This window comes from Pygocentrus nattereri, chromosome 19 (assembly GCF_015220715.1).
Source record: "Pygocentrus nattereri isolate fPygNat1 chromosome 19, fPygNat1.pri, whole genome shotgun sequence".
Lineage (NCBI taxonomy): Eukaryota > Metazoa > Chordata > Actinopteri > Characiformes > Serrasalmidae > Pygocentrus > Pygocentrus nattereri.
In genome coordinates, this window is record NC_051229.1 from 11,692,502 (window position 1) to 11,817,558 (window position 125,057).

The 125,057-nt window shown below is 39.5% G+C and overlaps 2 protein-coding genes across 2 annotated transcripts; both read right to left on the reverse strand.

Moving 5' to 3' along the window:
* Nucleotides 1–24,481: 24,481 nt before the first annotated feature.
* On the reverse strand, nucleotides 24,482–114,398 carry hecw1b (HECT, C2 and WW domain containing E3 ubiquitin protein ligase 1b). Its single transcript, XM_017707409.2, has 29 exons — nucleotides 114,163–114,398; nucleotides 88,983–89,313; nucleotides 84,891–84,998; nucleotides 79,335–79,429; nucleotides 74,993–75,068; nucleotides 74,356–74,525; nucleotides 60,198–60,340; nucleotides 58,046–58,146; nucleotides 57,453–57,803; nucleotides 54,582–55,556; nucleotides 53,117–53,218; nucleotides 51,462–51,612; nucleotides 46,036–46,151; nucleotides 43,775–43,896; nucleotides 41,254–41,439; nucleotides 39,627–39,761; nucleotides 37,235–37,340; nucleotides 36,726–36,822; nucleotides 36,557–36,640; nucleotides 35,598–35,704; nucleotides 32,936–33,050; nucleotides 32,709–32,822; nucleotides 32,199–32,351; nucleotides 31,997–32,095; nucleotides 30,866–30,995; nucleotides 30,539–30,685; nucleotides 30,109–30,223; nucleotides 29,385–29,583; nucleotides 24,482–26,716 (listed from the first exon to the last, which is right to left on the reverse strand). Exons 1-29 carry the CDS (start codon nucleotides 114,190–114,192, stop codon nucleotides 26,605–26,607), a joined length of 4,770 nt encoding a protein of 1,589 aa, XP_017562898.1. The 5' UTR covers nucleotides 114,193–114,398; the 3' UTR covers nucleotides 24,482–26,604.
* A 7,121-nt stretch (nucleotides 114,399–121,519) lies between these two features.
* Nucleotides 121,520–123,583, reverse strand: ccr12a (chemokine (C-C motif) receptor 12a). Its single transcript, XM_017707368.2, has one exon. The coding sequence runs from the start codon at nucleotides 123,404–123,406 to the stop codon at nucleotides 122,360–122,362; it is 1,047 nt and encodes a 348-aa protein (XP_017562857.1). The 5' UTR covers nucleotides 123,407–123,583; the 3' UTR covers nucleotides 121,520–122,359.
* Between the last annotated feature and the right edge of the window lie 1,474 nt (nucleotides 123,584–125,057).

The window sequence follows — 125,057 nt, forward strand, 5'->3', positions numbered from 1 at the left end:
CAGTGTTTAACACCATTTACTGTTAAAACTGTTGAATGATCAGCAGAGCTTTATTTTACTGCAGAGGATTATTTTATTTTTACCTGAAAAATCTAATTTTGCTGTGGAGGGCAGTAGAAGAGCAGTATTTGGCTCCAGAGCCACATGGTGCCAACTCCTGTTTTAGTATGTTCGACCATGATAGATTCATTTCGTGATGTACAAAACTAAGCTGCTATGAAACTCCCCATGAATCACATTTTTGGATGCACTGAAAAAGTGAGTTTTTAATGTAAAAATGTGAAAAATATCAGTCTACATAATTAGGAAAGGCAATCCCAAAAGAGTTAATCATTCGGAAAAAAATTGAGCGCAGGTGGTCTTTAAACTTAAATAAACAGAAATTGTGCACAATAGAAAAATGCCATGTGTATGAATGCATGTACGGTTGACTGTCACAGTACTTTCTGGTTCTAGATACGGCCTTTAACTTTCTTTCAGTGATAATCACGAGAGTGTTATGTAATCTCTTCAACACAGATGATGTATGCCTCTGTTTTTCAGGAAGTTACCCTTTCAACTTCCTGAAAGGCATTGCAGCAGGAACATGATGTCATTTCCTGTGGTTGGGTCACAACAGGTTCTGCCTAGAAATGGCGAGGGAAGCACTATAAGCAATACGCACACTTTCACAGAGACAGAGTGTAGTGCTTGTATAGAATGTACTGAGCACTCTAAGGCATTTTTAGGTGTGAATAGATTCCACACCAGAAACAGGAAAGCTTCTGGTTCAGTCTCAGTTTAGCCAGAACTTACACATTCAGTGTAACACCAGCAGTAAGGCTTTGCTTGTTTACTCCAGGATGTTTTTCACAGTTCTCACATACTTAAATAATCACAATAAAGTGTTGAAGAAGTACATGAATAATAGAGTGAAATCACTCCCTTGCAAACCAGGGCTGGCATTCACAAGGGGACTCCGCAAAGCAGGTGACATCACATCTACATTTACATGCAAATAACAAAAAGCAAGCTAATACTGTCTAGAGAGCAAAAAGAGTTTCTGGAATCTCTGATAACTGAAGCAGAACTGAGCTCATAGCTATAGCAGGACTGATATAGGACTGAGGAACAGATGCTGAGATGGGGTGGCGGTGGGGATTGTGAACAGTTTGTCACAGGAATGGAAGGTGAGGTTGTGAATTTATAGGGCGTTAGACTGGAAACAGGAGGGGTTTCAGGCAGCACTGCTGTATGATCCACTCGTACCAGCACGACACACACTAATACACCACCCCCATGTCAGTGTCACTGCAGTGCTAAGAATGATCTTCCACCCAAATAATAGCTGCTTTGTGGTGGTCCTGATCATTGAAGTATGCAGAGAAACATTAGACTACAGACTGTAAATGTAAAACTGAAGTGAAAATAAATGGTAAGTGGAGCTGATAAAATGGAAGATGAGCTGACCACAGTAGTCACTTATGAGAAGCTTTCTCTTGGCTAATTCATGTGTGTAGATCGAATTCCTTTATAAAAATCTATTGTAAATTAAAAAATAGAGTTAAAATCTAAAACTGCTTGCAGTAAGTTTGAATATGTCAAATTACTCTTACTCTTACAAGCTAGACCCACTTTCCACACACAGGATGGCGCTTCATTGAATTGAGAAGTATGGTGCCAGCTAAATCTGCCAATCTGAAATCTGCTCAAACAAGTCTTCTTTCTCCTTGTGTACTCCTACAACAGCAGTTAGAAGGTTTACTACGGAAAAGTATCATCAGCGTGGCAAAACCTCACCTCACACAAGTGGTAAAACACACCAGTGATCTTGGCTAATGAATGAGCAAAACAGCTGGTCAGAAGAGAGAAATAAAAATGAGCTGCCATTGTGCTAAACATGATCAAATTTAGTTTAGCAGGTTTGTATGCACGATTCCACACAATAGTTTATTACAGATATTTGTGATTGGTTACACACTTGTAGATTAAATTGGCTTATTGCGTCAAAACTCTCAAAACACACAAGTCAAATAAGGCCCAAAGCTTGGAGATAAACATTTCACTTCTATGTCAAAATGAAACTAAACCCAATCCTTTTTTTAAAATGGAATTTTTGCAACAAAATTATACACACATACATTATCTGAATTTCTCTTTCAAAACAGGAACAACACACTGATTATTGCAGGTTTTTAGATTAAAAAAAAAAACACAGAGAAAAATAGAATTCCAGTACAGTACATAATCAATACAACATGTTACTGTATACATGGCAACATAAATAATGACAGTAAAATTACAGTACCATGGTATGGACATAAATCATAGTACTCTATGAGATTGTCAGGCATGGGTTTAATAATCCTGCCTTCTGTTAAGGTCTGGCCACACCAGCTCATCCACATTACAAGCAATGTCATCTCTGGCAGCAAGGAAAATATTGCCAGTGTGTGCCATATCCAGATATCTCCGGACTGACTCCACCTCACTGTCTCCACATGCCTCTTCCATTGCTTGCTGAAGAACTAGGCAGGCATGTGGTTGGCGGTCATACGCTGTCCAACACTAAGCTGAAAAGAATTCCTCAACTGGAGGCAAATATAAAACTGACATTATAGTGGTTGGTGACCCAGTCCTGGACCAGAGCTGCCTGGTGGAAATTAACATTATCCCAGATGACAACAAACCTGGGCATCACTCATGAACAAGATCCTGAGATACTTAATACTTGTGGCAGGTCCTCTCCCCTTCACTGGAGGGAGCATGCCATCCTTTTTTGGGAGCAGAAAATGTGCTTGTGCTTTTGGTTTATTTGTTTCAGGCATGGTTACAATGGTTGAAGTTGATGATTTTGTGTAAGCATTCACTTTCGATGTGTAAGCAATCGACAAAAAATGTAATATAAAGTCTGTAGGCCTAAAAGAACGATCTCCAACTGTTTGGTTTTAATGCCTGCAGGCTTCTCTATTGCCCTTTGCACAGACGCAGATAATGATAAGTATAAGGTAAAGTTTGTGAGTCCAGCATATGCCAAATGCTCAGTGCATTGACATGTAGTGGTAATATGAGGGAAGACTGAGTGAGGGAGGGGGAGAACTCTGAAAACTTGGGCTGGAGTTCTGGGCAGTTTCTGCCTGTAGCTAGAAGGCCAGACCCCCCCATAGCTATAGCAGGACTGATGTAGGACTGAGGAACAGGGAGGAGATGAGGTGGCAGTGGGGATTGTGAACAGTTCGTCACAGGAATGGAAGGTGAAGATATGAATTTATAGGGCGTTAGACTGGACAAAGGAGGGGTTTCTGGCAGCTCTGCTGTACAATGCACTCGTACCAGTGCAACACACACTAATACACCACTCCCACGTCAGTGTCACTGCAGTGCTGAGAATGATCTTCCCACCAAAGGATTGACTATATAGTGAAACTATATAGTAAGTGGAGCTGATAAAATGGACAATGAGCCACTATGTTTTTCACTATGTTAAAGCCATTTATGAGAAGCTTTCTGTCAGCTAATTCATAAACCTGAATAAATATCTAGACTAGATAATCTTACATTTTTACTTTTGTCTATGTTTATCTTATGTTGTTTAGTCTTGAACTGCCAATATTTACCATTTAAAGTCACATTTTCTTAACTTTATTTAACCTCCTAACTCACAAGTTGCGAGATGGTGGAATGCACAAGCACACAGTTGTACATTCATTACAGTCAAGACATTAGCTAAGGTGTGGTAATATGGACTATGTGACATACAGCATTTCTCAGCAGGAGTACATGTAATTACAGTGGTCTGTCACTTTTTGCTTTATGTTTATTGAGATGAAATTTGTGGGTTAGCGGTTTGAATTGATCTGCTGATCTGTGAGCTGACTCTTATGAGAGTGATACCACATAACAAACCTCATTCCACCGTGTGACTGGCTGAGTAGCATTTTTGAAGTGCATGAGTTCTAGATGTAGGGTCAGGTTCAGTGCAGCGTCTGCATTATGTTTCACTGTGTTCTATGAGGTGGGTTAGTTCCAGGAACACGTCACAGGGAGCTGTGTCAACGCTACATGTTGCAAAAGGAGTTCCTCTACGGTGATGTTCCTCAGGAGCTTGTAGGAGTGAGGAGTTTCATAGGCTCTAATTATGGGTTCTCAGGTTCAAACTCTGGAGCAGCTGACAGTAGATTTCTCTGAATTCTTGATTCAGCTGGGGGCTGAATCATGTGGCCTGGATGAGGTGGGGGGAGTTGGGGAAATCAATCTACGTTCAGACTCCTTTTAATATTCAAGTATCTGTAAGTGTTAGCCACTCCAAGGACCAGATTCATGAAATGCACCACCAGGTTTCATTAAGAGCAATTAGCATAGCGGTAACATGTTTGCCCATTTACAAACAAGGATTAGCAGAGATGTGGCTGCATGTTGCCCTAATACCTAAATTACATGTGGCGGTAGCGATTCATGACTCGACAAAATCCCAAACAAAATAATGCCTGAACCACTCTGACCGTAATTGTCCCAACAGGAAGCCAATGCGGATTAAATTATATTTTCATGCATTAAATCACACAAGCACTCACTCTGATTAACCAATAGATTTAGAAAACATGTTTTGATCTGTTTAGATGGACCAGGATAGAAACCCCCCAACTGTTGTTGTAGGAGCACATATGAGGAAGAAGACAGCACTTAAATGAGCATTGAATTAAGTATTGTTTGCAATATATTGTGCTGTATTTAGTTTACTGTATTGTTGAATGAACTGTGTATTGCAGTTTACTGTATTGTATTGTATTGCATTGCATTGCATGGCACAGAGTTCTGTGTTCAACTCTGTTGCTTTTCTCTCTGTATCTACAGTGACTTTAGTTTCTAGCAGTACCAGAGCTCAGGACTGTCTTTCTCTCTAACCTATTGGTTACTAGCAAAGATAATTTCTCTAGATAGACAAAGCACTTCTTGTAAGTCGCTCTGGATAAGAGTGTCTGCTAAATGCTGTGCATTTACACATTACATGTGTAAAATGTAAATGTAAATACTTGCTTGAGCAGGATTTCAGATCGGCAGATTTAATTGCCATTGTTTTCAAAATCAAGTTCAATGAAGCCCCGTCCTGTGTGTGGAAAGCAGATTTGGCTTGTAAGAATAATTTGATATGTTGAGATTTTAATTACATATTGAAATTGATTGATTTGCAAGCTCTTTTACTGGAACTCTAAGCAACTTCTGCCTGGAGCTAGAAGGCCGGACCCCCGTTGTAATGATCGTAGGACTGTCAAAGGACTGAGGAACAGGGAGAAGATGAGGTAATGGTTTGCAGGAACTTCATCACGGGGAATGGCAGGTAAGGATGTGAATTAAAAGGCCGTTTGATTGGATAGAGGTGGGGTCCCAGGCATGCCCCTCCCCCAACATTCAATTATTCCATAATTACATGTTGAATTAGAATTCTTATCTGTAAATCTAATATCTCATAGCAAGATTTAAATAATGACTGAAATCTTATTTTCACATGTGCAAAATGAATTCCTGAGATTGAGAAAGTAGGAAATAAAAGCTGAAACAGTTTGCCATAAAAATGACAATTTCAGCAGGTCAATTTAATTGTTTAGTGTCATAGAAAATGCTGAACTCGCCCTACAAATGAAAGATATGTACATGCCAGTTTTCTAATGAAGAAACTTTTTTCTCAGTAAAAGTTAAAAAATGACCAAATAACTTGATTTTCAGCATTTCTTCCCTTAAAATTTGAAGCTCTGTTTCTGAGAATTTAGTTTTTCCTTATTTCTTTGCTTTCATTTTTTTCATCATATCCATTACCACCATGGTGACTTTGCGAATGCATCTCATTTACCATGCTGCACATTTTGCGTAGCACTGCTCTGCTGAGTCTGACAAATCTGTCCCAGTGTTTCTATAAAGAGAGGAAAGATTCATGAATGATAGCTGTAGCTGTAAGGCAGGAGACGGTATGGAGGCAGGATGCATCTTCAAGTTGGTTTTTGTAATTAAAGGTTAGGCAGAAACATTAAAAGACAGGGCGAATTCATAAACAGCAAAAACTGACATGAACAAACACTGACTAAACAGACAGACCTGCCAGAGCTGACCAAACATAAGGGAACAACAATGCTGGGCAAAGACTAGGGAGGAAACAAAGACCATGGCTGTGTTTGAATTAGCCTGCTACCTATTGATTGTGCCCAAAAAGGTTACCAACATTAATTTCTCCAGTGTGCCAATGATTCCAGGCTGATGTGCTACTCCAGCCAAATATTCCAGTACGTGGTCATTTCAGGAGGACGTAACAACTGAGCCTGTATTCAGTCTTACATGGATACATAAATCCATGAAATGAAAGAGAATAATAAGTCCTGCTACTGCACTCAGGGCAATACTGAGGGCCCATCAGCTGTCTCTGCTGGTGGGTTTGTTTACTTTTTCTGTCTGAGTTAACTTAATTAACTTACTGCACAGATAATGTAGTTAAAACAGTCACTAACTAAGCTAACAGTAACTAACTTGGTCTCAGCCAGTGTGCAGACACAGAACACTGAGAAGACTCAGCTGGGAACAATGATGAACAGGTGGAGCACTTCATGCAGGTGACTTGACAGAAATGACAGACATGACTTGGGGAGGAGTTTGAGTAGAAAAGAGGAGAAACAGGAGTGGAATTAAAGAGGGGTGGAGACTAGCCTGGGAAACCATGAAACAGAGTGAGATTACGCAACCAAACAACACCCAGTCTGTCCTGGCATTTTACAACCTCTCTTTATCCCTTTGAAAGAAAACAGGCGGTTTTTACTATTGTGCCTTTAAGACTGATGTATGTATATGATCTCCGCTCTGATTGACTGTCCTGTATTGTAGGGAGGAAACAAAGACCATGGCTGTGTTTGAATTAGCCTGCTACCTATTGATTGTGCCCAAAAAGGTTACCAACATTAATTTCTCCAGTGTGCCAATGATTCCAGGCTGATGTGCTACTCCAGCCAAATATTCCAGTACGTGGTCATTTCAGGAGGACGTAACAACTGAGCCTGTATTCAGTCTTACATGGATACATAAATCCATGAAATGAAAGAGAATAATAAGTCCTGCTACTGCACTCAGGGCAATACTGAGGGCCCATCAGCTGTCTCTGCTGGTGGGTTTGTTTACTTTTTCTGTCTGAGTTAACTTAATTAACTTACTGCACAGATAATGTAGTTAAAACAGTCACTAACTAAGCTAACAGTAACTAACTTGGTCTCAGCCAGTGTGCAGACACAGAACACTGAGAAGACTCAGCTGGGAACAATGATGAACAGGTGGAGCACTTCATGCAGGTGACTTGACAGAAATGACAGACATGACTTGGGGAGGAGTTTGAGTAGAAAAGAGGAGAAACAGGAGTGGAATTAAAGAGGGGTGGAGACTAGCCTGGGAAACCATGAAACAGAGTGAGATTACGCAACCAAACAACACCCAGTCTGTCCTGGCATTTTACAACCTCTCTTTATCCCTTTGAAAGAAAACAGGCGGTTTTTACTATTGTGCCTTTAAGACTGATGTATGTATATGATCTCTGCTCTGATTGACTGTCCTGTATTGTACCTTGTTCAAAAAGCAGTCCAGGCTAGTCGAGTCCAACAGAAAAGGGTGGCACTAAATTACTAAAGACTAACTAAACAGATATGTGTAAAAACATTGTTTATGACATCACAAAAAAATTGAATTAAAATGGGCTGTGTCTGTGGCTTAGTAATTGTTTATAGACCACCTGAACTGAGGAGTGAAGGGTGCAATTTGAAGCTTTAATATTTAGATACTAAATCAAATTATTCCATTTCAAAAAAGTAAAGAGTGTGTCTGCTCAGAAAGTGTCAGCTTTACAGCAAAAGATGTGAAGTTCACAGGCTCACTTTAAAATGTCAGTCTTACTCTGTGCATGTGAACTTTGCTTGGGGCCAAACCTGTCATGCAAACACACTGAGTTGTGGGTCAGGTATTTTAGGAAAGTTACCTGGTGGGAAAAGAATGGCGTAAAGGTAGACTGGAATATTTATTGGATGACTCTGATCTAATTTTCTTGTCATTGACTCCCCCAGAGAGATACAGACCGACAACAACAAGAGTCTGTCTGTGTGAGTGACTTGTTATTTTGCGTTCTCTGCATGCCATGTCTTCTGCTTTACTAGTGCTGGAATGTCTTTTGAGTGTGGTTTGAATCTGCTGTAACTCATTGATGTATATGTTTGTGTGAGATATCATTGACCCCAACTAACAGCATTAGTGGCAGTATTCCTTAAGATAGGGAAAAACATGACCCCATACCAGGGAATGCATGACTATTCATTTTTAATAATTGACTATTAATTCAAAAAAGTAGTTGACTAGTTGCCATAACTGCTTTATCCTCTTGAATGGCCAGAGCCTGCCAGCAGGCCTAAAGTTTTATTACACACTTTTATAACCTAAGAATAGCTCAACTCATTTGCATTCCCTGTAGTAACTGAATAATATTGAACTCTGAATAAAATTTGAACTCGTGCCTCTTCAGTGCAGTTTCTACCAGCTCTGTACTTCAGGCACGTTCCTGCCGACAAGGCCGTCTAGCAAGTTTTTAATAGGCTAGTCAACTAGTCTATGCAACCTCTACTCCATACATACAATATTTTCAAAATGTCTCAGAAAAATTCTAGATTTCTCACCACTTCACCATCCACTCACAGTAGTTGATGAGTTGCCGTTACTACATAAAGAAAAAATGTGACCAACTCACAGAGGGTTTCATAAGAGGTCCTTGATCAAATGCTAGCGAATGAAGATATTCGCAATGCTGCTTTCTTGAAACAGTCAGACTATTGTTTCAAATCCCTTTACAAGGCAGGTATTGTTTCTAACATAGATCAGCTTTAATATTCCAACTCCGCATATCAAACAAAAACCCTAGCAAAATCCAAAAGTGTTGCAGCCATAATGGTCTAAATGGTCTATAAAACGTAATGTTTTCTGGCTGCTGGAATAAAGGAAAGGCTTGGGGTGGGGGTGGGGGGGGTGATGGGGGGGTCCTTTAGGGTCAAATGGACAAACCTAAAAAGTGAAATTTTAAATTAGGTCTAATAGCCATTTTTTAACAGTACACTTGTTTTATTGAGAACTTTATGTAATGTGGTATAAATGCTTCTTTTATTCACTGAACAGAATATTTTCTCTATGAAATATTCTTCCCAGTATCTGCATGTCTACAGTGAGGAGACACAACTATTCACACATTTAAAATTTTGTTATTTAATGCTTCCAGTATCAATTTAAAATGTAAACATGTAATGTATTATGTATACCTTGTACATATAAAAGTATGTATCCATAAGTTCTATGATCTATGTTCTAAGTAGTCCTGTCCCTCTTTTCCCCTGTTCTTCAATAGTCAGGAGCCCCACAGGACCACCACAGAGCAGGTATTATGTGGGATGTAAATCATTCTCGGCGCTACAGTGACAGTGACATGGTGGTGGTGTATTAGAGTGTGTTGTGCTGCCTTGAATGTATCAGACACAGCAGTTTTTAAACACTGTGTCCACTCAATGTCCACTCCATTAAACACTCCTAATGGCCTAACTTGTAGATATAAAATCAGACAAATTAGCCCGTCTGTTGCTGCACAGTTTCATCAGTGGTCACAGGACACTGCCCACAGGACACTGTTGGCTTTATACTTTTGGTTGGTGGACTATTCTCAGTCCAGCAGTGACACTGAGGTGTTTAAAAACTCCAGTTTCCTAAAGTAAAAAATACTCGAAATGGAAAAGGCTGCAGAGCCATAGACCTTTCACATCCCTGGCAGTACAACTGATTTGATTATTATGCAAATGGAAGGACTATGGAACCACACTAATAATCCCTGGACAGGTGCCCCACCCATGATTTCACAATGCACTCTCAAACCATGGAAAAGGAAGAGAGAAACTAATAGTCACTTAAAAATAGTTGCAGGATGACCTGAAAGCAGCAGGAACAACAGTTACACAGAGAACAACAAGTAACAAACTACACTGCAGTCATCACCATTCCTACACCCTACATGCAATTTTTCTGCTAGAAATGCACAATTAAATTAAATGCACATGAGCATTTGAACAAATCACAACTGTTCTGGAACAATGTTCTCTGGACAGACTAAACAAAAACACAAGTCTTTAGCAATAATTCAGCTCATAATATTTGAAAGAAGGGTTGCACACATGATTCCAAGAACACCACACCCACAATGAAGTGTGGTGGTGGTAGCATCATCAGATGAAATTGCTCCTCTGGGGCATTACACATCACTGAAGGAAACATGAATGGAGCCATGTACTGGAAGATATTAGAGGAGAATTCAATGTCATTGACAACGAAACTGAATCTGGGGAAAAATGGATGGTTCAACAAGACCTGAACCCCAAATATACAGGAAAAATAACTCAAAGCAGGCTCACACGGCCTTGCCAATATCCATTGAAAATGTATGGAAATTTTTCAATTGACCTGTGTAACCTCAGGGAATTGAAGATGGGACAAAACTGAACCTGAATACTAAAAAAGAGCTAATTACTTCTACGTCTCAGAGAAATTGCTAATAACAGCTTTGCAACAAAGTACAGTACTGCTGATACTAATTTGCAGTGTCTGAATACTTATTTCCCCCATTCATTTTCATAAATCTTTGTTCACGCCATTGAAAACATACTGTTTTGCTCATGTTTATAAGTACAAAGTCAATAGACATGATGCATGTAAATTTGAAGTGTGTATCTGGACTATATTCCATCCATCCATCCATCCATTCATCCATTAGCTCCCGCTTCTCCGGGGTTCGGGTCGCGGGGGCAGCATCCTAAGCAATGAGGCCCAGACCTCCCTTTCCCCAGCCACTTCCACTAGCTCTCCAAGGGGGATTCCGAGGCGCTCCCAGGCCAGCTGGGCGATATAGTCACGCCAGCGTGTCCTGGGTCTTCCCCAGGGTCTCCTCCCAGGTGGACTTGCCTGTGACACCTCCCGAGGGAGGCGTTCAGGAGGCATCCTAACCAGATGCCCGAACCACCTCAGCTGACTCCTCTCGATGTGAAGAAGCAGCGGCTCTACTCCGAGTCCCTCCCGGATGACCGAACTTCTCACCCTATCTCTAAGGGAGAGCCCAGACACCCTGCGGAGGAAACTCATTTCGGCCGCTTGTATTCGCGATCTTATTCTTTCGGTCATTACCCAAAGCTCATGACCATAGGTGAGGGTGGGAACGTAGATCGACCGGTAAATCGAGAGCCTTGCCTTATGGCTCAGCTCTTTCTTTACCACAACAGACCGGTAAAGAGCCCGCATCACTGCTGACCCAGCACCAATCCGCCTGTCAATCTCCCGCTCCCTTGTACCATCACTCGTGAACAAGACCCCGAGATACTTGAACTCCTCCACTTGAGGCAAGAGCCTATCCCCGACCCAGAGAGGGCTCTCCACCCTTTTCCGCCTGAGAACCATGGTCTCGGATTTGGAGGTACTGATTCTCATCCCAGCCGCTTCACACTCGGCTGCAAACCGATCCAGCGAAAGCTGAAGTTCGCGGCCTGATGTCCCCAATAGGACCACATCATCTGCAAACAGCAGCGATGTGACCCTGAGGTCACCAAACCGGACACCCTCCATCCCTTGACTGCGCCTAGAAATTCTATCCATAAAAATTATGAATAGAATCGGTGACAAAGGGCAGCCCTGACAGAGTCCAACTCTCACTGGGAACAAGTCTGACTTACTGCCGGCCATGCGAACCAAACTCCTGCTCTGTTTGTACAGGGCCTGAATGGCTCGTAGCAAAGAGCCATGTACCCCGTACTCCCGAAGCACCTCCCACAGAATACTCCGGGGAACACAGTCGAATGCCTTCTCCAGATCCACAAAGCACATGTGGACTGGTTGGGCAAACTCCCATGAACCCTCCAGAATCCTGGAGAGGGTGAAAAGTTGGTCCAGTGTTCCACGACCAGGACGGAACCCGCACTGCTCCTCCTGGATCCGAAGTTCAACTATAAGCCGGACTCTCTTCTCCAGTACCCCTGCATAGACCTTGCCAGGGAGGCTGAGGAGTGTGATTCCCCTGTAGTTGGAACACACCCTCCGGTCCCCTTTTTTAAAAAGAGGCACCACCACCCCAGTCTGCCAATCCAGTGGCACCGCCCCCGATGTCCACGCAATGTTGAAAAGGCGTGTCAGCCAAGACAGCCCCACAACATCCAGAGCCTTGAGGAACTCAGGGCGGATCTCATCCACCCCTGGAGCCTTGCCACCAAGGAGCTTCTTAACTACCTTAGCGACTTCGGCCTCAGTAATGGACAAGCCTATTCCCATGTCCCCAGACTCAGCCTCCTCACTGGAGAACGTGTCGGTGGGATTGAGAAGGTCCTCAAAGTATTCCTTCCACCGCCCAATGACGTCTTCAGTCGAAGTCAGCAGCACACCATCTCCACTATATACAGTGCTAGTGGCACACTGCTTTCCTCTTCTGAGTCGCCTGACGGTTTGCCAGAATCTTTTCGCAGCCGACTTAAAGTCACTTTCCAAGGCCTCACCAAACTCCTCCCATACACGGGTTTTTGCCTTGGCGACGACTGAAGCCGCAGATCGCTTTGCCTGTCGATACCTGCCAGCTGCCTCTGGTGTCCTACAGGCCAACCATACCCGGTAGGACTCCTTCTTCAGCTTGATGGCATCTCTCACCTGGGGTGTCCACCACCGGGTTCGAGGATTACCGCCCCGACAGGCACCAACTACCTTACGGCCACAGCTACAGTCAGCCGCTTCAACAACGGAGGAACGGAACATGGCCCATTCTGAGTCTATGTCCCCCACCTCCCCCGATATCTGGTCAAAGTTCTGACGGAGGTGTGAGTTGAAGATCAATCTGACAGGTTCTTCTGCCAGACGTTCCCAGCAAACCCTCACTATACGTTTGGGCTTGCCTGGTCTGACCGGCATCTATACCCCCACCACCTGAACCAACTCACCACCAGGTGGTGATCAGTTGACAGCTCAGCTCCTCTCTTTACCCGAGTGTCCAAAACACATGACCGCAAGTCCGATGACAAGACTACAAAGTCAATCAATGAACTGCGGCCTAGGGTGTCCTGGTGCCATGTGCACTTATGGACATCCTTGTGTTCAAACATGGTGTTCGTGATGGACAAACTGTGGTTTGCACAGAAGTCCAAAAACTGAACACCACTCGGGTTCAGATCAGAGAGGCCATTCCTCCCAATCACACCCCTCCAGGTCTCACTGTCATTGCCCACGTGAGCGTTAAAGTCCCCCAGTAGGACAATAGAGTCTCCAGGAGGAGCACTTTCAAGCACCCTTTCCAAGGACTCTAAGAAGGCTGGGTACTCTGAACTGCTGTTCGGTGCATAAGCACAGACAGCAGTCAGGACCCGTTCCCCAACCCGAAGGCGTAGGGAAGCTACCCTCTCGTCCACCGGAGAAAACCCCAACATACAGGCACCGAGTCGAGGGGCTATGAGAAAGCCCACACCTGCCCGTCGCCTCTCACCATGGGCAACTCCAGAAAAGAATAAAGTCCAGCCCCTCTCAAGGAGATTGGACCCAGAGCCCAAGCTGTGTGTTGAGGTGAGCCCGACTATATCTAGCCGGTATCTCTCAACCTCGCGCACCAACTCAGGCTCCTTCCCCGCCAGTGAGGTAACGTTCCAAGTTCCAAAAGCCAGTTTCAGCAACCGAGGATCAGAACGCCAAGGCCCACGCCTTCGGACACTGCCCGATCCACAAAGCACCGAACCCCTACTACTGCCCCTCCCATTGGTGGTGGGTCGATGGGAGGGGGGACTCATGTAACTCCTTCGGGCTGGGCCCGCCCGGGCACCATGAGTAAATGCCCGGCCACCAGACGCTCGCTGGCGAGCCCCTCCTCCAGGCCTGGCTCCAGGGTGGGGCCCCGGTAACCCTGATCCGGGCAGGGTACACAAATCCTGTTCTTGTCTTCTCATAGGGGTTATTATGGATCACACTTTGTCTGACATGTCACCTATGACCAGTTTGCCATGGGAGACCCTACCAGGAGCTTTTGCTCCAGACAATATAGCTCCTAGGATCATTCAAGCACGCAAACCCCTCCACCACGATAAGGTGGTGATCCATGGAGAGGTCTGGACTATATTGAATAACAAAATAAAAATGTCTGAATATTCATTCACCTTCACTGTATGAGAGTTTTCTCTGATGTCCCCAATCGGTAAGTGTTTCCAATATCTAGAAACATGCAGTTTGCTGGTAACACAGTGCTTATGATCATACATCTGATCCTCTTTAACTCAGCTACTAATTTACAAGCGCTGGCTCAGCAGAAGTAAACACTGCACCTTTCATTTGTAGAAGAGAACATGAACACAGTGTTCATTGGATATTGCTTGCAGATCTGTCCTGGCTTTGATGTATGAACAAGGCAGTCATTTTGGAGCTTGAATCTGTGTGTATGTGTCTTGTGCATGTGTCTCTGTAAGGACTAGGATGACTCATTATGGAGGTTGGTAACATGGATAGAGAATCAAGATGATACTTGATATACTTGATATCGACAATATTTGTGAGTATATAAAATGCACAAAGAAGGTGACTAAGACAAAGTATGCATGTTGTTCCCAGATGTGTACATAAGAGAGAGAGAGAGAGAGAGGCAAGCTACAGCCAATGACTCAGATGGGTGTGTTCTTGTTATAGTATGACAGAGATTGGATTCACTGAAACACACACACTTGTATTACTATATCTATTGAGATCAAGGGTGTGCTTAATCTTAACCCTAAACCTAGTGAGTCAAAATAATGAAACATTTGGAACAAAAGAGTTATTACTTGTCAAGAAAGTACAGTATATGACCATTTTACTCAGGGACCATAAAATGTGTTGAACCCAATCATGTAATAATTTCCCAATAGTGTCAAAATAGCCAGAAATATAATACAACCCCATTTCCCAAAAAGTTGGGACTCTTGTGTAGAACATAAATAAAAATAGAATGCAATAAATGTAAACCATATTTTTAAAAGAAAATACTACCAAGACAACATAACAACTGAGAAATGTCATTGTTTTTTAAAAATATATGCCCATTTTGAATTTGATGCCAACAACATATTTTTAAAAAGTTTGTGGAGGGGGCCTGTTTACTACTGTCTTTCACTGTTTACCACTCTCCCTTCTTTTAACAACACTCTGGAAGTGTTTGGGAACTGAAAAGACACTGCTATAGTTTTGAAAGTGAAATGTTTTCCAGTTCTTGTTTGATGATTTCAGCTGCTCAACAGTTTGGGGGTTCATTTATTGTATTTTTTATTTCATAATGTGCCAAATGTTACCAGTGGTGACAGGTCTGGACTGCAGGCAGGCCAGTTTAGTGCCTCTTTCACTATGGAACCATGCTGTTGTAATACACACAGAATGTGGTTTGATATTGTCTTGCTGAAATAATCATGGCATCTTCCTTGAAAATCATCTTCCTTGAAAAAGACGTTGTTTGGATGGCAGCATACATGCCAAAACATGTATATATCATTCAGCATTAATGGTGCCTTCACAGATGTGCACATCACCCATGCCATGTGCACTAATGCACCCCTATACCATCATGAATACTGAGTTTGAACTGTGCACTGATAGCAAGCTGAGTGGTCTTTAGCCCAGAGAATGCAGTGTCCATGATTTCCAAAAAGAATTTTAAATGTTGATGTATCGGAGTGCAGGACACTTCTCCACTTCCCCTCAGTTCATGTTAAATGAGCTCAGGCCCAGAGAAGTTGTTGGCATCAAATTCAAAATGGGTTAATATTTTTTCAAAAACAATAACATTTCTCAGTTTCAAAATGTGATATGCTGTCTTTCTACTATTCTCAATAAAATATAGGGTTTTAATGATTTGCACATCATTGCATTTTGTTTTTATTTACTTTTTGCACAGTTTCCCAATTTTTTTAGAAATGGGGTTGTAAGATTTTGCACTTAAAGTAGCACTATGTAACAATTAGGGATTTGGAGACCTCTCTGGTGGAAATGTGTAATTGCACCCAACATGCAGAGGAACAGTTTCTATCGTCAGTGGTGCTTCAGACCCTGATGAGCAGATGAATCTGATGGCCAAGAGAACTGATGAATTAAAGAGAACTCAGTCAAAACTTGGTGAACAATGTTTCTTCCAATGATATGAGTGAAGTATCCACTGTTGTCATCATATCTTCATCAGTGTAATGTTGATTTTGCATTTGAGACCTGAGCATCAAGCCAAACCTTCTTTTTGAGTCTCTGTGTATGAGGTTAATACATAGAGACGTGTGACATGGTTTGGAAAACTCCCTCAAAATCTGTCCTGGCATCTCTGACTTTTAAATGATGATTTTAGGCTATACTCATAGCAGCGCATGCACATCATATTTGAATGTTTTTTTTTATCTCCTGACCCTTCAGTTAAAAGAAAAACTTACATAGTGCTGCTTTAACTTGGTCAAACGTGTAATAAAACCCAATAATGTGGTAAATTGCCCAACAATGTCTTATATATGGTGTCTTAACAGGTAATGAAATATAATTCTTACAGATTTTCATTGAAATTTTACTGAATTTATTGCATTTTCAGGTTGGTTGATTAGGTTTTGGGTTGAGATTAAGGTTATATCAGGTTATTTTACTGATAAGAAATATCAGCAAAAATGAGCACTTAACTGTATAAAAATAACATCAGTTTTCAAAAACATGACAACTAACTAAAAGCTATAATGTCCACTGCAAAACTAACTAAAATGTAAAGGAATTACTGCCTTTCATCCTGTCAGTGTGTAAATGAGAGTCTAGAATTGTGTTTGGCCTTATTTAAAGGTGCCACAATGCATTTATTCAGTGCTGTAAATTGTTCTTTGATGTCTACATAGAAGTGACTTGGGTCAGGGTGTAACCCTCTGTTTTGGCTCCATTTTAATTCCTTTATTTCAGAAGACAGTTTGGACGAGCAGGTTTGCCATCTTTTGGTCATACATGTCTGAGGACTTGTTCATACAACACATTGTTATATGACTGTATGATCATGAATGTACAGATGCACAACTCATTGACACATATAATTACAACTAATGATGATTTGCAGCTTGTGTCCAACGTGTGGCTCTTCTGAAACGCCACTCCACCACCTTTTTCCATTTATTAGTACAAATAAACCAGAGCTGTTTAAGACACATTAGCACTTATAAGTGAGTTTCCTCTATGTGCCAGTAATAAAGTGGGCTGTAAAAATTGTACTAATGGAAACGGCGACGTGGAGACTGGAAAAGGCGAAATTACAGCTGTTTAAGGCATTTTTTAAAAACTCTTATGTTTGCATTTTCATACCCATGTTTGCCTCTTCTCCTGTGCTGGGATTGGCTTGAAGTTTATACCCAGAACCAGTTCGTTCACGCTAAGGTACTACCAGCCAGTTGTCAGACTGCTTGTAAGTACAAGCCAGCAGGCAATCCTTGCACAAGAAAATATTAGTAGCCATCTTTGTCTGTCTGCATTCTGGATCAATGCTAGACTGTTTCAGTTACATTTCAGATACACTGGCACCTTAATACAGTAATTGCACAAAGATAGTGTGTAATCTTGTAGTATTAGGTTTTTATTTGCCTCTATGTGATTTACTACAGAGAAGGGACTGCAGGTTAAGCTGCCTCATAACATTTAATTGAGAGGCTGAGGGATGCAGGAACTGGTAGCTTTTGAGGACTAAAATAGTAAATACGTAGTTTACACATAACTGTTTCTAAGCAGTGGGGGGTAAGACCTGGGGGGTCTTAACAAAGCAGAACTTTTGGATAAGCTTCATTTTTGGCTTGCATTATCGGGGTTAACTGACAAAACATCTTGCATGAAATAGCTACCCTCTCTCTCGGCCCTTGTGAAGGAAGAATGCTACACATACAAGGAATTTGTCTTGGTGAATTAACGCACGTATGACATGTGACTTACTAAAAAGACCAGACAAGCAAACTGACTGCTAATAAGTATTTAATATTAATAAGTGGGTAGCGTCGTTACCTCATGGCAAGAAGGGCTAGGATTCGATTCGCCGGCTGGGTGACCAGGCACCTTTCTGTGTGGAGTTTGCGTGTTCTGCGGGGGCCACAGTCCAAAGACATGCAGTTAGGCCAATAGAAGGTGTGTATGTGTATGTGCACGACTGGTAACCTGTCCAGGGTGTTTTCTGCTTTCTGCCCAATAAGCACTGGGATCCCGAACCTCCCATGAGGATAAGTGGCTTAGATGAGTGTTGAGTGAGAGTATGAGTAAAGAGCCATGGGGAGCTAAAGAGATGTCTGAATATCTGTACCTGCAGATATATAGGAAAGTCTGATGACATGAACTATAATAAGTATTGTGTACAGAATTATATGAATATTCAGAAATTTAACATCTGCACAGCTGTGCAAACAGCATTATGTTATAGAGGAGTTAGTGTAATATAGTCAGAACGTTTGATGGTTTAAAGTGTAAGGTGTCCACTGTGGTTAATGAGCTACAGATTTGGAGAAAAAGCTGTAAGCATGACTGATTGTGTTGGTTCTGATAGTCCTAACTCTTCTACCAATGAGGAGTGCCTGGAAGAGCTGATGTCCAAGACGGGAGGGCTCAGCTGTAATTTTGCTAGCGTGCTTAGTCACCCTGGGGTTGTACATGTCCTGAAGCATTGGCAGACCACATCCAACAATCCTCTCCTCTCCGCTGTCCTGATTATGTGCTGGAGTTTGGCTCATTCTTGTGAGGTAGAAGAACCAAGCCAGATGGAAATGGATTATGTGGATCATCAGGCTCTGCGACAGGTTGAATTTCTGCAGCTGTCACAGGCAGAACATTTTCTGCTGTGCTCTGTTGGCTATAGAGAACTTGTTCCTCTTCCACTTCATGGAGCTGCCCAAGAATTTAAGTGACTCCACAGTGAAAAAGACTTGAGCAAAGAAGATAGGAGACAGTGGAAATGTTAGTGCATCCCAACATGCAGACTGCTGAGATATAAAATGAATTCCAAAGCAGGGATGTTTGTTTGCATGTAATTTATGGGTGCGTTCTATGACCTAAGGCTGGCATCAGCAACACAAATCTTAAGAATAGCCATTTTGTTCTTTCAGCAAAAATCAGACCACTTTGGGAGCCACAACATTTATGTCCATTTCACCAGTTTGGCTGTAAATATGTCTCAGTATGTTTTAATGTGTTAGCATAGGCTAACAAATTGAATATACATTTAATATATATTTGGCAGGAAACCTTTCCAAAAGTGGAATAGTTTCTTGTAAAATGTCTCTCACCGCTTGATTTTTTACGAGGCTGAAGTCAGCATCTCATTCAAAATTTCCTGTTCCACCTTAAATGGTGCTTGCAGCAGGCACCATTTAAGGTGAAATGGGAAATTTTGAACTAGAAGCTGACTTTAGCTTTTTTAGTGTTTGACAGTTTCTTGTTGCAGATTAAACACATCAGGAAACCAGCTGGAGTGATTATAAATGCAAAGAAGTGAATAAGTCTCCAAATGATCCATGTTTGTCTTAAATCTTTCTTTGGCGTTTTGTTAGCTAGCTAGGTTAGGTTGTTATCTGCTATGGTGCGCCAGCCTTCAAGGTTAAAGGTTGATGAAACAGCAGTTACTCATGTTTACACTTAATGTTTAAGACCGTTTATTAGATCTAAAAATCTCATTTTGTAGCACTGCTGTAGAAGAAGACGTGGTAAACACCATGCATACAGACAAATGCTCTCTTATTTTCAACAGGTACTTCAAAGGCAGCTCCAGCTCAGCGCTGCCCCAACATGGGAAGGGTGTTATGCGGCACATTTGAGCCCGCCCTCCTTGGACACAATTTAACAAACTAGCTCAACTGCACTAACAACAACACGTCAGCAACAACAGAATTATAATTGTCCTTTTTTACACTGAGAGTTTGGTGCCTGCAGAGAGCCACACCACATGCACACACCCACTAAACCGTTAGCGGGGCCCTTTGCAGACACCATAGTATTGTTGGATGATGTTTGAAGAGATACAAAAATAAATGTTAGTTGACTAGTCCCAGACTAGTCCCAGAAGTTGAGCACAGATGCTGTCACATTATTCTGGGATTTACTGTGGCTTTAATCTCTTTCTGCAGGCCCCCTTGTGGCCACGCTGCCAGCTGTAATCAGATTAACTAGCACAGTGCGTAAAAAGTGGTGACTCTGTGTTGTGCTGCTAGTGAGCAATGATGAGTGAGAGGGGAGGAGTGAGAGCCCCCTGCTGTGAAAAAAATTCATACTGCTCCACAAAGATAATAGATAAAACAGACAACTGCAGCTGTGTTTATATCAAACAACCCTGTACAACTGACACAATACAAAAAGCATTCAACCACAATAAAACATCAACTGTGCACATTTCCACTGAAATGTATTCCATTAGTAAGTGTGTTTAACCAACTACATGGCTGATAATATGAATTCAAACATTCTGCAACTAAGATGCAGAATAAGATGATGTATATATGGCAAGATGTTTGAATTTTATGACCTTCTTCTTCTGTGAGTTCATTGGTGGGTTACAAAGCAGACATCCATGCTGCCCGATTCATGTTTTTCCATTATCTCATCACCCAAATGAGTGAATTTGAACTAACAACTAACACAATCAGATTTTCTGCAGTTATGAAATGATTATGTGAATGTAAATATACGGTTACTGTAATTGAACATGTTATTAAATCAAAGACTGCATAGTGTGATAACTGCAGGACCTCCAAAATAGACAGAAATGGTGGTTTATGGCTACTGTGACTCCAGGGTTCGTACCTGTCAACTCCATCCTCTGGAACTGCCATCTCAAATCAGTGTTCATTCTAGCATCTTACTCACCTGCCATTTTACCCCACCTATCTGACTGTCACCTCATTGATCCCTGTCTCTGCCACTATACACCCTTTAACTGCTGCTACACTCAGCACTTTAACTTTAGACTCATACTTTGCACATTGTAAGGTTTACAGGTATCAGGTATGACTGTGTGTGTGTGAGTGAGTGAGGTAGGAATGCAGGTTTTATTTTATCTGGTTATATTTTATATTTATTTTATCTTATTCCCTACATGTAAATGTCTGTCTGATACGATGCACTGTGAGCTCCTGTAAGCGAAACCAAATTCCTTGTATGTGTAGCATACCTGGCCAATAAAGCTTGATTCTGATTCTGTCAGTGACCAAGCAATGCAGGTGAAACCAGACATTGGTCTAAATTTTTTCCCCCACTAAAGAAAAGTCTGCCCTCTCATGCCCTCTACTGGTGGGAGAGCCTATTTTTTGAGTGAAGAGTTTTTGAATGAGAGGTGGATTTTTTATACAGTTTCGTTTTTTGGATATTTTTAATTTAAAGATCAAATATTTTAGTAATAAAATATCATGTTATAAAATGTAAAAGACCAGTGACCCTTGACACCCCAGAACTGTTAATGTCAACAACACGCAGTTGCAGCTAGCAGTCATGGGCTAATAGAACATGATGTTCTGGCACACAAACAACAAGATTTAGAGACCCCCAGGGTGAAAAATATGTTTTTTAAGGCAATTCATTGTATCTTGTATGTAAAGAAACCATTGCAGGACTGACATTTTCTTAATCTAAACTGGCTAACAACTGGTTAGCTTTATGGAAAAGTAAAGCTAACCAGTTGCTAGCTTCTTTTGACCATAAATATTACATTTTGGCCCCCAAGACAAAAAGATTGGGTATTACTGCCAAAGAAGGACCACTTCTCGTTCCTTCATGGACCTTGAAACATAATGTAAAGTGAAACAGAAACAATGATGACCAAAGGTTATGAAATGCTTGCTAGGTACTATAGCTGTTTTTATAGATTTTCACATCCGTTTCACAATTGAAATTTCAAATCTAGGGCCAATTGTGAAAATGCAGACAAGTCCTTGATTTACGAGGCTCTTGCACCATGTCTAAACACACCTGTCCAAGTTCACCACCATTTTCTCTATAAAGACTGAACTACATACTAAACATAGTATACAAATAATATTAGTTTTTTTTTTTAAATCATGGTGTGATGATTGCTTGTAGGGCTAATCTGAGGAGGTTTATAAGATTCTTATAGGTATCACTATAAATATAGGAAACACATTTGTAGTATTTCTCCTGATCTATTTTCATAAAGGATATAAATGGGATGTGCAAGTCTGGAAAATGTCTTTTTCCATCACGAAAGAACATCCCACATTATGCAAAGTAGGGATGGACAACTCTGGACCTGGACTTCTGGAGACCAGCACAGTTTGGTGATTTTCCTATTCAAACCTACTTGATTCAAATGCTAGGTTTATTAAGTATTTTAGCAAAGAGGAATCACCAAACTGTGGCAGTCTTCAGCACTGCAGCACCCTTGTAAAGATTTGAACGTTTTTACTGGAACTGTACAGCCAAACCAGGAACCATTTCAAAAATCTTAATTTGTAAGAGTGCAGCCTGCATCTATAAACACAGCAAGTGAGTTATGTTAGCTTTCATGTGTCTATTTGGGACTCGGAAATTAAATGCAAAGCAAATCAGATTCAAATTTGATCGCAAAATATACTGTAGTGACCCACTTCTTGTCTGCGCTGGCTCCAAGAGACTCCAAAGGTGCTGGGGGTTTGAGTACACATTATGTTGCGGTGCATGTTGGGATTGTAGTGCAGTACATTGTGAAACAAGCTAATATTAACAGAAAATCAAATACATTTCACACGTCAGTGAGGAGTGGGCCTTGTGATATGACTGGGTCTTGCATTTGACATACGGGACTTACCGGATCACAACACACTCCTTGACAAGAACTCTCAGCAGTCAGGGCATTACAAAGTGATTGTTTATTGACATTCTTCAACAGTGCTATGCTTTTTTACAGAGCTCGGCCTGAGAAAGGAGCTGTGAACAATTTTGTTTCAGAATACAAAACTGATATGGAGAACACAGTGCAACATAATCTGCCATTAGAGCTGGACCGTGTGGGTTTACGAGGACGACGCAGGAGCCCGAACCTTTTCAAACCTCCAGCAACCGAGAGTTTGGGGTCAACAGTTTGAGGCAGTTTGTTCCGGAACTTTGTCAGTTTGAGCCACATTCTTTTCGGAGAGCTATAAATCAGAGACTTTGGAAAATCAAACAGAAGGCCTCGACAACTGACGCAAAATTGCATTGCTTATTAGTTTGACTAAAATGTGCATAGCATGATGCAGTTATACAACCATATTTGAAGAAAAAAGTAGATAGGAATAGGAAGAGACTTAAAAAAAGAAATATCTTAATTCCTACTACATACATTGCATTTCAAAAATGAGATCTTGAAGTTACACATACTGTATAGACAATTATATACACATTCAATATACAGTACATCCAATTATATAACATCTAGATTGAAATATTAAATACAAATGCACTTATATATCTAATATCTGCTGCACCCAATATCGACTGTAATAGGGATGAAATTTATATACTTTTATCAGTGCTGCAATATTTCCATTTTATATACTGCTTTTTAATATAGTCCAAATTTATGAACTCCCAAATATGTACAATTAGCAGGATAGCATATATTTTCAAATCACAATAGAAGTCAGCATCATGTCTTCTCTCAACTTACACATGGAGTACTGTAAGTGAATGTACAGTACGCAATCTTATCACTGATTGTGCTATGAGAGATGAGGCGAGGTGATATTCAGAATGAAGAGGTGAAAATCCACTCACAGGACTTTAGACCATCACAGAACCAAGCCAGAACCACTTCATCAACCCTTAAGCTTTACCACTCAAATTACTATAAATAAAAAATGTAAATATTCACAGTCTCTAAACAAATGTTACATGACATGTGCCCACAGTGGCACCAAAACATTAAAGGAATGCTTTAACCATACATACTAATGTTGCTAACATTTAGCATGATGCCATTTTAATGTTAATCTGACTTTACTTTCATTTATTATTAGCAACATTTGCATCAGTGACTAAACCATTCCTTTAATAGGCCTACACACCTATTATATTACATAAAATACATTGTATGCAGCCTAATCTGTTTGATCTTTTGGACAAAAAGCCCCCCCATCCTGTTGCAGGGTGCAAACAAATCAAAAAATAAATAAAAAATAAAACTCATGGCATTCAGAATCACACCCTATTACAGAAACAAGCACATTTACATGCACTTAATAATCTGATCATAATCAGATTTCTACAGTTACTGATTCAAATGGACATGTAAACAGCATAATCCAATTTCTTAGAAAGGAGTAAGGCCTAGAAATCTGATTAAGAAATCCGCTAAAGAGAGCTGGAGTTCAGTAATCAGATTTCTCAGGGCATGTAAACTCTTACTCTGATTTCTTTCAGATTTGTACTGTTAATTAAGCAAGCAGCACTGCTGTGAGACGCAGCAAAACACTTTTGAAGTGACACCAAAACCAACTACATGCTTGACGAAATGAAGGGTTTAAATATTCTTCATCTTCTAGATGATGCATGCTCATATTTTCAGGTGAATTGCCGCAATGTTTTTTTTAAGAAAATGAGGCATGAAGTTTAACTTTCACATTACATTTACGTCACGTCGGCTGGTTGCAAAGCAGAAATCTGATTATTCTCAGACGCAAGTAGACCTGGAGTTTCCCCATTATCTCATTACTCAAGTGCATGTAAATGCGTTGATCAGATTATTGACCAAATCTGATTTACTGCAGTTATTGGATTATTATTATGCATGTAAACACACTGAATGTCAACCGTTTTGTAGTGTTATTCCAATTCTTAGCAACTCATCCATGGTTGTTCTATTCTCATTCCCCAGCCAGTTCACTATATAGCACACACTATATAGTGAATAGTGAGTTAACGAGTGAACCAGTACAAATAAAGGGATTGTGCTGTTTGTTAACAATACCTACTGGAAATTTTGATAAAAGAAACACATAAAAAAAAAAAAGTACTCAAAATGATTTGAAGTCAGGCCACTTTACAGGTCTTTGTCTATGTTGGCTCATCATGCATCACCAGGGTGCCTTTCAGTGTAACTCTGTTATATCTGATAACAGCACGTTCATTTATTTATTTTGTTTTCACCATACCTGCATCATTCCACTGACCACTGCTAAGCTGCTAGAATAAAATTGACAATATTAGTAACATATATTTAAAACAATTAAAACTGTTGTATAAAAGCAAAAAAAAAAAAAACACTAAAGCTGCGTTACTGTTAATGAATGTGATAATGTACTGCATCCAAATCACAGCTGTGATGTTATCCACAATAAAACACGCTGGTGTTCGTGCTTTTTTAATGCGGAAAATTTTAGAAATTTTAGAAATTTCCGCATAATTTAAAAGCTGAGATGAGTCTTTCAGAGCGGTCTGGTGTGAAATGCTCTATTCTAGAGAAACTTGCCTAGTCAGAATTGTTCACTGTGGTGGTGACAGGAACCAGATGAAGAGTTTAATGCCTGTAAAAGCTCCCTCACAGAAAGTAATTATATGAAATGATTGTAAATACTCAGCCTGATGTCTGTGGCATTGTTTTATGATAATATTTTGGCCTAAAACATATTTCTATATACCCTTCCATGGTGGAGAGATACATGCAGGGTGTCAAAATTGTCCCCAAAGATCATGTTACATATAAAAACTCAGGAGACACATTTAGGCCCCCTGGTGGTTTTGGATAGTAAATGAAATGATACCCTTGGTTCCTATCACTACCATTGTAAACAAATCTTAGTTGGTAAGTTTCTCTATAACGGAGCATTTCATGTCAAACCACCCTAAATGACTTTGCTTACATGGTGAAAAAATGGTGGAAGTAATGAACAGTATGACATACAAATAAATCTGTTCAGAACAAATAACAAACTGTTAGGTTGCCTCTACAGTGCAAAGACGTTAACGTGGCATGAATATGCAGCGCAGCACTGAGCTCCTAGCCCACTTCATCTGGGCTCCTGCAAAGGGAGGTGTCACCGTGGTGGGATTTCTTGTGTCGATGCTGATTTCTTCATTCATTATACGTGTAACGACGCCAGCTTCAGCGCTGGTGCACATCAACCTTAATAAGGACGTTTACTTAATGAGGCAAAACATGTTCTGTAACCATCCTTGAAGGATCTGTTCACGTAATTCCAGTGAAAGTGTCAATCACTGAGACACTGAAGCTGCAAATAAAACGTGTTGCAGTAAAACTGCAGTGAGAGCGATCGGTCGCTGCTGTTTACTGCCAAACATGCATCCAGAGTGAATGCTCCAGCCTTGTTGGAGACGCTGTGCTGCAGCAGAGGTCAAGGCCCTGAGAGTTAGAGGAGGCTGAAGGCTTTCAATTCATATTGCATACACAGCTTGCATGATGCACATCCTTCCCCACACGCCGTACGCCATGTGCACAGGTGAGTGATGCATGCAACGGTGTCCTTCAAGGCGCATAATATACATACTAACTTCCCCGGAATAACTCTTTATCATGTACATGATACACAGTGTACACGAGAAGCGAAAAAGAGTGATGGAGATGGAGGATATGCAAGGTCCTCACTCAAGGCCGAAAGTGCTGGTCTCCTCCACGGCTATCAGAAGCTTCTCATACAGCATAGTGTAGGACGGGTAAGGAGGAAGATCAAGGCGGTTAAAGCATGTGTGAGCCCTGAAAGAAATCAAACAAAAGAACTCTTTAAAAATCAGTCTTACTTGCTCTCTTTAATATTGTATCTAACTAAATGAACTGCAACCAGCCATAAAATTGTGTGTGATGATTATTATTGCCCATGTTAAGTATAAATTACTTTTCATTCACTTTGATTGATTACAAAGTGAACTTCAAGCTCTGAATATCTCTAGCACATAAACATCTCCATAAACCGATAAATAACTGTAGGCCATGCCAAAGTGTGGCCCGCAGGCCAAAGTTGTCCTGTGGCACTGTTTGATTTGGCCCATAAGAAAGTTATCTAACCACTCCCCCAGTGAGAGGACAAAAACTTCTTTACAATATATATAACAATATGGTGTGATCTTGCAAAATGCATTAAAAAGACATGATTTGAAACTTTTCTTTATTTGTTTATTGTATGTTGGCCCAGCAAGACAAAAGGTTTTGGACCCTTGCACTAGACTTCTTTCGCCTTAACATTGCTCTACATGTGTCACGCTGCCCAGCTCTCAAAATGACTCTCAGTATCTTACGGTCTTCAGTTCACAAGATGCATTAGCCAGTCACATGACCCAGCCATCCAATCCTCAGTCAGTCAGCAGATCCCAATCACCTGTATTCTAATTGTTTTCACCCACTTGCTCTTGTATATATACCTGTCTGTTTGGCTCATTGTGAAGTATTGCCTCTGTTAACCAGTGTGTACTGATCCTTTTGTTTGTAGTTTGTACTTGTTATGCCCTCTTTTGTCTACTATTGTTGATTCTTTGATTAACCCTTATAGCCAAGGCTACTGGTTGTTTTACTTTTTGGTTTAGACCCTCGCCTGTTTACTTGTTACTCTTTTTATCTAGTCCTATTTATCATGTTTGGCTATTCTTGTTTTTTCAAACTGGTCTGTTATTAACCCTACTGTTTCATAACATTCTCCTTTTAGTAAACCTTATAGTGTATTTTGCATATGTAAGATTCATCAATCCAACGTTACAATAACATGCTTAAGAAAATATATCAAAACATTTTCAAGGCTTGTGACAATCAAAAATGGTCAATTTCAATAATCAAATATTTAAAAAAGGAGTTACAGGATGAAACATTATTACTATTCAAGGCAATATTTTTTGCTATTGTCTTTAACATCACTGTACAAAAGTTTAAAACCAATGTTTTTCAACATATGAAGATTAGATCAGATTAATGTATAAAGTTAATTCCGTATGCTAGTCCTGTGCAATTTTTATAGGTGTCAAATAATGAACAGGAGACTATAAACAAACATTAGATGTGTCCATAATAATGAACAGGGTGGCAGATCATTCTAACATGACTAAAAAAGCTGCATAACTTAAAATCACTGAAATAATAATGTCTTTAATCTTATAAAATCTTAGCTCATAAAATTGGAATCTAAACTGTGTCAGTTACTATCAGATGTGGGTAGAGTAGCCTAATTCAATACTCAAGTAAAAGTATTGATGTTCAAGTAAAATAAAGGCACAAGTAACAGTACCTTTCCGAAAACAGCTTGAGTAGAAGTACAAAGTGATCAGGAAAAAAGTTCTTAGTAATTTATAGAACTGGGCTGGGTTGCGACGTTGTGTTTAATACTTATGTTTGTGCTTAAAGTCTTTACTAAGTCCTTTGTTAACACCAATTAGTTTCAAACTATCTTTTTACTAAACTTGGTTGCACAATAAATCTCTAAGTCTTGTCTTAACTAGTAACAACTAACTAAAGCGTATTTCGCTTTAACATGACAATAACATGCTCAGAACATATTCTATAATCCCGCTTCCATGGAAAGCACACTCTGACTTTTCCATGGAAAACATATCCAGCATAAAAGAGAACCAGTTAAGCTGATTAAAACTAATAGTCTATAGCCTTTGTCTGTTTACTCTTTAATATGTATAATAATGATTTCTGGCTGACCAACACAACAGCAGCCCCAGTTTAGATATTTCAGTAGCTGCTGAGTCTCACTGAGCTGGAGCTGTGGGTGTTTAGCTTCATGCTGAGTTAAAACTAGGCCGATTATTAGAGCTGTAAGTAAAATCACAGCATATAGTGTTTAGAACTTTTCGCTTAGTTAGCCAAAAAAAATCATAATTTTGGCTTCAGTTGGTTTGCCCAAAACTTCTTTTGATTTACTATGCATGAACCTAAACTTCGTAAAAACTGATGTTACAACTAGCCTATGTTAGAATGTACATACAGCTGGTACAACCTCCACCTGCAGTAGAACTTCTTAGTGAATCCAGCATCTAACAGCATAGGAAAATTAGTTGGGTCTATTGCTCTTATTTTGGAAATCTTTTGGAATTGGATTTAGGATTTAAAGTATTCTAATACATCAATTTTTGTATTAATATAATACATATACTCAAGTGCTTCCAAACTTTTAGAATGGTTGTACATATATAAGAATAATCTATTGAATGCTACATGAGTCATTTTTACAAGTATCTTAAACAGATGTAAGTCTCAGCATTCATCTCTGTCAGAGCATCCAAGGACAGACAGATTGTTTTCGGTGTGTGAAGTCTACCAGTTAGTATTGAGGCCAACTCATTTCAGCTATTTAGTACAAAACGCAGCAGGAGGGTGAAGGTAGAGTACTGGATCTGGATGTGAAACAGTTCAGTGAAGTGAGTTTGAGCACCTGGGCAGAGAAGTGATTTTGCCCCACTTCTCGATGCAGAAGCGTCGCAGGCCGTTGCTCCCTCGCAGCGCTGTGAAGCCCTCGTACGGCACGCTGGAAGTTCCGGTCACAAACTGCAGCAGCCGCAGCCTCTGCTCGTTATTAAAGCGCTCAACTGCCCCCCAGAACCACCGGATCACAATATGCCCATCATGGTAGCCTGAGGGAGATGAACGAGGAGTTAAGAGTCTGACTAAAGTTTAACAGTTATGAGACGTAAAGAGAGGCTGAACAATAAACAAAAATGGACTTTAGATATATTATTGAAACATGATCAATTAGGAAGCCTTTATAAATACTTCAATGTGCATATAAATGGATGTGTCTGCTCTGTAAGGATAGCAGGAGAATGTTAAATATGCAAAGTCATCAGGCAAATTGCCAACTAATCACTGCTGATTCAAGGTGAATTTTAATCAGTTACCTTTTTAAACTGGAGTAAATGATTTTGATTGATCACTCTGTTTACTAAAATGATAAACTTGGTAATAACAAATGCTAGTAGACACCAAGTAAAATGAATTGGTGTAACTGACATTTGGCTAATCTATGGCATTTTATTTTACTTGTAGTCGTTTTAGCAATTAGAAATTGTTCATTTCAGGAAAAGCTATTCATTTAAGAAGTGACTTTTTGAATAACTGGCATTAGCAGTGTTTACACAGTGCAGTGTGAGTGGCATCACCTCCTCTGTACTCTGTGTTGGTTCTCCAGTCGTTCAGGTCAATTTCAGCTGTTCCAGCAATGACCAGCTCCAACTCTCTGGCATCAAACACAGACACCAGCCGAGAATCCACTACCTGCATATGCAGACACACATACAAGTTTACAAGGTCTACATTTTGCGGTGTGACGCAGATACTGTTAAAATTAGAATATCTCACAATTTTCCTGTATTTCTTTTGTTGCTGTCCACTTATGATATTTGTGTGGACTTTTTGTTTGTTTTTTGTTATTTGATTTCATGCAAAATTTGGAGAGTATTTTCAGAAAACGTTTCCATTTGAAGCAACTCTCTTCCTGGTATTTCCAAGTTTTTTTCTTGTTGCCAAATAATGCTAATATACAGATGGATGCCCAATATCAGAGAAGAATGACAGAAGCTGACAGCTTACCTCATAAAAGCCTCGAACCAGAGCCTGCGTCTGCTGGACCACTCCTCGCTCCACCCTCCACTTCACCATCCGCTCTATATACTCTTTCTTATTCTTCTCGGTTACCTGCAAATTGGCCCCTCCTGATTTCAGCTCTCTCTCTGTTACCTGACAACACGCAATGCCGTTTAATGAGCCAAAAATCTGCTCTATAAATACATTAAAAACACCACATTGCAACAAATGGTTTCACAGTTTTCTCATGTCTTGGGTTATCATTTATATTTGGGAAGAAGAAAAACATTATAAACATTTTATTTCACCAAATCATGGCTTTTGGAAAAGCACCTGGCCAAAGACCTCCTCGTTGACAGTGAAGGTGAGATCCAGAACGTCTGTGATGTCGTTGTCTTTCATCCACTGTAAGCTCTGGTGAAACTCCTCATCCAAATATTCCAGATCACTGAGGTCAGTTGCTCTGAACAGAATAAGTAAATAAGTACAAAACCTTTTCAGAATAAATATATAATACAAATGTTAATTGGAGGGAAGACTAATGAAAATTAATCATGCAGAGAGAAGAGATGTGAGCTAATAGATTAGATAAATAGATCGAAGATATAAAACCATCTGGTTACAGACAAGTGTATAAAATTATTCTAATGTGCTCATCCTGTACAACTTTCCAGGTCTGAAACAATTAGTAAGGTATTCAGAGGCTGTAAATAAAAATGAAGACATTCTAGATGCACTGAGCTACAGATGATTCTATAATGACTCAAAAAGCTGTATAGCATTGAGAATGATAATCATTTTTGTAATATTTACATCAACAATGCTTAGGTTGAATATATATAATAATAATTGTATAAAATAAGTTGCACAGAAAATTACAAAATTGTTTGTCATCCCAAACTTTTGCACAGTATTGTAGGTACAGTAAATATAAACTATACTATGAGTGATGAGTATGAGCAGCTGTTTGTTACATACAGAGTGAGGAACTAATAACAATGTGTAACCACCTAACAGTATGAATGGCAGTACAATAAACATTCTGTGTATACAATGTATATATATATTTATGTAGTAACTTTACAGGAATGGAAAAAAAAGTCATTTTGGGCCATTTTTTCTGGTCCGTTCATCACGAAATTTACAAATAATATAAAGGACAACAGGCATTTTCAAATTATGTAAAAAAGCTGAAATGGGACAAAAATTGAGATGCGAGGTTTTATTTTGACAGCAGCGATATGCATATACATATAGATCCTAGTGTAGTAAAAAGGTTGTTGAATCGAGCATCGGATATGTTAATCATGATCCGGTTTTGATCCACATTTTGTTTTTTTGCTCTCTGTTTACGTGTTGTCTATGAAAATACAAATATTGGATCAGTATCCACCAGCACCCAGTAAGCCTCTTGGACTGGATTGGAGACATCCCTAAAAGGAATCATTGCAAACGTGCACTCACAGTCTGAGGAGAGCCTTATAAAAGGGCCGGGTGAAGAAGGCATCCAACAGGTACTGATGAATCAACGCCAGGCCTAGTATGCGGCCACTGAAACGGAACCTGAACACACAAACACCAACATGTAGGCGGAACATGTCCTCATTTCTGAAGGTTCCACCATATAAGGATTCTGTCCAAAGGACGCACATGCAGCGGATCTCACCATTCCAGATGGTTCTCCACAAAGGCAGACATGGGGCTGATCTGGACTGTGTAGGTGTCATTAGCAGAATACTCAAACAAGCCATAATACGGGTTAAAGAGCTCCTGAGAGAGCAGGAAGAAGAACTCCCGAGAAGGTCCACTGTAATCCAGGCTGGACAAGACAGAGAAGAGAATCTTGATAACACATTAATGGTTTGATCCAAGCTCATATATGCCTACAATACTAAATTTACACTCAAAAAACTAAGATTGCTCAGTGGTTGTTGGCTTGAGCAGAGCGTTCTAGGAAAAACCTTTCATTCAACCTATACATTTACAGTATACATTACATTATGTGGAGGCACTACGTACTTTAGATGGCTCTCCACATTTACATATCTCATTTAGAAACAAGCTATCCACAAAACAGTGGTTCTGTGGCATCGCTCCAAAGAGCCTTCATTATTAAGAGTGATCATTTAATGTACATTTCAAGTCAAGGGAATTTAGAGAAGGTGGTAGACCATACCCTTCCTCCCCGACAAACGTGATGTAGAGTTTGTTCCTTTGGAGCTCTTTGCGTGAGTAGGCCATGACCTGGTTAAATGTGCCTTCCAGCAGGTGATCTCTCCTCACTATCAGCCTGGAGCACAAACCAATGGTGATGTCAGTTAACTGGTTAAGCAAAGGGCCTTCCTTAACAACAATTTAAAGTGTATTTAATGAGCCATTGCATAACATATTCAGATCACTCACTTGATTTTACCAGGGCCTTGTCCATAGCCCTTGGCTTCCAATTTTCTGTAGAAGTTGCGAAGTTTGGCTTCGAAGTCTCTGCGGTAGGGGGCTGGAGCTCGCGCTCGCTGGGTCCCTAAACCAACAAGCAAATACAGAAACACATCAGTATCACTATCTACAAAAAAACGACCTTTCTGTCTAACAGTAGGTCTGATCAAGGAGCCAAATGATCCATAATCATTCAGACTGATCAGTGGCCACACAGTAAAAGGTTAAAGGTTTAACCCTTAGAAGTTAGTTATGCCCAGGGAGGTTGCAAAATAATGCTGTAGTACTAACTTGTAGTTTTTCACTCATTCATTTAAACAAGCAGAAAATTCTGCTGAAAGTCTGCATTTCAATTAAAGGAGCATTCTGGCCTAAAACTGGATTTTAACGTTATTTGTTGTGCTATATATTATTCCAAATCACAGCAGTGTGTCCCTCAGCCTCACTGTTTTGATACAATTTATGATTTTATATCGTATCATGTTTCTGTTCATCACTGTTGTCTCATACCCAGCACACATTATGTGAAATGTGAAATTATGCGGGTATGACAAATTAGTATTAGTATATTAGTATGATTAGTATACTCTGTTTGACCTGCATTAATCTGAAAAGATACATGATATTTGAAGCTTTATCTTATGAGCTGTATTGTTTTTTAACACTCTTTCCAAATGTGATGCCTGCACATTCCCAAAAAAGTTGGCACAGGAGCATGTCTATCACTGTGTTACAACACATTTCCTTTTACCAACACTTAATAATTATTTGGAGACATAAGACACCAATTGATCCAATTTTAAAAAGCAGAATTCTGCCATTTGTATTTTGCTCTTCATAAAGCAATCCATAGGTCTGGACTGGAGGCAGGTCAGTGTAGCACCCACACGCTCTGATTACGCAGCCATGCTGTTGTAACACGCAGAATATGGCTTGCTTGGCTTGTTATTGTCATGTTGAAACTCGCATGAATGTCTAAAAAAGACACCATCTATAATGAAGCACATGCGTGTGTGCCTTTACAAGTTATTCATGCTATGGGCACTAATGCACCCACATACCACGATAAATCCTGAAAAATGGTGCTTTTTGTTGTTGGCCTAGAGGTCACAACGTCCATTATTTCCATAAACAATCTGAAACGGTTGACTCGTTAGACCACAATAGACATTTGTACATGAGTCCATTTCAGATAAGTTCAAGTCCAGAGAACTCAGTGGCTTGTTGACATATGGCTGGACATATTGTTTATTGACAACTTTTTGTCAAAGAATTCTCAATCCCATGTGGTGATAATCATCACAAAAGCATGTCTTTTTTAATGCAGTGGCAAGTGAGGGATTGAATGTAATAGGCATTCATGGGTTTTTGGCCTTGCCCTTTACTTAAAGAGATTTCTCTGGATTCCCTGAGTCTTTTGATAATATTATGATATTACACACAATCCTTGCAGTTGTTTGTTGAGGAATGTTGCTGTTGGATTATTCGCTCATACATCTTTCACTCATAAAAAAATCACTGCTTTCTATTTGTATTTGCATTGCACATACTGTCCCAACTTTTATGGAATTAAGGTTTGCAAACACAACCAAGCTAGCACTAGTGTAATTTTTACCTTGGTCATCCAACAAAATCATAAAGAAAGTAACGATTCTGTCTTTATTCAGGACAAGTGTTTTTACCCTTTGAGCCAAAGAAATACACAAAAAATGGGTAAGATTTATAGACTGCCCAGTGGATACCTTGATAACTTCTTGTCCTCATTTTGTCACTGCAATAATTGATTCTCTGCATTGTAATGATGATTGTGATGATTTATTATATGGCTGCAATAAGGTACTCAGCATCCTATCACTAATGTGTAAAAAAATAAAACAGCCTGTTCCCAAAAAACACCCAATCTGAGCAGCCATGTTTAAAACAGACATAGTGTTGGTTACATTTTTTGTAAAATGTCCCTTTAACATCATGTCTGTAAGTTTAAAAAAGATCATTTAATGGTTTTGATGAAATGTACTGTTGTGTGCAGCTTTTTTGCAGCAACTTCTAAGGGTTAAAGACACTCTATAGGACCAGTTCTAAGACAGAACATTTCTGCCTGAAATGCCATCTCATTTTCCACTTGGATGGCAAGGAGAAAACAGTGTTGGAGTTGTTGCTGGAGAGGCGTCCAATAACAACCACACAATGAATCCCACTAGCTGAGGGGGAGAGTTCTTGTGTTCCAACAGGTCAGAGGAGGTCAATGGAAAAGTGCAGTTGGATCAGAACAGATCAGCGGAACGGGGCAGCTGGGTGGGAACAGGTGGAGAGCGTCTGGAGGTTCGGTGAGGTACGTGAGAGTGAGAGAGCGTCTGACCTGGAGAGCTGTCACCAGAGAGACAGCACACTGGAACCAGTGGAGCTCTCTCAACGATGCCTTAGCCAGGCCCGAGGCGCAGCACAGCACAGAGCAGATTATTCATTAGAAGCTCAGAAATATGAGTCAGTGACTTCAAATTACTTCAACAATGAGAAAGCTTGAATTAAATCCAGAGCACTGAACGGCCCATCACTCACCAACAAATACCAACAAACACAAATGTTGGATTGGTACATTAGTACAAGTCCAAGACCTCAGCATGGGACCCACCTGGAGAGTTCTGTGGAGAGGAGCCGGGGGAGCAGCGCGGGGAGAAGCTGAAGCCAGAGTGAAATGTGGAGAGAGGAACGTAAGACATGATCTCCTCCTCAAACAAACTGCAGAAAACAGACACAAACACATTAAGCACCTTTCAATCTATTACTGTTCATAACAAATACATGGGTAATATTTGCAGGTAGAGTAGCTCAAAAACTCAAGTAAAAGTTGTGTTTCTTTAACGAAATAATAACTCAATTAGAACTCTAGATAGCCTAACAAAGAGCAATCACAAAGACTGCCTAGCAAAGAACAACACCCAATTACATGATGCTACCAAGCTGAGAGGGAGAAGGTTAGCATGTACTTCCTCCTAGCTCCACTGCATCTTTTTAAACTGCCACTAATTAAGTGATACTCTTTTTTTTTAATCCCACAAACAGGGAAATTCCACCTCCACATTTAAACCATCCGTGAAGTGAAACACCACATACATACTAGTGAATACACACACACTAGGGGGCAGTGAGCAAACTTGCCCGGAGCGGTGGGCAGCCCTATCCACGGCACCCGGGGAGCAATTGGGGGTTAGGTGTCTTGCTCAAGGACACCTCAGTCATGGACTGTCAGCACAGGGGATTGAACCGGCAACCTTCCGGTCACAGGGCCAGTTCCCTAACCTCCAGCCCACAACTGGCCAGCCGATGTCAGGCAGGTCAATACACTTGGAGGAGAACACTAACTGCTATGTAACTTCTGTTACATCAGCTAGTATTGTGTTGAGTGGTGTGGGGGGATGGAGGGCCCACCCAGAGAGAATGAGGCCAATTATGCCACAGATGGTTATGGCAACTTGCAATCTGCTGTTGAACTCTCGAACTTTTTAAGCTGAAATGAATTCTTCTTTGTAATTTTTGGTTTGTTTTAAATATCTCTTCATCACAGAGTGGGTAGGCTAGAAGATGTCTTACCTTAACAGCATGACCAGGTCAGCATCGCAGGACAGTTTCTCCAGTCTGGGTGTGCCCTCTGTGCGGATGTGGTGAACCTTTTCCCTGAAAACACACACACTTTAAAAACCGCCATACATACGTGGTAATATACTGGAAAAGTAAAGTAAGGTCACGTCGAGGTCAGTACTTGAGCGAGTGGTTCCTGGCCAGGCTGGGTTGTCTCTCTTGAAGCACCTCAAAGATGTTGGGCTGCCGTAGAAATGCCACAATCTTATCGTTGTACGCTGTTGTGAAGACAAACAGATTTAGTAAACATAACACACATAAGCTCAATCATTAGCAGACGTGACGCGTTTACTTAACGCTTCATGAATATACTAAAAAATCAGTGTAAGTAGGGCTATCAAGTAGTACAAAATTTTCATGATACACAATATGTTTTTTTCAGGCATTTGTTCAGTGGGAACTAATAGAATCAGTGGTGCTACATAAAAATAAAAATTAAAAACTGTGAACGGGATTATTTTTGCGCTAATGACTAGACAGAAGTCCAGATGAATATCAATAACTACTACATATCAATTATATTATAATATATTTATTATTTATTAAGGTTAAAAAGCCTTCATAAAAAAGTTACACAGTGAAAAAAAAAATCATAATTAAAACAGCACCCCCCTCTAGTGGTGCCCATACCTAATGGCACTGGCTCCTGTTGGCTTTGGTTTCTGATGGCTGCTACTAAGCTGTTTCCAGGCCGTGCTAACAGAGATACTCCACGAGTGCGGGACACCTCTGATGCCTGCAGGCACACCAACAAAACTGCTCATTTACTGAATATAAGAAAATTAACTGGCATGAAATTATCATCATAAAGTACATGACATAAATGAACAACCACTGGAGAAGCAATATATTGGAATTACATTATAACATATTGCATATATATATATATATATATATATATATATATATATATATATATATATATATATATATATATATATACAACCCCGTGATGGACTGGCAACCTGTCCAGGGTGTTTCCTGCCATCCGCCCAATGACTGCTGGAACATGCTTCAGCACCCCCACAACCCAGAAGGATAACAGGCTTAGTGTGTGTGTGTGTGTGTGTGTGTGTGTGTATATATATATATGCATGTGTGTGTCTGTGCAGATATACATACACCATAACACATTTTGTAATATACTGACAACATATTGCGTTGTAAATGGGTCCGGATCAGCTTAAACACATAAATACATTTTCATAAGCTGTTTTCCCTCATTCAACTCTGCAAATATAGCTTTGGCTATATTATGTAAACACTGAATGTTAGAATCAAACGTTCTCAAAGTAACATTAAGGGAAAATTCTAATAACACAACAGGGGCTTGAGAAAGTAAAAAAATTCCTTTCCGAACATATTCCCCTAACATTCCATTTTGGCTGTAGAAATGATTTGGAATGTTTAAGTGTTAAAAATGACCTTTTTTTCCTTATGATCCCAGAATATTTTCCTTCAGTTAAAAGTCTTAGGCATCATTTTGAGAAACTCTGTTCAATTGCAAGAATATTTTTTGGGAACATTAAAGAAACAGGACATTTTGAAAGTTCAGTTTGTAAATTCCAAATTAGCACTCCAGGAATTTTATGTTGTCATTGCAAATGAAGTTAAAGTTCTTAGGAACTTTGTTCTAACATAATAATAATAATAATAATAATAATAATAATAATAATAATAATAATCGGGGAACCTTAAGAAACCTGGACATTTGGAACATTCAGGAAGCATTTCAAATCAGCAACCCCACAATCAAAACAGAACGTTATGGGAATGTTTTTAGAACATACAATTCCAATGAAGTTGGGACGTTATGTGAAACATAAATAAAAACAGAATACGATGATTTGCAAATCCTTTTCAACCTATATTCAATTGAATACACTAAAAAGACAAGATATTTAATGTTCAAACGGATAAACTTTATTGTTTTTTGCAAATATTCACTCATTTTGAATTTGATGCCTGCAACGCGTTCCAAAGAAGACAGGGACAACAAAAGACTGGGAAAGTTGAGGAATGCTCAAAAAGCACCTGTTTGGAACATTCCACAGGTGAACATTTTAATTGGAAACAGGTGAGTGTCATAACTGGGTATAAAGGGAGCATCCCTGAAAGGCTCTGTGGTTCACAAGCAAGGATGGGGCAAGGTTCACCACTTTGTGAACAACTTCGAGAGCAAATAGTCCAACAGTTTAAGAACAACATTTCTCAACGTGCATTTCATCATCTACAGTCCATAATATCATCAAAAGATTCAGAGAATCTGGAGAAATCTCTGCAAGTAAGCGGCAAGGCAGAAAACCAACACTGAATGCCTGTGACCTTCGATCCCTCAGGCAGCACTGCATTAAAAACCGACATCATTCTGTAATGGATATTCCCACATGGGCTCAGGAACACTTCAGAAAACCACTGTCAGTGAACACAGTTCGTCGCTCCATCTACAAGTGCAAGTTAAAACTCTGCCATGCAAAGCAAAAGCCACATATCAACAACACCCAGAAACGCCGCCGGCTTCTCTGGGCCTGAGCTCATCTGAGATGGACTGACGCAAAGTGGAAAAGTGTCCTGTGATCCCGGACTGTTGAGCAACTGAAGTTGTACATCAAGCAAGAATGGGAAAGAATTCCACCTACAAAGCTCCAACAATTAGTGGCCTCAGTTCCCAAACGCTTATTGAGTGTTGTTAAAAGGAACGGTGATGTAACACAGTGGTAAACATGTCCCTGTCCCAACTTCTTTGGAACGTGTTGCAGGCATCAAATTCAAAATGAGTGAATATTTGCAAAAAACAATAAAGTTTATCCATTTAAACATTAAATATCTTGTCTTTGTAGTGTATTCAATTGAATATAGGTTGAAAAGGATTTGCAAATCATTGTATTCTGTTTTTATTTATGTTTTACACAACGTCCCAACTTCATTGGAATTGGGGTTGTACGTTTATAAGCTGGGTACCCATTTGAGTAAACATAGGGAATAAAAACATGCACACATTCTGTCTCACATCCACGCTGACCTCTCCTGCGCTGTAGCTGCGCAGTCTCTGCAGGTGCTGTCGGTGTGTGAGATGGTTGGGCAGCCTGCCATTTTGAAGAGGGATTCGGGGGTCAATGAAGGTGGTGGCACGACTGTTATGATCCACAAAGAATGACTGCAGAGAGAGAAAGAGAAGTTAAATTCTGAGGAAATTCTGTTGGCTACTTCTATCCCTCAGTCACGGGTAGCCTTAGTGATTCTAAGCAAAAGATAGGACTGGGGCCCCCTGAGTGTACATGCACTGCAGACAATTACAGCTTGGAAACAGAGTCATCTTAAATAGTGGACATATCTTAATATTTCATAATATATCACTTTGAGACGGTTGTAAGAATACTAAAAGTAGCAGTAGATTATATGGCCAAAATATTATATTGTTAGGCTTCAAAAATTTTCATTTGTTCAGTTGGAACTCATAGAATCAGTAGTGCTACAAAAAACTGAACACAATGATTTTGATTCCACATTCGGGATCCTGTGTTGCACTAAATCCAGTTAAATGGGACTAATTCTGCTTTCTTACAAAGAAACAGGCAGTTAGTCAATGTTTTACAATGACTGACGTTATCCTCAATATGTTCAGAAAAGCATTTTGTATCATCAGGATAATGATATATATTGTCATATTACTCAGCACTAATTAAAAGATTGTTATTTCTAGACATTTTGACTTTGTTTTAAACATTTTACTTTAAATGATTTCATTTAATGGCAGATAATTTTCATTGTTTTGTAAAAAATAATGTAGGAAAAAAAACAATGCCAATATAGCCCGACAATTTGGTATTAACTACTGTAGAAGTAAAGCAATGAGTAATGAGATGACTTTTTCCAAGAAGTCATAAGTAATGTAATCCCACTGCACTTTGTAATCTAATTGCATTTTTGTGCAACTCCCCAACACTAGAGCTATCTATACTAACATTAATGCTAGCACTACACTCTGCTGAGCCTGTGCAGCACCCTGTTCTTCCTGTTTTTGCATTTCTCCAAGATTTCTTCTCCATAACGTACATTATCACTAAACTGCCTTGTTCTTCCCAGTCTGTCTCCATGCAATTTTGTCATCATGTAACATCATGGAATGCCATTATGATCCTGACCTCAGGGCTGCACGGACAATTTTAAAAATAACAATCACTACAAGTACAAATAACCGTCGTCTCACAGCAAGATGGGCCTGGGTTCAAATTCCCAGCCAGGCAACTGTCCTCTCTATATGGAGTTTGCATGATCTCCCTTTGTCTGTGTGTTTCCTCCAGGTACTCACGTTTCCTCCCACAGTCCAAGACATGCAGTCAGGCAACTGGAGATGCTACGAATGTATTTGTCTGTGATTCTGCCCTGTGATGGACTGGTGATTTGTCCAAGGTATTTCCTGCCCTCTACCCAATGACTGCTGGGAGAGGCTCCAGTATCCTTGTGTGCTACAATTACTGAATGTTGCTCATCTGTTGCTACATAATTTATCTTCAGCCCCCTCTACTCCATTCATCCATTGAAAAGAACAGCAGCAGAACCATCCCTGACCAGATATCGCTTGGACAGTTTACTATTCTTCACTTCAGTGAATTATGTGTGTGCCTGGATACAGCCTGGATGACTACCTTTCCCTGAGGGTCAGCTTTGATCTCCCAGCCCCTGGGCAGCTCCATGTGTGAATCAGCAAAACGGTTGAGAAAGGTGACCAGGTCGCGATTGTGCTGATAGCGCTCAAAATTACGCGCATCCCTCCTGATCTTCAGGATCATGTGCTTCAGACACGAGCTGTTTGTGAACATACGGTATGCACCCTATCAGAGAGAGAGAGAGAGAGAGAGAGAGAGAGAGAGAGAGAGAGAGAGAGAGAGAGATTATATTACCACATATTTTTAACTAAAGCACTTAGGCTAATATTGTATTTTTATATATACAAATCAAAAGTAGTAGTAAATTAATATGGCTCATTAGGCAGACAGACAAACAGACTGATAGACAGATAGATAGATTTACTTTTTCAATCTGTAAGGGGAAAACTTGGGGTCTACTGTGTGTAAACCATACATATGCACATTTCTATGCATGTGACATGATTTATATATTTTTAAATGACCGTGAAAATGTATTTTTTTAAGTACTCCTAACTATGCATATTGTCACTGTCCAAAGAAAAACAAGTATCTCCAAATTTGTAACTTTACAGGAAAGGGCAACAACCTTCTTTACTTTCAATATAAGTTAATGGAAAGAGATTTTATTCTAACCACTTTTAGAGCATTTCTATTGGTCCAATCATCTTGAAATGTTTGCACAATGTTAAGGAAAGCTGCTGAGCTCAAATGATGCAGAGAAAAAAATACATGGTTTTCATATGCAGAAATTCCTAGGGGTAGAAAAGTTTAAATGGGGTAAACTGAGTACAGAATTTATCATCATTTATATTTTGGCCGACTATAGTACATATATAGATGAGATACAGACGGGTGACAGATGACAGCTGATTTAGGTTCATAGTACATGTAAAGCAAAGATTGACTGTGATGATTCAGACAGCAGTTGATTAGGTGTTTTCATGCATACATGATATGCATCTCGATATTTAGTTAATATGAGATTGAGCTCATAACTTATATAATATACACAAAATAGAACCTATCGTTGCTCTCCAAGGAAAAACAAATATCTCCAAAATAATATCTTTACAGGAGACGTCAAAAACACTTATACCTTTTTCATGTAAGTCAATGTAAAGAGATTTTGTTCTGGGTGATTTTAGAGCATTTCTATTAGTCTATTCATCATAGAATTTTTATACAATGTAAAGGACAGCTATGGTGTTGAAATGATGTAGAAAACTAAACAAACTAACAAAAAACTAAACTAACAAAAATGGAAATACGTGGTTGTCATAGGACAGCGACGCTATAATACCACATAGAAAAATACTACAACTAAAATATCACCCACCTCATTTTATTGGGAGGAACAATTTTTGAATTGTATATTCAAGTTGAATTTGCACAAGCAAAATGTAATTATTATGTGCTAGAATTCAATTCTTACATGAGATAATGAAAAGTCTTATATGTAAATACAACACTGTAACCCACCACAGTCAATGATCTACTACTTTTTAAGGGAAGTTGTTGACCATGTAAAGTCATTTGGGGCCGTTTCTTTTCATAAATGTGTCTTGCAGTGCATGAGCAGGGCTGTATTAGAATGCATAGGATTTATCATTGCTCACTGTGCACATTTGCACATACGCACGTTTCATAATCTTGGATTTTCTGGTGCATACAGGTGGTTCTATGCATACTTTGATAAATGAGGCCCTTAGTTTCAACAGAAGTAAAAGACAATGGACAATGTGTTCTCATAATTAATAGACATATAATTGCACGTATTACCCATATTTACACATAAGAACAGTGCAGAAAACATAAAAGTGCAAGTATTTTTATTAAGCATTGTGCATGTAAATAACAGCCAAAAAGAAAAACAAAAAAAGTAGATATATAGATTATATATTATATCATTAGATATAATTTTATCATTCTACTCTATATCTTATATTGTATTCTATAATAGAGTATATATAAATAATACATAAATTAAGTGTATAAACCAGCCATTAGGGGTGTACTTTGTGTACTTCTGGTGCCGGTCCCAAGCCTGGATAAATGGTGAGGGTTGCGTCAGGAAGGGCATCCGGCGTAAAACTTGTGCCAAAACTATCATGCGGATCACAAATATGATTGCTATACCGGATCGGTCGAGGCTAAACAACAACCGCCTCCGGTGCTGTTGACCAGCAGGGTGCCAGTGGAAACTGGACATAAATTAAGTGTATGACTATTATAATTTAAAATAGTTTAACCCCCTAAAAGGCCGAAGGTTTTATTACACACTTCCATAACCTACGAATAGCTCAGGGAGTTTGCACTGAAGTCCCTGCAGTTACTAAATAATAAGCTTTAGTATGTAATAAGCCTGCAGGTTAATATAATGGGGTTAATATAATCTATTTATGGTGCTACATCTCAAGAGTCTTTTTACATTCCAAACAAATCCATTTTCCTTACCTTCCTGAAGTCATCGACTGTCTGTCAGTGTGTGCTGAGTGTGTGTTGTGGAGATGGAGCTTACATAGTTGGCATGGAGGACGGTGAAGAACTCCGGATGTGTGATGAATTTGACGGCAGGACTCTGCAGCAGCTGTGTGATCTTCTGACAGTGTCCTGGGGAGCAAGGACTGTCTCTCCTCAGCTCTGAGAGAAAAATTGGTTGATTAAAGGAATACATCAGGCAAATATAAAGCCGACGTGAGTAATAATGAATAAAAGTTGGTCGGTGACAGTTAGGATTTTGAATCTTTACCTTAGGCTAAGTGGTGTCTATTAGATCGCATTTATTCAAGGCCATGTTAGCATTTTTGACTAACAGAGTGTGGAGGCAGGTTTAACAGTACAGTACAGTGGCAATTCAACAGCATTCGCTTTGGAATGACTGTTTATAAATGATTTTAAAAAGTTTTTAGAATTTTATTTAAAAAGTAAATGTAAAATTAAAATGTAAAAATATATGTAAAAAATGTGTAAAAACTGTAAAATTCCCATTTGTTGTAAACATTTGTTATTTGCTTATTCAGTATATTTAACATGAAGATTTTAAATGTACTAAAATAATCAAAACAATTCATGATGAAATCAAAGAACACACTTTAAACCAGACACTGAATTGATTCTTTCCTCTAAAGAACTGTAAATGAATCAAATCATTATGAGGTCAGAAATTTACACCCATTCTCGTTACTGTACGTTACACTGTGAGGTGTAAGCACGGTATGAATAAGGCCATGTACATGTTTTGTTGACTTACTGAGTGAAAATAAGTCACATCCTCTTCGGAGAACACACTTCTGAACATTTTATTTGCTGTAATTTAAGATACTGGAAACTAATTAGGCACTTTGGCACAAACCACGTGTTTTATTTTTTTCCCCTATATGTTAAACTCAGCAAATAAACAGTAACTGTATTAAAATGTGCAGAAGTGTGTTCTCTGTAGAGGAGGTGTTCACTTATTTTCACTCAAAAAAAAACCAACAAACACATTTGACCAGGGTTGCCCAAAAGATAGAGCTTTAATTGAGCTTGAAACTTTGGTTCAAATTCAAACACAGTTTGAGAATTTTCTGCCAATGTCAGACTCAACCTGACCCATAGCATCACGTTTTGAGTCTGAACCTGAAACACATCGCCAAATTATTTTGTGTACCAAAATCACCCAAAACGGCTCAGACCAAACAACACTTCAAACAACAAAGACCAGCGAAACAAAGGGCAAAGCATAGGGCTTAAATAACACAGGGTAAATGTGGGACAGGTGGGAAACAGGTGGAGACAATCAAGGGTGGAGTCATGAAATGAGGGGGCTGGACCAAAACAAATGCACATGGGCTAAACCAAAACAACATGAACACATAAACAGGACTGGGAGGGGCCAATCGTGACACTCATACTGTGCAATGCTGATACAGCAGGATATTAGCCTTTAATGGTTTAATTCTAAGGCTCTATGTCTTTATACAGAGCACATAAACATACTTCATAAATAAATTAAACATGATTTTCTGTCATGATTTGTCCTGGTCTTTCTGTTTGCCTATTTGTTGGTTCCCTAGTACTGTGTTTTTTTTTAGTTTGTTTATCTGCCATGTGCTTTTGTTGTCATGTTGGCTCCTCCCCGACCTGCCCCATCTTCACCTGTTCTTTGTCTCCCAGCCCCGCTCTCTCATTAGTCTCAGGTGTTTCTCATTTTCTGTTTGTATTTATACCCCTGTGTTTGCTCGGTCCCTTTGTCTTGCGTGGTGTGTCTTTATATCCTGTTGTGTGGTTCCATTTGTGGTTGGCATTGTTTCCTTGTTTAGTTCTTGTTTGCTTTGTTTTATCTTGTTCTGGATTTATCTGTCCCACTCTCCTATGCCCTGGTGTTTGTGAACTCTGCATTGTGTGTAAATAAAAGCAACTCGCACTTGCATCCTGTCCCAATGCCTCGTACATTAGATTTTGGTTGCACTAATCTGTACTTTCCAGGATTCATTTGCTGTTTATTCATTATGCATCTATTTTTTAATAAGCATGGACTTTGGAGCTGAATGACTCAAGTGTGCCAGATTAAAAGCTATTTGGTAATAATGAGAATAAGGAGGAAGACTTAAGCTGCCTAAGGAAGAAGGCAGGAGGAAATGCAGGGTAAAATAGGAGATGGGCTGTGTGAACCCGAACGTGACCCAAACCCACCACATTTTTGGAAAATTACGTCCAATTCTGATATCAGATGTCAAGTTCAGACAAATATTTCATGCTTTATTTGTTTGCATGTGTACATATTTGTGAAGTACTCACCGCTCGCCTGAGGCGGCGAGTCAGTCTCTGGATTGGCCGTTCTCTCAGCTCGTGGGCTGCCCCCCTCTTCCTCTCTCCGCTCCGGGGCCTCTCTGGTCCTCTGGATGGTCTGATACCTGAAACAGAGATCAGATACATGAACATAAGCCTGGAAGCTTCTCATCTATCACAATAGATACACCACAGGATCAGAAATAAAGATAATCAATCATATCTTTTTTAGGACTATCATCATTGTTTACATTAGAAATGGAACTGCTGTGTCTGATCCACTCAGACCAGCACAACACACATTAACACAGCACCACCACATCAGTGTACTGCAGTGCTGAGAATGATCCACCATGCAAATATTACCTGCTCTTTGAGGGTTCATGGGGTCCTGACCACTGAAGAACAGGGTAAATGGGGCTAACAAAGTATCAGATGGACTACAGTCTGTAACTGCAGAGCTACAAAGAGCACCTATATTTACATTTATGGCATTTGGCTGACGCTCTTACCCAGAGCGACTTACAATTTGATCATTTTACATAGGTAGGCCAAGGCAGCGTTAGGAATCTTGCCCAAGGACTCTTATTGGTATAGTGTAGGGTGTTTGCCCAGGTGAGGATTGAACCCCAGTCTACAGTGTAGAAGGCAGAGGTATTAACCACTACACTATCCTAACCACTAACCACTACACTATCCCAACCACCTATATAGTAAGTGGAGCTGATAAAATGGATAATGAGTGTATAATGTGTCATAATGTTATGCCTGATCGGTGTATATTAATATACATAGTCACTTTATACACTAATAATGATTAAATTCCTGATTAGTACATAATTCATTAACTATAAAGAGGAAGCTCATAACTTCCTGTTTGATTTTTCAAACTTCAACACATGACATGAACTCACTCCAACAATCTGCTGTCTCTGCCTCTGACATTGCAACAAATAAACTGACCAGACAGTTGTATCTCAGTTGTATCTAGGCTGCCCTCTGCTTCATCATGCATGGTACTGCTTTTCCAAAAGCAGCTCCAAAAACTAGACTACAGGCATCCAAGCTGTATGAGTGTCAGCTCCTTGAAGAGGGAGAGAAACTCTTCCTGCTGCTTTCACTTTCCCAAAATAGAGTAGCCTTCCCAGCACAGGATATCTTTGTCACTTGAAGACATTCTGTGTTTTTTTACAGCATGAAAAAAATGGCAACACATCCAAAAAAGGCATTAAATGAAAAGTTGCAAATGCAATAAAATAAATACAGACAATTAGGCATCCCAGCAACATCTGTTCCCCTCTTACAGAGTATAATAAATAACGTCAAATACCGGTTTGATCAGTCAAATGTGTCTAATCTGTACATTTTTTAAAGCAATTAAACACCAAAACCATGCATTGCTATTTATGCATTTTCATCATATAAACTGCCGATCAATCTATGCTGACTCATGAAGAAGGTACAGGTACATTTTAATCACTAATGTGTTAATAATGACTTTACTAGAGTAATCATGACAGCTCTAGTCTTCTTCCTAATCAGGTCACGAGATACGATGCCTCTTAGACCTTATTTTGAGGGTTTTCTTCAATGTGAAACATTATGTAGATGATCAACAATCAACTCTAACATTCAAGTCAAGCAGGGAGACTGAGCTAAACACCAAAATCCAATAAGGATTCGATGCAATACTGGGACTGTGAAAAGGAACATCTCCCACGAAGAGGACAGGCAAACCCAGTTAAAAAAGGAAAAGAAAATATCATCCGACATGCACTCCAGTCTAAACAAAGGGGATTTCGATGCTCCAAATCCAAATCCCTCCCCACCAAACCATTCTAATTAAACTCCCTCGCCTGCTCTTGCACCGATTCTGTTAGGAGCTTCAGGCTGTTGTGTAAGCCCTCACTGCTGCTTCTTCTGAGTCAACCTCTGTTGTAAAGAGACTGTACACTGCTGAATGTAAACATACTGTACTGCTGTATTCACATGCTGTCGCTGTAACTTCTCCGCATCTGAATGCACTAAATGCAGACTGATAACAGGGCAAGAGTGACCAGACTTCACGTGGCAACTATTAAAAGATGCCTCACTACAGCCACCGTCCTCATTATAATGTACACTCCTAGTTTGTTAGAAACTCGGGGTACTTGTGTTCAGTGGTCATTATATTAGAAATACAGATACATATATCAGGCCTGGATTATCCAAAGGCTTTTATGAGTGCATGCCTATTGGCCTGAGCCTCTGGGAGTTCCTGCAAGCAATAATGAATCACTGTTTTGACTCACAGCTAGAACTTTACTTCACTAGGGGGTCTGTAAAAGTGAGGTCTGAATGGACAGTGTGGATTAAGCCCATATCCAAAGCCAGATATTAAATGACCAGCCAGCCGAGTTAAAGATAAAAGTTCCATTATCCTTGTCTGCAATGATCAAACTTAAGAAGTAAGATATCAATGAAAAGAAACTTTTCAATGCCTGCGGCCTGTGGCAGTATGCTTTAGCTACACTCTCGGAAAAAAGACAAGTGGGACTGTCACTGGGGCAGTACCCCTCTTGTCACTGGCGGGGTACCCTCAAGGGTACATTTCGTCAAGGAACATAAATGTACCATAATCCACTGAAATTATACTTTCTAAGTTGTCTGTGTTTATTGTTCTGTTTTAAACAATTGTTTCTCCAAAAGGTACAAATATGTACTTTTCACACTAAAGAAGTCTTCTTCTTCTTCTTCTTTCGGCTGCTCCCTTTAGGGGTCGCCACAGCGGATCATCTGCCTCCATCTTGCCCTATCAATTGCCTCCTCTACTTTCACACCAACCATCTCCATGTCCACCTTCACTACATCCAACCATCTCCATGTCCACCTTCACTACATACTTTTCACACTAAAGAAGTAACAAATCAGAATTATTGTTTTATTTATTATCATCAAGGCTTCAGTTTTAGTTTGTTTTAGTTATTCCTTTTATTTATTTAATAGATTTATTTTATTTGGCTAGTTCACCATTTACCCGTGACCCTAACGGAGAAGCGGCTTGGGAAATGGATGGATGGATGGATAGTTCACCATTTATCAGAAATAGGAGCAATCTGTTGCAAACCACTGTTGCCTCCTCATCCACTCCTAGAACTCCGCCCCTACAAACAGGTTTGAAGCTCTGAGCTCCCTGGTTTTAGCGCCACTCTCACCAGAGGCTAATGGTACTCCGATGAGTACCACTTTACTTACACATTTGAGATGATTCAAAACACTTGTCATGTCTCCAGAACAAATATTTTATCATAAATTTTGCACTAAGCACTTTTTTTACTGATAAGTTAAATTATATTTCTCAAGCATCTTTGTTCTTTTAGCTTCAGTGGCAACACAGAAAGCGCTGCAGTCTATTGCACTCTGAGGCACAGCGATGTGTGTCTGCTATGAATTTGTGATGTATTCCACTAAAGCACACACACACACACACACACACACACACACACACACACACATATCCTCTAAGCCGCTTATCCTTCTGGGTCACAGTGGGATCTGACGCCTATCCCAGCAGTCATTGGGTGGAAAGCAGGATACATCCTGGACAGGTCTTCCACTAAAGCAATATAATTTATCTATTTTTAATATCATCCTTACAGCAACAATTACTGTCCTTTTAAAAGACTTTGTTGATGAAATGTGTTGTAGTTTAGGCTACAGTCCTTAATGCCTTGAAAACAGACAAACCTTTTGAATACTAAATATAGTATTGAACACCAACGTAACAAACCACTACTCAAGTAACTAAATTATTTAGGACAGTGGTAAAAAAAACACACCAACATAAGTCTACAATTACTGACTGTACCATCTGTTGCTACACAATTTTTGGCATTTTTAAATGCTGGAACTCAATGTATTTCTATTTTAATATTTAAGTCCTTGTTGTAACATTTCTGTCCACCAGGTGGTGCAAAAGATCCTATTTTCAAACACCTGCCAGCAAAACAGAGGAAGGATGAATAATGAGGTGAAGGGAAGTAACAGGAGGCTGAATCACAGGTCAGTCTAGGCTACAGATGACATCTGTACAGCACTAATACGTTTCGTTTTCATTAATCGTCCAACGCAGGCGGCCCATTCTGAATAAGTCTGACACAAATGCAGCCAGAGTTTGCATCTAGAGGTGGCACTGGAACAGGAAAGTGAGAGAGTGGAGGAGTGACCATAAGCTATAGCTGCTGAACAAATGAACTCCCTTAATTATTATTACAACCCATTTATGATGACAGGATATGTGGAAAAAATACTGAAATTCCATCTGTAATGCCTTTTTTATAGATATGTGATTATATACCGTTAAATATTGTTTAGATGCTTTTAGGTTTATTTTATACTTGTATTTATATTTGAGAGCACTTGCTTACATGTATGATGCTGTTAAATTGCACTGTATTGAATTTAAGATTTAATTCAGTTTTATAATCTTATTTGATATTTTATCCAGCATATTTTTATACAGCCTATTAGAGAAGCACCAGGATGAAAAGTCTTGGCCAAAACTAAGACCAAAATACAAAATATTGGACCAAAAAATGTGCCAGATTTTTGTTTGTTTTTTTATTCCATTTAATACATTACAATGAATTTATTTTTCTTATTATTTATGCTTAACTACACTGCAAAAAAAATTAAGTGAAGGAAAGCAAGTGAAACTGTATTTTTAACTACTCATTCTAATACGACCTACCATTGAAATGATTTGTAAAGTGTTATATTTTGACATTTTATTGCAAGACTATTTAGCTTTAACAAACAAAAAGTCAATAGTCACCCATAATCTTTTGTGTAAAGAGAGACTTTTCTTATCCCAGTCAAACCACATCCAGGTCTTCAGTACGGTCATTATAGTAGTTCAGACACAGTATTGCTTATTGTGAACTATAAAAGTTAACAAATCACCGTGTAGCTAATTCGACTGCCCTTCATGTTCAAGCATGCAGTGCTTTCCAGCAATCTCCGTTTATGAAAATGTATAAACAGTTATTGATAAACAGAAACAACATACATTGCAAACAAAATCTGTACCATCCACATGCTTGTGATGTGCGTACATGTGAACAGGAGTTAGAATTCAGCATAACACTTGTCTAAACTTGCTGCCCCCCGAGTTCAGCTACACTGTAGAGTTTTATTTATTTTTACAGTTTACAGTAAGTCATACCGTGTCCAAAACTACACTGCTACGTCCTTAGAACCTTAATAAAGTCCTGAATGCAGTGGAAACAATTTATGGAAAATACATGGGTGACTACTGACTTCTAGTGTTTGTACATTTTCAGTAATATTTTGGTGATCAATATTGCAAACAAAGTGCACTGCTCTGTCATGGTGACCCATCCATGGTCTCAGTGGCTGGTGCTCTAACAAAGAGAAAAGTGTCCAGCCCCACTCACCTCCTGTTGAGCTGCTCCATCTGTTGGATGGAGCTGGATCTGCGCAGGCCGTCAGGCGTGGCTGCAGTGGTGGGCCTCTGCCAGGTCGTGGTGCGGTTAATGTGGTCCACATAGAACACACGACCATGACTGTCTATACGTGCCTCCCAGTCTACACATATACACAGCCAAGACAAGATGTAGAGAGAAAGGGAGAAAAAGAGAGAGAGAGAGAGAGAGAGAGAGAGAGGTGAGAAAAGGGTAACAGAGATAAGCAGTCACAGTGAAGAGGAGATATTGATCTTTGCAGCTCAGCTCGAGATACATGTGTGAGTGCATGGGTCTGTAAGACAGATTCAGTATGAGAATGTGTAATGAATACTTGTGTGTATATACTGGAGTACTATGAATTTCAATGACATGCCAGTATCCTTAAAGCTGCACTATGGAAGACTGGATTTGTTCAATGTGAAATAAGTAGCATTACTGAATCAGAAAAAATATGGAGTGTAAACACAACTGCGAGTCACTTTGAACAGCCAGAAATCATAGTTTAAAAGCCAGAGGTATAGGGTCACATTTTGCAGGTGTTTCTCAGATAATGCCTATATTTTTACATACTAACATCGTACACACACACACACACACACACACACACACACACTGTGACAACACCTGTTGTAAAAAGCGCTATATAAATAAATTTTGCTTGCTTGCTTGCTACACAGACACACAAACACCGACTGTCCACCTCATGAAGGATACCTCACACTATCTCAGATGAACTTTCTAGTTCTACAATTACAGACTGTAGTCCACCTGTTTCTCTGCACACTTTGTTAGCCCCCTCACACCCCATTCTTCAATAGTCAGGTCCCCCACAGGACCATCACAGAGCAGGTATTATTTGGTTAGTAAATCATTCTTGGCACTGCAGTGGCACTGACGTGGTGGTGGCGTGTTGGTGTGTGTTGTGTAAGTGGTATAAGTAGATCAGACACAGCAGCAATGCTGGAGTTTTTAAACCCAACCTGTGGGCAGCATCCTGTGACCACTGATGAAGGACCAGAGGATGAGTAACGCAAACTGTGCAGCAACATATGAATTATTGTCTCTGGTCTTACATCTACAAGGCGAACCAACAAGGTAGGTGTGTCCAGTAAAGTGGACAGTAAGTGGTCACAGTGTTTAAAAACTCCAGCTACACTGCTGCGTCTGATCTACTCATACCAGTGCAACACACACTAACACACCACCATCACATCAGTGTTACTGCAGTGCTGAGAATGATCCACCATCCAGATAACTTCATCCATTTCTTGATTTCTTGATTTAATGTGCTGAGAATACAATGCTTTGTGTATTGTTTTTATTGATGCTATTCCACTACTGTGTAAATAGTTCCACCAGTCACAATTGTGTATTCAGTGTATTGGCTTGTAACTCACTCACTTACATTTAGCAGGCAGTATATTCTCCACAAGAGCGTGCTATCAGCACTCAATTAAAATCTGGTGCTTTATACAGTGGCGCTTTGTATGTCCTTATTAACTACACACTGAATAGACAAATAATCGTGAATTGTTCCAAAATGATTTAATTAAATCTGGTAGTTGTTGTGAGGTAGTTGTTGTGAGCTGACTTAGTGAAGCTATAGCCCTGCAGGGGGCACTCACTGGGCGGCAGAGGCTCATCAATGGTAGGGTAGTGGTGGGGATCAGGCCTCAGAGCAGGGAGCTGACTCACTGAAGGATGGCTACATGGAAGAGGGCACTCTCCTGTACAAACACACCACAAATACAGTAATCAAGCAGAGCTGATTGATACCATCTACATCATGATTGTGATAAATACAATATTAATAATGCGGTTTTCTCATTACAGAGTGAGATAAAAAGATGACCATGTTAAATGCCCATACTATTTAGGGTATACTGTCATATTACATTAACAATTTTTGAAAACCAATTTCACACCATGATATCAATATATAGCCATATAATTATATCCTTGCTCTTCAGATAGCATCAAACAACAAACATCAGACTGCAGCCAAAACATTTCAGGAGATGTCTATAGAGACAAGTGCTCACATGTAAACTACAGAATTTACAACAGTTCCAACATCATCAAAATTCAGCTTCTATTAAAATTCAGCACTGCTCCTGTTGGGAGTCTTTCACCCTTATGTACCACTGATCTCCATAAAGAATGAATGACACTAAGCATTAAATAAATATTCTTTATATTGTTTTATATTACCAATAAATTCCAGGTGCTCTTGACTTCATGGGAATAAATTATGATGAATGGGCCAGTAAAAATGGTTCAAAATCATATGGAATAAAATCTTGTTACATTAGGTCTATAGGTACTCAAGCCCCCATTGAGCACGTGAGGTGACAGTAAACGAATACTGAAATCACTATTCTGCTATTTGTTATATTTCCCCATGAGAAAACACAGAGATGGATAACAGTTCAGTGTAATGCCTTATTTTTTACAATTTGGCTCATATTTGTATAATTATATTACAATTACATCAAGCAGGTTGAGAATATGACCAATGCACTAACCTAACCATCTGATATCAGCTACAGGCAGTAGTGGCAAATATACTGGTCAATCCAGTATAATGCTTGAAATTCTTCTTAGGGCATTAGGTTTGTCATAACTTCAAATAAATACACGAAGCATGTCTTTCTGTTTTTTTGAGGGGGGCTGAGACCACAAGGCTTGAGGTTTCTCAACTACGTGGAAGACAAATTCTAATAATATTCTAACAAACTAACATGTTAGCACATCATCCACTGAGAAAAAAAGACCACCTGAAGAAGACAACAAGTTCTCATCAGCATTCAACACTGTTTCAGTTGGTTTGCTCTAGTAGCTAGCAGCTTATTAACTCATCTGAAGAGGCAGCCTCAGTTACTAATCAAAAACTGAAACCTCCCGATGCCTCTCTGACTACTGTATTTTTTTTGCTGTTGTTTTGTCCTTCCTTCAAGTTAACCAAATGTATATCTCTAATTTACACACAGAATTACCATTCTGTTCTGTAGTTACTGTTCCTGAGGAAATTCGTTATGAAAGTGATGACACATTTAATTAAATAACCAAATAAAATTTGCTCATACTCACTCCTGCTACTTGTCCCAGCTACCGGAGACTCTCCATTACCCACAATTCCATGCGGACTCTGGACGTGAGCAGCGGGCACCTCCTTCCACTGAGCATTGCTGTCCCCTGGCTCTCGACTCTCCGCCCCCTGCTCTAGCTCCGCCTCCAATCCTAGTATGCCGTTCACAGCCTCTGTCTCATCCTCGTCCTCCTGTGATGAAAACACGGTGCTTTCAGATCGTCGAGCACTGTCCAGTGACGCTGCCCGCATGGGTCCCATGCCCCTCTGCACCATATGACTGCAGCAGGGCACTGGGCTAAGGTCACCCTCGCTCTCGCCTGGTGACCTTTGACCTCCAACCTGACTCTCGGCCCCTGGCGGCCGGCCTTCTCCATCCAGCAGCTGGATGAGGTCAGAGAGGCGCTGGTGGGAGCGGCTGCGGGGGAGTGTCCGGCGAGGGTGGGACATTCCATCAGGTGTTAAGACGTGGGGCTCTAGTATTATGACCTCATCTTCATCCTCATCCTCATCTTCCTCACCTCTTGGCTGGTCAGGCTCTTCAGAACCTATAGCATTCCCAGTTGGCTCCCCAGTCTGCTGGTTAGAGGGCAAACTGTGCAGCAGGTGGTGGATGCGGATGTAGTGTGAACGAGGTGTTTCTGGTTCTCCGCAAGCCGAAGCTATGACCGTCTCCAGCTCAGAAACGGGCAGCGAACATGGTCGATTTTTCCTACGTGGAGTGGTTCTGACCCGAAGCGGGCAGCCATCATCAAGCTCCGCTTCCTCTCCCTCACCCTCTGTCTGAATTCCATCCTCTGAGGAGGCAAGCTGGGGTTCAGATTCTTCTATTGCCCGTTCCATGTCCTCTGCTGCAGCAGAGGGCACCAGTGTGCCTTCTGCACCCACAGGAGAAGCTCTAGCACCTTCCCCATCATTCTCGCCATGAATTGCTCCCTGTGTCTCTGAAGCTGCTGCTCCTAAGTCCATTTCGGTCACTAACGAAGGAAATAAAACAAACAAATGGATGATGGCACCAGAGACAGAAGAAAAAGAAAATTTAATATGCATGTAATATGCAAGTATCGGTTGTGATTGTCAGATTGTGCTTCAGACTCTAAGTGGATGAATCTGATGATTGCAAGGACACTGAACAAGTATTTACAGAGAACTCAGTCAAAACTTTGGGAAGGATGTGTCTTATAAGAATGTAAGTATATTATCTGTTATCATATTTTCATCAGTGTAATGTTGATTTTGCATTTGAGACATAAATATCGAGCCGAATCTATTTTTGAACCTGTGCATGACATTAATGTTTAAAGACGTAAGATGTGGTCCAAAAAACTCACAAGTGAAATCCATCCCAACACCTCTGCCTTTTACAGACTTTAACAGAGCAACTCAAAGCAGAACTTGCACAACATATTTTGGCGTGCTTTCTTTCTCCTGTACCAGTAATGCTACTTCTTTCAATTTGAACAAAAACTCTGGGCTTTAAGAATGGCACAAATGCTTTTTTGGGGCCACAGCTAGCTAGCAACTGTAGCTAACAACTTTTGTAAATACAACATTTAAGACAATTATCATGTGTTTCCCACCACAAAATAAAAACTTCTCACATCAAGCTCAATAACTACACTTGTCTTAGTAACCTATAGGGCTAACTCATTTCATTTTATACTACAATTTTCACTACATTACATCTACTAGTGTTAATGAAATGATTTATGGAATAAAACTTTCAACAGCATACAGCAAATATATCACATTTGTTAGGGACAAACATTTCACAAACTCATTGTTTTAGAGCTAAAATGCATGACATGAAATGAGTTATGATGTGACGAGGCTAGTAACATTACCTGAAGTAAGAACAGACAATTAGCGTTTGTCTGTTTATCTTAAATACCTCAGATTGGCTGATTTTCTCTGTGTATATTTTAAGCCACATGACTCTTACAATGAATTAAACGTACGGATCTGGGTTTAATAAGGAATAGTAAGATACATGTTAACCTACTGACTCTTGAGGTGGGATGGTATTAATAATATTAATTCAAATAAAAACGTAATTTTAAAATAATTCTTTACCAATCAACATCAAATTTGACTGAAATGCCAACCCCAAAGCAGAACTCTACTCATTTATTGTCAATGCACTACAGAGCTTCAAGCCCTGAGTGATAATTTAATGGTAGTGTAATGACTGAAGACATATGCTGACATATTCAAAAGTGTTTGGACAGGTTTCTTCCGAGATTAAAATATTTTCACACTAATACATTTTCTAAATGTTTTCTGCTTTTTTCAGAGCGTGTGAGTAGAGTGGACAAGAGAGGCAGCAAGTTCTGCTACCTGCTCATAGAGTTCTGGAATCACGCTCTGGGTTTTCTGTTTCCCATTCAGTGTCTGCTCCACATTGTTCATTTTTACAGAACTCACCATTCATTTAGTTGAAGCCAGTAACATAACATTGCAATAACATACATAAACAGGTCATGGCATATGTCATATGCTGTCATGAGCTGTCATATCAGGTTTTGTTCAGTAATATATCAGTGACATGTTAGCATTACCAGTATTTGTTATGACAGATGTCATGAAGTTGGAGGTCATGATAATTTTACATGATAATTTTTTGCTGTGTACTTTAGTTAACAGTCATGACATCAAACACTTAATGACATCATGACACTTAACAGTAACGGTAACATAATGTTATATTACTCAACATAATCAGTCATGACAACCGCATATGACATCTGCTGTAACGCATTTATTTCATGGTTATGTCAGTGTTGTGTAGCAGGGCTTAAGTAAAGTGTTACCTATGTGCACAGAAAACTGCATGATTTTTTTCAAGATGTCTTTTCAGATTCAAATCTGTTCACCTTCTCTGTCCTGCTGGGTCTCCAGGTCAGTCCCCTGCTCCTGCTCGCTGCTCTCCTCAGCAACAGGCTCCACCTCCTGGACCACCTCTCTCTCCTCCTCCCGGATCTCTGTCCTATTTTCATCCACCTCCGAGGACTCTGGACCAGGCTCAACTTCCATGGGCACGGTCACAGAGTCCACATCTCCATCCAGTGGCAGTTCAAGAGTGCCCTGGTCCAGGCTCATAGCGTCCTCAGCTTGGGCAGGACCCAGCCGCACCCCAGTTTCCAGTGCCTCCAGCGCCTCCTGCTCGGGCTCCTCTGGCACCGTTGAGCATTCGGGTTCTGTGCTCTGGGACATGTCCTCATCATCTGTGGGACAAGGAGGAGAGTGAAAGTTAACAGTATTCACAGCTTCATTGCAGCTATGAACTAGAAAAAAGAGTTTGGAATCAGTGCTCAAAAGTTTTTTTAATAGTTTAAAATTAAGCTGTTTGATTACAAAGGTATAAAATGATTCCAATGCCAGTCCAAAGAAATACGCTAACCGGTAAGAAGCAAATTTGTAGATGGACAATAGTGTAGGTGATTGTAAAGTGATGAACAAGACAAACCTGGGTGGATGGATGAAGTGATCTCAAATCGAAACTGCAGCTGACCGCTAACATGCTCTGTCGGTAGCCTTCGACCCAAAGTGTAGCTGACCACTCTGTCACTGAGAGAGAGAGAAAGAGAAATTAGAAAGAGAAAATGCAGGAGAGACTACTTAGAGAATACTCAGTCACTCCTTGAATTGTGATACACGTTGTAATGTGTTAAAACGCACTGTCCCTATAATTTGGATGACATGACCTTCATTAGCATAGCACACCAAGCTAACGACACAGCATGACTACCAGGTTTGGGTAGTAAAGGAATACAGGTAATGACGTTCCGTAGTCAGGATACAAAACTGTTACAGTTACAGAAAAAAAAGTCAACAATTATATTACAGGTACATTATAAAAATAAAGTTACTAGCAGGATTATTTTCTTGTGTATGTCTTTATGAGTTAAATTTGAGTTGCAGATTAAATGCAGACTTTCACAATGTTGGGGATTAATACTAGGAAATTCGTACAAAAAGTCTCACAACAAACAGCTTGTGTATTCTGGCAATGATGTTAAGTTCTAAGTGATAGATTATGCTAAAATTGAGCTTTTTTATATGGTAAATTTAACTTTTCTTCCATAGTTTTCTTCTCTGCTGTTACACGTGGTAGTGATGTAGATCTATATTCCTGTTAAAATGTTGTAAATTACATGTTAAAAATTGATCAAAAGCTCCCCAAACGGCACACAAAATGAACCAGACTGAGAAAAGTAGCACAGCTATATCTGATAAACTCATGTCCACTAAACGGTATAAACAGCTTGCTCAGTTAGGAAATCCACATCACTGAGCAAAAGGGGGCACAATATTCCAACATTTCATTTTTATCTCCCAAAGCACACATGCCTTTATTGAATAACTTCACCAAAATAGTTAATAACATTAATGAAGAGCCAATAAGGACCACCCAATATGCCTTTACCTTATATGCCTTTGGTCCTCTGTGTAAAACCAGAACAGCTCTGATCTGCCAAGGCATGTAACCTACAAGACCTCTGAAGGTGCCCTTTGGTATCTGGTGCCAAGATGTTAGGTGTTTAAGTCCTTGTAAGCTGCAAGGTGGACCTGCAGATCGGACTTGTTCCAGCACATCCAACAAATGCTTGTTTGTATTGAGATCTGGGGAATTTGAGGCCAGGGCAACACTTTGAACTCTTCATCATGTTCCTCAAACTCTTCCTGAACAATGTGTGGCACTGCACATTATCCTCCTGAAGAGGCCACTGCCACTGATGAATACCTCTGCCATGAAGGGGTGAACCTAATCCCCAATGATGTCCACGTGAATGCCAAGCAGAACATTGTCAAACTCCCTCAACTGACTTACCATCTTCCCATAGCGCAACCTGATGCCATCACGTCCCAAGGTAAGCAGTGCACATCAATGTGATGTAAAAGAAAACAGGTCTCATTCAGCCAAACAACCTTCTTACATTGCTTTTTCAGTTTTGACACTTGTGTGCCCATTGTAGGCTTTCAACAGTGGACAGGTGTTAGCGGACACTCTGACCAGTGTGCAGCTACGCAGCCCCTTATGCAGCAGGGTGTGATGCACTGTGTGTTGTGACCATCCATAATCATCACTATAAAGTTCTGTAACTTGTTCCCTTTTGTCACTTTAGACCAGATGGTATAGCCTTCATTGCCCGTTTGTGGGATTACAAATGTATCACTTAACTTTAACTTACATCAATGAGCCTTGGACAACCAAAAACTCTGTCGCCAGATCATAGTTTGTCTCTCCTTGGACCACTGTAGGTATTCACCACTGCTGACCATTAGCACCCCACAAGCTCTCCTGTTTCTCTGACCCAGTCGCCAAGCCATAAAGATTTGGCCCTTGTCAAAGTTGCTCAGGTCTTCATGTCTGCCCATTTCCCCTGCATCCAACACAATGATTACGAGAACCAACTTTTTGCTTAAGGGCTCTAGTAGTCATTGTGATGGATGCAGACCTTGATCTGCACCATTGTTACAACACAATCAACACTATTCACTTCATCTGCGAGTGGTCATAATATTTTGGCTTACTGGTGTATATAACATATTGTTCAAGCTGCTTTCTGGTTGATGTTAAGACTACATATTATGTGTGGTGTACAGGCACAACTTACCCAATAGCATGCTTCTCCAGTAGCCTCTGCACAGGCATGGACAGTTTACCCAGGAAGCGCTTTATGATGGGCCGACTCTTGGCAAATTTATCTTTTACCTCAATCTCCAAAACATCCGTGGGAAGAGACACAAAATTAAACCGCTGTGAAGAGAGAGAGGCAGAGAGAGAAAGAAAGACAGGAAGACAGAGAGAAATAGATGGGAAGTGATAAGATCTAAGGTTACTTCATGCTAACCACAGTACCTCATTTTACAAAGTGTAAACCAAACAGCATTTTAAATAAAATTCATCTCACAAGGCAGATTCAGACAAAGGAGTGAAAACAAAAAGATATATAGCTAACATAAAAATCTTTTCTGCTACCATACATTTCTCATTTAGCTCATGATTTCAAATTACGCTCACAGTCCAATTTACCAATTTTTCTTTCTATAGTTATACTTTGTAAATTAGTTTAGTAAATGCATTTTCTAAAAAATCATTTTATATCAGGCCTAGTAATTTTAATTTAAGTGAAGTTTGTAATATGTATCTAAGTTTGGTTTTTTAAATAAAAGTCTGTGCATTTAAATTCTGTTTGTGGAGGTTAAAAACTAGTTAGAGCTTGTACACAGGACAATAATCTGGCTGGTCCGAAGGTGCCAGCAATGCTGGGTTAGATTAACCCAGGCGTGTGTTGTATACTGACTGAGCGCTGGATAACAGGATTGACCCAAATGGAGTTGTTTTTAACCCCACATTTTGTAATGCAGTGTGTTATAAGTCGATTTGAGATAAAATATGTTCCTCCCTCTCTTCTGTTTACATTTTTGGTAGAAATTGCTGTCAGTGATCACTGTCAAAGATGGACAGCCTACTATCAGAGTAAAGTGGTTGATATTTATACACACATGCTTAGAAGTCACTTACACATTCTGGGGTTTAAGATTTTTTGGGATCATTGTGTTATCAAAAATCGATCCAATCTCAGAAACAAAACTATACAGAACCTAAAAACGTGCATCACTACAGCCCTATTCTTTCAGGAAGGGTTATTTCTTTTACGGCTCTGCTCCAAAGAGCCCTCTCTGCACCTTTATTTTTGTAGTCGTATGGCTGTGTACAGGAGTGTGTAACCAGAGTGCAGAGTTTCGGCACAGATGAGCCCTGCCCCACTGCGCTCTCTCTCTGTCGCTCTCTGTGGTGCTGAAGGTTCTGCGCTGTCTTGACAGCGAACATGAGGCGCAATAATCCGTGCGTCCTTGATGCGTTCAGCAAGGCTCTGAATGCAGAAGACGAGTGTTCAGCAGGGCTGCTGTGCAGTGTGCTTGTCTTTTTGATGCTCCAGGTCGTTTGCAGCACATGACACACACCACACACACACACAGTGGCATCTGGCCAGCATTCCAGTCACCGCGGAAACATGAGCACTCAGGGAGATTTGACAACGGCGAACGAGTGATGGGGAAGAGAGAGGAGTGAGTGAGCGGCACGCAACAAAACAGAACAAATGAGAGATGTGCTCCTGATGCGAGAGAGAGAGAGAGAGAAAGTGGGGAGAGAAAAAAAGAGGGAGAGTAGAAAGACAGAGGAGAGAATGAAAGATGAAGAGAGAATGAGAGAAAAAAGGGAAAGCGAGAGAGGGGGAAAGAAAAATGAGGGAAAGAGAGAAAGTGCATAGAAAAACAGAGGGAGAAAGAAAGGACAGAATATTAGAGAGGAAGTGAGTGAGAAAAAAGGGAGAGAGAAAGGGGAAAGAAAAATGAGGGAAAGAAAAAGAAAGGGGAAAGAAAAATGAGGGAAAGAGAGAAAGTGCATAGAAAAACAGGGAGAAATAAAGAGGAGAGAATGTAAGAGAGGAAGAGATTGAGAAAAATGAGGGAGAGTTAAAGGGGAAAGAAAAATGAGGGAAAGAGAGAAAGGGGAAAAAATGAGGGAAAGAGAGAAAGGGGAAAAAATGAGGGAAAGAGAGAAAGGGGAAAAAATGAGGGAAAGAGAGAAAGGGGAAAAAATGAGGGAAAGAGAGAGGAAGGGGAAAGAAAAATAAGGGAAAGATAGAAAGGGGGAAAGAAAAATTAGGGAGAGAAAAGGGAGAGAATGACAGAGAAGAGAGAGACAGAGAGAGAGAGAAAGTAGGAAAGAGCAGGAGAGAGAGAGAGAAAGGGGGAGAGAGGATAAATACATTATTAAAAACTCAGAGAATAGAACATGAAGCGTGTGTTGACTTTTAGTGTAAGTGTGCCTGAACGTCTGTGTGATTTCTATATGCAGTGGACTGGAAAGTCATTTATGGGATTATATATGGACAGATACAGGGTTTTATGGTTTTAATGGCACTCAGCAGGTAAATACCTAATGATAATAAAATGGTTTCAAATTGAATGATTCTAAGAGCTACATGTGATCAGCTATTAGTGACTGGCCAAGGCCTCACACTCTTTTAATGAAAAAAGCAGAATAAGTTTTCATTTTTGCCATCTATATTCTTTTACATGATGCTGATTATTCTCTATGGATTATTTTCTATTGTGCTTCTGTTGACAATAGCATTACCAAAAGGTCACATAAGAAAAAGAAGATATTGCTAAGATGGGGCTGATTTACACACAGATTCACTCGGCCAACATGTGATTCTGTGATAAATGCACTGTGACGTATTACACAGAGTGAAATGCCCCTAATTCACAAGGTCTGCAGTCAGTACTTGTTCGGGACGGATAGGTCCAGTTCTAAAACCTGACTGGCCAAGACATTCTAGTGAAATCATTTTGTTTATACTCAAGAGTCAAGACAGAGCTAATTGTATGTCATTACACAGCAATGTTTAATGTACAAATATTTTCATTTCCTTCAAAAGAAGCCGATGTGTTATTCTTCTTAGGCGTACAGTCCAATGTTACGGACACCCCTCATTGACAGTAGTAATCCTGGAGATCCTATTTCTGTCCATTGTAGTTGATTTTTTTGGTATTGTGAATACCAAAAACGACTTTAATGAAGCAGTACCAGCGTTTAGAAACAAAAACAAAAGAAAGCTGTGAGCTTATAAAAAATAACCTCCACAGTAAAATCTTCCTTTCCGAAAATGCAGTTATGCATACGTTGGTACAAAACCAGCATACATGCATCTAAACTTGCAAAAAAAGTTGACGCTCAGTTCTGTAGTGGTACGGTGTTTAGCTAGGCTGGTGAGAAAGATGTTATCATATGGAAATAATTTAGCTCACTGACATGGCAAAAAGACAAATTTACATGCTGTTTACATTCTGCACACCATTAGGACCTTTTTTAAAAAAAAAAAACTTCTGAGAATTGCTGTAACATTACTTTGTGAATGAGTCACTGACCCAAAGGAAGCACAACTTTTAGAAACGTGATTTTTAACATTAAGCAAATGGAAAGAGAAACCTTTTAGCAACTGTGGACTAAATCAGCAGAAAAGCTAATGCTAGAGCTAATGCTTAAGCTGGTGCTTAAATGAGGCTGTCGTCGTCTTCTACGTGAGACAGATTACTTTGTGCTCAGTGAATGATGTGGAATCACACTGGCTTAACCATACAAGGGCTTAGTGTGGGCTTCCCATGGTCAGTTGTGAAATTGGGTGCACATACAGGGCCCCACTTTAGGGCCCAATGATGCCCAATGTCAATCTGTTCTTAAACCTCCAAGCATGGAGCCCACACTCAGCCCTAACCATGTGCCCAAGTTTCACACTTGACTGGGGCCCCACTAAGAGCAGCCTGCAGTGGGCCCAATTTTTAGCCCACAGTGCCCCCCACGGGACCGTCTTGGCCATGTCTGAAGTGTACTATTTCATAGTAGCATTAACAAATAAAATAATGTACAGTAGTAAGACACTTGACTGAGTGAGAAGGCACTCAATGTCCAGTTTATTAGGTACCTCTTGTTGACCGCTTGAACTTCTACTGACTTCAATAGCAGGTTGCTAAGGTAAACACAGAGATGTAACTATAGCACCGCAGAGTAGATGCTGTCGACTTTTAACATTTACATTTCTCCATATGAGCAATTTACCCTGCGAGAATCTTACGTCACCTTTTTACAGTGTCAACTAATTTCATTACCCCAGCCTTGTGTTGCTGTTTCAGTGACAGGGATCCAAACAGGAAGCAGAGTGTGTAAGAAGGGCAAAGTCGCTCAGAATGTGAAACAGGAGACGAGCAGAGAAAGCAGCTAACGCCTTTAACCTCCACACATCTACATTAACACACAAGACACTCAACCACTCACAGCCTTGAAATATGCATAAAGAAACCATTAGAAGAGAGCTGAAGCATAAATTAATTAATGACATTCTTACTGTGTGTATTTCAGTCTAACATCATTAAAATAACACTGACTCCAAATCGATCAATTTTAAATAAGATTTTCTACATTAGAAATTAAATGTGATGTAGCTGGCTTGTCTACAACTTCGAATTATTTGTGATTTTTTTAAAATAAAGATTTTATTTCTCACAAGAAATTAGCCGGTGTAGCTCCATCCATTTGTACAACAAAAGTTTATTTTAATGTGCACCTGCCTTTTGTTGTATATATCTTTGTACAGTCATTGTTTATGTAACTTGCTTTCAAGTTTCAGTATTTATATTGCTAGGCTGAGATGTAGTTTAAAATTTATTTGTGATATAATTGTACTTTTACATATGTTTATTTCTAATATTCACCTTAGCTATAGGGCGTTATACTAGTGTATACCAGGGCATTTAAAATGATGCTGGGATTTAAAAATTGAGCCAGTCTATTCTATTCCTCGCATTAACAGCCAATAACCACATTACACCCATTTTATTTTAGAGGAGTTCACTGATTGGTGGAGCCAATAAAAATCTCAGAAAAACATGATAGTGGACCACTAATGGCCATGAGCGCAACACATCACACAACGCGTTCGATTTCAGCTTTCACTCTAACAATAGCAAGTATATATCGGTCCACTAGCTCCATAAGGTCGGCACCCTTGGCAAAAAGGGGTCTATATAGAACCAAAAAAGGATTCTTTCACTTAGAATGCCTTTCAAAAAGGCTCTATATAGAACCATCTACAGCACATTCTCCATCAATCTGAAGAACGCTTTCACGATGCAAAGACACCCTTAAATCATGCAAAGGGTTCTTTGATGATTCATGGTTCTAAATAGAGCCATTTTCTGGACTAAAGAACCATTAAAGAACCAGTGTGCCACTGGTGGTTCAACCTTGGATCACCCAGATTATTGCTTTGCATACAAGGTAGTTTTTAATACTCAAACTGATTTTAAATGCACACAGACTTTTATTTTGGAAAATAAGTTAAGCCAGTTATTGCAAACAACCGAGAGAAAACAAATGAATGACTAGCCCTAATCTAAAATGAATGGGGTTGAAAATGTTTCTGACACTGTGCTAGGTTTATTACAGCTTGCTTCGTTTATGATATTACCATTTAATTTACAAAGAATAACAATAAAAAGAAACAAAGGAAAGTACATTTTACTGTGAGGGCAAAATGGCACAATTGATTAACACTCTTAGCCACCAGTAGAGTGCCCAGAAAGTGCTGAGCAAAAGGCTAGTAGGCTGCTATCTTTGCCATCAGTGGACCAACAGTGGCCCACTATCCTCTTGCTATCTGTTCCCCCAGTTGCTCTACTGCACTTGCTGAGATTTGAATCATTATTATATTTATGCAGCTAAAATCATACATGAGGTGGACAGAGCTGTTAATTCTAACCATCTCTCTCTCCTAGTTAGCACCGTTTAGGATTCAGCAATTGTAGACGGATGCTTTGACATTCACTTAATGCTGGTTTACAAATCTGACCTGTGTTCAAACTTTTTATTATTATTTTTATTTATTTATTTATTTTAAATTGTGAAATAACGCAGGACAGGATGGCAAAATGCGACTAAAATGCTTTTATGTCACTTATAGTGTTTCACGTCAGGTATTGCCTTCAAAGCATGTCTCAAATACAATGCCTTCTAATGACTCAGCATGGGCGGCTACGCATTGAGACAGCTGCCTTTAATTTCAGACACAGCGTATGTCCTCCCATGGGTGTCTCTGCAGCAGAAACACTGCCATAAACAGCCAGCGCTTCGCCCTTCCATCTAGGAGCCTATAGGGTTCTGTTCCCATAGCGACCCTTCCTCAATTTACTCCTTTGTGGAGAGAGGAGGTCACATGACCCCTCCTCATCATTGCCAGTCATCATCGATGGCTTTCACTTCTGTTTAGAGACAATAACTGGTATGGCTGTAAAAATTCAGGTGACTTAACTGCATAGTTATGACTGTTATTGATTTTAATAATATTCAATAAAGTGTGTGTCCTTTTTTTGGCTAAAATAAGATTCACAGGCTATTTTCAAATATGAAAATCCCCCAAAAAAGCTTTGTTTTGCCATCAGTGGACCAACAGCGGTCCACTACCCTCTTGCTATCTGTTCCCTCAGTTGCTCAACTGCACATATTCTATGACCATGAATTGTGTAAGTAATTTGTCCAGTCACATTTTTATATTCAGTGTATTTTTTTTAGAATGACCCAGAATTATATAAAACAATTGAATCAAATTAAATGCAATATTTTTTGACAAGTGAAGAGACCATCCCTATACACGCAACAATGCAAAAATAAAAAAGTAAATAAAGCACACCTACAGTTTGAGCTGCTATATTAACATGATATCTAATGTCATGTGGGTGCATGCTTTACCTTACTCCAGCTAACGCTTGGCACTGCACATATTGATCTTAGGTTTGTGTGCTGCTACTCGGCAATGGAACCCATTTCGTGAAGCTCTTAGCACACAGTTCTTGTGTTGACGCTGCTTCCAGAGCCAGTTTGGAAATCTGTAGTGAGCGGTTCAACATAGGATATGTGATTTCATTAGTCAGCAGCCCCACTCTGTAAGTGTGGGAGGTCTTCCGCTTCATAGTTGAGCTGTTGTTGCTCTCTGACACTTCCATTTAGCAAGAATAGCACTTGAAGTTGATCGAGACAGATCTAGTAAGGTAAGTAAAGACTTGTGGCAAAGGTGGATCCTGATGATGATGCATATTCATCTGCCAGTGTTTGTCTACACTCAAAAAAATGATTTATGGCCATCATAAACATTAAGCAAATATTTTACATAAAACTTATTTAAAAACATAAAAATATACTTATTTATATTCACTAGAAGCAACCCAATTTGTATAAATACAAAACTGATTTAATTGAATTGTAAAAGACTAGGTTAGATTTTTCCACTAAATCTTATTAGGGGGCCGTGCGCATGCACACTAATAATAGCAAGCGCATCATCAACCAGGAAATTGCTTCAGTTGGCATGGTGGACATGAAACGGTTCTTTTTATTTTTACAATCTCCTGCCATCCGCATTAACTTGATTCTAAACTCGTGTTTTTAATGTTTCTGACCAGGGCCGGCGCTAGGGGGGGGGGCTGAGGGGGGCATTTGGGCCCCCCCAAATTGTGTCTTTGCCCCCCCAAGCACAATGCAAGCAACGGCTATTTTTAAAATGATCTCTGAACCAATCACAAAAATGCATTTTGCTTTACAGCGTGAAGTTATTCCCTTGCTTATTCCTGATTGGCTCTTTGAGTCATATAAAAATCGGCAGACTGCCCCAAACAGTTCAGTTCGGCAGTGTCTGTTCTGTTAGTGTGAGCGAGAGGCAGATATACCGATAAACACTCTTCTGAGTTTAAACTGACTTCGCCATGGTAAAATTTGCTTAACTGTGGTTTTTCGTTGCTTTACTGACCTCTTACATAGGTGTTGCTTAAATTATTTTATTAGCCGTTAGCGGTTAGGCTAACTTGGTTCTCCTAGCACAGGCTTAAGTTTATTGATGTCTTTCTGTGTGAATTTTTCATTTAATAAATATACATTGTAGAAACACTTATAATGCATCGTTTTTTGATCTCAAAAAAATCAACTGAGCGTGTGAGTGTCACACCCGGGGGCTCCTCCACACCATGTCAAACACCACCAGCGTTAGCTGACTGTGCTCTTTCCCCCGCGCAAGCCGTCGCGGCTCATGGTTTAAACGCTTCCTCGCCATCACAGCCAGCATTAAATGCTTTTCCGAAGCGAACTTTTGGCCACACAGCACGGGATTTTAATCCGAGCTGGTATCAATCCAGGCCATGGCTTGAGTATTCTGTAAGAACCGATGCATGCTTTTGCTTTCCGTGTCGTGTATTTGAGGGTAAAAATGAGATTTAGCGTTCACAAATCACGGCTATACAAACTAGAAAGCGGCACTTGACAATGATAAAGGCTTTCAGAAGCACGCATCCAGTCAGAGTCATGTCCGAGCTGTGGCTTTGTGGGCAGAAAAGAAACAGAGAGAGTCAAGCGGTGACACTATCACTAATCTATTGGGTCCAACCCAGACAGAGAAAAACCGCTACTACGTTCGAAGCATAGCGGATGTGGTTCGGTTTTTGGCTGTAAATGAACTGCCTTTTCGTGGTACCCAGGAGTCGAGTCAAAATGACGACATATCAGCTCGCCTTTTCATCAAGCTTTTTGAATATACTTTAACCAAAGACCCTAAATTGGCAGATATAGCAAAACATATTCCTCAGAATGCAAAATATACATGGAAAGATATGCAAAATTGACACGCTAGTAAAGATGGTTTTGAATGAGATTAAACACAAATATGACAATGCAGACACAGCAGGCTTTTGTATAAAGAGTGATGGAACCCGAGACAGGTGTAATGTAGAGAACCTTTCCCTAATGATCAGGTTCGTCTGTAATTCTGTTCCAGAAGAGCATCTTATTGGCTTACTTGACCTAGATCAGCTAGATGCTGAATACATAACTGATCAAATACTAAAGCATCTCTCTGATGGAGGTTACTGTTCTGATCACATCATAAGTCAGTGCTATGATGGAGCAGCTGTAATGAGTGGGGTGAAAGGTGGAGTGCAGACACTGCTTCAAAGAAAACTTGGTAGAGAAATTCCCTACATTCACTGTTATAATCACCAGCTACATCTCACAGTGGTCCATGCAATGCAAGCAGAATCGCGTGCTAAATGCTTTTTGGCACTTTCTAGCACACTTAATTCATTTTTCCAGTGACATTATGTGGTTCAGCGTTATTTGCACTTATAGTCTTTACATAATTTGTTATACTGTGCATAAATACTGCATTGTGCCAGTACGTTTCATAACATCAATAAAAACTTCAATACTTTACCAGATTTTTTACCATTAAAGTGCAGTAGATAGGAAAATTTTCCTTATTTTATGTACTTTAATATTTTTTTCTTTTTCAAAATAGAAATGTGATTAATTTGTATTCATTTGTTTTCTTTATATTTTAATTTCCCAATAATATAAATATTCTCACTCATTCCTATTTCCACGTTTGAATATTCTCAGTCTGTGTGTAGGTACATTTGTCAGCTTTGACTTAAATTTGTATTAAAGCCTTTCCAGAAATAGTTGTTCTATTAGTAATGGCAGTTTAATTAAAGGGGCGTATTAAAATGGAATACAATTAGATAATCTTTTTTCTCCATTTACATAATCAACATGTATTTTTTAATCATTGGGTTTTAAGTTTATGTTCGAAAACATGCATTTTTATTTCTTTACCTCATACATCACTTTAAGCCAGTATCAATAGCTTGGCTGTCATCATTCATGCACAACTCAAGCCTTGAATATATTTCTGGCTTCAAAAACATGACTATCAACATGCCCCCTCATTAGGTTCTACTGCCCCCCCAAGCAAAGCAGTCCAGAACCGGGGCTGTTTCTGACTATATACTAATATTTCATTTTGCTTATTTTGAGAGAAACACCAGCAAACTAGCTAGCATCCTTGCTAGGTCTGCTGTCATGGTAACGGCACAATAAATCACAAGGTGAGTGATTTATTGTGAAGCAGAATATAAAGATGTATTCCATTAATATTCAATTCAACAATTCATGGTTTTTGTCACTGTAGGTGACCTCAACATATCAGCATGGCATGAAGTGACCGATAGCATTAGCTGGCTAACTTGCATGATGGTTAGTGTGAGAGCTGCACCTCAATAGGAAGGCTGTGCATGTAAACATCTGCTTTAATTAGCAGTTCAGTTGCGAGTGAACAGAAATTCTAAACCAGGGAATTTGATCACAGCTGAAATATATAAATTTACGTTTATTTCTGTCACATTAGAATTTAAAGTTTACCCGTGTCTTGTAATTTGCCTCAGCAAATACTGTTTACGATGGTTTGGACTACAGTAAATGTTTGTGAATTTAACATGTATTGTCATTTAATACATTTACACAGTCTGAGTAACTGTGCTGTGAATACAGAAAGTACTATTAACTCTTTACACATACATAAACTTGCATAAATCCTACATGTACTTCTATTTACAATGTTATTTAATTAATTCAGGTTTACTGAACATGATGGAGAAGCATAAATTATAATACCATTTCTTACATTGGATTTATGTATTTAAATTGAATCTAAAATTGAAATGTAATTAAAATACGTAAGTTAACTTATGGGCTTAAATATTTTTTGGAGTGTATGGAGATGACATGCATGGTTATGTGTAATACACCTACTAGCAATGAGTGTGCCTGAAACACCTTAACTCGGCAGGATAGTCCACACACTTTTGGCCTTATAGTGTATATATGCAGATTGTGCACAGGTGTGTGTATGTGTGTGTGTGTGTGAAAGAGAGAAAAATAAGCTGCAGATGGAGAGGTGAAGGCATCAGAATGGCTGAGCTGACTGTGAGGTCACTCTCCAAGTCAAACACCAATAAGCCACTCTTTTCTTCTCCACACAAAAAGATGAAAGGAAATTACCTCCCCCTTCCATACTTGCTGCTCTCACTGTCTCTTTCTCCCTCTCAATCTTTCCCTTTCCCTGTGTCTCTCTACATCTTGACCTACTTTCCCACCCCCCCTGCAGGGTGATCTCTGGCCGCGGGTGTTTCGCTTGCTCACGTGACGGCTCCCTCTAATCTAATACTATCTGAAAGGCTGAGCGCTGAGTGAAGGCCGCACATCATTTCTCCTGCTGGAGACCCATTTCGAACAGAACAATGGTGCACCTTCACAAAGGCCAGGGAACAAATGAGGGCACCCCCACAGTGTTGTATCATTTCTGATTTAGTTTGATTCTATACGATATAACACAACCATGATTCAATTGTATTCGATTATTTAGAAGATTCAAAAGGGGAATCCATCCTCTGCTCAACACTGGCTAGCAAGACAATAATACAATAGCAATATAAATAATGAATAAGACTTCACAGTTAACATACAATAATTTGATAGCACTATGTAATAGCAGGAGACCTAGCTAATGTGTTGAATTGGTTATGAATCAACTGGGGAGAAAACTGGGTTTAAAAAAAAAACACCAACTTTTTCCTTAACTACTTACTATTTGACTTGTTTTGTATGTATCTGATGTGTGTGCACATCTGAACACTGTTACTGCCCTGCCTCAAATAAAGTTTTTGAACCGGAAAATAGTCTGAGAATTTTATTTTGACCAAAATTGTTACTTTAACACTTGAAAGGCTCTAATTTCATAAATACTACAATGGCTGTAGTGGTCATTTTGATGGTTTGAATTGTACATGCTTATTTATACCACAACACAGAATAACTGAAAAACTATTTCTGGAGACAGGTCACGAGAAATGTCAAAAAGATTCATTTGGATTATTATGTGTTAATAAATCTATAAGAGCCAAGTACTATACGTCCTGTACTAGAAGCCTTGTAATAGACGCCCTGTACTAGACAGTCTGTACTAGACACCCTGTACTAGACACCTTGTACTAGGTGCCCTGTACAAGAGGCCCTGGACTAGATGCCCTGCACTTGAAGCCCTGTACTAGAGGCCCTGTGCTAAACACCCTGTACTAGATGCCCTGTACTAGAAGCACTGTACTAGAGGCCATGTGCTAACCGCCCTGTACTAGAAAACCTGTACTAGAGGCCTTGTACTAGAGGCCCTATACTAGACACCCTGTACAGATGCCCTGTACTAGAGGCCCTGTACTAAACGCCCTGTACCAAAGAGGCCCTTCTGCTGTTTTATTCTATTCTTGATTGTACTTTGCAAAGTATTTGCCAGCTTTTTTTCAGATATTCTGTGAGGCAAACTTGCTGGAAAAGCAGAAAAACAGAGCTCAAGCAGACAGAACACAGTCTAACACATAAGGCCAAATGACTACTACGGCCTTTTGAGGTAGAAATACTTACATAAGATGAGTAATAGCTACCAAAATAACACCCTACTCGCTAGAATAGCAGTAAGCAAGCTTACAGAGACAAAAATCAGTCCAGTGTATACTGTTTTTTGACAATATCAGTGGACTTTCATTATTTCAACATGGTCACATCTCAAAAATTCTGAACAGTCAAATGACCTTCTTTGCTTTCTTAGCATTAATCACTATCATTAGAACTGATTCTAATATTCCAAAACAATGGAGTTGAACCACATACTGAAAATACACACTGCTAGAAATAAAGGTTCTGTGCAGGTACATTTTATGTTCATCAAGGTGCAAAAAAACATAAAAGCACTCTGAAAGGTACAGCGGTGGTTTGAAGGTCCAGTTGTGCACCTTAAATAAAGTTTTCCCAGATGAGAAGTACATATTTGTACCTTTTCATAACCTGTTTTAAAACAGAACAATAAATAAAAAGCCTGGAGATGAGATGGGGTGTGTGGAGTTAATACAACATAGAAAATATAATTTAATATAATATAATTTCAGTGGATTATGGTACAACTATGTTTCCTGACTAAAGGTACTGAGATGTACCTCTGAGGGTACCACCCCAGTGACAAGAGGGGGACTGTCCCAGTGACAGTTTCATACCATTATTTCTGAGAATGTACGGTAAATGAGTGCATTTTTACACCCTCACATGCCTCACTACTCTTTGTCTAGAAGAAACCATGGGGTGCAGTGTGAGAGACAGTGGGGATGGGGAATCAGTGCAGGCAGTCTGGTGTCTTGGTAGATGTTTTTGAGGTTAGTAGAACACCACTGGTTAACGTTTTTGAGGCTAGTGGAACACTGCAAGCTGGTTTATGGTTGGATCAGCATCCAACAATATTTTTTGTATTTTCAAGGAGGGAATAAAGACCGTATGTGATTCCATTCAATTCTTCACAACAACCTAACTTACACATTCGTTTTAGAATCATAACCAAATATTATATAGTTACTGAATAACGTGTCATAACTGTATACTAAGCCATTTAAAAGGCTTAATACAGCTAATATGAAACGTTGGGTGAACAATAACACATTTATATTGCTAGTGCGGTTCAGGAAGTGTACTGTATTTTGCATTTATATGCATATTATAGTGATATGAACCAGATTTTCATGCAGGGTCTTTGAAGTAGACCCAAATTTTACCCACAGGGGCAACAGCGCTTTATAGATCAAAACATAAGGAATGTGCTGTTCCTGAATAATGCACAAACTCGTGAGTGTGATGTGAATAAAGGCAGATTGGAGGGGCTGTGGGTTAATATATGCACACAGCAAATATGAATAAAAAAGCAGAGATGTGTTTACTGTTTTGAGTATAGGTTATTTATATTCATGGCTCTGTTTGAGTGTGTTTGCTTGAGAGAATGTCTAGATCAGGGCTCTCAAACTACTGCTGTGTGAGAGAGCTTCACACCACCAGTCAAATATTTAGAAATGTATTGTTATATCCAGCAAATCATCTTTTTTATTTCTCTGCAGCTAAATATTTACTTCTGATGGTTAGATTTGCTTCACCCACCAGACACTGTGGCTGGATACCCAATGGAGGATATACAAAATCAGCTTAAACCAATGATTACAATGTTAAAAACAAAAACAGAGCAATGCAAGCAAGGGGAACCATTCAAACAGAAGTCTGACACACAATGCTGCACATTAACCTCACGTGTGTCATTTCGCTATAGCTACCTTAGCTACTGTTCTAATTTAGACTGACATTTAGTAAAATATGCCTATGTGGAGTCATTCATGACCCAACAGTAGATACAGCATGTCTTAATTAAGAGATGAAAACCTTAAAATGTTTTATGCGATTGACTACATGTCCTATCAACCACCCCCCAACCCCATCTACGCCCTGGTGTGTGGTAGCCCTACCTCCCTCTGCCACACTGGGTTGATGGTGTTGCAGACAATGCCAGATCGCTTCTCCTGGCCGTGGTGGGGTAACGCGGGGAAGATGCTGTGTTTGCCCGGATGGATAGCGATCTTCAGGTAAGGGTCAGGGTTAAAGAACATGCCCTTCTTCAGCCCAGTGGCCTGAAAATCTGACCACACATACAGAGCAGAAGATGAGCTTGAGCAAAGAGCATCACATTGAAGACAGGCGAATTAATTGAAAGGTAAAGAAAGCTGAAATGTTTTAAGAGCACTTCACTTTTGGCTCCAGACACCGTATCTCTGCTGCCGATGATGGGCTGCCAAAAGTGAAGTGTTTATGTGAGCGTGTCTGTATGAGTGTGTTTAGGCTGCTGTTTACTGTAGGGAACAGACTGCAGTGCAGCGTGTTAGAGCTTGTAAGTATTGGCGCATTTGAAGATTGAAGATGTATGTGGTGATCAATAGCAGCTTCCCCCAGGAGACGCTAAAAATAGACGCTAACTGAAAACTTATCAGGCTTAATTATCGTCTGCTAATTGGAGAGCGTGGTCATGGAAGTTGCTATGGCGACAGACACCCCCCCCCCCCACACACACACACACATATACATGCACACACACTGTGTGGTGTGTACCTGACAGAGAGAAGCTGATGAGTCTTCTGCTGCCCTGACTCTGAGGCACGTCATCCACAGCAACTGGTTTAAAAACCTGAAGAAAAGACAGACAGAGAGAGAGGGGAGGAGAGAAAGAGAGAGAGAGGGAGAGAGAGAGAGAGAGAGAGAGAGAGAGAGAGAGGGAGAGAGAGAGAGAGAGATAGAGAGAGAGAGAGAGAGAGAGAGAGAAAAGTGAGAGAGAAATAGAAAGAAAAACAGGCAGACAGAGAGAGAAAAATAGAGGGAGAAAGGGTGAGAGAGAGTCAAAGAAAGAGAAAGAAGGATAGAGAGAGGGGAAGAGAGGGAGAGTAGAGACAGAGAGAGCAAAAGAGAGACAAAGGGAAAGAGAGAGAAACAGAGAGCAGCAGGCAGAATCATAGATAGAGAAGAGAGAGAGAAAGGGAGAGAGATACAAAGAGAACGAAGGAGAGAGAGGGAGAGAGGAACGAAGAGAGAGAGAGAGAGGCAGACAGAGAGAGGAAAAGTGGGGGAGAAAGAGAGGAAGAGAGAGACAAAAAAGAAAAAGAGATAAGGAGAGTAACGAAAGAGAGAAAGAGAAAGGAGGGAGAGGAAACAGGAAAGAAAGACAGAGTGAGAAAGAAAGACAGGGGTAGGGACAAAGGGTGGGGAGAGACATGGGGGAAGAAAGACAGGAAAAGAGAAAGGAAGAAAAGAGCAGAGAAAGAGGCAAAGAAAGAGAGAGAGAAAGAGAAACGGTAGAGGGGTGACAGTTCTTTTAGAGTTCTTTTATTTTATTACGGAGAAATCTGCTTCTAACCGCTTCCTGTTTTGCTCTTTATCACACTGTCTTGCACTTTATTGTTTATCTTAATGTTTACATTTGCTCTCTCTGTCGTCTTGGTTACGCACACACACACACACACACACACACACACACACACACAAACACACACACACACACACACACACACACACACACACACACACACACACACACACACAGCTGTGCTGAACTGAGTCTTTAAAAGGAAAGAGTGAAACACACCAACACATATAAAGAGAGAGATCATCCGCAAGTGATTTCACTGTACAGAGAAAAAACCCTTCAGAAATCACCCACACCTCTATCTCCCCACACATTTCACACAGGCTGACATTCCGCCTACGGAAAACCAGATCAGTTTATACACTCAGCCAGAGATCTGCTCACAGTGGCAGGTAGCCACTCTCATTAGTGTCAACATCTGGACACAGAAACCCTGTAAACTGTATAAACTCTCTGACACCTGTACAGAGCATTTCTACCATTACAGTCATTAGCAACAGCCAAGATTTATCCAGAGTTTTTTCTTTACAGCAACATATTCCTCTGATTATCATACTGATGAATTTTTTTACCCCCTGAAAATTCCAGGCTTATTACATACTATGGAGTATTATTCAGTAATTACAGGGATAGCAATGCAAACTGGTTGCGCTATTCTCAGGTTATAGAAGTGTGTACTAAAACTTTGGGTTGCCGGCCCTGGCCATTTAAGGGGTTAATTCAAAGTTCACAGGTTAACAGCCTTTCGGACGGTTAAATATTGCTGCTGTCAGAAGAAAAGATTGCATCTCCATTTTTCAGTTTTTGACATAATTTGACAAACATTTGACAGCAGACAAAAAAGCCTGTTGTCCTTTACATTGTGTGTAAGTTTCAAAACTAATGAACCAAAAGAAATGGCCCAAAATATCTTATTAGCGTATACCTTCTATTACTGTATACCACCAAAAACATGGAAAAACCTGCTGAAATAATTTGACGCCTATCCATTCTCTATACCAGTGGTCCTCAAAACGGTCATCGGGGACTCCCACATTTTTCCTCTCTGTGTTGCAAGTTAGGTTGGATCAAAAATCTGGTCCGTCTGGGGGTCCCTGAGGACCGGTTTAAGAACCAACATTCTACACTGTCAAATATTCTAGACATACACTATATATCCAAATTTTCATAGACACCTGCTCATCTAATCAATTATTAATAGGGAGCTTGTCCCCCTTGGCTGCAGTAACAGCCTCTGCTCTTCAGGGAAGGTTTTACACTAGATGTTGGAACATTGCTGTGAGGATCTGATCTGATTTTATACCCCTCTAGCCGACACTTGGGATTGGACATGATGACCTTGTACTCATATTTGAATACACAGATATCCAAACATACAGTATCTTAGTGTTTATTTACTAAATCAGATATTTAAAAATCTGCATAGTTTGAAGGTGTAATTTGGTAAAAATTAGTAAAAAAATGATCTGGATGTGACATACAATCACAGACAGAAAACAAGTAGCTGATATTGATTAAAACAAGTTACGTTAAAACAAGTTACGCTTTACGTTAAAACAAGTCAGCTCTTACTTTGAGTTTTTGTTTTTTTACATATAATAATGCAAAATTTCTTTTTTTATTTGAATAGCATTCATTTAAAATGCAGGCCTTAGAATTACTGTTGCGCAATCTGACAATCTGTTATTGTTATTAAATTGCGTCTTCTTTTTTCAGAATCTTTTCATTGCTTTTGGTGAAGACAAAAATGGTGCATTTGACAAATTCAACCAGAAAAGGCATGTTTCCAATATAAACCCCGAACCCTTTGGTCCCCACGCCCCAAACTTGCTCCCACTCACAAGTTGCTTCTGGGAAACTGACAGTAACTAACAGAATAAGTAAGGAAGAATGATCAAATGTTTAATGGTCAATAAATAGATAGAAAATAAGAAGATAAAATACATAAGTAAATATAAAAATAGGCAGCATGAAGTCTCTAAATGGCTTAATCTAAGCACCACTATCACTAAGCTTTTCTGATTACATTACGGATATTTTCAATACTTCTAGCATATTGAATTACTGCACTTATAAAAAAGACCACAACCAGTTTAGAGTAAATGCATTAACTACATAAAAAGTAGCTGATTGGATGTGAATCCATCACTCGACTATCTTATTTTAGTTATTTATTTATATCAATTGTTTGAGTTCTCTTCTGTTTATTCTTAAATTGCTTATGTTTGCAAAGTGTTGAATGTATTAATCATTTTACTTACAGCCTTTTTAACATGGCACTACTGTTGTGCTGCATTTTTGCAGTCTCAACTTGTTTGCAAGCCTCAGAAAAACAAAATATAGTGACAAATATCATAAATCATAAATGTCATCAAGTATCAAGATGTGTTTGCAATATCACCCACCCCTAATTTACATAGCAAAAATGGCTCAAATGACCACGTCTACTTGTGAGGCTACTGTTTGTAGCAAGTCTTGTTCATGATTAAGTAGGACTTTGATCAAACACTGCACTCCTGACAAGTGTGGAAGTCAGAATTTGGCCAAGAGAGAGCAAGCGAGTGAGAGAGAGAGAGGTAAGCTAGTCTTAAGCCATCAGAAATGATAACCGAAGGCTGCATAAGGTTAAGCCGATATTAATAAACTCAAGATTATCTGACTCTATGCCAGGCGGGCCTAATCCTCCACTCCAAAAGGAGACAGATGGCCCTTAGAGAAACAAAAAACAAACGTGATGAAATGTGATGGACGATAAAACCGCTGTATTCTCCTCTGAGCTGTAGATTGACATTTGCTATCTGCAGAGTAATCTCGGGGCGAAAGCATTCCCTGGAGCTCGGCCTCCGTCTGCAGCGTCATTCCATCACGTGAAATCAGAGGCTGGAATATTGCACGGCATAGTGTGGCTAAAGGGAAGGCAAACTGATTTCAGCAGAGTATGGTGGATGCAAGATAAGGTTTGGCCATTATTACTATTACTCTGGGGAAACATGATGCACATACAGACTACTGGACAAACTGAGACACACATACAAATACACATTCATTTTCATGTTGCATTCAAACAGCATGCAAAACAAAAACTAATGCAGTAAAAGTATCAATAATATGAAAATAGTTGATATCTTGTGAGCTAACTAGAGGGGCACAGGTTTGTCTACAGATGTCTTGCCATTGCATTGACTTCAAATCCACCAGCATAGCTGATTTAACAAATACTGCTTCTCCAAAACATTATAACTAACAAATAGTACTGGGCTTCCTTAAGTGGTTAGGTGTAACACATTGACAGACACTAAATCATTATTTATTGTATCAATGTCATTTGTATTTATCCCAATATTAGAGTTTAATTACTGTTTAGTAAACAGTTGCTGTGCAGACAGTAAATTTATTTTCTCAGTTGCCTAACGCTTACAAAACAATAGCACATAAACAATAGCGTACATATGTACATATATGTAATAACAAACTGTATAATATAAAATAATAAAATACACACACACACACACACACACCCACACAGACACTCACCGGTGCTGAGGGGTTCCTCACAGTCACGCTGGGTGTGGTTGCCCTCAGCGCTCCACTCACTCCGTGGTAGTATTTAAAGCAGATCTTCGTCTCCGCTGGAGGAAGATGAGGAGAGAGTAAAAGACAGTGACAGTTAAAGACACCTGTGTGTAGCTCAACTATGCTTTGTACTGACTTTGCTAAGCTTGTTCAGCTGAACTGATTTAGTGGTTACTGAATTGACCATCAACATCAACAGGCAGTCTCTGCATCATGCATCCTTCATGCATTCCTGTTAACTGATTTGATTTGGTGGGATAATGTTCAATAATGACTCAGACAACTAGGGACATCCTGCTGATCCCATCTGAAAGGTCAGCTTTAGAGCCAATCAAGGCATTTCAATATTTTAAGTGATCAATATCACTTATAGGGGGAGGTCTTAAAGTCTAGATGTGGAAGGACAGTTTGGTGATTTCCCTGCTCTAGCACACCTACTCAACCTGGTCAACTGATGAGTTGAGTCAGATTTGTTTAACCAATGCTGGCTATCCAGGACTGGAGTTTGAGACTATTATCAAAAACACAAAGTGGCTTGACTTTTGTATTTTTTGCCTTGCTCTCTCTGGGTGGATAGGGTGGCCCCTCCTTCTCCCCCCATCATTCAACACGATGCTAGTCAGTGCACGTGTCGGTTAGCTGATGTAACAGATCTGGAGGTTGGCGCTTTCCTCTGAGTGTGTTTGGCTGTCCTATGACGTTGCGTGAGCAGCAGTTCATAAAGAAGAGGTGGCTGGTTTTACAGGTTTCGGAGGAAGCCTGTGCTAGCCTTCACCCTCCTAACGTTGATAGCATCGTGTGATTGGGGGAGTCCTAACTAGCGAGTGGAATTGGAAACGACTAAATTGGGGAGAAATTTGGGTAAAAAAAGCAAACCAACAAAAAAAAAACCAAAGCATGGACATCTCTGAAAAAGACGTCATCTAGAAGGCCAACATATGTTACAGATGTGCAGGTCACTAATGTCAAGGGCACTTACAGTCTCAATCCACCCTTGCTCATTAAAGACTACCCCTTTCTGGGATGACTGCATTACCTGTTTAAGATGTTACCTGAATAGTATCCTTTCTGGAACATTTTAGCAGGCATCAATTTAAAAATGCATGTATATTTCCTAAAACGATGTTATGTAAATATTAAATATTTTCTCTATGTAATTTTTCATTTAAAAATGTATTTACTAGTGACTGCTTTCTGTTTTTATTAGCATGTCACATATTATCCCAATGTTTTTGGAACTGAGGTTAGTAAATGACAGGTTAGCATGTCTTAGCAAAGGAAACTGGTATCACATAATAGGACTGGTGTAATGTAATTTACTTGGTGTGATCTACAAAAATACAAATATGGGTTCTGTATGGCAGATACTCAAAATAAACAAAAACTTAATCAGGACTGTCCTAATATCAGCAGTGTTCTTTTTACACGTTCAACCAAAGCTGGACACAAGTCCAGACAATGAGCTGCTGATCAGTCCAGCCTAAAACGCAGTGTCTATTGGATTCTTAGCTAAAAATAGGCTCCCCACACCCACCTTTAAATGGATTAGTTTACAGCTTCATTAATTCTACACTGCTGAAGACTGCCAGCAGCAGCACTTCCTGTTAGCAATACGACTGATTGATGGGAAAGAGGCGGGGTGGAGACAGGTTGTCTCTGGACAGAATTCTCATCCTCTCTCTCTCTCTAAATCCTGCTCTGTGGGGAGGCGGGAGGCTGTAGGAGGAATCCTCCCACTGATAACCCTGCTGCCTTGAACCTGAGGATAACTGAGCTGTGGCAGAGCTCCAGCTGCCCTCCAGTAGTGCTGGCTTACATATATATATATATATGATCCAATATTTTAGGACTTATATATATATATATATATATATATATATATAAGTTCTCTAATGGGTTCTCTTTATCTACTTTTAGGACTTGATCTGAGGATCTGATGATGTTTTAGGTCCTATTTATGCAGAAATATAGAAAATTCTAAAGGGTTCACAAACTTTCAAGCACCACTGTATATACTGGCATTAAGGATTCCTGTATAGAATTACTGGGCTAATAATGAATAAATATAACAAATACTCTGATGAAACCAATACTGAAGCTAATAACCAGTGGAGAACACTTAGAACCTAATGATTTTTATTTAATAGTATTTTCATGCTTATTTAAACTCTGCAAGTACTGCAGTAAACTCTTATTTCATTGATAAGGTGTTGTTGGAAACAAAAGCTTTCCCAACAGAAAACTGTCCAATCAGGATTTTGTGTGGTATCTAGGTAGATATACCCAAGCGAGCTCCCCCACTGGTTAGAACTTCAGGAGCTTAACTGAAGGACTTACAAGTTTAATTACCAGCCTAACTAGCAAGTGACATACAAATCAACCAATCATATCTTTATTCCCTATGAATGGGATTGATTTTGTGAGTGAAAATGTCATTCTTGGCCTTTCTAGATACATGACTGACTATGAATATAACATGTAGTCTAACCAAATTTCAGTCAATTCTTACAGAGTGGCTACAAACCAATAATAAATATTGTTCCATTTAATTTTTAAATATTTGTAATATACCGCTGTTGTTGGAACAAAACTTTGTATCTCCAAAACAGTAACTTTTGTAATTTTAGTAATTTTAGTAATTTTGGGACGTTTCTTTTGGTCCAATCGTCGTAAAATTTATACACAATGTAAACGGAAACAGGCACGTTCAAATTATGTCAAGAACTGAAAAACAACAAAAATGAAGATAAAAAGTTTTATTCCGACAGCAGCGATACATACACACACACACACACACACACACACACACACACACACACACACACACACATATATATATATATATTATATAGTATTATATATTATACATTATACATAATACAGCCCAACACTACCCTAGAGCTTCAAATATACTCCTACTCTATTATTATGCTAGAGCAGCTCAGTTCATCACTATTACAGCTATAGATATATCCCCATTAGCTTGGCCCCAGCAGATTCAGACCACTGTTTACAGCTAATACAGCACCGTGTTACAACTGCAAATGGAAATATTGCCTCTGCAGCGTGTCATATGAAGATGAAAAATCATCATCATCAGGCTCAAACAGTTACCACGGCAGCCTGCTTTTGTGCACCGTCATACTGGCCCTGGTGCACTACAGCTAGATGGTACAAACCACCAAAGTAATAAAGACATTGTTTATTTATGAGAATAGAATGCATGTGCATTATGCATTAATGAGGAAATAAAAGGACCAAAAACCACAGCTTTATCTGGACAAAGATGTCAATACAGATACATTTCCAAAGTTAATACTGCTCAAAAGTGTGAAATCAAAGTTTTCAATAATATCAAACTACTTATACACCCTTGGAATATGATTGGCTAAGAGGCACTGTATGACGGTATCTAAGTATCCACCTGTAATCCAGCAACAGCCACCAGCACATGGACTGGTTAATGTAGCTGTATTTGCTCATGGAATGTAAACAAACTTTGCGGCTCATCTATTTTGGTCAGTAATGTCTCAAATGTTAATAAATGAAACATTAGATTTGTCCACACACAAGTTTATAGACTGAACAGTAGTGTATTAATCAACATCAAAACATCTGCTTTTAGATGTTTCTGTGAGCCCCCTTTCAGCCACAGCTGTTTGTAATGAAACCCTCACAACACAGGACACGTCTGAAGCTGGCCACGTCTGAGGCCCTGGCCGATGTTCTACTGAGCAGATTGTGTGAATGGATGCAGTGCAATTGTTTCCATGGCAGCTCTGTGGACTATAAGGATGTCCTGTGGTACTAAATGTCCAAATTCACTCGATTGCTGGAGTAAGAGCCTGCTGAGATCAAACCCAGCACACTAACACAGCATCATTATCACCCTTCTGCAGCTCTGCAGCTCGCACTGAAAATCTGATGTTTGCTCTGACTGCATGAATGTGTGTGTGTGTGTGTGTGTGTGTGTGTGTTTGTGTAAAAGGCAAAAAGAGCAATGTTATGACTGTGTAGTGTGTGCATGTTTTTATAGAACAGTACAAAGTCAGTCAGCACCCTGATAAATTTTTCAGGAGATTTTTCTGAAGAGACAAGACAATCAAACTGAATAAGAATATGAAAAGTCAAATAATACGTGAAAAGGGAGATCAAAAATATTGTAAAAGATACAGAGAAAACGGGACTCCAAACAGCCATGCAAGGCCTGGCAGAGACCCCAGATAAAAGCGGTCATCTTTGAAAGAGAGGAGAAAATCAAGCTCCACTCTTGTTTCAAATCTGGAAAAAATCCACAGGTGTTTCTGTCCATCCTTCCACTGTGAGAAGACAACTCAACACTATGGGTCTGAAAGAATGTGTAGCTGATGGAAAATAATCAACTTCCTAGCTAGGTTTGTAATTAGTTGGCTCGCTAACAAATCTTAGCTAAAATAGCTTCTGTTTTCTTTTACTACTTTAACAAGCACAACTGCTATTTATTAAACATATAGTTGTTGCATAGGAGTTTTATTGTTAGTGAGGTTGGTATTATCTAATGTAAGATAAATATTAAGGTATGCTAATGAGCTTAGGTAGCCAACCAGATAGCAAGCATATATCGGTTCACTGGCTCAATAAAGAATATACATTAAAGATAAACATAAGATTTTGATGGAAAATAAGAATTTGCCTTTTAAAAGAATGTGATCCAAAGAATTGTGCTTAATATGAGCGGGGATACAAACTAACTAACTAACTAAGTAAAAAGGTCATTTTTGATTAATTGAGGCTTAAGTTTCAAGTTTAAGTCCTAGGATGCGGTAGGTTTTGGTTAAGAATAAGTTTGGGTTAGAGAGACAGTTATGATTAGCTTTTAGGTCAGGTTTAGAGATTAACATGTTCTAGATCTAGGTCCTCCAAAGTGTAATAACACCATGATTATTAGAGCTAGACCTTCAGTTTGGGCAATAAATGCTATAAGATGTTCAAAAACAAAGAAAAATAGCTCTATGATAAAGCTAATTTCAGCTACCACCCCCACACCCACCCCAAGGGATTATTGTAGTAAATGCTTCTTTAAGGGTTCCTTAGTTAAGAGAATGGCTCTATGTAAAACTCATTTTGTGCTTAAATGCATGGTGAAACGTGTCTTCAAATTGATGAAGAATGTGTTGTACAAGGTTCTGCTATTGTTTTGGTCTTACATAGAACCATTTTCAAAAAGAACACAACCATGTACAACACATTCTCCATCAATAGGAGAATAATGTCACCATATAAGAGAAAAAAGGAGCAGTAATACAGCATGAGGAGTCTACTTAATGCAAAAGAACTAAGAATTTCATCACAGAAATCACTAGGCCTTGTCTGGGTTTCCCTCTGAGTAATTCAGGTACTGTGTGTGTGTGTTTGTGTGTGTGTTTGTGTGTGTGTGGGTGCATGTGTGTGTAATGCAATTCACCAGGTGTCCCTTGCAAGAGGTTGAAACCTCAAGGGATTTACCAGCTAAATCAAAAGGTAAATATGAACACTTACGCTCAACGAAGTAGGAGTTCGCCTCAATCTTCCAAACGATCTGGCCTTTGTGCGACCCGTTTACGCCACGGTTCTTATAGTCTAGAAAGTTCTCTGACAGCACCTCATCTGCAGAAAAGAGAACAATATGTGAGGGAAAAGGGAGGGAGTTTTTTTCTGTTCCTTGTACCTTTCTGATGGGAGCACAATGCCTTCTTGAGTGACTGCTGGATCTCTAATATGCACATTTTTGTGGCCTGCAATTAAACTGTCACTCATAAAAGTGCTGGGTGCAGTCAGCGTCAGTTAAAAACATGAGCTCAAACAATTAAGAGATTAGTGTGTATCAGATTCAGTGCAAGCTTCCTCACACGTCGCACACACTCACTGACACTCATACACAATCACACTCACACAGAAAGACAAACACTGATAGAAGGGTGAAAGATTAGGGCTTTTCAGAGACTCTGAACTCCTGAGGCAGAGCAAATGAGGATAGTTTTATAGTTTCACAGTTATAGTCACTTTCTAACACATCTTTACAGCCCATCTGACACCAGGCCAGATGTGTTAAGAATTAGGACACAGTTTCTGTCTAAAACAGCAGGAGTGTTACACATGAAACTGGTATGTAGATCCTAGATTTCCCAATAATGTAATAAACCCACAAAAAAAATATTGCACTTAACCTGATCAAAAATGCAATAAAATGCTACATTGAAATAGGACAGTAAATACAGTCAACCTGAAAATGTTCCCAATAATATTATAGGCATTACATTATCAGTGTAACGTATGAAAACACTGTATTATCCCGGTGGGTAAGTTACATTACTATGTTTTATTACATTTTTGAACATGTTAAGTGATAAAATTGATCACATTACTGTAAGTTTTTACATTATTAGGAAATTGTTGTGTATACGCATAGTTTTTGCAGAAACTACATGGGAAAAGTACTTGCATTTCTCTCCCTAATCTCTGCATTGCCGATGTAGCAACACCTTGTATCTCCTTTTTTGTCATTTTTTTTTTTTTTGAAAACATTAGAATTTGAAAGCTCCAGTTGCCCTTTACACTGTGTTAAAATTTCATGATTACTGGACCAACTGATGCCCTGCGATGGACTGGCGACCTGTCCAGGGTGTATCCTGCCTTCCGGCCGAAGACTGCTGGGATAGGCTCCAGCACCCCCCCCGCGACCCTGACGGAAAAGCGGCTTGGAAAATGGATGGATGGATGGATGGACCAACTGAAATAATTCATAATGATTTGGTATAAAGTCCTGATCTATTAACTTTCCCATTCAAAGTTAAAGCTGCACTAGATGAGAAGTTACTAGTTAAGACTAAAAAATGTGGCATTGCTGAGTCACATGTCTTTACGGGTTCACGCCACACACATGCAAAAAAGATTCATCAACCTTCAAGTATCAAAGATAAAATTAACATTACACTGGATCAAATATAAATAGTAGATCATTCACTTACAGCCTCAAAAGATTCTTTTTAGATTTTCATTGTCACGCATCCAGCAAAGGAGATCCATCCTCTCTCACTCCATCATAGGAGAAGACTTCAACCCCCAGGATTCTCAGACTGATCACGTGGTTTCCCCTCGCACCTATCAGCGATCTCAGTCGCCTGATTATTGAGCCCTTGCACCTGAGACTCATCTACTACTTGGATATTTAAGCAGGGATTTTCAGAACTTTGCGAGGTATTGTTTAGGCAATCACTGAGCGTTCCACTTCTACTGATTGTTCCGTGTATTCTGTGTTTCGACCACTGGTTTAGTGTACCCGTTTCTGACTTGCGTTTTGCCCCTTTGGTACTGTTGCTTTCTTGGATTGCTTTGTGTTTTGGATATATATATATATATATATATATATATATATATATATATACACATACATACATACATATATATATATGTATATATATTTACAAATACACACACACATATATACATATGTGTACATGACACATGTGTGTGTGTGTGTGTGTGTGTATGTGTGTATATACATTTGTATACATTTGTATAATTTTTCAATCTCAGTTTTGTAGCAGCTGCTACCAAAATGCATTTGTGCTGCATCTTCTTATGTACAAGCATCTCTTTCTTTCTCTCTCTCTCTCTCTCTCTCTCTCTCTCTCTCTCTCTCTCACCATGACTCTCTTTCAAATCAAATTTATAGACTTTACTCATCAAGTACAGCACATTTACTCATCACTGTATGTATGAGGTATTTGTCTTAGTCAGGATGTCGCACACAGCGCCAAATATAAACAACCAAGTCACAGTTCACACAGAGACGAGTACAAAATAAACAGCATGAATAAATAAATACCTGTAGAAGATAATAAATGTGAGCAGGCAGCAACGAAAAAACAAAGCCATCTGCATAAGCAGCCAAGAGGGAGCACTCAGCCTTAGGGTTCAGCATTACTTTCTATCTCCTTCAGCAACTCAAAACACAGTGAAAGCTGTTAAAGGGTCCATATTCTACATTCTTCCTTGTATTTTACTATCTATAATAAATATAGAAAATAGGCCCTTTCATGACTTTAGCAGTGTTTTTGAATAACAGAATACATTATTTTATTGCTCACTGAATTGAATTGGTCCACTTACAATGTTTATGTGGTTTTATGTACCAAAAATAGTCCTAATTCATCTTACATGGCTATGTGGCATTTTCTTCTTTATTCATTAGAATTAAACAGGCTGTTTTAGTTTCTGTGTCTTTAAGACTGATAGGTAAAACTCAGAGGTAAGTGGGCTTAGTTCTGAATGGCTGTTCTGTATTATGCCTCTTTAAAAAAAGCAACCCAGACTGAAATGTATAGAATAAACTCTTGAGCTCAGATTGAAATCCTCAGAGACATCAGAAAAAATGATCTTCAGCTGCTCACTTTGGATGTGTGGAACTCTTGGAAGGCAGCAGTGATTCACTGGCTTTCCAGCACAACCTTTAAAGGGCCCATATTCTACTTTTTTCTTGTGTCTTATTTTTCCCTGAGGTACATTTGACATTTGTGTGGGTTCATGCACTAAAACAGTCATAATTAAGGGTTCATGCACTAAAGTCATAATTAATTTTTGCATCATCTTTTTACAACCTCTATTTATCCCTTAGTATTAAACAAGCTGATTATGTTACCATGCCTTTAAGAGCGATATGTAAATGATCTTTGTTCTGATTGGCTGCCCTGTTTAGTACCTCATTTAAAAAACAGCCCAGGGTGAAAAACATCTTATAACTATTATAACTTGTAAATTGCATGGGGAGCTAAACTGCTGTGAGCTAGTGGATATATGCAAATTATTTGTTTTATGTAAATGATTTGTTTTTCATGGCATCACAAAAACAATGAATTCAATATGAGCTGTTTTTACAGCTTAATTTCATATCATTGCTATCAGAACAAAATCTCGCATCTACAAAAAGGTAACTTTACAGGAGTAGAAAAAACATCCTTAAGTTTTAATGGAAATTTATAAAGAAATTTTGGAGCATTTCTATTGGTCTATTGAACATGAAATTTTGAGACAGTGGTCACGTTCACATGCAGCCTAATAATCCATTAATAATCCAACTAATAGCTCAATCGCAATAAAATACGTCCATGTAAACATCTCAATCGGAATAGTCTAGTCCGATTGAGGCCATTCAGAATACAATTTCTATCTGATTGAACAAGGTGGGTAATCCTGTAAATAATCTGTTAAATAGAAGAATAATAATCATGTAAACGCCTTATCTGATTACATTCCCAGTCGAAAAGTTTAAATACATTCTGCGCATGTGCGTCACGTCACAGCGAAAGTTTATAACGTTCAACATGGCGGGAGCTGAAACTCGTCTGCAGTGGACACTGAATAGGTGCACATATGGAAATAAGTTCATGGCTGTGACATCAGAAGTACAACTAATTTAAAAAAATGCTGTTTATTTTCCATATTAAGGGCTGTAGACTGAGGAGGAGCTTAGAAGCTTTAACAATTTTTCTTTAATTTAAACTCTTTAATTTAAAAAAGCAAAGAAACTTCAGTTTTATAGGATGCGGGACCTTTAAGTATTTCCAATCTATTTTTTTTTTTTTTACTCACCAATGAGGTACATGCCAATCCAGTCACCAGCATCCACCTCCTCCTTGATGTCCCAGGTGAGGGTGATGTCTGGCGACTGGCCGATAGCGTAGTGTGAGGTGCTGGCAGTCAGTGTGGAGCGGCAGTGGGAGGTCACCAGGTCCGTGTCGCTGGTGGAGCGCGGCAGGGTGGCCGTGAGGTCCTCGGCCACGCCGTTCTGAAAGTCCACATTGGGGAAGTGCTCCGGGTTAAAGCTGTGCCGGATGGGGTCCTTGCTCCTGCGCCGGCCCTGCGACGAGCGAGACGGGGAGGCCATGGCCGCCAGCCCGAGAAACCGGTTCTGGTACAAGTTCTGATGGAGCAGAAGACAGACAATAGGTGAGGGTAGCGTATTAAGCATTACATTTACATTTGTGCATTTGGCAGATACTCTTCACACACCATACACACTCCACACACGCCACACTCTACACACATCACACACTCTACCCACCACACACACTCTAGAGACCACACTTTACACACATCACACACTCTATCTACCACACGCTCTACACACCTCACACACTCTACACACATCACACACTCTACCCACCACACACACTCTACACACCTCACACACACTCCACACAGTTACACACTCTACACACCACACACTCTACACACCTCACACACACTCCACACACAGTTACACACTCTACCCACCACACACACTCTACACACCTCACACACACTACACACACTTACACACTCTACTCACCACACATACTCTACACACATTCACACACTTTTCTAGCAACAATTTCTAGCAACACTTTAGAAACCAAATGTGATACTCAAATAACAGCCTAGTAACAACTTAGCAACCACCTGGGTCATCATACCCACAATCTAGCAGCACCTTAGCAACCACCTGGGAGGGCACAGTCTCCATTAAGCAACAGCCTAGCATCCATCTGGGATACAATAGCAGCTGCTTAGCAACATCTTAGTAACCACCTGGGCTACCACACCAACCACTTAGCAAAGGCCTAGCAACCAACTGTGATACCATAGCAACCACTTAGGAACAGCTTAGCAACCCTGGGATACCACAGAAAGTGCCTAGCAATACCTTCGCAACCATATGAGATACCATGGCAGCCACCTGGCAACATCTTAGAAAACATCTAGTACACCATAGACACCAAGCAATACTTTATCAAATACCTGGGATACCCTAACATTGGCCTAGCCACACCTTAGCAACCACCTGGGATACCACAAAAACTGCCTAGCAACACCTTTGCACCCACATGGGATACCATAGCAACCACCAAGCAACATCTTAGAAACCATCTAGCACAACATAACAAACACCAAGCAACACCTTAGCAACCACCTGGTATACCCTAACAATGGCCTAGCAACTTCTTAGCAACCATCTGGGATACCTATTTAATTGCCTAGCAACACCTTAGAAACCACCTGAGATAGGACAGCAACACTCTAGCAAACAAGCAAGAATTAAATAGCAACAGTCTAGGAAAACATTAGCAACCTAGCAGTGGTGGACAGTAACTGAGTAAATATAATTTGTTACTGTAATTAAGTATTTTTTTTGTGTATCTGTACTTTACTGAAGTATTTCCATTTTGGGTGCCTTTTTACTTTCACTCCACTACATTTCAAAGATAAATATCTTTCTTTTACTCCACTACATTATGCAAAACCTGTCATTCCTTTTGGTTTCTGTGTGTATAAAACCATAACGTCAAAACGAAAGAAGCGCAAAGCAAGAACAACAATCAGGACACAGCACGCACTTTGTTTTGAGCTTGTTTTGACCTGTTGGTCATACCGACCCAGTGCAAGCATATAGTTCAGCATCAGTCCAGCAGTGTAAAATTTTGGGAGTGTCTGTTCAACATAAATGATGGAACTAACCTAACTTTGTGTAAACAGGCCACAATATAAAAATATGTACACATATGCAGTCGTGACTGTCATCTGTCTTTTTTTCTGAAATTACACAAACCCTACTTCATTTTATGAACCTGTGTTTAAAGCAAGTTTTTTATTAAACTTAAACTAAGTTGCAAATAAATCTTAAACTGAAACTTTGCTTGTTTGCAAAAGGTTATTTGTGCTTATGATAATTTTAACAGACATCAGTGTCAGACTAATTAATGATATTCTATTAAAAGATTGGTTAACCAAGAGTGACACTACAGTATTTCACCTAAAATGAGTTAATGAAGCAATAGTCTTGTTAAAAAAATGATAACAGGACATTAAAGTCATAATTAATCTTTTAGTACTTTTACTTTCGATACTTAAGTACATTTGAAGACAAATACTTTTATACTTTTACTAAAGTGTGGGTCTAAAGGGAGGAACTTCTACTTTTACTGGAATCATTTTTTACCTTGGGTCTCTCTACTTTAACTCAAGTACATGATTTGTGTACCTCGCCCACCACTGCAACCTGGAATACCATAACAACCACTGTTTACACTACCAAATAACAAAACGAACTCCTTCAGCTTTGAATAACCCCAAAGTACATATACACAGCATAGACAGTTAAGCTGAAAGTCTACAACCACTTTAACTTTTCAACATTATTAGCTGGCTTTTACATTGTTTATGTTGCATAAATGTATTGAACCATTGCAGTGATATTAATTTATCTGTGTATTCATACCTGTTCTATGCATAACTGTACATACATAACAATACATTATGCACTGAATTTATTTTATTATTCAAATAAGTACATAATATCCACATTAATAAAATATAAATCAACAGAATTACAGCCAAAAGTAAACTGAAAGATAAATTTGTGTAGATGTTCACATTTGAATCACTGAAATTCAGTAAAATCTCACTGGAGTTGGAATGAAGTACCTGATTAATGCCTATAGATGGCAGTAGCTATGAAAGGCCAGGAAATCTCATAAGGCTCTATGTAGCTTCTGTGTAACTGGAGATACGTTCCTGTTGCATTTGAGTTGAATGTGTAAACGCTTTTTCACTCTGTGTGTCATACATACCTTTTTTCAGAGGCTGTTTTAGGCATTAACCACTGCTTAAATTGCGATATCAAGACGCATTGTGACTTATTATGTATCATAAGTATTGTACTGGAAAATTACAGTGTCAGGAGGGCTGAGGTTATGCCAAGACTGTGGCACTAGCACCTGTGACAATGAAACAGGAAACAGAAAACTGGCCCTCTAGGACAGAGTTGAGAAAGGGATAAGAAACTACTACAGCTGGGTAGCAGGAGGAAGTGCATTGTTTCTTTTGATAGCAACAGAGAAAGGATCAGGTGCATTTAGGGCCTCTTTTCTTGATTCTAAGCCTAGGCTTACTCTGCTGATGGGTCTGCTGCACTGAAAATCGTTTTAATACTAGGCTTAATCCAGTGGTTCTCAATCTCAGTCCTGCGGGCTTCATGCACGGCACCTCACTCAGCACTTCACTTATCAGCTTGCTAATATCTACCCAATGAGTGGAATCAAGTGTTTTATAGTAAGGAAAACACAAAAATTTTCAAGAAAACAGGCCTGCAAAACTGAACAATTCTTTCTTCTAAGCATATTGTAGGTATTTGCAAATCCAAAAAACTCTTAGGACATAAATTATGAATAAAAATCATTGTACTTATATATTTTTTTAAACTAGCACTTCTATTTTCCATCATGTTTTTTTCCCAATTTATCAAATCCCAAAAATATGTAAAAAAAATTACATGTATTGTTCATCGCGAAAAGATCTAGATTTAGATCTAGATATCTTTTGGCCAGATTGCCAATGTTTTCAGTCAATGTTTTTTGCGGCAAATTGTAAGCATATGAAGTGAAAATGTGTTCAAAGTAAAAGGTTCTGTTCAGCTAACAGGCTAACTGATTACTCCAACAATATTCAGTTTGTTAGCCCTCAAGTCGCTTTTGTATGCACCACTGAAAGAGAGGAAACCCACATTAGCAGGACCTCACGAATGCACATATGTTGCATTGCTATAATTTTATGCGTGTAAAATTAAAGTCATTGTTTTATGCTGAAAAGAGTTAACATATGAAGTGAAAGTGTATGAAGTAAAATGCTAACAGGCTAATAGCCTATTCCAGCTACATTCAGTCTACTGCAGGAAAACTGCAACACACAAAGTAAAGTATCTGACATTTGAATATCTGTTACATGCTTTGAATGTGTTTAAGCAGAGCTGGCCTAAGCAGCATTAAACCCTCTTTGGGAACTCAACACCACCATTAGCATGAAAATTCTCACAGAGTTGCTAGCAGATATTCGTATTCTCGTAGTGGTGGTGCTGCACTCTGCATATAAAGTGAGGATTTATGAAAGGCATGGCCATGTGATTTTCATGAAATGACTGGCAAAAGTCAGATTTAATGATTTCTTATTACAATGCTATTACAATGACTTAAAATGCATTAAATGCAATTTGCTAGTACCTGCAGAGCCTGTAATAATGCATATTTGAAATTGTTATATTGGTCTCTCTTGTTTGAAAGACGCTGTATAATATGTTATTGTGCCTGTGTTTATTGTTTGGCACAGGTTATTCAATAATCAAAATAACTATGATTGATACTGACAGAACTAATTCACACATGCAAACATAATCTGACAGGTATTAACTTTAAGTCTGTCTTCACTGTCACTTCAAAGGCCCATTTGTGGCCCATTTGTAATTTGCCCTATCTCTTACTGCCCACGAGACGACAGAAAACACAGAGCACTACTATTGTCCACTGTAATCCTGACACACTCAATATTCCTCTTAACCTTGCATTTCGTTTCCACCTTTAATCCCTTTTCCCAGAGGAGTTGAGGCCTACCCGTCCGTACAGCAGTCACAATGACTGATTCCACTCTAATAGAAACACACTGAGGCGCCAGTTTATTAGGTTAACCTTTTAACTGCCGCCCCAACAGGGAGCCCTATTCCTACATATAGTTATGATCTTGGTCTCATCTGAAAGGTAACACTCTCAAGTTTTTTTCCCAATCATCAGAATAATTCTATGATTTACTGACACAGAGTAAGAGAGGCTAAAAATTGGGAGTTTATTTCCACCTGACTCCTAGATCTCTAAACTGATCTCTGACTCTTGATGTGTTATCAAGACCACATGTTTTGGATTATGATGTCTCTGTGGATAGAGGCAAGGCTTTGAAGGTAAGATCCCACAGATTTGCTAACATTTGATACAGAGAGGCGATGTAAAACAATCCAGAAGTGGATGCTTCAACAGAAGTGTGCTGGTACTAGTACAGTGATCTAAAAAAGTTGAACATACTTTGAATCTATACTCATTTTGACAGCTGCTGCATAATCTATCAGCAGTTCCATCTCATCTTTCAGTGTACCTGTACAGTGGGCTTGAGTGCGGCACAAATTAACATGGGTTCAGAAGATTCACCCTGAAGACCCTGAAGCCACTTTTTGTAGCATAAAATAAACTTCTCTGTGTGTTTTTCAATTACTGAATTGGGAAAATAAGTCACGGCTATACTGTTTTAATCACACTGTCAGTGGCTGTAATATAGCATCACTTCAAAGCATGTAAATAACTCACAGTGAGAGATAGCCAGGCTAAAGCACTGGGGTTAGTTTACCACTGTGTTACAACTACGCCTCCTAAACAAACAATCAGAACAGTCCATACCCTCCTATGTAAATTCAGAACAATTTTATTGGAAGTTTTTATGCAGTGATTCATCAAACGTACTATAGATCTACAGCTGATTTTTGCTTTTCTACCTTGTGGTCAAAAACAAATTTGCCACATTCAACACAACTTCTTTTACTAGGGATTCTGACAAAGTTTCATACTTGAGTGTGAAAGTATGTGAAAGAGTCCATGGATGACCACGGAGAAGGAAAAAAACATCATCCATCCCTCTTCTAAGCCACATATCCTTCTGGATTACAGAGGGTGCTGTCGCAGTGTTCATTGGGCGGAAGGCAGGAAACAACCTGGACAGGTCACCAGTCCATCATGGGGCAGACCTACAATCATATACATTCACACCTAGCGGCAATTTAATTTCCACTTGGCCTGACTGCATGTCTTCGTACTGTGGGAGGCCAGCCAGGAAAAAAAACAATGCTACATCCATCACTGGATGTCCAAGAGTCCAAGACAGCACAGTTAGTCTCGCTCTCCGTCTTCACCATCACTCAGCGCGATGCTTGCTGGCACAGGTGTCTTTTAGCTGTGTTAGCAACAGTTTGAAAAGATGCGGCTCGCTTGTGGCTTGTTTCACAGTTTTGTTGTGGCGTGTTTCACAGAAGCCTGTGCTAGCTTTCACCCTCCTAGCGCTGGGGGTACTGTGTGATTGGTGGAGGCCTAACAGGGGTGGAACTGGCTACATCTAAATTGGGGAGAAAATTGGGGAAAAAAAAAAAAAACAGATTTCAGCTGAAATCAATGTGGAGCACTGCCAGCACTGGTGTTGTGCAAATATTTAGCATCACACAGAGAAATACATTTCCAAACATGTTTCATTATCATAAATAGCCAAGGCAAATCAGTAGGTTTGGTATTACATGAGTAACATAACAGAGACTGCCTCAGATGTGTTAATGAGCTAACACAGCTACCTGCTACAACACTGCATGATGATGGAGACTTGCCACCACCTACACATGTTTTTTCCTCTGCAGTGGATAATGTGCCAATAAGTTAGCGTGTCAGTGAAATATACTTTAACCGCTTCTAGACGAAAATCAGCTTTGTTTGCAGAATCAGCTTAGTCAGCATCTCAGCCTTCTCAGCCACGTCCTTTGCACTCACATTTCAGAGTAGCAAAGCAGAACATGCTTACTCACAAATAATAAAGCACTTTTACATTTTACAGTTAAAGCAAAATTGGCGTTTCACCGGATTGTCAGTCTGTATGTCTTCTCCACCGTCCTCTGATTAACCACAACAATACGGTTACATCTAACTGAGTACTCGAGTACCCATGCAAAAAACATAGAACTGTATTGATATAATTGTATTTGGCATCAATTTAATATATGTTTTTACCCACTGCTACAACTGGCCCCTCCATCTGTTACAATTAATCCCACCTTTGAGGTTAGTTGTAATGTTGGCACTCACTGCTGCCCTTTTTTTCTGGCAGTGTAGGGGCTCCTTTTATACAGTCATGGAGAGATGCACAAACTTAAATTGGGGGCTGGGGTAAAGGTAAGCATGCCAGTCCTCTCTGGAGCAGAGCTGCTTTAACACAGTCACTGAAGCAGCACAAATACAGCATGTGAGAGAGAGAGAGAGAGAGAGAGAGAGAAGGAAGGCCCAGTGTATACTTTGTACTGAGACAATGCCTCCTTTAAAACAAACACACTTGGATTATGGAGATCTGTGCAGAGCCACTCAATCGTCAGAGTGAGAACGCATCCTTCAGCTCTGTCTGTCTGTCCTGGCCAACCCCAAACTGTGTTTGTGTCACAGTCTGTTTTTCTACTGTCTTTCTGCTCTCCCTGTGTTGCATGCACCACCTGATCTGTGCACTCTGTTTTTCCTCTGCCTGTCTTTATCTGTCTACACTTGTGCATCTGTCCAGATTTTCTCCTAATTGGAGATTTTCACAGAATAGTTTACCAATATGTCAAAAAAGAGCATCTCTGTTGCATTGCATCGAATATAACATTCCACAAATTACAAAGAAGAAGAAATCCAACTTTGTGGAAAAGCAAGTATCCATAACATGTGTTTGGCAAATCGGTACACTCTGACATTAAACACGTAAAGTAACGTTATCATGAGCACTCTGAAATACAGTCACTGTAATTTACTCAGGCAAGTTGCTGATCAGGTGCAGCCACAGCACAGCAGAAGGAGGAGCAGACAGACTTCCTCAAAAAATTTACATTCCACCTTGCATGGAGAAGGAAATAACGCTCAGTTTTGCATACATGTATGTTTGCAGTCACAAACTTTTACCGTAGGAAGTAAAAGGCACAAAAGCAAACAAAACGTCTGAAACCTTTGGTTTTGTTTAGCAGCTCAGCAGGCTGTTATTGGGCTGACAGGCTAATCCAGTAATATTCAGAGCTAGTCTTTAAGTTAAAGAGACTCACTGTAAAACTGAGTAGAATGCAAAGTAGAAAAGTTACCTGAAAGTCTATCACAAACCTCATTTGCAATAATCTGTGTGGAGAGTCCAGCTGTGCAGTACTGAACCCGGCATGACAAAAACCCTCCACTGTTAGCCTGAAGTTAATTCAAAACAGAAAAAATTCATATATGCACTAGCAGAAATTGGCATTATCGTCATGCTACTAATCAAGCAAAGGGCATCAGGCTCTGCTACATAATGACTGGGGCGGCATGTGCATGATGATAAAAATATAACGTGATACGGCTATGTCGTTTTTATGTTGCTAAAGTATGGGTACTAGTATTACATTCCATGCTTCACAGCTCTGGGTAAAGGTGTCAGGCAGGGAGGTTTAAAAAATTACATTGACAATATAATTTCCGCTTTTCCCGCTTGACAGGTGGGCAAGATTAACTTATTTTTGCTCACATAACCAAAAGGTATTGTTTTGTGCCATCTGCTAATGTTAAGTAATATTAATTACTTTTCTTGCTGTGTTGTTGTTTGCTATAATATTGTCATGGTATTTTTTTTATAATGTTTGGGTTTTATGGCCACAAAGATCTAAAAAAAAACAAGTTTTCCAGCCCAGTGTCACTGGCTTTGGCAATGCATGTCCCTGAATTTGGGGAATGAGCCTCTGAAGGAGCACTGAAGGGAGACGTATGTTTGTTTTGCTGTTGAGTTCAAATATCAACAATTGTTCTTCAGTATTGTATAGTCTGCCCTTAAGTACAGATAGAAGTAGCAGTCAAAAACCAGCCCTACACAAGGACAAATCTAGAGATTTGTACTGTAGGTAATTAAACCTGGAATTTTCTTGGGGGGGGAAACAGATGTGGATGGAAAGTTAAATCACAGAGTAGCCCCTGTATAAGAAGAAATTACCCAAGGATCCTATGTAAATACAATCCTGTCTGAATCAGGCTTAAACCATTGGGCAAAATATTGCTTTTTTTATGAATTTGCCTAGTTACACTTCCTTTTAGTTCAGTATAGGAAATAAAAGAGTGCGTCTGCACACTGATTTCCTAATATTCCACGAATGTAGCTAACAACCAATGAGAGCTACGAGGAATTAGTTAGGATGTTCACCTCACTATTAAGTGAACTAATAACATTTAGTGGTCAGTTAGAATTCTACATTTTTCTACATCATGTTTGTGGACGTTTCATCGAGGCCAGATTTCTTGTCCGTGTGTGTGCCGCAGAGGAGAAGAGGAAGATGTGTCTTTCCACTGTGCAGTAAACACAAGCTTCAGTATGAGTAAGAGTAGGGTGTACAGTGATGACTCATGAAGAAAAGTCTTTCCCCATCTCCAACTCTTCCACCCAAAAAGCTCTCCATAAATAAAGTGTTTCTATTAAAGACAGTAACCTATTTTAATGAAGGCTTTAAAAGAGCTATTAAATAGTCCGTGAAAACATAAAAACTCTCAAACAAAAGACTCAAAACCCACGTTCAGAGCTGCTATTCACACACTACAGACTAAAGCAGTGCGATTAGCTTCCTCTTCGCCTCCGTTTGACTTGAGTGAGTCACACTCGTTAATGCAATCTTGTAATCATGCAACCTACCTAACAGGAAGGGTCATACTGCGTTAACCCTATCAGAACTTATAACACACCCGTCGACTCTCTTGGACATCATTATGCTAGAGTTATAGGGGAATTCAGATTTTTTTTTTTTCATTTTTGCATAATTCAACCAGTTGAGATGTGAAATGGTTCATTTCAGAGAAATATAGTGGTTTCTTTACAGTGGTGGTGATAGGAACCAGAAGGCAGAAGGCATATCCACAATGCAAAAATAAAAATAGGCATGTTATTTAGTATCCAACATGATCAGCAGGTCTACATGTGTCTTCTGAGTTTCTATGTGTAATGCTGAAGATGGTAAAATAGTGGAGAATCTGAATAAATATGTTTTCTTTGGGATTATTTAGCCTTACAACACCCTGCATGTACCTTACCCCAAAACACATCTCAAAGCTATTGTAAAACAATCTCATCAGTCAGAATACTCGTAACAAAGTCATGTATAACTTTCTGTGAGGGGCTTTCAGAGGCATTAAATTCTACAATAAAAATGGATAAAATGCAGGCTTCAAGATGGGTACTGTGTTAGCTGTGCTGTGTAACCCCATGCATTTTAAGCCTGTGGTACATCACATCATGTCATACAGTGTCAGAAAGCACATAAACAGCATAAGCTCCAGTGTGAACCTAAATAAACAAACTTCAAACACTGAACTTTTTTTTTTTAACAGATTGACTACAAAAGGCAAGAGGGAAAATTATGTTCATTTAATTGTTTGCCAAACTATCACTGTCACTATCTCATCTATCAAACTAATCTATTCAAACTATCATCAGTTATAACTATAACTGTTTGCGTCAGTAAAGGGTGAAAAGGTAGACTGCCTGCCGGGAGATGATGCAGGTGCAGAAACAGAGCTAGTAAGGCCTTCAGTCAGACTGAGAGGAGTGATGCGCCAAAGGCTCAGGGCCAACAGGTAAGCCCATTCAGGTGACATTTCTGGGACATTCTGTCTACTTACATGAACGATACAGACTGCAATACTTACTGAAAGATATTCAGTATACAATCAAACTAATATGCAAGTTACACATGGCCACTATAATATAAACCTTCCTTTGCTGGTGTACATTTAGAGACTGTATCCTATCTGTTGATAGACAATTTTTGTTTGAGATCCTCAAGACTTTATTAATGGTCAGTTTTAGACCACAGAGCCACTCTTGGCTGGATTTTTTGGCTAATGGACCACTCTCAATCTAGCAGTGACACTAATTGGAGAAAATACTGCGGCACCATCACCATGTGTGATACACGCATACCAGCATCATCCACATTACCCTGCTGATACCACTACTGTGGTGATAATGGTCCACCAACCAAATAATGTCTGGTCAGCAGAGGCCCTATGGTGGTCCCTCTCCACTGTAGAAGGTACAGGACGGCTAATACATTATACAATAACAGACAGGCTACAGTTGGTAATGGTAAACCTGCAAAGCGCATCTATATGGTAGGTGTTTCTGATAAAATGGTCATCAAAGTTGCGCATAGTCAGATCTGATTGTAAAATAAGTGCATGCAAATTTCTGCTAGGAGTGTGTATAAATTTGAGAATGACAGTTTAATGGTAAATTTGAGTGTAATAGTTTTGGCACATGGTGAAAATATATACACATGACAATACTTCCAAGACATGTTCGTGTAACTTTAATTTTATTTCAACTTTGCACATACTGTACATTTTTTACTTTTACTTTATACTACTGTTTTTAGAGTTATTCTTACATTTTCTTTTTTTATTCTCTTAAGATTATATTCGGTGAATGGAGGAACAGCAAAGTAAGAATTTCATTGTACAGTGCAACTGCCTGTTCTGCTGTGCACATGACAATAAAACTCTTGAATCTTGAAAAATGTTCATGACAGACAATATGCATCAAGATATTTAGTTTTACTGAGACTTAATATGATAGAACAGACAAATAAAACCTATAATGTCACGTATAAAATTAACAATAATTTTTATTTACTAATTTACAAGCTGCACTGCACTAAATCCAATTATACAGGCCTAATTACGCTCACTTTGAGATGAAACATTTAGTTAACCAGTGTTCTTTAAGCACTTATGATATCCATGATATGCTCAGAAAAGTATATTGTGACATCAAAATAGCATGATAACGATAAAATATTGGCATATTGCCCACTCCTAGTTTATTATTCTGGAAAAAATGCTTGATTTGTGGTTAACTAATCAAATTCATTATCAATAACTCTATTAATAAATAATAACAAAATTACTAATAAAACTATTAATAGGAATAAAATTGAAAATAAATAACACTAACAAATTGTCCACATGGCAATTCAGTGCAAAAGACATATTTTACATGCACATTGTTATAAACAAATACTGCAACTATTCCACATTCCATTTAAAGACATATTGCAATTCTTTAATTTTATTCTACTGACACCGCACAAAAAATACACAAAACGAAACACAGCTCGTGCAGAAGGACCTCATACATTGCAATAGTACCGCACTACACCCTGAGCACACTACACAATCATTCTACCATCTAAAAAGTACTATGTTCTTTTGTTTTGCTTTACATTTGAATCTTTCCAGTTGTCATAACTGTAACTCTACAATGTTTGGTCAATAGGGGGCACAGTTCAACTCAAACTCTGCCTACAAGCACATTCAACCACGCTTAAGTCGTTTAATTCTGTCGTCTACCGAAACATCTGATGAATTAGGGTGTGCTTCATGTGAATAATATGTAAATGAGGTGCTAGCAGGCTGGCGCTTGATTTCACGCACTGAAGCTGACTCACCATTTCTCATCATCTGTCTCGAATCAGACGCAGAGTAGTTCATTCGTCATTAAAGGTGGTCAAATCTGTGCTTTTTTGACAGAACCTTAATAAATAAGGGCCAATGAGTGTACATACAAGGTAGGTGAACATAATAAACTGGCAACTCACATGTGTGACCCCACACAGGCCCTTAGTTTAAGTGTTGCAAAGTGGAGACAAAATACACCGGCTGCAAATGAAAGCAATACATTTTGTCATTCAGGACGCTGGAGATATGCTAGCAGAAGATGCATCACAGCTAGCAGTCAGGAGGAGGCTGAAGATGAGGTGAGATGGAGGTTACTGCAGAGGCAGTGGAGAACTGGACACAGCAGTGGTCAGATTCAGCAACACTACCAGCAGGGTACTGAACACACACTTTGGCCAGTTGTACAGCATATCATGGGTCACACGCAGACTGGGATCGGATAACAGTGCGCGTGGGAGAGAATCTAATTGTAGAGCACTTTGTTAGAGATGTGAGTAATATTGAATATTGTAACGTACTCAACCTTTGCACAGCATCCAGACAAAAAACAGATCTGTACATTATTTATTTAATTAGATCATCCAAGTGCAGGGCTTCTGTCTCTTAGGTTAGGGAATCTTGCAGTATCTCCAAATACCAGGTATCAGTTTAGCTTCCACTGTTTGCATGTTTTATAAGTTGCTTTGGAAAAGAGCTTCCGCTAAATTAATAGATGTAAACAGCTACAGAACTGTTCAACCTACTTCAGCTCGCAGCTAAAAAAAAGTCAGTAGAAAAGCTGGAGACCACTCTTGGTTTATTTTGTTTCTAGCCAAAACAGCCACTAAGCACAGATTATTCGTTTTTCAGGAGATATTAGTGATAAGATAATCCACTTGCATAACAAAAAGAGTAAAAAAAAGTGAAAACAGATTCCATAACTGAAGTTCAAAAAATAATACAAGATACAGAGAAAACTGGGCCCCAACAACCATGAAAGACCTGGCAGATCCCCAAAACTGACCACTTTAGATAAACAATTCTTAAAGCTTTCATCTTTGAGAGAGAGGAGAAAATCAAGCTCCACTCTTACAATCCATTTCTGTCCATTTTTCCACTAAGCGATGAGCCTGAAAGAATGTGTAGCTGTCAAGAAGCTCCTACTGAGAAAAGGAAACTGACAAAAAAATAAATAAAAAGACAAGAAGACAAGTTGCAAAATAAACAAAGAAGCCGCTGGTGCTCTCAGAACAGAGACCAGACCACTGAATGTTTTTGGGGTTATTTTCATCATGAGAAGCAAAAAATGTAACCAACTTATAAGACTAAACTTTGGAGGTGTGGAAAAACATTTCTCCAGATTTCTTTGAAAAGCTGAAAATGAGTCTCCTGAAAACAATGGAAGCAGTAACAAAGGAAACAGGTGGACCCACTAAACGCTGAGTAAACTCATATTATATTTAATTTGATTTCCAGTTTAATAAAAAATCCATCTCAACCTCAGAAAGCTTTGACTGGTTCCAGTGATGTCAGGAAACAGAGCAATTCCTCATTTGTAAAGTTGAAACCCCTGTTCTATTTACCAAAAAACGATTCAGACATTAAGCTGTGACATGCTGAAACCCACTGGCCACTCCAGTGGCCGGGTTTGTGTGGACAAGCCTAATGGAAGCTTTTCCTGCGCGCTTAGCGATCGTCTCAGCCTCTGCTAAATTAATTATGATCATTAAGCCCATGGGAGCAGGCTGAGTTAAGCCTGGCTGAGAAGCCACTCATGTCTTGCTGTGTCGCAGGAATCCGTAACGTGGACACACGTGCAGGAACAGAAGAGCTGGCCAGATGCCCGCTGGCCACCGGTTTCGCAGGTGCATGTTGCGTAGGGAGGAATCTCAGCTATGTGTTACATAACTGGGCATTGGACATCTCTCCCTGGAATTAAACAAGACTATAGTTGGCACAGTACTGATAAAACGTCTTAAACCATCTGAGAAACATATATTTAAAATATTCATCCAGGCTGTTTATTTGTGAGGAAAGTGCTAATATTCAAAAGAATACATAGAGATAAGACAAAGATAAAATGAACCTAATCTCTACCTGCATTGTCTATATTGTGCCATCAATAAATATGGACAAGAGCTGTGCTTAGCAAAGAAGAGAAAACTTGCTAACACAAAACTTTCTTACAATAGAAAACAATGGATGAAGCACCTGCACATGGGCTTTTATTGTAAATCAGTTTTGAGTGAAAGAATTCAAATGACTTTTCTAAGTACACGTGAATTTATGTCAGTGGTAACTGACCATGTGTTACATATGCAACAGATAAACATCAGGCTTATAAACAGGGCAGTATTTTTCACTATTAGTGACCCATTCAGTGCATTTATCCCATTTAAATCATGAAAATTTACCCCCAGAACAATTTGTGCACATGCATGTTGGTTATAGTTAAATGGATCAGAATGTGGAACTGGAGCTTTCATTGTGTTACTGTATTTTTATCACTGGAAAAAGAAGCTCCATGCTGCCCTTATTGTTGAATGCACTGCAACACTTTCTGAGCGAGTGTTTACTTGTTCAAATGGAATTATGTGACACAAATAAAGCTTTGCTCAACTTTTTTTCATGACATTTTGTAAGATAAGATATACTGAACTGTTTATTCCAGACCCTACAAAACATGATTCTCCAAATCTCCCAGAGTTCCTCTGCAGTGTTTAATTTGTTAAAGGTGCGGCTATGTTGGTAGTGGACAAGCATGGCCACACCCCTCCTATATCACAAGCAACTTTCATAAGTATCTACGTTTTCTGTGGAATCAACAAGTGTTTTTACTCTAAGTCACTCAGTATACCATTGTGTGCAAGAAGAAAAGCCAATTTCTTACCGCTGGTCACTAAAAGAGGTAAAAGTTAAAAAGTAGGCTATGTTGACAGTGTATGACCATGGCCATGCCCCTGCTATATAGCTAGTCAAGTACCACTGGAACTTCAGTAAAGATCTACGTTTTCTCTACAATTAATAAGCTTTTTTACTGTAACTCTTACTCTAAGTTAAAAAGTTGCTGCTATAAAGAACCCAAACTGCAGTGAATATACATCATCCTGAATCTTCTGAAATCATCTGCCTGATTTTGATGAAAACACAACAAGCCAGAAGATTCAGAAGACTTAAAGTTTGGACTTTGAAACCAGCATCAAACCCAGCCTGGAAGTCACTGTTTCTGTGGACACTCGACAGAAATGGAAAACCCAAGCTGAGGCAGGCTGTCAGTAACAAGTGAGCTAACACTGCTGTAGCTGCTAGAAAAAGTGCAAGCTTGACAATATTACAATAAGCTTGTCTCAGCTCAGTAAAGTACCCGAAATATACGAAGGTCAATTGGTTTTGCATTCAAAAGCTTCCTTCATAGCCTCCACTGTGCCATTTGCACTGCACTGTTCTTGTGGTCACGTCAGAATCATGCCGAAAATGTAAACACATGGCTATGTTAGCTTTCTTAAAACTAAATATCGCAGGCTGCTGTGGCTACTTCTGCATTCTCAGGTGAGCTTGAATTAGGTTCGGTAAGGGATGGTTTTGGATTATCCTCAATGAATGAGTGCAGAAACATAACGTGTGCAGGTGCTTCCAGGTGAACTGCATGACACAATTACCACCCTGCTCTACTGTTTGGCATATACAAAAATGCTGAGCGGTTCACTGACAAAGACTGCTCAACCGGCTCTTTCAACAGGAACAGTGACTAAAGTCACATCTGAATTTAGATTTATCGTAAAGTCAGTAAACAGGGCAGGAATTGTGGTTGAAAGAACACATTCAGTGACTGTAAAGCTTGTGCATTAGTGCGATATGTAAGGAAAAACAGAACAGCTGACAGAATATTAATGCAGGAAGTGACCAGACTGTACCAGCAAGAACAGTCTGTCCACAACTACAAAGCCAATTCCAAAAAAGTTGGGACAGTATGTGATGGTAATAAAATGGTAATTAAAACAGAAAGCAGTGATTAGTCATATATATATATATATATATATATATATATATATATATATATATATACACACACACACACACACATTGAAAATGGTACAACACCAGAATATTTGATGTTTTATCTTATGACCTACTGCTTTTTTCAAACATACATTCTTTCCAAATTTGACGTCGCAACACATTCCAAAAAAGTTGGGACAGATGCACATTTGCTACTGTGTTACATCACCTTTCCTTTTCAACAGCACTTACAAATCATTTGGGGACTGAAGACACCAACTGGCAGTTTTGAAAGTAGACATTTTTTGCTGTTCTTAAAATCTTCAGCTGTGCAACCAGGCCTTCATTGTCTTATTTTGAGCTTAATAAGACAATACTTTCAAAAGAAGACAGTTCTGCAAGAAGGCCAATCTAGCACCTCTCTGATCAACTCTCTGATTAAGGTGGAATGCGAAATTCAAATTGATGCCAACTTTGGCTTCATGAAATCTCTAAAGTCATTTGTCTTATACATGCGTCTCACACACATCAGGTACTGCTGGAATTTGCCATCAGACGGTGCCGGAATTTGGAGAATTTGGATGATACCACCCACTAGCCAGCCTTATGCATGTCCCCACCACACTATTTTAAAACAATGTCTAGAAACTGGAAACAACTGTATTTATTATATATTTCATCTCATACCCCATCTGCCCCACCGTAGAGATGGACAGCTCTAGAAACTAATCGGCAATAAATGTGCTTTGGCTGACATACCTCACGCCACCTAATCCTCTCTCTTTCCTCCTCCGCCCTTTGCCCACACTGGCGGTCTTTATTTCAGACAAAATGAGCAGCGTTCTGTTCTCGTCACCATCTCTTCATCCCCAGCATGAGAGTGTGACTCATGACTCCATGCATATTTAAAGTGTGTGTGTGGACAGACTGCTCAGAAAGGCTCGGCTCTTTTCTCTGACCTACAAAACACACAGTAGCCCACAGCCCAACACATACACAGCTATTTTTAGGTATTCAGATATTTGAGCTGCTATCAAACATCTTCACTGTTTCATAAACTGCTCAGTTGGTGGTCCTAGGTTCAGAAATCATAGGTCATTCTAAATTGCAGCACCGGTCAGTTTGCATTGTGCAAGCTGTTAGATTATGAAGCAAATGCCTTTTCAATTTCATGTGTTTTATCACATGACTCAGCAACCTTCTATACTTGATAAGCTATAGCACGGTTGAAGATGCAATGATATATCAGTTTTACTAGAGCAGACGCAATACTTTTTTTCTGATATCGATACTGAAAACTGGAGAATCAATTAATATCACTAACAATTATTACAAAAAATTAAAGTATCTCTTACAATGCAAAGGGAATGTAAATGAATTTAATTGCGCACTTAACACACAATAATACTATTTCTGCACAGGGATTGTCACGATTGGCCCCTCCCAGTCCTGTTCTTGTGTTTGTGTTTAGCCCATCTGCGTTTGTTTTGGTTTAGCCCCCTCATTTCGTGACTCCGCCCCTGATTGTCTCCACCTGTTTTCCACCTGTCCCTTGTTTTCCCTGTGTATTTAAGCCCTGTGTTTGCCCCTTGTGTTTGCTGGTCTTTGTTCGTGTTATCTGCTGCGTTGGTTGTTCTGGTTACTGTGTGTTGTTTGAACCTGTTTATTGTATGTCTGTCACGTCTGTCCCCCGTTCAGTCCGTGTTGGCTCTATGACCCTGGACTGTCTCGACCCTGATTTTGGATTTGCCCAAAATAAATCTCGCTTATCTCAGCACGTGCATCCGCCTCCTCGCTCTCCGTTACAGGGATGGAAAAATAAAATAAATAATATGGAAAAAAAATAACATCATGATACCACTAAAAGAGCTTTTTATTTACAGACAATTTGCATCGTAATGTTTCATGTTTCTAGACAAAAATAAACCAGCAGAGCTGCATTTAAAAAAAAATACTTATTTAACATTTTGCATACTTTACAACACGACATCCAGTTAAAAAGGACTAATTATTATTTCTTTGTAATGAACCATGAAGATGGTGAGTGTCCTTTAATACTGACGAGAAAGCATATTGTGGGGTTAATGTTATGCAATTTATCATAATAAAGATAAATATGATCATACTGCCAACCCTATATGTCCAATGCCTAATCAATTTGATATAAGTACTGGGTATTGGATCATTTTACTGATATGTCATATTTGGCAGTGTCAACCCTATTACATCACTGTGTGCATACATAGCACCTTACTGTATGATCACTTTTGTAAATTTAATAAGAAGAGTGAAAGGAGAGGTTCAGGGCAGTGAGCCAGTACTTCTTAATCTGTCATAACATCTTTTATCTCTACCTCTGCTGCCACCAACAAAAGAGACTAACCAAGCTCTTTTGGTGATTTCAGTTTCTACAGGAGACCTAGAAACAGAAATCAGCATCACAGGCTGCTGCTGGGATGTTTGGCTCTGTTATTCAGGTGCATGAAGTAGGGATGTATGATGATATCGGAATCATTTAGGTATCAGGTACTTAGATATTTGTATAAGAAAAAATACAGCTGTTTAGCTTTGACTGATATTTCATAATATTTTGATTTCTAACCAAATGGAGAACCGCTGCAACAGTACTACATCCCACCTTTTCAAATATAATTATATCATTTTTAAGAACTATTAGAAGCTCATATGGTAATTGTTAATGCTGCACTGATTTGAGAACATGATATTGTAGAAACTGGGATTAAATCCACCTGGATTAGTATTACAGAGAAATATAACATTTGTATTTGACTAAATATGCAGTAAAATTAATGAAATTTACAGAAATGTACATTATGGTCCAACCTTACATCATAGACTGTTTACAGCATGAAGTCTGAGAGAGTTTGTGATATCTTTTCTAAACAACAGGACGCCGTGAAAGCAATCTGGTGTTATAAATCCCTCTAACAGAGCACTGAACCTTCCAAACTGAGGCGCTGCTTGAAATTGAACTGGATGAAAATGGAGAGGAAAAGAGTGAGAGATAAAGAGAGAGAGAGAGAGAGAGAGAGAGAGAGAGAGAGAGAGAGAGAGAGACAGACAGATATATAAAAAGAAAAATGTGGCTCAGCTATAGGTGAGCATTCCACTCAAAATTCCTTTCATGAAAACACACTTTGATAAACAATATGAGTGTAATGACATGATTTATTCTCAGGTTTGATATGGTTTTTGAATCTGAGGTCAAGATCTGATACCATTTTTATAATTGTTTTATTTTTTATATAATGTGTCAAAAAGGGGGGGGGACAAAGAAGCAAATTACAAATTAATAAGCAAATTAATAAAGCTGCCTTTGTGCACCGTTTTTGGAGGGTTTTATTAATGCTGTTTATTGTTCAAAAAAAGATTGTTTAACATTCTATGTTCATTTAAATATTTTGTCACTGATTTTTATAACAATTGTACCATAACTGATCCTCTGCACAACACTGGACCTCCTCAGTGTTGGCCCCAGGACCAAAAGAGTGCTTCACTGCCTACTTGTGGTCCACAGAAAGTCTGCTACACACATCCTTTTTACAAAGTGTGCAGTTTAGATAATTGATAGGTGTGTATTGGTGGTAGTTTTTAACAGCTTCCCCCTTACTAATAACCAGTTCTTTCTTTTTTAACAATTCTGAATATGGACAATTAAGAATTGTCTCTGGCAACGAGCAGCGGAATAAGAGCCAACATCCGACCTCTTATAAATTACTTGAACCTGTCTGTTCTATTGATTTAATCAATCTGGCCACCCCTGCTGACATATCTGATGCTTCCATAAGCACCGTAACCCCTGGGTGGTCCAGGCTGCAGTGGGAACTTGAACATACAGCATCGTAACACCCAAAATAAGTCTTATTGATCTCTATACTGAGCGGACGCTCTTTTGGCAGGAAGCGCATTGGCCTGCCAGAGAAAAATGCCTCTGTTTCTTCCCCAAAGCCTCGTGCTCCCTCAGAGCCGATTTTAGAGCGGATCAATACGCAGCGCATCCAAAGGGCCTACACAGTCCCTTTCTTACAGGAAGGGTCATGGCACAATCAATGCTAATCCACAATAAGCCTGCTACACATCCACAGCATGTTAGACTTGAACCGCCCCCGTTTACTCCATTCTCCAAAGATCAGCAATAGAGATGAGTCCATTACTGTTTTTGATGATACATTGCGATGATAATCATATCATTTCAAATTGCTGATAACAGTGGCTGCGTTTACATGCAAAGATTTTTGCCCGTCCGATTGAATACATTCTGATCATAGATTAAAACTGAGGTGTTTGTATGAACTCTATTCAAGAATCTGATGGAAAATCTATATAATCTGATCCAAAACTTGTGTAGAGAAACACTTAGGCAATGTTTACACAGCAGGTAAAAGTGGCCCAAATCTGATTTTCTCACCAAATGCGAATTTTGTGTTTGCCTGTTCACACCATCTTTTAAATGTGATCTGTATGCGACATCAGTCTTAACAGATCAGCTCCTAAACCGATCCGCATGCGCAAAAGAACAATATACTTCACGAGGCGGCTCGTCCAGAGGTAAAGAGTCATAACAGCTAGTGAACACTAGTCGCTCCAGGTTTCGTCTTCGCCAGCATCACAGGAACAATAATAAAGTTCCAGTGGTTGACAGCTGGGCTCACCACCCGCAATGTGTCCGAGTTTGCTGTAAAAATTGCGTGTTATTTGGCCACTTCTTTAGTTCGTATCCTCAGATTCTTTAAACTGTTCTCTGATGCTGCCGCCTCGGGCTCCTCCGGCCGCGCTCGTTCGTAACCTCTTTGAACACGGAGCGGCTGCGATGAGTCTCTAATCGCATAAGTCTTCTCAATTTTTTGGTGCAGATAATCAGCCTAACTGTTTATGAGTCTCAGCAGCACCAAGTGATGAAAATCTTGAGTTGTACTGACATAAAAGTCGCATGAATTCTGATCTGACTGTTCAGACTGAGTTGCATTGCTGCAGATCAGATACGGATCGGATTTCAGTACCACATACGAAAGCATATCAAATCGGAATTGAAAATGTCAGATTCAATGCAGTTTTTGCTGTTCACACTGCCACACATATATGAGTAAGAAGATCGGATTTGGGCCACTTTTACCTGCTGCGTAAACGTAGCCTTAGTGTAGACGTTACCATGACAATGAGCATCACGTCCAGTCAGAGTGAGATGAGCAGCAGTGAGCAGTGCTTGTGTTCTTAATCACTCTAAAATGAAGTCCGGCTCAGAAAAATCTACTTCACATGTACTTATTAAAGAAGGCCGAGAGGGAGACGTCACATAAGCTGGACCTCCGTCCCACCACTGTCTTTTAAGCTCAAAGCATAAATTTCGTCTCCTCTACAGACCAGTTTCTGCTCACGCCATGATGAACGTTGTTTTCTATGACGTGACGCACACGCGCAGAAAGTCCTTAAACTTTACAACTGGGAATATAATTGGATACAGACATTTGCAGGAGTATTTACTCACAGATCACAGCATGTTAAATAATCTTTGCAACTTATTCTACAACCCTACCTCATGTTCAGAAATGAGTGCTGTGTCTGTGCTGCACTGTCCTGTCTACTGTGTCTAATGTCTGTTTTCTTTATCGTATTTATTGTATTGTTTCTAGTCTAATTTCTTTTTTGCACACTTACGTCACTGCACTTTGTATTGTTTTGTTTATTTTGTTTTATGTTGCACCCTGTTGTTCCTTGGAGGAACGTAATTTCACTCCAGTGTGTACTTGTGCATAGATGAATATTTACAGGATTACCCACTTTGTTCAATCTGACAGAAACTGTATTCCAAATGGCCTCAATCGGACTAGACTGATTGAGGTGTTTACAAGGACGTATTCTGCTCCAATTGAGCTACTAGGTTATTAGGCTGCATATAAAAAGTATTCAGTGTTAGTCCACTCAGTGTTAACATACATAAAATAATAATATATAGATAAATATCATCAATGTCATGTTGAAAATGTGTCAATTTTTATTGTTTACATTATTGTTTGAAAACACCAGCTGGCCTTTATATAGTATGAACATTTCATGTTGAATGGACCAATAGAAATGTTTAAAAATCGCTTGGGAAAAAAAATCCCATCACACTGACGTACAGTGGAGTTACATTGAAACATCGACTTTTTACAGTAATTTTTTTGCACTCATTTCATTAGTTTTCTTTTTATAGTTTGATAGTGACTATAGTAGATAAGTCCTATAAAACTGACCAATTAAACAAATGAACATACTGAAAAAATGCACTAAATTGACTTGATTCAAATGTCATCACATGTGCAAGATACGTTACATTACATCATTGCATAATTCAATTGTTGAGATGTAAACAAAGTGGTCTGATGTGAAATGGTTTATTATAGAGAAACTTACAGACTCTTTACAGTAGTGGTGATAGGAACCAGATGTCTCGAACACAAATATAGCCTTTTTATTTACTATCCAAAACAAGTGAACCTACACGTGTCCTCTGAGTTTATATATGTAATGTTAATAACAGTAAAATAGTGGTATATTCGCAAAAATGGGTTTTATTTGGGGACTACTTTAGCCCTCTCCGCCATTGATAAGTTTTAAAAACCATGTTTTAGGCCATAATCTCATCATAAAAGTAAAAATGTCTTAGACACATGGAAGCATATTTAGAGGCATTAAACTCTGCAAACGTCTGGTTCCTATCACCACTGTGAACAGATCTGACTCAGCAGGTTTCTCTACAACAAAGCATTTCACATCACACCCCTCTGAATAACCTTGTTTACATCTGAAGGACTGAATTATGAAGAGATTTTGAAAAATCAGCTTTAATAAATGTGACATCAATGATAAGCCTAGCACTAGTGGCAGGGAGTTGCCACTGTTTAGTGGTAGAATAAAAGTCTCACAACTTCTGTGTAGCATAAAAGAGTGAAAATGAGGAGATGACCACAGCAACAGCTCAGGACGGACCAGAATGAGGATGGCATTACAGCTCACGGGCCTCAGACGCTAAAAAGGTGATGCACTCAGCTGACGTGATTTAATGTGTGCATCATCTCCACCTCCAACAAACCATATGATCTCAACACTATTATTACCTAAAGGTAAACTGGATGACATCATTGTGTTGATGTAATACATTTTATTCATGTGGAAATTATGTACACATTCAAATGAATTCAATTCAGTACATGACCTTGTGTATGGCTACTCATTTTATCAATACTGATTCCATAAAGCATGACATCATGGGTAAACCCCGGTTGACTGTTTTGTTTAGTGATAAATGTCTTATAAGTGTGTTATTATCCTTTTGTGTGTAATACTGACTTTACAGCCTGCATTAACCTAACAGGATATAAAACAATGATACTAATGACCACATAGTTGGATGTTGGGTCAAATTACAGCTCACAGTAATCTTAACTCTTACTCAAAAAAGGTTCCATATAGTACCAGAAAAAGGTAGCAAAAGGGATGCTACATGGAAAGCACTCACACTAAAAAGATGGTTCTAAACCACAAGTTCTAAATAGGATCTTTTGCAACCTTAAATGCTTTTCTGCATGGTTTTTCAAATTGGTGGCGAAAGTGTTGCATATGGTTCTATATCGCACCAGAAAGGGTTCTGCTACTGATAGGATGTCAGGCTTGTAACAACAGCAGAACCCTTTTTGGTGCTATCTAGAACCACTTTCAAAAAGGTTCAACACAATACCATATACAACACAATCTACATCAATCTAAAGAGCCATTTCACCATGCAAAGAACTCATGGTTCTAGATAGAACCATTCCCTTCACAAAAGATCCCTTGAAGAACCATAAGTTCTATATAGAACAAGACATTCTCCATCAATTTAAAGAACCATTTTACCAAGCGAAGATTCATTTAAGCATCCAGATGGTTCTATATAGAAGTCAGAGTTCTAAATGAAACCACTGCCCTTCCTAAAGAACCCCTGAGGAACCATGCGTCCTATATAGAACCATATATAACACATTCTCCATCAATCTGAAGAACCATTTTACCACGCAAAGAACCATTTAAGCATGCAAGTGGTTCTATAAATAAAATAAAACCATTGCCCTTAAAGAACTAAAGAACCCTTGAGGAACCATCTCTTTTTAAGTGTGTACTTTAACCCTTTAAAACTGCAGTGGCCTGTATGTGGGCCACACTCTCTAAATAAGTCTTAAGTTTATTTACTGAGTAATAAGCCTGCAGTTTAAGGGTTTAAAGAACCATTTACAACAGGTTCCCCATCATAGCCTTGCACTGAAATGGTTCTTTGATTAGTCATGTATATATGATGTGTATAGCAGCTGCCTTTACTAAGAACCTTTTCATCCATCATGCACTGCTGGGAACACACGTTGCTTATGAAGTAAAATCATAATACAGAATACAATCCAGTAGGTTCTACATAGTGACACCAAGCCCCCCCACCAAGCACACAACCACACGCGCATCCCCCATCCCACACACAGACACGCGCGCGCGCATACACAAAAGGACAATCATCGAGGCCTCTCTCCCTGCTGAGATGCTCGCTCACACACACGCACGCACACACACACACACACACACACACATGCCAGACGACCACCGAATCGAATCTGCTGCATTCGAGCAAAACGTGAGCGAGCAAGCCGACCCAACACGCGCACGCGCACGCTTACCTGGGTCAGTATCACCTGGCGGTGAATCATGCTCCAAACGCAAATCCGCTCAAGCGCGCGCTCCCATGTTCCGTCACGGCACTCACACACACCCCGAACACACACTCCTCCTCCTAAGCATCACCACACACACATCCACTCCTCCTGCTCAGCATCGCCCTGTCCGCTCGGCCGCTGATGGAGGGATGCTGCATCCTCCTCTCCCTTTATTTTCCCAGGCTACCACCAGCAGGCTGCAGCCAATGGCGTGCCGCCGAGGCTTCACCGCCTCAAACCCCTCCCAGCACCTCCACTGCGTCATCACGCACGCACACGCACGGCCGCCGGAGCCTCCAATTTCATTGCAAATTTTTAAAATGCTCTATTTCGCAAAAATAAACATATATATATATATATATATATATATATATATATATATATATATATATATATATATATATATATATATATATATATATATATATATATAGTCACGCACGACCAAATCTATCATTTCAGTTAGATTTTTGAATTTTAAATAACGGTTTAGCTCAAAAGAACAAAAGCCTGTTGAACTAGAACTGATAACTTTCTCAGCGAGCCGGAGGAACCCTTCAAGAAGCAGACCTTCAAGTCAGTACAAAACAGCCTGACGTCCATCTCGAAATGATCTTTTAAAAAGCAAAACTGGAGCATTTGTTAACATATCTTAAAATAATTAAAAATAAGATCCTCAAATATTTGACGTTTTTGATTTATTTTTTATGTCCCTGTCATTTATTCTCGATATGACGAAAATTGTGACGATGGTTGTTGTGATTTTTTATTATTTATTCAAACGTCGTACTTTTCCATTTTTTCATTTTAATTTTCTTTGCCTGTTAATTAATCATTTACTAATTGTAGTACTGCACATAGTAATTGTTCTGAATGATTGAATTTATTTTAAAACTTTAATACAATAATTAAAAATAAATAATTAAAAAATAAAAACCCCGACCGCAGAAGCTTGTTGGTGATTGGTCGGTTGACTGGGTGGCGCTAACGGTTAAACAGCATTGTCTGCTTATCGTCGATTGCGGAGAAGCCAAAAACGACTGAGTGCAGCGTAGATGAAGATATTTTACACCAGGGTTCTTATTTCGCGCACTTCCTTTGTTATTTTCAGCTCTGAAAATCAGTAAAGCTGTTCGAACAAAATCTCCCGGTACGAGTGGAAGAAGAGGCTGCTCGCTGGCGACATCTATCGGTTAGTGTTCAGGCTCTGTTGGCCAACGCAGCACTCAATGAGGTTCTTCCCTCATTTCCTTCCTCCATCCATATCTACATCTCAGAGATGAGCAAAGAAGCCAAACCCCAGAAGGTGCTGTTATTTCTCTGAAATAATGACTTAGGTGTCAGTTAAAGTGTCATTCCAAGAACACAAAACGGACCACATTCACAAAAGTGACTAAAGAACGGAAATCTTATATGGATGTGCTTTTTGGAGCATTAGATAAAAAAAAAATGTCTTAATGTTTCATTATTCTTAAAATAACTCTTGATAATAATCTGGAATTTTCTTGAGAAATTTCTTTCTTAACTTTTCGTTTAAGAACAGCTATAAAGACAGACAATATTTTTGAAAAAATGGGCCTCATTCACCAACCGTTCTTAAGAAGAAATTTCTTCCTAATACCCACTTACACAGTTTTCACAAAGAGAACGTTTTCAATTTGAGATTGTTCTAAGAACAGAATAACAGAATCTATGCATACTCAGGAGCACTTTCGTTCATTTGAGTGCTCACATTTGTGCAAAATGCTTGGTTAATGCATTTTCGCCAATTCTACAGTTGTACAATATTGCATATTGTTTTTTTTCATCATTTATTATATTTGCATTATTTTGCAAAGCATTATGGTCTTTATATATAAATAAACACTACACTAACACTTCAATTAACATCAAATATGTTCACTGGGAACCATGCCATCCAATAACAAGTGACTGATCATGGTATTTTTATGGCCCAAATTAGGCCTATTTCTGCATCCTAGCCCTACTTGCTTTCTAGGCCTAATTGCTTGCTTACTGCTGCTTTAAGATGTTGCACATCATATTCTATGTCCTGTGCCTGACGAGTACCTCTTGGGATGCTTTAGCCTCTCAAGAGCTGTCCTTGTGTGGCTTTCCAATGGTTTGGAGCCAGCACTGTGGAGCCATACCAGCTGGACTAACCCTGTACCACCATACATGCAGGTGCTGTCCACCTTGGGCTTTTTAGCCACTGGGACATTTCAGAGGGAACTAGGAGACAGGGTGGGCATATCACAGACATCCATTAGCCATGCTCTCCCATGAGTTGTGGATAAGAGTCTTCCATTCTATTGCTTTTCTACGCAACACCGTCGGCCCAACAGACTGCACTCATGTGCGCGTTAAGACAACCTCTCCAGATCCATTCCCATATCCCAACCACAAGAGATACCTCTCCATAAATGTACAACTCATCTGTGACTTCCAGAGCCACACTCAGAACGTGGCCTCCCACTTCACGGGAGGTGCACACAACCCCAACATTTTACAAAACAGACACATGGCGCATTGGTACACTTTCAGTAATTATAAATCATTTATTAATCTAATCTTTAAGTAATTATACATTCCAGCAACAGTGGGCTTCTATGTCTGTAATGACTTGTTGTATTATGAGAGCGATAATATGCCCAGGCGCCCTGATTAATGACACCACTCACCAACCCTCAGACTGACCAGGTGTCCTAAAATCAGCAGCATGCACATACTCGCTCCATCATTGAGCGCACCAATGGCATCTTAAAAGGACGCTGAATGTGTTTGGACGCAGCAGGTGGCAAGCTGCTTTACAAACTGGAGTAAATGTGTATAAAGAGAACAACTGAGAAATTGTTTTAGTCTTGCAAAAACATTAGAGGGTCTATAGATGACCTCAGCCATAACTTTTTGCATGTTATCAACTTCAGGCATCTTTTCATCATTTTAGGTTTGTAGTGTTGCACAGCACTGTGATGTTGTGAAATGTGAAATGTGGTGTACCACTTCCCCCTGAGCCACCACAACAAGAGGATGTGTGTCCTGACCCGCTGTTGGGACCAGACAACATATTTGCTGCCCACGTTCGTAGCAATTAATGACTGGTTTGTAAAAATAGGGTTTAAAATGAATTCAGCTGTTACAGTGTGATTATTTATACATTTTTGTTGATTCTGAAACAGGTTTCTTTTATCTATTCCTTATTTTAGATATGTCGAAAAGTGTTTCCATGATTATGGCCAGTGTTGAGTGTCTTTGAAAGTGTTTGGGCAGTTCTCTCTTGGTAGTCCAGGACCACATTTGAGCTCAGAGGGTGGCGGTCTCAGCAGGATTTCATCTGTAAATAAATGACATAAGAAACCATTATTGTGACCATTTACCTTTAGGTCTCAATTATGAAATGCTTTGTCTGTTAAAAGTACAAACTAAACTCTTTAAACACATGAACATGTTGAAGAAGATCGTTACTGACAAAAATGATCACCCACCATTAGGCTTCACACAGTTGTATGTATGCTATCAGGTACAGCTTTCAGATAAATGTACTGTCCAATTGTATTCATTCTGAAAAACAAGCTTACCTTCTGATTATGAGACAGGACATGGCCTAGGACAGTGGTTATCAACCATGGTCCTGGAGACCCACTGTCCTGTGCATTTTAATGCTTTCCCTGCCTTAACTGAGGGCATGACAGAGCCACTTTAACTTATAATGGGCTGTTAATGTGCTGATTAGTTGGCTCAGGTGTGTTGGAAGCAGGGAAATTGTTGAAAGTATTGTAGAGAACGCTGGGCAGTGGGCCTCCAGGACCAAGATTGAGAGACAGGGCCGAGGTCTGTGCCCAAATGTTGAGTTAATGGAACATCTGACAGAGCTGTCTCTCCAATAATGCACCCAATGTGCTTCTCCAGCTCAGATAAACCTGGGCAAGCCGTCTTTCCCCCTCCAGTGTTTGACGTCTCTCTTCTGTGTTTGCTGTTTGCGTTATTGTATATTCAGGACTGAAGCTACTTAATATTACAACTCATTTGCTGTTCGCTTCCTGCAGCAGTACTCCATCTTCTTTAGATTTTGATTTTGGCCTTCTTCACTTCCCCCTCAGCTTTGGTTTGCAGTTTCTGTCTGTGCTTTTTCTCTTTGCACAGTACAATGCCCTTTTATGGGCACTGGTGGGCATTTAGGCTACCTATGAGGACAATGGGATTCGTTGTCATAAGAACAAAGGTTTAAACAGTTCTGTGGAGTAAGAACATGTCATAAATCTGACGTAGACGTTTTCTTAGGTTTTTTTCTCAAGAACAAATTTAAGAAAAACTAAGGAAGATTTAGATGAATAAGGCCCGATGTTCTTAGATTTCTTCTTGACTTTATGGCCTCTAAAACTAGATAGATTGTTACTAATTAGATAGATTGTTTGTTTTTGTTGTCCTTTTTGTAGACTCACAGGGCCTCATTCCCCAATATCTTAATACGTTTTTTCTTAAATGTGTTCTTGAGAAAGGTCCTAAGAAAAAGTCTGTCAGATTTATAACGTGTTCTTAAACTGCAGAGTTGTTCACACCTTTGTGCTCTTGGGTGTGTGTAGATTCTGTTCTTATCTGAGAAAAAAATCTCAACTATAAAACATTGGTGAAACGCTCGTGAACAATTGGTGGAATCTTCGTGAAAGCCTTGTAAGTGGCTGTAAGAACAAGTGATTCAAAATGTATTCATGTTATAACTGAGGTTTGGGGCAGAGGAATATGACTGAAAGCCCTTCCCTCTTCCAGTCTAACACCCTAGAAATTTATATCATCCCCATTCGTTCCTGTGACACAGTGTTCACAACTCCCATCTCCTCACTGTTCCTCAGTCGTACATCAGTCCTACTACTGCTGTGGGGGGTCTGGCCTTCAAGCTACAGGCAGAAGCTGCCCAGAACTCCAGCCCAAGTTCTCTGAATTCTTCCCCTCCTTCAATCAATCTTCCCTCATACTACCACACCACATGTTGAAGGCATGGGCTGAACTCACAAATTCCAAAATTCTGTTTGTGAACAGAACCATTGGGCCTCATTTAACAAAATTTCTTCTTAAAACATCTTCATTTTTATGAAGATTCTGACATTCACCAGTGTTTTCTTATTTGGGATTTGTTTTTAGTTAAGAACACACTCAAGAGCACAAAGTTGTGAACAGTCCTGTGGTTTAAGACCACATCACAAAGTGTCTGATGTAGCCTTTTTTAGGACCTTTCTCAAGAACTAATTATTGAAAAAACAAGATATTGGTGAATGAGGCCCGATGTTATGAACGTATTAGCGTTTGTCATGAGAACCTTTGCAATTTTTTTCTTAGGGAAAGCTTTCGTGAATCCAACCCCAGGTCAACCTGGGGGAACTGCTTTGTTCTTCTCTTTTTAGTTCCTTTAAGTCTAAGATAAAACAATAACGCTCAAATGTGAGAAGTATATATACATATAACACATTATAATATAAAGAAATGAAACACAAACAAATGAGTTTGTAGTTGAATGTTAATGATTATTATTGAGTACTGAGTAAAAAGTAGATTGCCTTCTTCACAAATGCTTAGAAAATATATAAGTTTAATTACTTGAAAATACTCAGGAAAGCACAGATCCATGAAAATTGCACATGATTACATATAACAGTAAAACAGACTAAATCTTTGTAAAGACACACCTTTTCCCTCTTTGGATGTAAATCTCACAGACATTTCAGCACTGAAATAGGTTAATAAGGTTAGTGAAGGCTATGGCTTTTTCCCCAGGATACTGTGGTCTACTGATTTTAAACACAGTTTAAAAGACTGCTTTTAACCACACTCAGTTTCTGTTTAAAAAAAAACAGTAAAAATATTCAGCGGATGTGGTTACGTTCTATAAGCATGCCTATAACCAGGTTGGAAAAACAAACACATGCATATATCTGCAGAAAATATACTACAACCCCAATTCCAATGAAGTTGGGACGTTGTGTAAAACAGAAATAAAAACAGAATACGATGATTTGCAAATCCTTATCAACCTATATTCAATTGAATACACTACAAAGACAAGATATTTAATAAATAAACTTTATTTTTTGCAAATATTCACTCATTTTGAATTTGATGCCTGCAACACGTTCCAAAAAAGTTGGGACAGGGGCAACAAAAGACTGGAAAAGTTGAGGAATGCTCAAAAAACACCTGTTTGGAACATTCCACAGGTGAACAGGTTAATTAGAAACAGGTGAGTGTCATGATTGGGTATAAAGAGAGCATCCCTGAAAGGGAGTATCCACTTTGTGAACAATTGCGTGAGCAAATAGTCCAACAGTTTAAGAACAACGTTTCTCAACGTGCAATTGCAAGGAATTTAGGGATTTCATCATCTACAGTCCATAATATCATCAAAAGATTCAGAGAATCTGGAGAAATCTCTGCAAGTAAGCAGCAAGACAGAAAACCAACATTAAATACCCGTGACCTTCGATCCCTCAGGCGGCACTGCATTAAAAACCGACATCATTCTGTAACTGATATTACCACATGGGCTCAGGAACACTTCAGAAAACCATCGTCAGTGAACACAGTTCGTCGCTCCATCTACAAGTGCAAGTTAAAACTCTGCCATGCAAAGCAAAAGCCATATACATTTGGCTTCTCTGGGCCAAAGCTCATCTGAGATGGACTTACGCAAAGTGGAAAAGTGTCCTGTGGTCTGACGAGTCCACATTTCAAATTGTTTTTGGAAATCATGGACGTCATGTCCTCTGGGCCAAAGAGGAAAAGGACTGTCTGGATTGTTATCAGTGCAAAGTTCAAAAGCCAGCATCTCTGATGGTCTGGGGGTGTGTTAGTGCCCATGGGTAACCTGCACATCTGTGAAGGCACCATTAATGCTGAAAGGTACATACAGGTTTTGGAGCAACATATGCTGCCATCCAAGCAACGTCTTTTTCAGGGACGTCCCTGCTTATTTCAGAAAGACAATGCCAAGCCACATTCTGCACATGTTACAACAGCGTGGCTTCATAGTAAAAGAGAGCAGGTACTAGACTGGCCTGCCTGCAGTCCAGACCTGTCTCCCATTGAAAGAATTCCACCTACAAAGCTTCAACAATTACTGTCCTCATTTCACAAAAGCTTATTGAGTGTTGTTAAAAGGAAAGGTGACGTAACACAGTGGTAAACCTGCCCCTGTCCCAACTTCTTTGGAACGTGTTGCAGGCATCAAATTCAAAATGAGTGAATATTTGCAAAAAACTAAGTTTATCCGTTTGAACATTAAATATCTTGTCTTTGTAGCGTATTCAATTGAATATAGGTTGAAAAGGATTTGCAAATCATCGTATTCTGTTTTTATTTGTTTTACACAACGTCCCCACTTCATTGGAATTGGGGTTGTATAAAAATAGGTACAGAAAGTGCACAATATCAATGTACTTTATTTACCAGAAAGTAACGTCTAGTCTTCGCTCATTTCTCCAGTCTGACCAGTCTGACCCCAAATCAGTAATTTCCTGCACACTTGAAAGACATATCAGACAACTAGTTTCACTTAACAACAAAATAGTGAGAACAATGTAATACAGGGGTGTCCAGTCTTATCCACAAAGGGCCGATGTGGCTGCAGGTTTTCCCTCAAAACGAGCTGGAGCTCACCTGATTCTACTTGTTTACTTTGTTGGTTTCAGGCTTCAAACTGCTGATGATGTCCTGCTTTGTTGGAATGAAAGCCTACAGCCACACCAGCCCTTTGTGGATAAGACTGGACACCCCTGATGAAGGAAAAAAAAACAACAAAAAAATAAACCCCAAAAAACATATGTTCTATAAAGATCTGCCGAATAATCTTAAGCTGCTTACTACTGTGGTAAATGCCTGAACCACAGAAATGAGGCATAGACTCAAAAGCGGATTCAATTCTTAACTTCCTCAAATGCTTTTTTCTGTTCTGACTCAGCTTCCACTCAAGAAGAATATAGAATATAGAATACCTTGAAAAGGTATTATTTTTAAATTGCAATAACCTCATATCTGTTGCAACATGTTTGTCCCAGGGGACTTGACACCCCCAGCACAAAGCAGTCGTGCTATACATTTGTTCGTATTCTGAATCAGTGCAGCATCAAACCAAAAAAAAAATCCAAACCAGATTATTGACTGTCATTGCTCACTAGTAGTCTGTATTCGGGCTCTTGAACGATGTGGTCCTGCTGCTCTGAGATGACAGGATGGTTATCTTCAGGCATGGTATGTGCCTGGCCAGAAGTTTACGGAAGTGACTTTGGAACTTCTTCCCCACGAAGGTGTAGAACACCGGGCTGATGCAGCAGTACAGGTAGGCGATGTTCCGTGTGACGTACAGCGCGTAGTCCAGGCCGTCTGAACACGAGTCGTCTCTGGAGGACAGCTTGACTGCCGACAGGAGGATGACCACGTTGTAGGGTGTCCAGCATATGAAGAAGGTGAGGATGATGACGAAGATGAGCTTGACGGCCCTGCACTTCTCCCTCATGCGAGTGGAGACTATGCGGACGGTGATCCGTCCGTAGCAGTAGAGTACCATCGTGAGGGGCAGCAAGAAGAACAAGCCAAACTGCTGGTAGTAACCCACCAGCTGCCATTTGACCATGGTCTTTTGAGTATAGCCGGTCTCTTCACACAGACGACCTTCCGACTTGCTGTCCCTCACATCGTAAAGGACCATGTCTTTGATGCTAGCCAGGATGCTGAGGAACCAGACGACCCCGGACGAGGCGAACGCATATGCTCTCCGGCGGCTCTGGGCAGCTGTGATCGCGTGCACCACGGCCAGGTAGCGATCGAAGGTCATGAGGGTGAGGAACAAGATGGAGCTGTAGAAGCCTACTGAATACAAGCTGCCCACCAGTTTGCAGAGTGGACGGCCAAATATCCAATCGGAGCTGTGGTAGATGGCCCAAAAAGGCAAGCTGGTCGCAAAGAGCAGGTCCGAGATGACCAGGTTGAGTAGGAAGATGTTGGTGACTGTGCTAAGCTTTTCGAACTTGTAGATGATGCACAGCACTAGGCTGTTTCCCAGGATGCTCAGCAAGAAGTTCATATAGTAGAAAGCTGGAATGAAATAGGCACCAAATTGGTTCACGTCGGTCTTCACGCACAGACGCACTTCTCTGTCTGTGATGTATTCATCTGATGTTGGGTATTCGGTGTCATTGAAGAAATCCTCATAGGGGTCCATGGCTGCGAAGTGGTAAAGTCCAGCTATAATGATGAGAAAGGTAAGTGGCTTAGTTTCAGCAGACCCCAAGGGTCTGAGGTCTACACTGCGCACACAAAGACGATTCTCAGTGAGCTTGGAGAGAACTGCTGAGCGAAGCTGTGAAACTCTCAGTGGCTTTCATCAGACTGACACAGAGACTTGACACTTTGACAAGTAGCGCAGCCTGCTCCGCCCGAAAGAGGAACTGTGATCTACTTTACTGGAAGGGCTTAAATCAGCTTTCTCTTCCTATCTGCCAGTTGTAAAAAAGATTGTGTAGCAGTGTTGTGCACACAGACAAAGTCTATAATTACATTACTGGGTGTAGGGCTTATATCATCAATATATAGATGAAATGAAATCTAAGCAAAAGTCTTAGAAAGAATTAAAATGTGTATTTAATCAATGTAACTTTTAAACATTTCAAATGTAAACAGCATAATGAGTACATAAATGAAAACAAGTCAAAAAGTCAACCAACAAAGAAGTTCTTAAAAAAAAAAAAAACATTCATGGCTATCACAAGAGTCCATGCATTAAAATGAGGCAATAAATAAACACGAGTTACTGATTGTTCCAGTTGAAGTACATAAGGGTGACCAACAGAACTGAGAAAACCACACATCTGTGGTAGAGGGGCAAGTGACTTCCAGAGAACTGTTCGAACATTCGAGAGAAAAAAAAAAAAGAAATCAAATTTAAATGTAGTAGTCCACAAAACACATACAAAAGATGAAGTACTGTAAACCTCAGATTTCAGCCTATCGCACATTAAACAGTTTTCAAAACCCAGAGATCTACACTAACAACAGGAGTCAAACACTCACATGTTACAATCTAGCTAAGAGACACAGATACATCACTACTAGTACAGAGGTAGCTTTTCGAAGGCAGTGCAAATGTATGTCTATTTACAATTTGAAGAGCTTTTCTCCTTTGAGAGCACCAATGTGACATTAAAACAAATGGCATTGGGGCAGACATACTGTGGACTGGTGCCAAATTACTCAAAATGAAACGTACTTTCTTTACTCAGCAAGTCTTTCCTATTGCCCTGGTTTCTGCTGAAGCTTCTTGACTACAGGATTAAGCTATGCTTCAAAATGGAATGTATACAATTTTCCCCAACAACAATCTCTGGTGCCCAAATTTTGTTTCTTAGCTTAAGCGCTGCAGCTATGAGGCTAGTGTAGCTCTGAAACAGCCGAAGCCATGTCACCCAATTTCTTCTTCCATAAATGGACCATTTCACTGAATTAGTTCAAACTGCAGACCCACAGTAAAAAAAAAAAAACATCTACATATTCAGACCATAGATATTCATAAGGATTATATTATGATCTATTTTGAGATACTATTGAGATAAATATGTACAAAATTACCATTTAAAGGGGACTTTCTATTTGGAGCACCCCTAAATATTAACTTGTGAAAGTACCACTTAATGTCTTTGTTATTGTTTTTTTTTCAATTGAGTTTTAAAAGGATCTTTTAATGTGAGGTTAAACTATTTAGAGTTATCATGAGGTTCATTTTAAAAATAACTAAATTAATAAACAATAAATGCCGTCCCACGTTTTCAAGTCACTACTGAAACACAAGGAGTTTTAGCCCATTGGCGGAGCTTTAT

What these genes read in the sequence shown, in the direction of transcription:
- ccr12a (XM_017707368.2), bottom strand. Translation starts at nt 123,406, where the DNA reads ATGGACCCCTATGAGGATTTCTTCAATGACACCGAATACCCAACATCA.
- hecw1b (XM_017707409.2), bottom strand. Translation starts at nt 114,192, where the DNA reads ATGATTCACCGCCAGGTGATACTGACCCAG. An exon ending in GACCTGGTCATGCTGTTAAG is followed by an intron (nt 35,705 to 36,556) that starts GTAAGACATCTT and finishes TGTTTTCTGCAG; the next exon opens with TTTGTTTGAGGAGGAGATCA. An exon ending in CAAGGCCCTGGTAAAATCAA is followed by an intron (nt 32,823 to 32,935) that starts GTGAGTGATCTG and finishes TTTGTGCTCCAG; the next exon opens with GCTGATAGTGAGGAGAGATC.